Genomic DNA, 144,179 nt, shown 5'->3' on the forward strand with positions numbered 1-144,179 from the left:
AAATACTATATTTAGTGAAAAGAAACTGTTTTTGATTGTTTATAAATATATAGTGCTACCCTTCAGCCTCCTAGTAGACATACCTGTGTTATAAATGTGAAACTCCTCTAATTTTCAGAAAAGTTGACCTCTGACCTTGAAGTCAAGGTCACTGAGATTTAAGCTTCACAGAGACTTTCAGTGGATGCAACCATGGTATTGATTTGAAAATTCTACACTACTTGGGTCTCACAAACTTGGGTGTCCACAGCGCCTCAAAAATGCCAATGCTATTGTCAATTTTTGACAACGCGATTTTGATGTTGTCTAATGTAGTGCAAAAAACGAAACAAACCCAAAACATTAATAAATAAAGTAAATAAGGTATATACTACATACTATTAAAAATTTTAGAGGTCCACAATGAGGTCAATGAACAGAATGAAGGAAGTAAGTCATTTTTATATGACAATGGTGTAAAAAAGCGTTTTCCTATTTTTTTTTTTTTTTTTTTTTTTTAATTTTATTTTATTTTGTATGTTTGGCACACCTAAACGTTTCAGATCATCAAACAATTATTTTTTTTTATGTAAAAAGAAAAATCCTTTAACTGTCCAGTTTTCTTCATGTTATGATGCTTCTCCCACTGGTTTGTCATTAATAAATCAGATTTTGGCTGCTGCAGCAGAAAAAGACGAAGAGAAAATTTAATCACACAAATCAGAGGTGCAGATTTACACTTTACTTGAAACAGAGCAAAAGTGCTTTTTAAATAGGTTAATGAATATTACCTAATATAGGCTAGATGTCTGGACATTGCTAGTTTCATTTGGGCCTTCTGAGCCATTAATCCAATGGCTTATTGCCAGTTACCAGCCAAATAGCTTGTGTACTTTATTATCTTAGTGTGTTAAAGATTCTAGTTCTTATTCTGGTCAAACTGTGCTTCATTATTTGTTTACAGCACAGCTACAGTTCCAGGTGACATACTGATATGAATCATAGTATTTTATGGAATTCCAAAAATGGCTGCCAGGACAGCTGCCACCACACTGATGTGACACACTACAAATCAACTCTTTGAATTAGGGTACATGATGCTCTGTGCTGAGTCTGCACAATAACGGGAGTGTTTGTCTGATTTCAAAAACTTTAATAAAAAAGCTGCTCTTTTAGCAGTTTGCTTCTTGTCCAGGTGTATGGAGGATGCCCCACCATACACCTGTCTGTATGCTGCTCTAAGTGCTTGACAATTTGGTGGACTGTCAATAAAACTGTGGTTCAGGGACTGAAACAGTGTCTGGTCAACATATCTGCTCAAATCTAAAGGATTTGATTTAAATCCCTGTTGTAACTGAACATGGTTTGTTTCATGGTATTACTGATGATAAAGACGCTTTGGTTTGGTTTCAGTGCAACTTTCAGTCAATGCTAATGCAGAAAGCATAATTTGCATTTCATACCATATTATGTGATATGCGACTACTGACACTGTTTCAAAGAACCAAGATGTAAAGTAGTTTGGCTGCTGAACCCAAACCCTACTGAAGCAAGATTACAAGATTATCTGTTCTGAAAGAAGTCTTTTAGTGTGTGGTAGGCTGCTGCAAGGGCATTTGAAGTTAAAGGCACTACTAGAAAAATTTGCATTTCCTGCGAAAATGCTGTGTGAGTGCCTTGTAGTGGAATCGGAAAACAGCTGAAGAATGAGAACAATCTGCTGAAAAGAGCTGAAGAAGCTGAAGTTTGTGCTGAAAAGAGTTGAGGAATCTGGAATTTGTGCTGAAAAGAGGTGAAAAACTGAAAATTCTGCTGAGAAGAGGTGAAGAAGTTGAAATTTGTGTTGAAAGGAATTTAAAAAGTTAGTGTTCACTGAAAAAAAAAAAATGTTGCCATAAGCAGGATTTGAATCTGGGTCTCCTGCTCTGAGAACAGCTGCTCATCTCACTGAGCTAAAACACAGCTCAGCCCAGAGAGCCAAATCAGCAAAGACGCTAGTAATTTGGTCCCAGTCATCAAAATGGGCCCCCCCCAAAAAAAGGCATAAAAAGCTTACTATTTCAAAAAGTATAGCAGTTATTAGCACCAAAAGATATAGCAGGCATCAACTGAAGGAGCTGAAAAATTAGCTGACAAAGTTGAACTTTCTGCAGAAATGAGGTGAATAACCTTAAGTTTGTGCTCGAAACAGGTGAAGAAGCAGAACTTTGTGCTGAAAAGAAGTGAAGACACTTAACCTTCTGGGCCAAATACTATTATTGAGCAAAAATACTACGATTTGGCACAAATACTATGCTTTGGCAGAATTACTGTCTTTGAGCACAAATTCTATGATTTGGCAGAAATGCCATGTTTTAGCACAAATACTGTAATTTTGTTAAAATATTATGAATTGGCAGAAATACTATTAGCACAAATGCTATGATTTGGCAGAAATACTATGCTTTAGGACAGATACTCAGATTTGGCTCAAATATTATTATTTAGCAGTAATACTATAACATAGCAGAAGTACTATGATTTGTCACAAATGCTATTAGTACAAATACTATGATTTAGCACACATGCTATGATTTGGCAGAAATACTATGATTTAGGACAGATACTCAGATTTGGCTCAAATATTATTTAGCAGTAATACTATAACATAGCAGAAGTACTATGATTTGTCACAAATGCTATTAGTACAAATACTATGATTTAGCACACATGCTATGATTTGGCAGAAATACTACGATTTGGCACAAATACTATAATTTAACATAAACAGTATAACATAGCAGAAATACTGCGATTTAGCCAAAATACTACAACATAGAGGAAATACTATGATTTAGCAGAAATAATATAATTTGGCAGAAATACTATGTTTCAGCACAAACATTATGATAGCAGAAATGTGTGCTTGTATGTTTCTAGATCAGTCAACTGTATGTCTGCTAAGTCATAGTATTTGTGCCAACTCATACAATTGCTGCTAAATCATAGTATTTGTGATAAAACATAGTATTTCTGCCATTGACAGAAATACTATGTTTTAGCCTATATACTATAATTTGGCTCAAATACTACGATGAACACCAGTGTCCACTCTTAGTTAATTGCATAGCAACCATAACAACGCATGTATTTTCTGAAAAATCACAATTTTGCAACTGAAAACTTAGAGAGGCAGTAAATTAAAACGGTAACACATATGAAAAAGCTGAATCACACATGAAAAGCCCAATAATTTCAGAACATTTTAAAGTTTGAATGGAGTTTCTACGTGAAAGTATGAGGAAGTAGTTAAGTTTCAAAAACAAGCAAGTTTTAGCAGAATTGTGGAAGTTTCCCATTCATTTCAATGGGACAAAAAAAAAGGAAAAAAGCTTAATATTTTAAAAAGTATAACAGTAATAAATACCAAAAGATATAGCCGGAAAGAGCAGAAATAGCAGAATACTGTAAAATTTGAACGGTGAAAATAGCACAAAACCTGAGGAAGCAACAAGAATAAAGAAAGGATAAAGAATAAAGAGAAACAGGAACTCAATAGTGTGGATGCTTAACCAGCAACTATCCGAAAGGAACACTCTTCCTGCAGGGCAACAACTTGACTAGAAACAAATTTAATTAGAGGCTCAGAGTACAGCTGGGTGTTAACAGGCTGCTATTAACATTAAAACATGTCATGAATATGAAAACAAATCATGAACATGATCTGTGCCACCTATGACCGTAAAAAAACAGCGTTGACCCCGCAGAACACTGTATTTTACGCCATAGAGTGGCGCCTTGAGCGCTCCTTCTGAATGGCGGAAAAAGCAGCATTTTTCCCAGGGGTTCAAGGCGCTACTCTTTGGAGTAAAATACTGCGTTCAGTCGGGGACAAGTTCTGGCTTATTAAACGCTTACGTAATTTCGTAACCAGACGCGTTAAAAAAAAATTGCGAATTTTGGCCTAGATTGTTTGCCATACTATTGTAATAAGCAGGGCCACGCACCTACTTCCGGTTCCCGTCTCTCACGAACCTTCTTTCACGCGCCCATTGGCTCCGTTTACGTACAACGTCATTGAATCTGAATGTGCGCGCGGGAGCTTCACACCGAGGAGTTTGAGGAAAACAAGAAAGCTGCAAGAAGGTAAGGGCCGAAGTCGCGTAGAAATTACTACTTTTAGCCCAGTAACTGTTAACACTAACAGCAACGGTGACAGCAGAGTGCTCGGGCAGTTCATGCTAGCCCCACGGTGACAGCGCCTGGGCTGCCGGTCACATAAATAATGGCCGAATTTGTCGCTAAAGTGTGTTAACGTGAATTTACTATGTTAGAAGAAAAACGTTACATTTTTACTGGGCATTAACAGTGTGTAAGTGTAGATGGAATAGTCTCTCTCTTAGATGTTTTAAATGTGAAAACAAATAGACTAAGTTTGGTTTTAAGGCAGATGAAAAGGTAAAGCAAAAAAACCTGCCGTGTGACGATCATCATGAAAACATCGTTGTATCAATCAGCTTTTGCATGCTAGCTCTCTGGCTTAGCTTTCAGTATTAACCGTCAAACAATCAGCGAGCCGAGCGGAGCCGACCTGGTTCTCCTTGGATCATGGCGATGAGGAGCGAGGCCAGAGTGGAGGTGGAGGAGGAGGAAAACTACGGGCCACAGCCTCTATGCAGATTGGAGGTACGTATCCGTCCTTAGTGCACTGTGGTTTCTGTAACACCTGATTTTGTGTGCTGTAGAAGCTCGGAGCTGTGGGTTCGCTGATCCTGCTCCTCTCGGTCAGATCACTGCCAACTGCTGTTGCATTCAGCTGGCAAGAGATGGGATACATGCACTGCAAAGGCCAATGAAACTGATCCACAGGTCGGCGGGTGCGATGGTGCTCATTGTTTGCAATCGTTTTTGTGACCAGTATAGCTTCATTTAGTGTGTGATCAAAAATGACTTCATTCACTAAACTTAAATGCAGATGGACAAGTGTGCTTGCTCTTAGTCTGCCGTCTAAACTCAATTTAATACTTTTCTATTGTCACATTCAGGTATGAGGTGAAATTTGGTCACCTTATTTTTTGTATGACCTTAAGTACAGAGCTATCTAAAACGATCATGGCGTGGATCAGAGGATCTCAAATCCACCTGCACACTCAGACTGCAAGGATTAAAAAAAATATGAGTATGGTATGTTCAAAGTATTATGTGACAAAGCTCTGACAACGTTCAAAGTGTAAAGGAAGGTGGCTTCATTACATATACTGAAGTAATTGTAAATGACCTGATTCTTCTTCTACAATGCGTTCATCGGAGTACGAATGTGTGTGAATGCAGGTTAGTTTGCACTGTGTTTAGAAGTGCTTGTACGAGTGGGTGTGAATGGGTGAATGAGGCATGTTGTATAGAGCGCTTTGAGTACTCCGGGAGAGTAGAAAAGCGCTATATAAGAATCAGTCCATTTACCATTTACACTGAGCAATGAGCTGATTCTTGGAGCACCGGGTGGAAACCATTGATTGATTGATTGATTGATTGATTGATTGATTGATTCATGGAAGGATCCACCCGTCTTTGAACTTGGCCCTTTTTAAAAAAAAAAAAAAATCAGACTGCATTTTATATGCCTATAGTGTTGCTAATAGTGCCCTGTAAGCTCTGCAAGTGGTCAGTAAGACCGAAGAAGCACTTTAAACATTAAATGTATTTGAAGCTTGGATTTAGAATGGGCTGATATGTCAGACAGCATTAAATAATTGCTGAAAAATCAGTATTGGCATTTATAACGACTGATAAATAAAAATGTAAAAAGTAAAGAAGAGGAGGTAGAAAACCCCTTCAGTGAGTCGTGGTTAATGCATAGATTGTCCTCTAGAGGGTGCTCTGCAGCTGCACTGTTTAACACAAACACAACACTGCTGATATGGAAGGAGCACAAGTGAGTAATCCACAGCTTTTTGTGACAGTGAAACCCATTGATTTCTAAATAGTTGGTTCTTATTGTGTTTGTAGGGATTCATAAATAACCACATGTAACAATTGTGTGTGTGTGAGGAAGAAAAATTATCCTGATGCATCAGATTTTTAAATCACCAGATATTGGTATTGGTTTTAATAATCCTATATCAATCAGGCTCTGAACAGAATTGAGTGGTGGCATTAAAAAAATCCAGTTTGTGTCATTTCATTGACTTCTTAAAATCACCGCCCCATGACGCAGGTAAAAATGTTTTTAAAAAGGCCCGTTTTTAATGACATTTCTCCTGTTGTTCTCTATGCCTTCGCTGCTTGGTCCCTCACCAGGATCATATATTGTGTTAAATGAAACTGTCAGTGACTTTGCTCCTAAAATTCTGCATTTCTTACTGAGGCCTTTAAAAGCCAAAAGCCCACTCTGCATGATATCTCATAAATGGCTCTACTCTTTTCCTGGGACTTGATGGGTTCATTCCAGACACAGCGTGGTCCAGAGCAGGTCTGCAGCATAAATAACTTTAACAGGGTTAAAGCCCCAGTAACAAATTCACAGTATTTTACTGTTTCACTGTTGTTGTTGTTGTTTTTATTTTTTAATTAATATGTGGTTTTGTATTTTTTTTGCTATCTTTTACCTCAAAAGAACTTTGGTCAACTATGTTGTTTGTTTTTTAAGTGCTCTATCAAAAATTAAACTGGCTTTTAATCATGGAGTGTGCAAGACCCTACAGCTTCTTAAAAAACTCTTTCTGTGAATTTAGCTTTAGCTCTTTGTTTTGATGCCTCTGCACACAGCAATGTGGAATCAGTGCCAGTGACATCAAAAAGCTGGAGGATGCAGGATTCCACACCATTGAAGCAGTGGCCTACGCTCCCAAGAAGGAGCTGCTCAACATCAAGGGCATCAGTGAGGCCAAGGCTGACAAGATCCTGGTAAGGAACGACAGTCGTTTGATTCGGTATCTCAGAGGAATGTGAAAGCTGGCATTGTGTGGAGGAGACTGCATATGGTTGTATCTGATTTACAGATAAAACAGATACATTGTAGAGGCACATTAGTGTGCTTCTGTACTTTCTCCAAGTGCTGCTGGTTTGAACATCAGTGCATGCTGTTAAAGAAGACATGGTTTCCACTCTGTAGTAATATCCATGTCGACCCTAATGGATTTTATAAAATGGGAAATAAGGAATTCTAATATGAAATACATCATAGGAATTGAGTTTTTCATGGTCTTCAGCCAGAGCGCGCACAGCTGTGTGGGAGGCTGCAGGCAAAAGTGCCAGAAAAACCAAAGACACGCTTCCTCAAAGAGCTGCGTCTACACCTGCGAATCAGTGCTCAGCCCAAGTGAACGTGGTCAATTAAGAGGGTCACTGAACCACAACTAAGGCTAGGTCTCACAAATGAAACTGCTGTGAACAAGGTGGTTTTTTGTGTGTGTGTTTGGGGGGGGGTCTGGGGGGTCTTTGTCCCGTCTTCCTGCCTTCAACCCCAATCAGTCGCGGCAGATGGCCACCCATCACCAAGAGTATTTCTGCTGGAAGTCTTTTCCTGTTAAAAGGGTGTTTTGCCTTCCCACTATCACACTTTGCTTGCTCATAGAGGGTCATCTGAACGTTGTGGGGTCTTTACTCTACAAGATAAAGTGTCTCAAGGCCAGTGTTGTTTTGATTAGGCCCTGTATAAATAAAACTGAATTGCTTTCATTTACCTTTTCCCTCAGACTGAAGCTGCCAAACTGGTGCCAATGGGCTTCACCACAGCTACTGAGTTCCATCAGAGGAGAGCCGAGATTATCCAGATCTCTACAGGCTCCAAGGAGCTGGACAAACTCCTGCAGGGTTAGTTTAATGAAGCTCATGTTTCACTGAGGAGATCTCCCTGATTAGCAGTTCATAGTTATGCAGCAAACACGATGCCAGTGATGGTTATGTGCCCTAAGCTGGTTTTATTACCGGTAGATTTAAACTAGGGATGTTCCTCGTGACCACCATTTAAATAAAAGTTGCAAACAAAAACAACAAATCATGCCGCAGTTTTTTTTTTTCCTACTTATCTGAAGTCGGGCAGCAGCAGGAAGGCCCAGTCTCACACATCAAATTGAAACCTTTTTGCTCTCCTACAGGTGGGATTGAGACGGGTTCCATCACAGAGATGTTTGGAGAGTTTCGGACGGGGAAAACCCAGCTGTGCCACACACTCGCCGTCACCTGCCAGGTACAGTGTGTTCAACAAGCCTAAGTGGTGCCAGGAGAAGTTAAAAAGCCAGTTTCTATCCATCAGTGTGTGTTATGGAGGATCACAAGCAGCTCGCTCAGAAACTTTTAGGATTGCTTTACAAATCAGTTGTTGATCTAGAGAGATGTAACCATGGTGACCATCCACAGCTACCCATTGATCAGGGAGGCGGAGAAGGCAAAGCCATGTACATCGACACAGAAGGAACCTTCAGACCAGAGAGACTGCTCGCTGTTGCCGAGAGGTGAGACGGTGCTCCTTTGTTTTCAGTATTCAGTTCAGAGCTCAAAGAAGTAGTAACTGACCCAGAATAAAAATCTATAAACCCATCATTAATTTCAGTGTTGTTGATTTTATTACTCTTATTGGAGCCATATGTGTTGTCTCTCTGTGCCGTCAGGTATGGGCTAGTAGGCAGTGACGTTTTGGATAACGTGGCCTATGCCCGGGCCTTCAACACAGACCACCAGACTCAGCTGCTCTATCAAGCTTCTGCAATGATGGCGGAGTCCAGGTTAGTCACAAACCTACGGACTGTGTAGAAGTGTTCAGGTGAATCTTTGAAGGATGGTTATTTTTATCATTATTATTATTTTTTTAGCCTAATTTCACTTAAACAAAAACTAGGAAGTGCAGTGAGAGGACATGTGGAAACTTGGTTCTACAGTAGGACTGAAAACTGGATGTAAATGTCATGATTTATGTAAGACGTACAGAGCCTGTATTGTATAATGGTGTCAACATGGAATATCTTCATGTTTGTCCATCAGCTCAAGTGAATTTTTGAATTCAATTTTTAGATTTAGTTAACCCTAGCTGTGATAGTGCGTTTGGACTGACTCGAGAAATGAAATCGCTTCTCAGTCATTTCTTAAACATTAGTCAGATTAAAAACGAGAGAAAAATGCTGAGAAAGTTCACGTTTGATTTTAATCAGATTATAAAATGTCTTGCTTGAATCACAACATCACACAGACAGGTTTTATTATTTTCCAATGACTGTAGAAGTAATGAAGCAATTTCTTATCCCAATAATAAAGATCTGTATCATCATATAGTGCCTTTCTTTGTAAATTCAGTTCATTCTTTATACAAATAAACAATAATACAGTCTTTTCTTTTTTACATTTAATTGAAATAATCAAAAATGAAATAAATATTGGCATTAGTGATACACACTGGCTACCTCTCCTATCATCACTGCTCCTGTACGGTCGTCAGAAAACTAGCCTGTGTGCAAACGTCAGAGTGTGCAGTCTCTGATGAAGTGCACAGTTCAGCTCATACAAGGATGTGTTGTACAGCTTGTCTAGATATCTGTTGTCACAGTGAGTGTTGGACCGACACTCGTGATACAAGCGAGGGAACCCGACTTGTCGAGTGTTTCGACCAATGTACAAAATTGTAATGGCTGCCATTTTCTCTGTGAGTCTTAATTCTATGGCGTGCCGCAGGTACAACCCCGTTTAGTAACTGTCCCCATTTGTTTTCGCTGATGGTGCCACGGTGGAAACTGTCATCTTGCAGTAAACGCTGTGTTTTGCGACACCACGAAATAACACTGTTTGTCCCTGTGTTTGTCAGGTATGCTCTGCTGATAGTAGACAGTGCCACAGCTCTGTACAGAACTGACTACTCAGGCAGAGGAGAGCTGTCAGCCAGGCAGGGACACCTGGGCCGTTTCCTGCGTATGCTGCTCAGGCTGGCGGACGAGGTCAGCTCTCACACCCTTACAGATTCTTTGGTTTGAATTGTACACTCCACGAATCAGTGATCACCTCAGGTGCCAGTAATGTACAGATACTTGTGTTAACTATATTGTGGTTAAAGTTGAAGTACTAATTGAACTTCTATACTCAAAGTAAAAAGTAGGTATTTGGGGCACATCTTGCCCAAGAATATTTGGCATGCAGTCTGGAGCAGACGAGGATCGAACTACCAACCTTTCAATTAGTAGGTGACCTGCTCTACCACCTGAGCTACAGCCACCCCTAATATAATAATAAAATCATATTATTTTATTACAGTAATATGATTGAGATCTAATGTTATATATCCCAAATCCGCTGCAGCGCGGTCTCTGTTCACACATGCTGCTTATGAGGCGCCTGACAGTCAGCACCTGGGGTATCATGGGCGCATCCAATATCCTCAACTCTCCTGCTCAACCCACAAATGCATTTTCGTTACTAATGTGGCACCTTTTAAAGGAAACTAACAGGCTTTCTAATGGTATAAGATTTGTCATCAAGAATAATTGTTACAAAGAAGGACTAAACACAAATTAGCTTAATTTTCCTTAATCATAAGATCAGTTTTAGTGGTGCAGTGTGGGGAATTAAATCACTTGGAATAATTTCTACTGTGAGTAGATTTAGGATTTATATCAGCCGAATTTAAGATGATGTAAGCAGACATTCCCTGAGTTATAAAGGTGGAATTCAGTGAGTAAATCTAATCAGCATGATCTCTGAGTGAGATTAATTGGATCAGATAAAAACATACCGTTTGTCTATACTCTGCATGGAGCTCTTCACCATTCTGCACTTGTGAATGGCTGACAAATTTTAAAACATTATTACTTCTATAGTTAAATATATGCTGTATTACCAAAAATGATTACTTTTAGCGGACAGTGATAAGTGGAGATTTTCACACCATTCTTTAGGAAAAAAAGCAAGAAAACAGCTCAGTAAAATAAATCGATGTCACTGGAAAATGATATGAAAATAAATGTAAAAAATTATTTAGAGGAAAAATGTTCCCATTAGTGTTAAATGTATGTAAAAGGTTGAACTCATTTTAAATACTTTATATTCTGTTAAATATACAGAATCACTCTATAAATCACGTTTGCAGCGGCTGTCCTGTGAGGATCTCTGAATCTCTGTTATCAATCTATTTTACTATTCTTAGTTTTTGTCACAGAAATTATAAAGTATAAGGCTTGAGCGATGTGTGACATGGTTAACTGTCTATATCTACAGGGGACATTAAAATATTAGTGAAAAATGGAGGTGGAGTGTTGGCAAAACAGCTGGCTAAACATATTACTTGGGTGTATCTATCAATTATTTTAGTGATTAGTCCATCGATTAATCTAGTAATTGGATAAACATATTGCATTTTGGCTTGAATTGATGAACCAGTATACTAAAATAAGATTGCATCTTATTTTAAGCATAATGCTTGACCTTCAAAGTGAAATTGGGTCTGGGGGTAAAACATTTAATATGACAGACTCTTTAAACTGTACACACACACACACACACACACACACACACACACACACACACACACAAAACCCGTTCAGCTATCTTAGTGAGGACCCTCATTGACATAATGGTTTCCCTAGCCCCTTACCCTAACCATTAAAAATGAATGCCTAACCCTAACCCTTACCCTAAACCTAACCATAACCTAATTGTAACCCTGACACGAAAACCATGTTTTGAGCCTCAAAAATGGCTTTAAATGCCTTCAAAAATGTGAGGACCGGGTTGTGTGTCCTCACAAGTGACTGCTGGTTCTCACAAGTATAGTAGAATGCAGATTTCGGTCCTCACAAAGATAGCTAGACAAGAACACACACACACACAGTTTATAAAGTGTGACTGTTGATAAGTGTTTAAATCTACAACGGATGATCTGAAGCTGCCTCACTCATGTATGTATCTAAGACATAACTTTTGCCCGACCTGTCCACAGTTTGGCGTTGCTGTGGTAATAACCAACCAAGTGGTAGCACAAGTGGATGGAGCAGCCATGTTTTCTGCAGATCCTAAGAAACCAATTGGTGGCAACATTCTGGCCCACGCCTCCACCACACGGTGTGTTTTTATTCACGATGGCAGTATGATGTCACCACAGGAAGATGACTCTAACAGTGCTCTCTTCTTCACAGCCTGTACTTGAGGAAGGGCAGAGGAGAAACGAGGATCTGTAAAATCTATGACTCGCCCTGCTTGCCCGAGGCTGAAGCCATGTTTGCCATCAATGCTGACGGAGTGGGCGATGCCAAGGACTGAAGCAGCAGGATGTGAGACGCACCTGTTGGATCTGTGTGTGTTTGTCTCGTCACACTGTCACATTTCTAGACAGTCTGTGGCGACAGAAGCATAACTGTATATATATCTATAAAACGTAGGCTGCTCCTCATCTGATGGGACATTTTTATTGTATAACTGCACCAACATGAAGCTGACTAAAGATAAGTCATGAATAAAGAGTTGGATGCAGGAGAGGTCAGCAGTCATTCCGTGTAAAGTATTTCAAGTAGATTTTTCTTTCTTCATTTCAGATTGAGTTAATGTGTTGCCATAAATGGAAAAAAGAACTGTATTAAACAGTATCTGCATTTCACACAGTGCATATTAACGTCTCTGAGTACTGAGTCTTTTTGTCTCACTCCACGGCAGACACTGCAAATTGAACATGTGATAACATAAACGGTCCAAAATTATTCAACTTCACACTGATGAGCACACAGGGCTCCGTGCACTTACAACATAGACTTCAAACAACAAGTGGTCCATTTTAAACTACATGTTACACCAGGGAGTCCATAAGGTTTAAAAGCCAATGCACTTCACCTGATCACACCCGAAGGTCCGATCTTTACACAACAAGCATAATGGTACAGAACCACTGAATGGAATGGTCTTATTCCAGAGATTCCTCCTTCCCTTAAAGCTCTGCATGTGTCCCAGGATTAGTAGTTTCAGTCATCAAGCTTGAGTCACTCGTTTTTAAAACCAAACATGGCATGCCTGTTGAATTCAGATGGGAAGTGCTGAAGAATGTTAAATATAGCAGATTGAATACATGGTGATGCAAAGAATATGACAGAAGACAAAAATCACACTCATCCATCAATGAAGGAAAGTTTTTCTGCAGCTCAGCTGTTCCTGGCAGTTAAGACCTGAAGCTCTGCCTCCAGTTCACATGTTTCTTGATCCTTTGAATAGAAAAGGCATCATGGTGAAAATGCTGCCGCTATGAATTCAAATGTGGACAGGATGTGTGCTCTTACATTGTCAGTATTTCTAGGCATCTTCAGAGCCAGCTCAGCCCAGTTTGTGGCTTCGGAGATGTTCCCCAGCTCTTTGTGACACTGTAAAACAAACCCAGCCACAGTTAGTTTCACAGTTCCTGATATGACCATCAAAGAAAAAGACCTGACGGCAACAACTGTCCAGTGATTATTCCCTGCCTTTTGCCATTTTCAGTTAAGTGTTTTTGGATGTAAATGAACAGTGTCAGTAGATATGGGACCTATTAACTCGCATGATCTTCTTTTAGGCATTACAAACATTTCAGTCTCTTCCGGTCCCAGCTTCACCTAACTTTAAAGATTCAAAGTGAACTTGCATTTTTTGCTAAATAATGAGGACATCATGTTGAGTCACATGAATGCAAACATGTAAAAGTCACTGACAGATGATCACAAGAGTCTGCTGTAGGGTGTGATCTTGGACTTTAGCACTTTAATGTGTGTGAACCATAAATCATAACTGTACAGTGTGAGATCAGCTGATCTGATATTACCTTGGCAATGTAAAGTCTCACAGTCTTGGAGATACCTGGACTGAGCTCCTCTGCCTGCAAGTTAACACAAAAGCATTTCATCCATCAAACATCGTGTGTGTGCAGTCACACATCTGTTCAGAAATGGACACAAATTGAGGCTAACTAAGATTTGACACAAACAACATCCACTTTTCTAATTTCCCAGGCTGCACATTCATCCTTAAAGAACTGAAGCAAGTGAGACATGCCCAGTCTGTTACACCGATCCCTCCTCCATCCTACTCCTCCACACTGCGAGTGTGTCCTTATTAATACAGCACATACTGCACATCATTGCCACAACCCATGTAAGCCATGAGCAAATGTATTTTGGCTCACCAGTCTACCACCAATTTGAAATCAAAAGTCAGGAGATTCATACCTTGAGGAAGCTCTCAAGGGCGTCATGCAGGGTGGAGGTGGGGGTGCTCTGGTAGTGGGCAGCAGCTGCCTTCTTTTCCAACCAGTCCAGAGTGGCTACCTACAGACATACAGACAAAGCAATGAAGCGACCGAAAATCTCTGACATCAGGATGTTAGCAGATGTGTGCAATAACTCCAAAGTCACCTGATAACACCATCTGCCAAGCAGGTAGAAACACATGGGGTCATCATCTCTGAGGGCCAGTGCTCGGTCCAGATGCTCCTAGACGGGGGAATAGTGATCACAATAAGTCCAGCTGCTCTACGCCTACACTGCTGCCGTGCAGTAGGTCTGCCTTTCTTACCTTCAATATGCAGCTACTCTTCAGCTTGCTATGCATGCTCTCATGTTGTGAGGTCAGTCCAGCCAGCATGGCAAACCTGGAGCCACAAACAGAAAAAGCAAATGCTCTCTGATGGGAGCTCAAACCCAGTGCTCGCTAGAAGCTCTGTATTCATGGGGGTTTTACCATTTGTGACACTCTGCATTCAGGCCATTCTTCTTCAGGGCCAGCTCTGCCTCATCTCGACCTGCAACATGAGCTCACGGGTTAACAACAGCCTGTCTATGAAAAATCAAAGAAAGCATGTCATGAAGAGTACTTGTTGTGGTCTGATATGGCAGCACAGTCTCCTTCAGTTTGAAGGAGCACATGTAAACTCCTAGCAATGATTCATCCAATCCACCAGACAGTAAGTATATTACTTAAACACTAATATAAAGGTTTCCTACACCCAAACACCTCTGAACACACAACATGTGGAACCTTGAACCAGACAGGTTAGGGCAGCAGAAGACCAGACCAGACCCCTCTCCTGTCAGCTAAGAACAGGGAACTGAGTCAAAACCCAAACCTGGAAAATGGGAGATTGGAAAAACATTCCCTGGTCTCAATCTTTGATGCAACATTCAAATGGTACTTGGTGGAAATGATGCTGTGATATTGTTATGAGTTCTTTATTTTTTAAATTATAGAGGCTCTGTAATACTGTACAACAGATTAACTGGACAGCAGTGCAGAGGCTTCAGAACTTGCCTTAGAATCCTGTGGTTTTCATTAAATAACCCAGTGACAGTTGGCAGTATTTTATTTGTATTCATTTGATAACTAGAAATATTTCAGCAAATGCTTTGTGGCAACTGTCATGTTGAGGCTTAGACAGAATCTAAGAATAAGGACATTTATCCCAAAGAGCCAAACTTCAGAGACTCCTGACTAATAGTATTTGAAGCTTTTTGTAAGGTGCTCTAAACATGAACAGTATGTGTTTGTCCATTACCCTGCTGTGCATAGGTCTTCTTCTCTTGTTTGTCTTCAGTGGAGTCATACATATCCCTGTAGGCTCGAGCCAGTCGCCATAGAAACTCCCTGCTGTCTCCATACTGCAGACCCAAAAAGAGGGAAAAAAAGGAAAAAGAGCTCCTCATAGACGAGCACCAGCTTACATCAGTGAACTTTTACAGACACACGTTTCCAGCAGGTCGCTGAGGTCATGTAATGTGGGGCCTACTTGTTGTGCATCATACGAGGATTAAAGGTGACGGTGACAGAGCTTTTTGTCACGCTGGTTCCAGAAACTGGAGCTCTCTCCCTCTGAGCTTGAGACCTGGTGACTGACTGGTCTCTTTTAAGAAATAACTAAAAACTCACCTTTGACTCATACATTTAGTTAACTCTTTATTTTTTAATACTCTGATTTGTTTTGTTTTGAAGCACTTGAGCACGAGCTCAGTCAGACTGTGCTTGTCTGTAGTTCTGACTCGGGCGAAGATCAGAACACATTTTATTGCTAAAAAAGTGTTCCATAGTTTTCATACATGTATATTTTGTTTTAATTTTATTTAAGATATGAGCAGTGCCTTTTCCCATTGAGACCATCATTTGATTTGAATTTTCATTGGTTCACTTCATACATTTATTCTTCTACGTCTGCTCTTTGCAATGACCCATTTTCACAAACAACATTCATATCAAATCAACGTTAATGGTCATTACACGCATCATTAGCTTCTTGTCATGTGACCACCAACAAGCATCCTGTTACTCACTTCTGCTCTGTTGTCCAGTAGTAGTCGAAAGCCTTCTGCTTTTAAACTGGCATCTCCTGTGTGGAGGATGTCACTCTGAGCCAGGAGGAGAGCCAGCTCCCCACTGGGAACCTCGCTCATTAGCTCCTCCTCCTCCTCCTCCTCCTCCTCCAGCCCCCTCTCTTCAAGCTCTTCCTCTTGGGAGACATCCTGGCGGAGGGTAAGGACTGTGGCACAGCTCCTGTCCTCATCCTCAGACTCTTGCTCAGGCTCCTGCTCACCCTCCTCTCTGTCCGTGTCACGATCAGTGTAGTCTGATTCAGCATAGGCCGTGGAGTACCTGGGATACAGCGAAGACCACCTCATATTTATTTGCTGGCTATAAATATGTTCTCAAGGGTTTCATCCAGGTTTTATGTAGTCACTATTTCTGTAGATAGTTTTTGTTTCACAGCACGTTCTGAAATATAAGTTTCTGACATTTCTTCCACTGCTCCAATCAGAGGTGATCAGGTTCAGGTATGTGTTATTCCAAACACTGAAAGTCTATATTTTATTTTGAAAGGTCAATGCTGCTGAACTTCCTGTTTCCTGTCATTGTCAGCTGGCTGGCTTAGAGACCCTGAGAACCCCTTAACAGCACCGTGCGAGCCTGTCTTCACATAGGGAAACACAGAAAAGGGACCACGCTGCCTTGTTAGCATGTACCAAACGCTGCATCAAAAACCTGAACAGTAACAATAGTTGGATGAATTATGCCCATTCTGGAAAAAGAACACAACACTGTTTCAGATACGAGCTGGAGGCTCCAGTGAGAGTTAGCATCTCTAATTGTCTTACAAATTAACAGCAATAAGCTTATGACGCCTGCGAACAAACCTATTTAAAAAGCCACACACTTGGATCCTTGCCTGACTAAAGCAGCGTACTACAAAGCCAGATTATTGGCTTAGTGAGCTGTGTCAAGTTTTCTGTGTCATGAAAGTGGCTGTTTTACCTGGCTCAATCACCATGGTAACTTTGGCTAAACACTAACATGGCGAGGAGCAAGTTTCTGTTCAGAGTTTGAATTTAAAATCGTCTGGAAGCGCCATGTTTTCACTGATTCTGATTGAACTTGCAGCATGTTTTCGGTGCTTTTAAGTAAAGAGTCTCTGCGTCTATGCAGGTTTTAGTCGTACCTGACTAAAACTGCTGAATGGAGCTTAGCATTGAGCTAGGAGCTCCTCGTGGCTCCAGGAGCTCCTCCTGTATTACTTATTCATGCATTTTCTAAATAACCTGTTGTGATATATGACTCTAATCTGCTGATCAGCCTCTTTTACTCTGCTGGAACTGCAGCTGCAACAACACAGAACGCATGTTCAATGAATCCCATTCATTTCACTGTGATCTACGCCAAACATCAGTGATTTCCATGTCTCTTTAACAGGCTGCTGTTAACTGGAATTAAAATATTTATTTTACAACTCAGAAATAATCAGATTAATGATTTTCTGCAGCATTCATCTCTTGCCTGATTTACAACACCTTTTCATTTCTTTAGAGATTTTTCATCACTATCGCATCATCATCACCAGGCAACATCTCTGATTGGAGTAGGTGACACTCGGAGGGATCATTTAATGTGGAAGAAGAGTCACACGAGCCTCACACAGAGCCCGAAGCAGAAAGCTCGATTTCCCTGAGATAGCTTATCACCACTGTTGTGACACCTGCTATATTTACCAGAGGTTTTAGGTTTTGTTGAGCCAACTAACACAAAGCAAGCCTGGCTATGTTGACCTTTGTTTGTATAGTACCCCTCAGAGACATTTTACCACATGGTTTGTCCAGAAGATCTTACTTAGCTATCCTCTTTCAAGTCCTTTCACTGCAGCCTACAGCTGAACAGAATCTGGTGTAAAGCTGAGGGCTGTCTTCATGGTAAGCTGCTAACTACATTAACATTAACCATAATTTTCCCTGTTCAATCTGACTCACACGTCAGTAGGCAGACCTTCAGGTGTAAGAAGGATCTGAAGGTCTACAGGAGTGTCTGTCACCAGGCTGTGGCTCCCTGGTGAAAATCCATTAACACGCGCATAAATAAAAATAATGAGTCTTTACCTTAATAATGTTCAAGTAGAGTGAAAACAAGCAGAACATATATCATTTCCTTTTCAAACAGGGACTGAAACACAGTGAGCTTCTTAGTGTTTTCAGACTGAAGGGTTTCTGTTTTCTTGTCATGTGACTGACATTACCTAGTTCACACTGCCTGCCTTGCAGAGAGACAGCATATCTATGGATCTGTGCTGTGCAGAGACAGGAAGAGATCATAGTGTCTGTAGTTGAAACAGTCATGCCCGATGCCCATAAACTATTTGCTGATCAAAATCAAAGTTCACACAGGCCTCTGGGAATTATCCTGCTGCTCCCAGTGAAGGTCTGTGTACAAAACACCTGACACATAATATAAGAATTTAACAAAAATGAGTAAAGCATACTGTGCTGAGCCAAAGACATACCCCCCTTCACTGGTCTCTCCACAGGTGCTGGCCATGCCCTGGCTGGCAGTGAAGTAGGTAGAGCTGGACGAGTCGGCGCGCTCTCTGTGGACCGCATGACGCCGCCGCCGTACCCGCTGGCTGTCCTCCACTCCCTTTCTGAATGGGAGGAGGATCATTACCCAAACAGCCCAAACAGTTCTCATATAAGCACTCAGCCCCCTGATATGCACACTTAACAATGTGATGCACCTAAATTACTTTTTTTAAACTGAAACCCACATATGTATTTGTGCAGATGGGAAATCCAACTGGAACGAGCAAAACGCAAACTTTGGGTTGATTCTGTTCACCTGCACGTGGCGTTTCCAGTCTCAGCTGAGTGCAGGTTTCCAACCTTATAAACAGTGAGCGACGAAACGTTTCTCCCACTGATAATGCGACCCACAGCTGAACAGAATCCACCTTTTGGGATTTACTTACCTGGATGATTGCGCATGCATCAAGACACAAACTTTGGAACAGTGTTTACTAAGACTGAAGATTTCCAGGGTCCATTTACTACCACATGATCTCAACTACATCCCCAATTATTAATCTTTGTTTTGGGGATTTTTTTATTCCAAACTGATACATTACTGTGCAAAGGTTTTGAGCCGGTCCTCATTTCAATACATTTGACCTCCAGACTTTGTCTTTTTTAAAGCGGTCTTGTTCTCCAGCTTTCCAGATCCTGTTTATTTGTTTGTTAATCTTCTGTACTCTGAAATATGAATCACTAAAGCATAAGAAGAAACCTAACTTGAGGGATGAACCAGTGTTGTCTCACACGTACAGATGACTTAGCAAAAAACCAAGTTTGATGCAAAAAGCAAAAACACATTATTTGTTCCATTACTTTACTCAAATCTATGAAAAATATCAAAGATAACACAGCTTGACAGACACTAAATAGTATTAGTAGATGGAGGATTTGGATTCTTGATCCAGTGTCATCTGAAAGTGTCTGCTTGGAAACACACTGATAATGCAGTAAAAGCATACTTGGATACAAAAACATGCAGTGGAGAACTATCAGTCATGGACGGGCCTCCCCAGAGCCCTACCTCAATATTATTGAAGCAGTGTGGGATCGTCCACACAAAGAAGAGCTTTGTCCTTCAAGAAGCTAGGACAGCTGTTCCTGAAGACTACTTAAAGAGATGACAGAAAGCTGCCTCGGCTGAAGAATAAAGGTGCTCACACCAAATACTGACTATGACCCAGTAAAGAACTGAGGGGTGACATAAGACCTCTGCACAGTACTGCAGGACAGATTCTATGTAGCTCACCATAGTTCAACTCACTTGACATCCTGAATGATCTGCCAGGCAATGTCCTGTAGACCTCCCCTGAGCTCAGCTACCTCTGAACGTAGAGACGCCACGCAGCTTAGCACTTGGTCCAGCTGGTTTCTGAGCTCCAGTTGCTGCTCTGGGGAAAGTCCCTGAACCACAGCCTCCACTGCTGCCAGAGCCTGCTGCTGGGCCTCCATCTCTGAAGGAGGAGACAGGAGTTACTTGTTTCAATTTAATAAGTACTGTACCCATATCTCCAACCTGCCTCCAGGTTGCAGTGGCAATGATACTTGTGGCCTGGTCTATCTGGAATACCTCCACTGGGAGATTTTAGTCAGCACAAAAGGCATTACTACTTAATATACAGGTACAGTTAACCTATTAATCAGTTTATAACAATGATGTAAATCTTATTTTTAAAATGCCAGTCTGAAAAGGAAACGTGTTATGCTTTGTTTTACACTTGAATAAATGGAAATAAAAGCCAGTCTCAAGTCAGACTCTGGTCAGTATATCTAAAGGTGTTTGCCCAAAAACTATTGTAAATGAGTTTTTACAATCTATCCAACATATCAACATAGCCACTCTCATGAATGATATCAGGCCATTCTGAGGCAGAAAGAATATTCCTATCACAACTATATATCCTTTATTTATCCGCATAAAAAGAGATCTGGTTAAGAGGGCAGCAGAATCATAGTAGTATCAAGACATTTAATAAAAGGACTGCATTGATTAGAATATGGATACTTGGAAAAGATTACATATGCTTAGATTGTAGTCTCCTTACAATCTAAGCAAAGGTCCTACACATAGAGCATCCTGAAAAATGGAGACGTCCCTTTCTGGAACAACACTAGCTTGGCCATCACCGCGATAAGAAAGACGTGATACTAAACATTCAGTGACGTTGCCATGTTAAATTGAATCCATGGCAACCATGTAGCTCATGGCTCTCCTGGGCAGCTGAGGTCAGTGCCAGCCTACCCTGGGAATCCAGCGTGTCCCCCAGCAGCGCTCCTCCATCCGCCCCGACGAATAGCCGGGCCGCTGGCCGGGACTCCAGCACAAGGCTCTGGGACCTCCTCCTGCTGATCTGCCTGTAAACTAAGAAGGCAATCAAGCCCAAACCGGCCGTGGCCCCGACAGCCAGCCCGACTAACCCGTTTCTCCCGAGCGGCACGCTCATGACTCTACACGATGCCCATTTCTACGCTGGTTCCGAACAAATAACCACTCTTACGTCATCAACGTAGACGCCTTGGAGTCAGCTTCAGAATCTGAGACTCCACACGCACGACTGAGCGTGCGCAGTTTCACCTTCCTCGGAAGGAAACCTTTAGCTGTGTGTGCCCAAGGCTCTATCGTTACAACCTGGACCACACAGTCAACCTGCACCGCTGTGACGTTATTGAAACACAGCAGCCTTATGAGCCCACAGCAGGGGAAAGGAAAAGAACTTCCGGTGACACCTTACAAAATAAAGTGTGTTTGAGATGGAGGCCTACAAGAATACCTCTGAGTATGAATGATTGTGTCTAAATTCTCTCTTAAATTCTGTAACGGCACAGTCACATAATATTGTTGATCATTTAGGCATTTGAATATGAAAATACATCAATGACACAAAAGTAGAGATTGGCTTCCCAGCAACGGGAACCTTCAGGGAATGTTCCCGACATGGTTATGAAGGTCAGGCTTCGATCCCCAGTTCAAATGATGTTGACATCCTAATTATATAACTGAACTAAACTGAGATGTGTAGGGCTATGTGTTAATAAACCACTCTGCACTGAATCATACTTGTTATTAATCTTTGGCTCTCTTCCACTGCATGTCTTTTATCCTGTCTTCCTTCTCTCACCACAACCGGTTGCACCAGATGGCCGCCCCTCCCTGAGCCTGGTTCTGCTGAAAGTTTCTTCCTGTTAAAAGGGAGTTTTTCCTTCCCAGGGTTGTCAAGGTGCTTGTTCATAGAGGGTCATGTGATTGTTGGGTTTTTCTCTGTATGTATTATTTGGTAAGTCTACCTTACAAATATAAAGCATCTTGAGGTGTCTGCTTTTGTGATTTGGTGCTGTATAAATAAAATTGAATTGAATTGAAATTAAAATGTATATAGACTATACATTTCAGTTTGTTTGTTTTTTGTTTGAAAATGTTTCTTTTCAGTCTTTACTAGCTGAGTAGTTTTTTTTTATATTAACAATTGTTGGGTGGGATGATAACTGAATGGTTTTTGTAGCTTGAATTGCACAAGATTTGTTGGGTGCAAGAATGAAGAAGTTCAGAAAAGGAATTACTACGCAAACACAACACTTGTTGAAGGCATTCCACTGGCAAACATGAAGTCATCACAGTTTCAGTATTGAGTAATAAATATCCAGGCTGGTTAGGCAGACACATTTGACCAAACAGCAAACACAGGTACATAAGAGTTTTCTTTGTTTGTTTTGTATTTTTTCCCCTACACAGCACAACGGATGATTTCAAATCAAACAAGCAAGATGTGTCAAAAAGTGTGACTAGTTTAGAATAAAGTTATGATAGGGTCAAAATTAATGGAATGACTGCATGAAAAGCAGTTTGCTAGCCTGATGATGCCTGTTCCCTTGTTATTGGGTGATGAATTCATATAAAAGATCTGGAGTTGATTCCAAGTGCTGATCTTGCATTTCATAGTTTTTAACATGAACTCTTTAGGCCCAAAGAGTTGATGCAAGTGAAGGATGCCATAATTAAGCTGAAAAACTATAACAGCAAAAAAGCAACACATTTACAATTAGGAAAATTCATACTAACATTAATAATTAACATCCTGAATTACATTAGTCCAGCCATGAATTAATAAATGCATCAACTAGTTTTTCAGCATCACTCTGAGACAGGACATTTCTAATTTTAGAGATATTGTGCAAATGGAAGAAAGCAGTCCTACATATTTGTTTAATATGTGCATTGAAGGACATATCTTGGTCAAAAATGACTCCAAGGTTCCTCACAGTGTTACTGGAGGCCAAAGTAATGCCATCCAGACTAAGAATCTGGTTAGATACCATATTTCTAAGATTTTCAGGGCCACCCACAATAGGAAATCAGACAGAAACTCTGTGTATGGCCCAGGTGGACGATAGATGGTAACAAATAAGACTGGCTTTTGGGGTAGACAAGGCTAAGCATCGGGCTTTCAAACAAATTAAAAGTCTGTCTTGGGCTTTGGTTGATTACAGGCTGGTGTGGAAAATTGCTGCCACACCGCCCCCTCGGCCTGTGCTTCGAGGTTTCTGATAGTTAGGATGACTCGGGGGTGTTGATTCATTTAAACTAACATAATCATCCTGCTCTAACCAGGTTTCTGTAAGGCAGAATAAATTGATTTGTTGATCAATTATTAAGTCACGTACTAACAGAGACTTGGAAGAGAGAGACCTAATGTTTAATAATCCAGATTTCACTGTTTTACTCTTTGGTGCAGAAAATATTGGAGAACAGCAAGCTCTGGCTATCACCTGATGGGGCAGAGACACCAAAACGGACTATAGGGTTTCAGTATCATTGTAAGCCTGTCATCATCAACTATCAGGTCATGCAGAGCACTCTGAGTTCACTATGCACAACACCTATTGGGTCCTACCCAGACAATACCATCTTTTTGGCATGCTTATTCCCCACACTGCTCTGGTTAAAATACTGGTGAAGAATCTCTGGAGGTAGAGAAGAGCAAAATGGCTCAAACCTGTCACACGACTTGCTCCAGCTGTTGCACACCTGGGAGAGTGAACTTAAACTGCTCCATGCTCTCTCTCTCTTCGAAGATGTTATGTGCATCCCAGACCTGTCAGACTCCACACACAGCATTCATATCTTTTCAGATTCTACAGAGAAAGCATATGGGTCCATAACATATATTATTCACTACATTACCCCTGACCCATATTCATGTAATGCCAGTGCACTGCAGATTGGAGCTACAAGTTTAACTCTAACAGCAGTTAACCAAAAGCAAGGTGAACTATATCACTTCAGGAAAGTACAGAAAGACTGAAGTTTCTGTCCTCCTATCATCGCTAATACCAATACTACTTACCTTTACTTCTGTGTATGACCACGAAACTTGGTCATACACATTGCAGTGGGATTGGCCATAGCACCAATCCCACTGCAATGTCTCCAGAAACTGCATAGTTGAATGTTGTTGTTTAGCTTTACCGTGAAGCTAAACAAACACTGCCTATCATGAGACATGCAGTCAGACCAGTCAAGTGAGGAACACTGGAACTTGTTCTTACACAAAAGGAAACACTTGAGGCATTAGTGGCCTGCTGTATGGAGGTAAATAGTTTCAGTTCAAGCCTCAAATTGATGAAACATATTGTATCTGCTGATCCAGCTTTCACATTAGTATTTGTACAGAATATGAAGAGGGATGGGAATGTTGTGCAACAAAAATTTAGAACTGGATGCTCTGAAGTTAATAGTTTTGTTATTTTGTGTCTCTGAATGATTTTTTTGTTTTGTTTTTTGTCTATTTGAGGTCTTTTGGTGTCTCTTTATTGTGTGTCTTTTTGACAGTGTCTCTTTGTGGTCATTTTTTTGGAGTTATATTGTATCTGAGTAAGCTCTGACTGTCTCTGTCGGATCTGTTTGCAGTTTACTTTGTGTCTCTTGCCATTATGAAACAAGAAACGTTAACTTCAAACAAATATTTCTCAGGGGCTTAGTGCTGTATATAATAATGACTTGAGTGTTTAGCAGAGTCGGTTGGTGGGCTTCACTTTTTGGCCGTCCTTCTCGGCGTTTCCTCCGCCCTCCTGGTTTATAAAAGAAGCGAGCAGCCCTCAGTCATTGGAGCTGATTCAGTCAGGTGGATTGGAGTGGCTGTGAGATGGCGGAAAGAGGCAGGGAGCAGCCGGGGTTAAGCCGTCTTTGTTTTGCTGCACCGCAGTAGAACTTCTCAGTGTCGAGTCCGGTTCGGAGACACACAGAAGAATTCGCTTGAGGCGCAAACATGTCCTGGAAACGAGCCACGAGTGGAGAATCTCCGATAAGCAGACGCGCAGAAGGTAGGAAAGAGACCAGTGTCGGTCAGTGCTGCTCCCATGGAGCCACAGCACACAGACACCTCGCTGGGTTCATGACTGAAGCACTGATGAACTTTTTTTTAGCCAACTTTTTGTGTGGAGCTGAGGAATTTGCTGGAGCGGTTCCTCCGGCTGCCAGATATCATGGACTGTTGGAGTTTTCGCGTGTGAGCCAATAAAAATAATTTCTTCCCAAACCTTTCAGACGTCCCGGAGCCGCTGCAGGAGAGTGCTCCCTCCCCGACCCTGCCTGCGGATCATGTGCTCAGCTCCGGAGCGGTGTTATTCCCTGGTAGCTATTAACCCACATTTGTGTATCATGTGCCTGGTGTATTCATAAATGTTTGAAAGTGTGAGACGTAAGAGAGCTTGCGTGAAGGCTTTAGAACTCCTCCACTCCTGGTGATGCTCACAATTCTCTTTAAATGTTTCATTTATTTTGGCAAAACTGGCAGCCACATGAAAATGTCTTTAACTCGGACTGGATGTCTAGGCCTCTTTCATTTTATTTCCCTTCTGGATCCCTAAAATGTGCACATAATGGGTTTATCTGGCTTTTTAGGTACTTTTGATCAACATGGTTGCCCTCTGGTTATGTTCCCAGTGGATGGGCAATACAAACTCTCCTCAGGCCTCAGCAAAGCTGAAGTGGTGGACTTCATAAGTTACTTTCAGTATCAGCACAAGTAGGTGGAATTCAACAAACACGTTTTTTTGCACTGTGTTTGTGTGTACACTGATGTTTGGACGCTTTCTCTCTGACAGTAAGAAACAGGAAAAGCAGAGCATGGTGTCGGTCGTGGCTGATCTGAGGGATGCCTCACTCTCTACCATCAGTTTCATTGTCGAGTCTCTACTGCTGCTTGAGGTATCGTTATGATGAAGTGGAGTGTGTGGCTACATTGTGAGACCTTTTCAAGATGATGGTTTACTTTTTTTAGGCTGAAGTTCTATGCTGAAATGCTTTTAGGCAGCTGGTGTTTGCAGCTCATATGGTGGCAGGACTGAATAGCCATGCTGCACCCAGGTCTCACTACCAGTGCAATGAAGGTTCAAGTCCCACATGACAAAACTGGACTGATGTAAATTCACATATTACCCAGCAGGCTGCTGTTGAATTGTGATGAATATGAACTGTATTATTTACTTTTTTGTGAACAAAGTATAGACCCCAAAGTACTCTGAAGAATTTGATTCCCAAATAATAATGAAATATTGTCTAGATGTCAGCTGTCTAACCTGTGGAAGGACAAAAATGTAGAAATCCAGAATGGAGGTCTTCATTTAGCGATACATTTTTACATTTTATGTGTTGTTGCTGTTGAAGAGTTAAATTGGGGAAAAGGTTGCATGAATCTAATGCCTGAAGAATTGAAGATGAGGCAAAGGGTTTCAGAGATGTTTGCGTTTACTTAACCAATGAAGCCATTTTTAAAACTGTGGATGGCGTGTGATTGAGTGCCGTATGAGCAACCATGTGTTTTCATTGAGGAAAACAAAGAATAATTGTTGGTGCAAATTTTTCTTTTCCTATTATTTTTTTTTTTTTTTTTTTTAAATTTTATTTTATTTTTTTTTAGCTACAGAAGCGCACAGTCCACACTGTGTACATCCTTCAGCCCAAAAAAAAGGATCTTGAGAAGCTAATGCTGAAGCTGCTGGCTCCATCGAAGGATTATTCTGCTTCTTTCAAAGTTAGTATATCAAACTGTTATGCACAAACTTTATTTAGATTTAACTTAAGTGAGCAGTTCTGATCTCCTTTTATAAACATTTTGTAGAGGGTCCTTCTGAGAGAAATCCCAGAGCTCCAGAACTACATTGATCGAAGCCAGCTACCATGGTCACTGGGTGGATACCTCATGTACCGTCATCAGAGCTGGGTTGCCTTCATTAAGGTAGCGATACTGCTTTCTGGGAGACCAGTTTCATTTAGAAAGTGTAGGAAAATCACTGTGAAGAGGATACAGAGGGTAAGGGCCTGTGGTCTTGATGACATATCTGTGGTTATGTATGGGAGAGAGGGAGTGGACTTTAACCAGATGGACACAATCCCAAAGAGTAAGTGTGCCAGAGGAATGGAGGAGTGTGATGTGCAGTTGATGAGCCATACAATGAAAATATGAAGGAGTTGCTGTGAACAGCAGCATGCTGAGAAAGGGCACTACAGATGATATTTGCTTTGAGATTATTGATGGAGAGGTTTTGAAGGCGCTTCACTGTGTAATTGTGGATCTACACAAAGTATATGATAAGGTGCCAAGATGTGGTACTGTATTAGGAAGTTAGGAGTGTCAGAAGAGGAATGAAAATCAGATGCTTAGAAATGAGTCCATCAGAGAGACGGCTGAGGTGGTTTGGACATGTGCAGAGGAGGGATAGTGGGTAAATTATACAGAGGATGATGAAGATCGAACCGCCAAGCAGAAGGAAAAGAGGAAGACCTCAGAAGATTCATGGATGTAATGAGAGGGTTGGGGTGACAGAAGACAATACTAGTGACAGAATAAAATTGATACAGATGACAATTCTGAGCCCAAAAGGGAGCAGCTGAAGGAAGAGAAACACCTCAGGTGAAGAACCCGTATTAAAATGCTGCTGCTTCTCTGGGGAACAACTTGTCATGTGCCAACTGTAGCAAAGGTAGCTACAAATATGGAATTTAACATGAGCTTTTCTACTTGTAATGTCTGTGTCTATAAAGAGGTAGGAGTAAGATAAAGAAATGAATGTCTGTCCTGCATGTTATTTAGATATATGAAGATGTAGTCATGTTTCCTTTCCAAAGCTTTTGGTCATAGGAATAAGCTGGAAAAGCAGCTGAAGGGTCAGTGTTAAGGATACTTTTTTTTTTCTTTTCCTTTTTTAATGAGTGATTATGTTGCTGATTGTCTGCCCCAACCAACTTTGAGCCAACCATTCTAACGTGTGTGTGTGTGTCCGTGTGTGTGTGTCCGTGTGTGTGTGTGTGTGTGTGTGTGTGTGTGTGTCCGTGTGTGTGTGTGTGTGTCCGTGTGTCCGTGTGTGTGTGTGTGTGTGTGTGTGTGTGTGTGTGTGTCCGTGTGTGTGTGTGTCCGTGTGTCCGTGTGTCCGTCCCTCTGGTAATCCACTAATAACTAACAATAGGTCAGAATCCATTGAATATTTATTGCGAGCATAGATGCAGAGATCTGTTTAAGCAGCCAGCACCTCTTATTGGTCACCTCCATGAAGCTTGTGCAAATGCCTTGCATAATGAGCTGATCTTATTAGCCATTGAAAGGAGCACTCTTTCCATTAATTATCCATTCAGTCATATTCAGCTGGGCCATGACTGTTAACTGTGGCACCTCTTTGCCTGTGGGGAAACCTATTTAGGATACTACTTGGGATACAATCCCCATAGACTGAATTGGGATTTGGTTAACTTAATTGACTATTGGCATAACTGAATTGTAAAAAGGAGTAGCCTTAAACCCATGCTTACCTTAAAGCTGTCTAAAATAAACAGTAGTAAAGTCCCATATTGTGAAATCCTGTGTGCACAGAGATGCATGTTGATGATCTTGTAACTCTCACTCATGCTGCTTCCTGCAGGAGATCGATGCGTTTGTCCAGGAGTTTGTGTCTGTAGTCCAGCGGCTGCCTTCATGCATCTCTGCACTGCAGGCTCTGTCCAGGCTGCCACTGCCCACCACCGTCAGCGAGCTCCAGCAATTCTGCTTCAGCACTGAAGCCAAGTTTCAGCAGCTCAGGAGGTCAAATTTGTCACTTCTTGTTTATGATCTTATCAAGCAGCTGCAGTCTAAAAAAGGGTGTGGCACCTTCTTGTCTGCAATATTTTTGTCAATCAAATATTCACTGAAATATAAACCTTATAGCAGCAGGACAGCAGAGGGGGATGTGCGCAGATGCTTGTTTGGTGTAACACTTGTTATTTCTTGTAAATAATGTGCTCTAGTTGCTAATTCGGGCCCTATACTAGGAAACTCATTCAACGTGCTGTGGGTATCTTTCTGTTATCTGAAGTGACTTACTCTAACACTGTCGATCAGGATAAACCGTATCAGAAAGCTGGTTATCAAGTTAACTCGGGGTTACCCCTGCACGTTCAGAGGAAAGAGGTGGTGTTGGCAGCTTCTGACCAATCTAACAGAGGCGTTTCACAGGTGAACATTAAAGCTTACTGTCCCACATGTATAATGTGATCAGGGAGTTGGGGCTGGATCAGCTACTGAGGAACTGTGAGAGCTTGGTGGGGAAGCTGCGTTGGCCTGACAGGGAGCCGTGCTTCCAGGACATGGCTGGAACTGCCCTCTTCACTCAGATGGCCTTCGATATGCTCCAGAACCACAGCAGGTACTGCAGGCAGCCAGATCTCAGTGTCAAGTCATGAAAATGGGTTCTTTATCTTAATCCACCAAAAAGTCCATACAGCACTTTTGTAATGATCCCATTTCACATCAGCTAAAGCAAAATGCCAGTATGACTAAGGGTTATCCAAGATTAATGTTTTTTGCTACTCTAAGAAACCGTATTGGACATTTTTAAGAGTTGATGTCGCTCACTGTGCCATTTAATTACAGGATAACTGCTGCTGTGGAAAAAGTGGAGTTGCTGTGGCAGCAGCTGTTTTCTAAAGCTCACTTAAGGCTACGTGTGTTCCAGTTGCGTGATAATGCGCTGCAGGTGGGTCTAACAGAGTCCACATGTAAAGGTTTCCTTTAAATTGTTTTAAACCTACTGCTCTAAACCAAAACCTAAATGACCTGAGTCACTTTACTCGGGCTGTTTTGGTTTGAGCAGAGTGGGAAATGTTTGACCACAAAACTGAATATCCACAGGACAAATGTGGCTTTGTACGTTTGGATAACCTTAAAATATGAACTATTAAATCATTTTCTGATTGTGAATTGCGAAGGGTGCAGTTCTCGTGTTTAAAAATGGCCTTGGGCGTGCAGCTAAGTACAGAACTAGATAAAAGTACAGATAATCGCGTTAGTATAAACGGCTCAGTGTTTATGGAAAACTACTTTGAGTGACCAGTTGAAGAAAATTATCAGCTCTCCCAATCAATGGGGAAGAACAACCGATCCACAGCTAAAGGCAGCCAGATGTTGGTTTTCTTGTCGCTTGCTTACAGGTTTCTGAGAAGATTGAAACTCTTCTTCGAGAGAAGATCCAGCCCTTCAAAGTAGAGATTGCCAAGGACCCTACAAAAGCTGTGATTCTGGTGTCTGAATTTGAAGCATCCATTCACACTCCTGCTATGGTATGGCTTTAGCTTGCATGTTATGAATCTTACCTTGCAACATAGATCGACCTTGATTAGATTACACCACGGTTCAGTTAAATCCTAGTTGTTTGTAACATTAGTGTTGCTAATTGTGTTACGGATGCTGTTAACTAATGCTTGAAGTAAAGGTTACCTCTCACCTACCAGGCACTTGTTCGCTGGGCTGAAGACGTAATCCAGACTTCAGCAGAGATTCTGCCCTTGGACAGTCAGCCCACGGGGAGCTGGGCTGCAGATCTGGAGAGGCTGAAGGACAAACTTGACTCTGCCGTGAACGTGATTCTCCAAACCCTCAGAGCAGTTTCCAGCTACCATCGCTACTACAGCAAGGCAAGTTGTGGAAAACTTACAGATGCGGTAATACCAAGTGATTCATTGGAAGAACTTTTGTTTTGGAAACTAAGCTAACCATCAACAGCTTTTTGTCTTACTGTTGTTGGATAATGCTCGCTACATTAAAAAAACAAAACAACAAAAATACCTTTACTGACTGTAATCACTGACAGTAATTTTTATATTTTTCACACCATGTGTGCCAGACATCCTCTTTCAAATCACACTGACCTATCATCCAACTTACTAACATTTTTCTATCATCCTGTGCTGTCTAGTGGCAGCCGGTGTGCATTTTTAATTTCAAGGACAAATGCTTTTTAACTACTTAAAGATAATGTTGATCAAAAATTTGTGAGTCTAACTTTGTTATTGCCATACCTGGTTACTGCGGTCTAAAATAAATTGGCCCCATCCCCAAGAATAGCAGAAAATTATGCTGTTTACCTGTTTAGGCCAGCTGCTGGTACAGTCAGGTCCTTTGCCAGAACTTCCTCCAGGAGCTCCTGTCGGGTGTTCGTGAAGAGGCTGCCTCCATCCATCTGCAGCAGAAGAACTGGGGGATGATGCCTGGGTGGAGATGGAGGCTGTCCACTTTTCTGAAGAACAATCCCCCTCCAGAAATGGAGGAGCTGCTCCATCTGTCTCATTTGGCTAATGCAATCCCGGATGATGAGATCCAGCAGACGGGGAAACGGATGTCTCAAAGGTGACTTGATTTATTTTAAACGGGTTTTTCCATTTCTACAGAAAGTGCAGATTGTTGTGTACAAAGTCATACCTTGAGTGCAAGTAAATAAGTTGTGTGTGTGGCCATCAATGATCAACTTTCTTGCAGTTTGTGCAAAAGCAAATTTGTTGCAAAGTAGACACAGCTTCCTGAGACATCAGACATGTCAACCACTGCCGTTGCCAAAAGTCATTTATGGGCTGTTAGCAGGAAGCTTGGTCCTCTTCTAGAAAGCAGACTTGGTAAAAACTGAATATGTATAAGTATGTTGTCCTTTCATAAAAGCTCATCCAATGTGTCCTCTTGTAGGAAGGGTAAAAAATGAAGCACTCAAGTGCAGCTCCTTACTTGGAGAATTCGACCTGCTATGAATCAACTTTCTTTTTGAATAGTAATTTACTCAAACTTGAATGAAGTATTCTAATTTGAGCTGCTGAATTTGTGATTTGCACCAGTTACAAGCCACAATCATGAAAATCATAAAGAGACTTGTGTAACTGAAATGAAATAAATTTCTATCAAAGTTTAACCTTTTAATTCATTTACGAGGAACAAACATTCATTCATTTGTTTAGTTTATTTTTTGTTGACCCTTGAGTGACTTTTTGAAAGGTGAAATGTCTCAGAATTTAGAGGCTTCACTTGGACTCAGAATCGCCAAAATGAGCCTTTGCTGGGTAAAATATCACATCTCCAAGTTATGTGTCTGTTGTGTGATCTATATTTTTATCTTCAGTTGAACAACTGATTCAGCAATCAAATGCAAATTTGGTGGATGATGGGAATTTAAATGGTTTTAGTGTGTGTGTGTGTGTGTGTGTGTGTGTGTGTGTGTGTGTGTGTGTGTGTGTGTGTGTGTGTGTGTGTGTGTGTGTGTGTGTGTGTGTGTGTGTGTGTGTGTGTGTGTGTGTGTGTGTGTGTGTGTGTGTGTGTGTGTGTGTGTGTGTGTGTGTGTGTGTGTGTGTGTGTGTGTGTGTGTGTGTGTGTGTGTGTGTGTGTGTGTGTGTGTGTGTGTGTGTGTGTGTGTGTGTGTGTGTGTGTGTGTGTGTGTTAGCAGATGGAGTAATACTTGAAATACATTTAATCAGCTGATCAGCGTTTGTAGCCTATGGCTGCTCAATTAGTTTGATCCCCATCACCCATTCAACCCAAATAGTCAGTATATCAACGACACTTGACAGTTTGGCTGAGCAGCACTGCCACGCCAGTTTGCCACATTATTTATTTTATTTTCTGATGCCATTATTTCATTTTCTATTTCTTTTATTCGTCAGGTGCTTGACACTGAGGAAACTTCTAGGCTCTTCAGGACTGGTGGCTGTCGAACAACTCCAGATGGCCCTACAGTGGCAGTATGAGTTACTGAGGGGCAACCATGTGAATCTCTTATCTGCTGATTCTACCACGTCAAAACCTGTGCCACACCATGTTTCAGAGTCAAACCTCGCTAAATGTAAAGGTGGTAAAGACGCTGCCCATGTCTTTGGAACATCTCCCTTGACCGGCGGTTCAGGGTTGGTGTCAGCTACGGGCAAACCGCCCTCCCCGTTTGCTGCAACCAGAGACTTTGCGATACCTGCCTCAAGCCCGCCTCAAATCCATGACATTATTTCCAGTGTTTCAGATTGTAGGGATCACAGAGAGGAGCATGACTTGGGCTCTATAGGAAACTCTCCTAAAGCTGATTCGCTCAATGAATTTGAGATCAAAGTAAAGCCCGTAGCTGCCATGTCCAGTAACCCCTGGCTTAGCTTGCCGGTAGAGGATTTGGAAAACTCTTACACTGTCAGCAGTACACAAAATCCAGCACCTCAAAAAGTTGTTCACAATTCTTCAGATGAGCATCTCAATGGCACCCAGGCTAGCAGGTCTCAAATTCAGCCTACACCGGAGGTTTTAAGGAGCACAGAACCCAAAGGATCACAGAGCAGGGACTGGATTTTACATCCACAAAGTTGTGTGGAACATCCTGAACTAAGTCCCATTTGCAGTGTTCTCTCCAGCACCGTTATTGAAGGAAAAGACCAGTCCATCTGTTCCACAGAGGGGGTTCCTACTCTGCTCTGGGATTCTTATGACCTCCATGACCAAAATCAAGATGACGATGACGACGATAATAGGTAATTTGTTTGGCTTCAAATGTCAAAATGCCGATCAGTATGTTGCTTGTACTACAGTGTGTCATTGATGCCCTGTGGGGTTTTTCCTATACAGAGGATTTTTATGGCAATTCTCAAAGAAATTTCAGCAGTGGTATTGAAATTTCAGTTGTTACACAGTGATATTATTATTATTATTATTATTATTATTATTATTATTATTATTATTATTATTATTATTTTTTTTTTTTTTTTTTTTTTTTTTTTTTTTTGTTTTTGTTAATAGTTGGTCACAAATGACAAAATAATTAGATTTGTCACATAAGGGGACTCTGACTTATTGCAATTTATGATGAGGACTGGTCACCTGCCAAACTGCATTCTGAACCAGTAAAATCCCTACAGTGGGACCTGTTGTTAAGTTTCATCATAACATACAGACACTGTATTGTCTACTTTGATTCCTTATGGCAGCAAATGATGAGGGTAAGATGAAAGAGTTGAAGGAAGGATGGTAAACTGGGAAAAGGCAAATTGAAGAATTGCCTAATGCCTTATTTTATTTCCCCTCCCGACTTTCCAGCGCGTTGTCCATGAAGGACTGGGATGTGAAGGAAGAGGAAGGTCTGAGGGAAGTGGAGAAGATCTTGGACAAGGCTGATGAAATCTTAGAGGTGAGAGGTGGATCATTTGAGAAATGAAGACAGTGCTGGTTGTTGTGACTTCTGGACAGAACGGAACAAGTTTTTATTTTGCAGGAGGAGGAAAATGTTCTGGCTCAGGAAGCTGTGCTAGATGCACTGCTGAGGACAGAGGACAGGCAGGGTATCTGGCGACTGTGTGATGGTGAGGACCAGCTTGATACGGTAGGTAAAGCATCCAGCAGATCAGTTCTTTGTTACAGATTCTTTTAATTTCCGATCTTACTTTTTAACATTAGTTTGTTTCAGTTACTCTATGCCTCTATGGCATGAAATAAGAGGTAAGTTACACAAGGCACAGGTCCAGGCATGCCTTTCGACTGTAAGAGGAAGATGGACAAAATGTGGAAATGATGTGTGGTTCATAAACAATTGGGGAAACCTGGTCATGTTAGGAGAGATGGGATTTATCCCACTTTGGGACCAACTCTCATTTCTGGGAAATCTGGCCAAATTTATTAAACGATCCAAAACGGGAACCAAAGTTGCAGTCTTACACACCTCTCTGCAGCGTCTCCTCTTCTGTCATTCCCACAGACCGTCTACGTTCAGATGATCAAAAAAACACTTGCAGTTTGTTTTTATGTTTTTATATCAAAGGACTAAATAAGATCCTCTGAAAAAGAGCAGAGTTTATTGAACAGTCATTCAAAAACAAAGCAGCACATCACTACACACAGAATAACAAGACAACACAAAGCAAAGCAACCCCAGGGTTTAGAGCCTTAAGCATATGCACACGTAGCAGAAAGCTAGAGAAAAGGAGACAGGAAAAAAAGAGTGACAGACTAAAGTAAGATAACTCCTAGATCCTTTTTAGGGTGAGGAGCCTCTGACTACTCCTATGAAGTACAACCCATGAGTTGCACAGCTTTCAGGGTATTCTTTTCAGATTTATATTCATCCTAATTACTCTCCTTTTTGACAGATCTGTTATGCCAGCCTTTTATAGTAAGAAGTAATTAATCTACTTGATATTTTTATGAACCCAAAATAAAAAAATTAATTCAGTAGTTATTGGTTTTCTCCAACTTCAGCCATGATTCATAATAATCACCAGGTGGACCCCTCAAATGACCATAAAATTGCCAAAACTGCACATTAGAAAAGAATAACACGTGATATAAAACTAGATGGGTCAATACTAATGGAGTATATAGGTTAAAATGCTTAACATCATGATTCCCACTTCAGTGGGAAGTATAGTGAGGCAAATACTTTTTTTACACAGAGCTGGGGGGGGGGCGGTGGTTGTTGTTGTTGTACTACCAGTCTCTCCCTGTCCCATGGAGCGCGACTAGCAAGTTCAACTTGCATGTCCAATTGAGCAATTTCTTTACTCTTGCTGCTAGTATCTCCTTTGTAGCCTGGTTGTATTGAGCTTGTTTCAAGTAGTGAAACAAGCTTGTTTCTGGTTTTGGCTAAAATATTTTTCCCCTGTAATTTGCAAAGTACTGTGCTATGTTGAAATGGCTAAATCCTCATCATCAGAGGCTGACAGGTGGCTCTGCCAGACATGCTGGGGTTTGTCTTATAAAATGTCTGACTCAAATAGACTTTGATTCAAATAACTTTACTGACATTTGTATTTAATAAGAAATCTTTAGCTTGTTAATATCTAACTCACTCTTTATAATTATTGTGCTGATGGTTGTTCTGAAAAGAATTCCAAAATTGAGTAGATATCAGCCCCTGTTAAGGCCTGATATCAATCTGAGTCTTATCTGTTCAACCCTTTAACCCATGTTTAATTTGCCACTGGTTCCAAAAAATGGGTAGGTGATGGCCAGAATGGAAAACCTCAGTTTGCCTGAAGGGAAGCCTAGAAACCAGTGGGTAATGTCACAGTAGGTTTGTCAGCTTGTTTTATGGTCCCTTGGTATTCACTATATTTTTTTTCTTTATTCTTTTAAGATGTCGTCCTGCAAGCTGGCTGAAGCTGGTGTTCTTTGTTTCGATGACTGCCTTGATTCTGCAGAATCTGACGGTTTCATTGACCTCGTGTCGGCTGGGTCTGCACGTGAAACTAAAGCTGCTGCGGATGGGCTCTACAGTGAAGCTCCAGTGGTATCTGAAGTATCTGACAGCAGGCCAGACCTGCTGATGGAACTGAGAAAGGTTCATATCCTGGACGGGTTAATCATGGAAGAGAACTTGCAGATCAACAAGTTTCGATGCAGTAAAGAGAAACTCAACACTGAGCTCTTGGAGAGCAAACCTACAAATGTGTTACTGTCTTCACGCAATGAGAGGGAGGCTTCACATTTGCAGCTGGAAAAGGAGAAGAGGGAGGTAGAGGAGCTGGAGAGGAGTATAGAAAAAGAGTTTAAAGCGAAACAGAATGAGGATATTGATGAAAAGTTTAAAAAATGTTCTATAACTGAAAGGCCTAGAAAAGAACATGATGATCGAGCGCTCTGCGATCTCTTTCCAAATGGTTCTGGAAGATCAGTCACCAGCCTTGCCACGGATGGGTCTGAGAGTACACGCATGACTGAAATTATTCAAGATCTTTCAGACCTTAAGGTAACCAAAGGGGCTTCACCACAAGATGTAGCTCAATTGCCACTTTCCCAGTGTCAAGATGCTAGTGGTTGTACAATTGGTCTGTCAGTATATTACAAAACTACCTTGAACAATGTTTTTGATTTGCAGGAACCCTCAGAAGAGGCAGGTGTCCAATCGCAATACATCGATGGGAATGAATTGGCCAGATCTGCTAGTTTATGCAGTCCAGAAGCATCTTTAATCCCTGAAATGAGGGTAGATGATGGCACCTTTGACCCAGGTGGAAAATCACTCCTTCCCCCTGTAACTAAGTCAAGAAAGTCTTTGCTTCTTGTGAATGAAGGCCATGCTGAACTCGAAACACCTCACTCCGCAGAGGTGTCCTTAGATCGAGGTCATTATTTTGTAGATGAAGGCCAACTTCATCTACAAGATAAAGTACTTGAAGAGCTGCCAGAGAACGTGCCTCCAGACACCAGCCACAGCTTGGTTTCCAGTCCAAATGTAACACAACATGAAGACGATAACCATGTACCCCCAGAGAATTGTTGGGCATCATTACAGCGCTCGTCTGAAATAATGACTAAAAATGAAAAGATGTCCACATCTTTACTCAAACTACATGTGCAGTCAGCAGAGGAAATCCACACTTCATCTCCTGCAGATGACCACCAACTTGAAGAGTCTGTATCCCAAATGACTGCTGATCAGCCTCTAGAGTTTGACCCAAGTGGAAGAGACGAACCAAATGAAAAGCTACCAGATGGCGTTCAGAGCTCTGAGGCTCTGAGAATCTCTGGGTCACCTGAAAGTCAGATCCAGTTTTATAGCCCCATGACAGAGGTACGTGGGCACATCCTCCTTCAGCTGTCACCTTTTTGTCTTCATTAAGAACATCAAGTACATCTCGTATTTAAAAGCCTAACGTCAACATTAGTTTTTAGTTCTTATGAAAGCTTTCTTCCAACCCCAAGCTTTTAAATTGCTGTGTGCCATGTGTAACTGAGTGCACATATACTTTGAATGTATGACTAAAATGTGGCTTATAAACTAAAGTGCTGAGTGGCCAGAATTGAAAACAAATAAAGTTGTATTCACAAGATTAACTTAAAAGATCATTTCAGTGCTTTTGAACCTCTTTGAAATTGATTTTAAAAAAGTGTGTGTGTGTCTCTAGATTGCAGATTTCAAGAGTCCGATTGTACTGGATACAGGCTCTGGTTTGATAAAGGCAGGATTTGCAGATCAAGACCTACCAAGCATTATATTCCCCACAATAATTGGGGTGCCAAAGTATGAGGTAAGTACATTCGTTGTTAGATGCTTTGATTTTAACTCGTGTCCCTCAGGTTGGGCCCCTACGTGTTTGAACATATTTGTGGAGTGTTTCTTTTCAAAATATTTTCAGTAAATGTATTCTAGAAATTGCCTTGGTCTTTGCATTCTTTGTCTGTTCATTACAGCAGCCTCATGGTGGGTGTTTTATAGAGTTGGTTGGCATCTGCCTACAGCTACTTTGAGCTATAAGGAAAACTATGGGGATTTAAAGTGTGGTTATATTTTGTTTCTTTTCTCCTGTCTTTGCAGGAAGTACTGAATGGTAACCTTGAAAGAGAGGCCTACATTGGTCACGATGCAGAACACATGAGAGGGGTTCTGACTCTAAAGCACCCCATAAAGAATGGAATCATTCACAACTGGGATGAAATGGAAAAGGTGAGACTCGTGTTTGCATAATAACTGGAAAATGAAACATGCATGTCGGAATCATTCCCTTTAGTACTTAAATGTTAAGTATATTGATGTGTCGTCTGGAAATAGATTACTGTCTACAGGTTACAGCTGTTCCACAGACCCAGCTGGCTGAAGATGTTGGATGTCTTTTCAAGCAATATGAGGCTTAGTTTGAAAGAGGCACGACCTAAAGCCTTTTTGTTTGTAGTACTTGACATGTGAGGAAAATGTGTAGTGGTACATTCAGTTTAAAAACATGTTATTGTGGTCCTGGTGTGCATATATCCATAAATGGACAGGAAAACTTTACACTTCATATGCTGCTTTGTTTTGCTGCTGCACTAGTTTTAATATTTTTACCCCTAAGCCGTAAAAGGCTGAGAGGGGTATTGTTGTCATCGTGTCAGGCCTGCGGGTGGCGTGTACACCCAGCTTTGTGAACACAGTAACTTGAGAATGAGGTAACTGGTAGGAGGCTGAGTGGTAACGATGGTGGCCGTCAGTATTTTTATCTGCTGTTTTAAACGCAGTGAGTTTACACGTAATAATGTGCTGTATAAATAAAATTGCTATTGGCATGTGGGAGAGTCGGTACGGCCTTAAAGGTTGCAAAAGTTTAGCCTTATTATAGGTTATTATATACTTGATCGTTACAGGTACATTTGCTCATCTAGCGTACAGTCTCTGCTGCTTGAAACTTTCCGGCAAACTGGAAAGGCACAAATGGTTCTCTCTTATGTTCAAGTCTCAAATATAATAAATCCGTTCAGCAAATACCCTGGTTTTATCCCATCATTGGTCATACAGTGTACATGCGTTGATGCTGTGAAAAGCCTCACTTCACAGGCAGGAATATGTTCCTGAGGCTCAGAGGGCAGCTGCAGGCCTATTTGTCCCTGTGGATTAGTCTAGTTTGAATGTCTGTGTTTTGAGAGCTCACCCACTCTGCAACTTCCCCACCCATTAACATGCTTCCCTCAAGAGAAATAAAGTATTGGTGGTTGTTCTGGCAGATCTGGCATCATACGTTCCAGCAGCTGCGCGTGGAACCAGAAGATCACCCGGTTCTTTTGACTGAAGCGGCCATGAACCCCCTGAAGAATCGGCAGCACGCGGTTGAGATCATGTTTGAGTGTTTCAACGTGCCTTTCACCTATGTAGCCATGCAAGCAGTGCTAGCGCTCTACGCAGCAGGAAGAACCACTGGTACTGTAGTCGCTCGTCTTCACGCACTGATTGATGCACACGGATGATGGCTTGTCTGAAGACTTTGTTCAGCTTGGTGTATTTAAACCACTCAAATCTGATCCTATGATCCTACTTGTGTGTATTTGATATAGGTGTGGTGTTTGACTCTGGGGATGGAGTGAGCCACAGTGTGCCTGTGTTTGAGGGATACTGTCTACCTCATGCTGTGCAACGCTTTCCCCTGGCTGGATTAGATGTTACACTGCATCTTAAAAAGGTATTCAGCACTTCTGTTAATGCCCAGTGTAGGAGCTATGTTATTGATTGCTTGGAAGGCATAATCCCTGGATGGTTCCTAATTTAGTTTAAAGATGAGGCAAAACCAGCTTGCTGTGCTTGTGCTTTAAGCTTCTCCGGGAACAAGGAGTGTGCATGCGTACCACAGCAGAGGAGGAGATAGTGAGGGAGATGAAGGAGAAGTGTTGCTGTGTCGCTCTCAACTATGAAGATGAGCTAAGTCGGGGGCAGTCATCCTGCAGAGAGATGCATTACACCATGCCAGATGGGCAGATTATTACCCTCGGCACAGAGAGGTTCAGGTAATGCTGGTGGGGTGGGGGGCTGCTTCCTGCTGTTTACCAACACTTAAGTCTTAGAAATGATCTTGCGGTCACCTTGCTTGTTGTATAGCACAGACTCTTTAGCAGAGTGTACCCCCTTTTCATCTAGGGCACCTGAGATTCTGTTCAAACCTGAGCTGATTGGACGGGACCATTATGGGATGCACGAAAGCATCTACAGGTCAATCCTCAGCACAGACATTGACCTGAGGCGCTGCTTCCTGGGAAACATTGTACTTTCAGGTAACATTTGGTTCTTGGTAAGGTGTTGCACTACAATCTGAAGTACAATGGTTTTCCAAATTCTGCTTCTATTTGTTTTGTCCTCTCTTCCTGAAGGTGGGAACACTCTGCTGCCCGGCCTGCCTGAGCGACTGCAGGATGAAATCAAAGGCCTGCTGCCCTCAGACATGGGGGGCAGTGTTTGTGTAACCAGCCCCAAAGATAGAGACTCCTCAGTGTGGAGAGGAGGAGCAGTGTTGGCAAATATGCCCACCTTTACCTCTGCATGGATCGGTCGGGAAGAATACGAGGAGTATGGACCGCAGATAGTCTTCAGGAAGTGCTTCTGAAACGACTGAAAGGTTGATGGCTCATTTCATCAACAGTGCCACTGGCTGCTGAGCCAACGGGACTCAGCTGTTGTCCCTCCGTTGTCCCTCTCTGTGGAATCTTTTGTTTTGTTTTTCTTAATTTTCTCTCCCCTGTTCTTTAGTGGAGGTTTCCTGCTTACACCTTATGCACTTCCTATACAGCCCACTAACACAGCAATAAGGAAGTTGATCTAAACGTTCCCATCCTTACTATTGTTGTTGCTATCACTATAAAACCTCTAAGTGTGTCTTAAATTCTAAATTTCTGTGTCCCAAGAACTTGAGCCTAAATATATTCATGTTCTGTGATTAAGGGGCTGGAACTGAAGCTGCCCTTTAATTCATGTCTGTCTTTGTTTCCAGAATACGCAGTTGAGAAACATGAAGAAATTTTGATGTGCCAGCTTTAAATTGTCCATTAATCTGATATTGTCAAAAACCTTATTTATTTGTTTTTTTGCTTTTTATGTGAATCATGATACTTTGTTTTACACATGGTGGTCCAGCTGTAACCTGCTGTGATTCTTTGAGCACTGAATGTTGAGTATTAAGAGCTCTGCAGAATTTATTCTTAAATCTTCTGCAATAAGGGATTTGTCACAATGCAACTTTTAATGATTTCTTTAGGTAATACCAAATTTTCGTTGTAGTGACTCGTTATAATATGACTCAGATTGTCATTATAACACATGACAGAATATATTTGTTTTGTTTTTTAAAAAAAATTGTTTTCTGTGCAGAATCCCTTGAATGGAGTGGCTCCTAATACTCATCAGATGGGTGCAGTGTACATGAGTTTTTCCTGAGGTCGTTGTTGGTTCTTCTCAGACCTCATTGCACGTGTTGCTCTGGTACATTGTGAACTCTATATTTTTTCAGTGTGGTGTCATTTCAGTGAGGGTTGTGTTTTTGTTTTTTTTGTAGGGGACCACTGTGTTTTACATGCATTCTTGCACAACTGATCCTTTTTGTGGACTCTGTTCCAGTGATGCCAAACTGCTCAATTCCTGTTAATTCTGAAAACAAACAAAAACGACAACAACAACAAAAAAAACAAACCCCAGTGGCAACCCATGCTATTAGACTTGGTCAACACTTAAAGATTTTTATTATTTATTATTCTGTGCATGAAATTCAGTTGCATGAGTTTGAATTCCATGTGTGTGTGTTGTTTTGGACTTGTGTGTGTACTTTGCATGAGTTTTGTATTTTTAAGTGACTGTCTAAAAGCACAGGGTTCGTCATGTGGCCTAGAGCTTTGCTCTTATGTGGAAATTACTGAACTGTGACAGCAGGAGCTGCCGTTTGTGGCAAGTTTGAAGTGAACAGTCTCATGGATTGTGTGGTTCTTCTCCTAATTGTACTTAAAAGGCTGGGCCGAGTCCAGCAGTGTTTTTCCTGAACCATGTCATATTTTTTTTTATTTTTTTTTTTTTATAAATAAATATTGTAATCATCATCCTGCTGTGCTGACTTTGTTTCAGTTGTAGACTTCTCTGAATGTTTAGGCTAAAACGGAAATGGATCTGCTTTTTCATATTTGCCTAAATGAAACCGGTGTGTTCCTGTGTTGTCTGATAATGAAAGGTAAAAGAAAGACCTTCAAGTAAACCAAATATAAACAGGTGGAATGGGTGTTAGCTCAACCCACTACAACTTCCAAGCTAGCAAGACTGATCTGTTAATAGTAGCATTACCAGTGCCTATAAACATACACAGCATCCAGTAAAGACAGGCCTAATGATGACAATAATCAACTAAAGTACACAGTCAAAACTATCAGGATGGATGAAGACTTACGGGTGAAACTTGGAAAATTTGAATATCGTGCAAAAGTTTATTTCAGTAACTCAGCTTAAAAGTTGAAACTAATATATGATATAGACTCATCACATCCAAAGCAAGACATTTCAAGCCTTATTTTGTTACAATTTTGATGATTATGGCTTAATAACTTTAAAAGTTAAAAAGTATTTTGGTCTAGACAACACAAAATGTGATGTCCATATATGTGGATGACAGGTCCTAGGAGGTTAACGCTGATACTTGAGATTTCATCTATGTACTGAAGTCTGTTCTTCAATTGAGGGTATTAAGGGTATGTCCTTAAAGATGGGAAAGATGTTTAAAAACTTGGAAGGCTCTTCAAATATAATTTTGTATATATATTTGGTAATCTTGAAGCATTAATGCCATTAGATATGAATGGATACAGAAATGTGCCCCCCCCCCCTCCGCCCACCAGCATGGACTCTTGCGATGCCGCTTCTCTGCAGTCTTAATTGGTCATCTCCCATGTGTCACCCTCTCCACGTGTCCTGAAGCGATAAAGACCCTGAATGCCGCCAAAACATCTAAACACGAGTCACGGTAAAAGCTCATCCCGTTATTCGAGTCTTGTTGGCTCTGGTGTGTATGCTTTTATTTTTTTGTTTGTATTTTTCCCCCAGAACTTAAAGGATGAAGAGCAAACTGTAGCGCACTCTAGTGGATACCTGAAATGAATCTTAGCAAATTTGCACCGTTACTTATGGCAACTGCTTATCAACAATCCGCCATATGTCCGCCGGTAGAAATGGCTCAGGCTGGTGCGGAAAGCCTGCTTAAAACCGTAATCGGGCACATTGTGCACGAGTGCAGGCTGAGGGGAGACGCGGTGTCGGACACGCTGGCAGCTTTTATGGTCGGTAAAGCAAAGTAAGCACTTAGTCGTTGAGCTAACGCTGCTGCTGTACACGTTCATGATGTTTTCAAACATCCACAGGTGACTGCTGTGGTGCTGGACCCAAGAAATGGCTTTAATGTTGACAGGACCCTTACTAAAGATGATGTTCAAAAACTCGAAGAGGTGAGCTGCTTTATTTCTTTTTCTAATTGGTTTTAGTGGTTCTGAGAATCATTGTGTATGTTTGAGTCGAAGTTCTGTTCTGTTTCAAAATTAGGCATTTCTTCCCCATTTAGTGAGGGTTATGGGAGGAAGGCCAAGAGTTAGACGTTTCCTTTTAACAGGAGGCAACTTCAAACAGGGAGTGGCAGCTGCGCTCTCCTCTTCTGAGTCCTGATGTTTTAGATCCTGTTTTTTTGTGGCTATTTCATTTACTTCTGTAGTGTCTGTTTTTTCCTTGTTTTTGATTTCTCTTTATGACTATTATTCTTACTCAATAATGACAGTAAAGCAAATTTTTATTAAGATATATTAGACTTGTTACTGCTGAATCTGACTTCACCCCTTCTTCGAAAGCTTTTGGTGTAAGACTAACACAAGCAATGATGGTAATCTATTCAGTTCAATTTATTTTTATTCATACTGCACCAAATCACAACAACAGTCGCCTCAAGATGCTTTATATTGTAAGGTAGCCCCTACAATAACACATACAGAGAAAAACCCAACAATCATAAGACCCCCTATGAGCAAGCACTTTGGCGACAGCAGGAAGGAAAAATTCCCTTTAACAGGGAGAAACCTCCAGCAGAACCAGGCTCAGGGAGGGGCGGCCATCTGTTGTGACCGGTTAGGGTGAGAGAAGGAAGACAGGATTGAAGACGTGCTGTGGAAGAGAGCTAGAGATTAAGACAAGTATGATTCAATGCAGAGAGGTCTATTAACACATAGAGAGTGAGAAAGGTGACTGAAGAAGAAATACTCAATGCATCACGAGCCTACACCTATTGCAGCATAACTAAGGGAGGATTCAGGGTCACTTGATCCAGCCCTAACTATATTCTTCCCATATCCAAACTTGAAGCTGGTTCCATAGAAGAGGTCCTTGAAAACTGAAGGCTCTCCCTCCCATTCTACTTTTAAATACTCTAGGAACAACAAGTAAGCCTGCAGTGAGAGCGAAGTGCTCTAATGGGGTGATATGGTACTATCAGGTCCTTAAGATAAGATGGGGCCTAATTATTTATGACCTTGTATGTGAGGAGCAGGATTTTGAATTCAATTTTGGATTTAACAGGGAGCCAATGAAGTGAAGCCAATATAGGATAAATATGCTCTCTCTTCCTGGTCCCTGTCAGTACTCTTACTGCAGCATTTTGGATTAACTGAAGGCTTTTCAGCAAGTTTTGAGATAATAATGACTTACAGTAGCCCAGCCTAGAAGTAATAAATGCATCAACTAGTTTTTCAACGTCACTCTGAGACAGGATATTTCTAATTTTAGAGATATTGCGCAAATGGAAGAAAGCTGTCCTACATATTTGTTTAATATGTGCATTAAAGGACATATCTTGGTCAAAAATGACTCCAAGGTTCCTCACAGTGTTACTGGAGGCCAAAGTAATGCCATCCAGACTAAGAATCTGGTTAGATACCATATTTCTAAGATTTTCAGTGCATTAAAGGACAATAACCTCAATTTGATCTGAATTAAGAAGCAGAAAGTTAGAGGTCATCCGGGTCTTTATGTCTTTAAGACATTCCTGCAGTTTAACTAATTGGTGTGTGTTATCTGGCTTCATGGATAGATAAAGTTGTGTGTCATCTGCTTAGCAGTGAAAATGTCTCCCTCTGCAACATGTCTTCCAGCTGTGTCTGGATAAACTCACAGAAAAGTGCAGCCCATCCCTTGACACTATCAAAATGCAGGTGTACTTTGACATGAATTATACCACGAAATGTAAGTATAAGCTCATTCTGATTTTATGTGGCACCAATACATGTATGTAATGCATGTTAAGCTTGCTAGAGGTTGTTCATTTTTTTTTTTAGGTTTATTTTGCTATACAACATCTGTCTAGTTTCTAGAGTGACATCTACAAATGCCAATGACCAATTATTAGCATCCATCTAGTTTCATCTGCTTATCTGAGTTCGGTTTGCAGAGGCAGCAGTCTAAGCAGAGAAGCTCAGCCCTAACTCTCACCAGCTACTTGTTCAAGCTTATCCAGGTGACATAATCTTTTCAGCGTATCATTGGTCTACCCATGGTCTCCTCCTGGTGGGACATGCCTGGAACACCTCACCGAGGAGGCATCCTAGCCAGATACCTGACCCACCTCAGCTGGCTAGTTTTGTTGTGGAGGAGTAGTAACTCTACTCTGAGGCCCTCTCAAATGACTTAACTCCTGTTTCTAAGGGAGAGGCCAGCCACCCTTTGAAGAAAGCTTATTCTTGTCGCTTGTATCTGCAGTCTCATTCTTTTAGTCCCTACCCAGAGCTCGTAACTGTAGTTGAGGATGAGAATGTAGATTGACGGGTAAATCAACAGCTTTGCTTTTACAGACCAATAAAGCATCCACATTGCTGCAGCCGCAGCCCCAATCCATCTATCAATCTCCCACTTCCCCCTCACCCTGAGATCCTTCACTCCTTTTATCTGGGGGCTACTTTTATCTGCTTTTCAACTCTATTTTTCAGGGTAGAGAACGATGCCTTTTTCAGCAGTAGGTTTTCAGTAGGTATGCAGGGGGAGGACGTAATGCTTTCCATGTCTTCATGTGCAGCTGCTTTGTAACAGATAAATGGCATACCTAGTGCTGCAATCAATAAAATCATCGCATTGTTGCATTCTTGTCCTATTTGTAGCAAAAGTGTTGCTTTTTGCCATTATATATTTTTTGTTCTTTACAGTTTAAAGTAGGCTATGCTAAGTTGGTTAATTTTTGTGTCAACCAACGAGTCCAATAAATTGATAACCACTGTTGTATTTCTCATTATCTCCAACTTGGGTTTTATGTTTAGATGAGCTGTCTAATGCATAGAAAGCCTGGGTATGTTAAACTGCAGTTCAGCGTAGCCATGTTGAACTTGTTCACAGAGGCACTAGAGGTCATAAACCCCGATCTTAAATGATAAATTTCCAGACTAGTTAAAACATGTGTTGGTCAGCTTAGAAGCTGACTATCTGAAGCTGTCAGATGTGGGTTTATTTAGTCATGTTTGTGCTATTGCAGTCCTCTATTTGAGTCACATACAGACTTCAGACTGCAAAAACCTTGCCACAATGACTTTTGGTGATGACCTTGTGTGTCTGTGTAGGTGAGTTTCTTGAGGATATCCACCAGTCAGAAGAGTCCAAGCTGAGTCCACTGTGCAGAGAGATCACTGACAGCAGGGTGAAATCAAGGGAGGAATTAGATGGCCTTTACCATAAAATCACCACTTATATCCTGCTGCGCTCTGCTATGGGTTCGCCTACAGATACCAACACTATGGAAGAGGCTACAGGTCTCATACTACTTTTCATTGTTCCAACTAATGTCATGATGTCATGTCTGCATACTGAAAATGTAATGCCACGTTACACCAAAGGCTGCACTACTAATTCTAACCCCACATCATCCAGACAGCAATTTTCTACTATTCTCAGTGATTCTCCAACATATGTCTTGTGAGCTGACTTATGAAATTCAAAACATTTCTGATGAACCACAAGTCGGTTCATATTATGTAACATCAGACTTCCAGTTAGAAAGATCAGGTTCTGAAAGGGAGCAAATTGTCAGCAGTTTTCTGAGTGGAATCTCTTCTATTCACAAAATGAATGAACAATTTTACATAATATAGTGTAACAATTAGCCATGCAGTGAATGATGCTGGTGGTGGTAATAATGATTATACATGCAGTGTGTCTAACGTTTGACTTCTCTTCTGCCCTTGCCATAGCTGTCCTGCAGAGCGTCTTCCCTCAGGCTGAACTGGGAAACTTTCGAGTGGCCTTAAAGAGAGACCAGGAGCAGCAGCTCAATGAACTCACCATGATTGTTACTGGGATCCGACTCTTCAACAAAGCCAACAAGAGGGGTGAAGAGGAGGTTGACATTCATGAACTAAGTACAGTTTTTATGCTTATTTTTTACTTTGCCAGCTCGAGATTGATTGTTAGAAGACCTCTACTATAGATTTAGCTCAGTGACTGTCTCTTTGGTATTTGAAATTATAAGCAGTCGCATGCAGTTAAAATACTTTTAAAAAATTTTGTTGGCTGACCAACAAAATTGGCCGACATTTCACCAAAAATGAAATGTCTTCATGAACCAAAAAGTCCAGCTGTTTTCATTTCAAGCCCGTAACACTATAGATCTTGCTCCATAATGGTGGTCTGTGAGTGTTGTATGACTGGGCAGAGGGGAGAACACATCTGCAAAACGCAGTTTCAATTCAGCAACATCCACTCTCTAAACCTGTGACAATCTCCCCAGTGAGTGTAGCTTTACCCTGAGGTTTAGAACGTACGCTTTTTTTTTCTTGGTTGGGCTTGGATCTTTCTTGCAGTTTTCTTTAATCAGGTTGGTAACTTAAGTGTCCGAGACATGAATGAAGTGCCCTGGTCAGTCAGTATCTCTTTCGATATGCCGACTCTGGAGATGACCTGAAACTGTGTCTACACAACACTCTTTTGAAAAGGGGTGCTTCTCGATCTTAATTCGGGGCATGATAAAGTCCAGCAGAATGTATATAGATTAACAAAACACACAGATCTAAATCACAAAAAATTAAACAAAAATAAAATAAAACACAAATTTCACAAAAATATTTAACACATAACAGAAAGTCTGCAAATCACACTAAACCACTGCCTTGTGACAAAATTCTGTCTTGTGATAAATTCAGCATATAACAGTGATATTTATACATTTTGTGTTCTCTCTGCAGTGCCTGCAGTTCTTCAAGAGGCTCTTCCAGTCACCAGTAAAAGCATAGCAAATGAGCTGTGTGTGACACAGACTTTGGTGTTCAAGTACACTGCTGTGCTGGAGAAGCTAACAAGCTCTGATGTTCAGTTGGGACATTCTGATGTTCCCATTATTCTCCTCAAACAGGCTTTGTATAATGGCAGACAGCATGAAGTTTTCCTAAAACTGTTACTGGTAAGGTGGCAGTAATTTTGTAACTTTAAAAAAAAAATTGGTAAAAATGCGGTATTTTCATGGAGACTACACCTGTTATAACAGTGATATCAGTCATTTAATAATAACAGTAGTACCAACTTTTAGTGCTTTGCAAAAGTCTTGAGCTAGGAAAAAGAAATGGTTGCAGTAATTGACTGAAACATGTGTACTACAGTATATTAAGACAGTGTATTAAGCTGTGTACATACTGAAAGCTATTTGCTCACCACATGATCATCATGAAGCTGACCACTGGGTGACTAGCCTGAAAATTGAGACTGCAGAGGTTCACTCATAGTCGCTTGAAGTCACCGAATGTCATTCGTATGATCTCTCATAGTGAAATCGCTACAAAAAGCATCCAGTGCGTACATTCCAAATTTAAAGTTATTATTTGGCATGGCCATCTTTGTTCTTCAACACAGCTGAAACTCTGTCAGACAAGGTATCTTGTAATTTCTTTAGTCTTCGGGGATATTTCTCCGGGCTTCTCGAAGGACAGTCAAAAAATCTTTTTTGAATGTTGACTGCCTTGTTCTTTTCTTTGTCACAATGATCACAAATGGCTTCAAAAGTGATCCAAACTGCCAGATTGATCATGTCCCATTGTGCATTTTTCTATTCAGTTATGCTCTCACTGCATTGGCAACAGCTTTCTTCAGCATATTAGGTACTTTTGTGGTAGATCAAATTTTGATGGCATGTTCCTGCATACAGTCCATCACTTTTGGCAAGCTGTTCAACACCGCTGGCTGAAATGCAGCCCCAAACCATGACACAGTCTCAATGTGTTTTACAAGTGGCTGTAGACACTCACTGTTGTACCTCTCTCTCCATATAAATAGACGATGACTTGAACCAAAAAGTTAAAATTCAGATTCATCACTCCATAAGACTTGTGGCCACTGATTTTCAGCTCAGTTCTTGTGTAATTTGGCACACCTCGGCCTTTTCTCCCTGTTTCCCTTCCTTAAAATTAGCTTTTTTACAGCTAGCATTTCTGATAGTGAACAGTAGATCAATCAAATGAAGAGCTTGTGTCAGTGTTTTTACTGGAATTTTTTCCCTTAATTTCTTAAGGACCTAACATTTAGATCATGTTTATTTGCTGTAGACTGGCCTGCCACTACCTAGTCTGTCCTCCACTTGCCGTTTTTCTTAATTTTCTTCAGGACACGGTGAACGTTCCAAAATACCCTTTTTCATGCTTTAATGATTTGTAGGTCATTGTTAAGTAGCTTAACAAACAATTAAAACATTAGTCTGAAAACGGGCAGGTACAAGAACTAGACGAGAGAGTGCAAAAGCAGCCAATATCCAAAGAAAAACTTTGACTTTCAGAAAGCCTGGAGGACTATTACTCAATATGACTTTAAAAGTTCGAAGAAAGACTGCCTGCCTGGAAGCAACATTGAAACAAATAAGGAGTTACACAAGACTTTTGCAGAGTACTGTTGCCCATGAATATCAGAAATTCAGCACGTCAAAATATTAGAAAAACATCTATGATCAACAACTTGCAATACAAAATTGTACAGTACAGTAGGGGTGGGGAGTACAGCTTGAAGAGTCTGTCATATAAGACATATAAGATAACAATATTTGCAACATTGTTCACTATGCTTGCAGTCAGCAGCATTTAAGAGTGTAAATAAATTTTTCCACTATCATTGATGACACACGCACTAATGTGAAGTGTGTATCGATTAAAGCAAGATGCCTGCATAATAGAAAAAGAAGCCTGTACATTTTAAGTACACTTATAAAACCTGAAAGCCTGAAAGACAAAAGGAAAACCACTTCAAAGCTGGACCACAGACATCCACTGGGTATTTTAGGCTATTTTCATCTTATTTAAGGTGAATTTTATTTTTCTATTAAAACATTTAGTGAAATATTTTCCTGTACCACCAGGCTGATGCAAATTCATGTACTAAGCATGTTGAAATCCTGCTGAGTGACGTCTCATCACAGATGAAGCTGCTAAAAGAAACTGTGCAGTCAAAAACAGCAGTACCAGCTGCAACAGTTTTTGTAAGTTGCTTTGACTGTTTTGAAGTGTTCTTAAGTTGTTACAGTTAATGTCTTGTTATATTTCATCTGAGGGAATAGATGGAAGTGTGTACAAAGATTTTTTTCTCCTTCATTCTTATATTTGTCTGTACCTAGAACCTTTATTTTGTCATTCCTCATTCTTTTTCAGCCATTATTCAAGATGCTGTCAAAGTTATGGTTTGAACTTCGGGATGAGGGTGAGTTCCTGAACATGCTCAATAAAATCATGCTCAGACTCCAGCCCTTCTCTGCCTCCCAGACCAAGATTTTCTCTGAAGCTTATCTAGAAAGTCTGTTGGAGGACTCAGAGGTGAAGACAGACGAACAGAGAATGCTTGAGTCTTCAGGTATGGCTTTGGTTACCCACAGAAACAAAACTGCATTTTCCACAAGAGTTACAAAAAAGAGAAATGAAGATCCATGCTTTTGCCAGTCTTAAATGTGGGTGTGGTTTATTTTGTCTTCCAGATAACTGCATTGATCCAGCTCCCCTGAAGACACAGGAATGGCTTTTTCCTGAAACAACAGTCAATTTTGAGGAAATGCCCCTACAGTATAATGGATTCTGTGGCTACACACTTGTAAACAGAGATGGCCTTCTACTTCCAGGTATAATTTCAGTGTTATGGTTTTTAGCTTAGGTACAACAAATTTAGGTGTGTGGGTAAAAGCGTTAGCTTTCTTTAAAAAAACCCATGAAGTTGCAGGGAATTATGAAGTTGTTCTCTGAATGGCCACAAAGGTGGTGACCAAAGCCTCTTCATAGCTATAATTATACTGTCTTCCTGATCCCATCCATCCATCCATCCATCCATCCATGGATACTTCATGTCATTTTCCAAGACATGAAGTATAACGCTTTATTGTTGATTGTGAAGTCAGGATTATGTTAATATGGCAAAGAATCCAAGAAGTATCCAAGTTTCCAAGAAGTCACTTGGATGAGTGACGAAACATTTCTCCCACTGAAAACGCTACATCTGGATGAACAGAATCAACTTTTTGGGATTTCCTTACCTATATGATTGCGCATGCATCAAGACATGTTCTGCCTGTGTTTGCATAGGTTCTCTCTGGGAACTCCAGCTTCCTCCAACAGTCCACAGACATGCAGTTAGAGATGGATGGATGGAGCCACATATCATACTCTGCCTGTCTCGTGCACCGTTTCATGACACACATATATTCATTCACTTGCAAACTAATTATATGGAGCAGCATTCACCTACTGAGAACTATGCATATCCAAGGGCCATTTTTCCCAGACCTTACCGTCCATCATCTTTATAGCTCATTTTGACAGGTTAATGGCCGAGGTGAGCTTCTAGGATCAGGAAAAATGGCTGTTATGCCAGCCTTACTGTAAGAAACAATTAATCCTACTTGACAATTTTTTGACTTTAAGAGCAGTTGCTTCTACAAGTTTGGTCAGTTTGAGCTGTCAAAGCAACTCATACATCAAAAATAATTAACAGGTGCATCTTCATATTGGCCAGTTTCTACCAACCATATGTCACAAGCCTGTCAAAATAGGCTACAAGATTTCTTATTTCATTATTAAGAGGTGACGATAGTTTTATTGTAATGCAAATGATGAGTGGCAGCTGAAAAAGAAGCACTAAAATGTAGTCATTGGCCTTCTGTGGGTGGTTGGAGAGCTGTTTGCATGGTCACCTAACGTGTGTGATACTAATGAAAGTCTGGACTCTCTTACCTGTCTGTAAAACTTACAGACAGGCCTTAAATGTACTGCAGCTATTTTCAACAGATTTTTTGAATTTGCTGTATTTTAAAAGAATGCAATCCCTACAATCTACATAATATATTTTACAAATCGTGTTATTCAAGTATTTATTTATTTATTCATCAGTTCCTGCAGTTTCCCATAAATTTTGCGTGATTTATTCCCTACATTTCGGTTGAGGGGTCATATGATGATACTGCTTTGATTGCACAGAAACAGTATACACATGATATCAGTTGTTGATAATTCTTAGTAGTCTGTGGGAGCGCTGTTTGCATGGTTGCTCATTAAGACCAGGCTGAATGCTAATGACGTGTTTATGCTCTCTTACCTGTCAGCACATCAAGTTTTTGCACCTATTACTAACTAACTAAATAAATACTGCAGTATTAGGTTGACATTGATTTACAGGACATGTACCTGTTTTGCAGTTGGACTGTCCCTTTCACAGCCCTGAATTATTTGAACCAGAGTATTAAAATGAATCATAAAGGTGATATACTAAGATTAGCAGCAGACACTTGAGTAAAGCTGTCCATCACGTAAGCAGGCATGGCTGTGATTGTTGCCAATATGCCAATATTGGAAAGCATAAATGGTGGGGATTACCAATAGGTTTAAGTACAGTGCCAAAGCTTCAGGTCTCTCCTGCAGAACTATTTCACTGACCTTATTATTAACCCCAAATGTTTTATTCTATCACAGTACTACCTATCACTTGATTTCACTGAGCTCCTGAGAGCAACCCATTCTTTCAATGTTTGTAGAAGTAGTCTGCATGCTTAGGTACTTGATTTTATGCACATGTGGCCATGAAAGTGATTGGAAAACCTGAATTCGCTTATTTTGATGCAGCATCATTCCCTCTTATGTTGAAGGAGCGTGGCTCCACCTTGATCCAAGTATTAGGACTATTAGCCAATACAAGACTTTGATGATAAGGCTAATATGAGTGTTTATCGTAGTGAAACTTCTCACCTATGTAATTAGACACATTGATTGGTTAGTTAACTGGGCACTCAAAGCACTTCATCACATAAGACTTCATACAAGCACTTTTTTCTATACCTGAGCACCTTGTCTAAGATTCACTCTCCTTCTCTAATGGGTGCATCAGGGGCAAGTTTGTGTCATTAACTTCAAATTAAATGAACATAGAGTAGATCAAAGTGAGTCTGTAGACCAACATTAAATTAATATTTATCTCTTGCAGGTAATCCATACATCGGAGTCCTGAAACACAAGGAGAAGCTCTATGTTTTTACCTCCAAAGAAGCTGCCATGAAGTTTGCCCTTAGTCCCGACAGCTTTGTTGCAGAGGTTGCAGAAAAAGCCAAATACTCCCCTGAACTCATTCAGCTCCTCAAACTCCACCAACAGTTTTCCTGTATTAGTCCATACTCTGAGGTGAGCAGACTCTCATGGGTAACTTTCTAATAGCCACAACACACACTTCAAAAACATTTAATGAAATTCACAGGAGCTTTTAAAACTTTCTTATGTTTGGACAATCTGTTGGTAGTAACTGATTTTGACTTTTGGTTTGGCAGATCCAGCCAAGAAAGGGTTTACCGGTGAAGCCAGATATAAAATGTGAGTGTGGCACTCAGACTGAAATTCACCCTGTGGAGAAAAACATTGTCAAGTCATATGAGTGGAATGAGTGGGAGCTTAGACGAAAAGCTCTCAAATTGGTGAGCCACGTTCATTTATTTTTCTCACTTTGTAGTCTGATGTATGCTAAGTGTTGAAACCTGTAGTCATACTTAACAGTATTATTACTTAAAAGTATGACATTTTCTACAAACACCGTTAGGTAATATATTAAACTTGGGTTGCTTGTAACCTTTTTCAGAGAGACGTGTTTGTCATTCATTTAAAATGTACAATGTAAACTGTTTTTTAATGATTCATGAATGTGAAAAGACTTGTCAGCAGTAGCAGAGTATCAAAAGGCACAGAACATATGAGCACTGTTTCCAATAGTAGTATTGGAACAGTTGAGAGGCAGCCCTGCCTGGAGCTGTCCAGTGGATTGCACAGATTTGTCACTTCCAGACAGGTTCAGCCCGTTTACTCACTTTCCATAAGAAAGCCACAACTCAAGGTGGAAAAAGCCATAAAGAAAGCAGCGGATCACGGCCTAAACTCGGCATTATTTATCCCACTCAGTGAGTCCAGAGGGTAGATTAGTCTCACGTTTGTGAAAGGCATTGGAGGCAGACAATGGAGATGGAGACCATCAGGAGCCCACCCAATGGTGACGAAGACCCTCAGGAGGCTTGGATCTTGGCACACTAGAGAGTCTCTTTCGTCGCCAACAGCCTGAAATTCTCTGTCAGTCACGGTCAATTCTGACTACCTTCTTTCTGGCCCATAAAAAGGGAGTAAATGGGCTGAACCTTTCTGGAAGTGGCAAATCTGTGCAATTCAACTGGACAGCTCTAGGCAGGGCATGGAGGTAAGAATCATGAACGAAAACCAACACACATATGCAGGGTGGCCATCTGACGCTCACAGTTATAGCTTTTTGTTTGATGTGTCCTGATGCTCTCTCTTTCTGTCTCCATGTTTTACAGTTTTACAATTTCATGTGGTTTTCTCAGAAGTTACATTTTCTTTCATAAGCGTATTTTTTTTTTTATTGTACTTGGATTAGTTTTTCAATTATGTGCTATAGTGTGAATTGTTTTTTTCTTATATAATTTTCTTGTGTACTTTTATGATAGAACTTCATAGACTTCATAGCACCCCAACAGCATGAAAATTAGGTTTTAGCAGATATTACATTTGCCCATTGATTGCTTCCATCATGTTTTTGCAGTAACTACTCAAAAGGTATTGATTCTAGTAAGTTTATAGTAAGTATTTTAAGTGTTTAAAGTCTTTGTATGTATGTTTGTGTGTCGATGTGTAACTTTGCTACTTTTATTAAGAATGAATATGAATATGTTAATTCCTGCAGTGATTACTGTGCCTAAACATCATGAACAGGACAATTAAAGTACAGGACAATTAAGGCCATAACAAACAGACTGAGAAACAGCACATACGCCAGGGCTGTTGCATTAATAAATACACTCGGGAGATAAATCACTGCAAAAACACAACCTTCAACGGTGCAATATTTTCTTTTATTTTTTCTTCTTAACTGTGCAATATTTGTCTTCTTCTTTTAACTGTGCAATATTTCCAAGGAACTGTGCAATATTCTAAGGACTGAATCACTGTGCGGCAACCGTATTCTCACTTGTTCATTCTGATATACAGTCTTGTACATACTATTTTTTTTCTTTGTTTAAAATTTATTGTACACATATGCTTCTTTCTCCTAAAAGTGCCCCTTTTTTTTCACTTGTACTGAACAGGTTTGCATACAATTTTTGTTGTTCGAAAGCACAATGACAGTAAAGGTTCTGGTTCTGGAAACCCATCTTGGATCAGCGGCCAAGGTTGCTCGTGGTAGTGGTATAATGCCATAAGGGATATTATCTATGCATATTTTGAAGTCCCTTAGTAGCATTTTTTAAACGCCTGGGTATTATTGTTGACCTTTCCCATCCCTTTATAGCCACAGTGTACCCACCTTCAGATGGCTTAACGCATCGTGTTACAAAGCTTAAATCATGATATTAAGTCATGTTCATAAATGATTTTATGAACATGACAATGAGTTGTCATTTTAGTACTGAAATGGGCTTCACAGTCACCATCGCAGTCCAACAGAGTACTTTTAAGAACAGGATTTCGAACGGGATTTTCATCATGCATGTGGAAGCCAATGAATGTGCAGCAGCTATGTGATGCTATTGGGCCCAAATCCTGAAAGGACTGTTTCCATCACCTTGTTGAGTATATGCTACAAGGACTGAAGGAGTTACGAAAGACAAACTCTAACCTGGTACTAGCAAGATATAACTAATAAAGTTAACTGAACCGTACTGTATTACAGTGGTTTCAAGAGTTGGGTTTTGTTTTGTTTGTGTCTCAGTGCAAGACTTTATTTACTGACCTTTCGTTTCCATGCTTCATATCCCTAGGCCAATCTTCAGACCAGAGTTACCGTTTCAGTACAGACTGACCTGAGTCACATGAGGCGGGAAAATGTCACTCAGACCTGGCTTCCTAAGAATGCTGCCTGTCAAAGCAAGAGAGATGGTGCAAGCCAAGTGCCTAAACCTCAAACCTTTATAGCAGGTCTGAGAGGACAAAGGGGTGCACATGTTGTCAAAGCAAACCTGACCAGATCTGTGGATGATTAAAGAGAAATAGTTAACAAAATAAAAGTTGATGTAAGAATCTTTGTTTTCATCCTTTTTCTTTTATGTAGCCTATACCATCTGTTGTTTGCTGTTGTTTGCTGAAGCTAGTCCAAGGAGGGTGGATGTTTGGATGTGTTGGCTGACCGTCAGGCAGCGTCCGGCGAGGTAAGGAGCTGGGAGCGGCTCTACCACATGTAGAGCTATTCTTTACAGCACTTGACCCCAAAATTTTGAACCCTGAAACATGATTCCTGGACTAGACTAGACTAGAATAATAAAAGATGCGCACCAGATAAGAAGTTGCAACGCGCGTTTGCATACATATAAAAGGCACTGTTTTTGTCTGCTAGAGTGGGATATTCATGGCATATTCTGCACCACATCTCTGTGCGTTAATCATTTGCTTGAAGCCAGCTCACCTCCTGCAACCACTTTTCCGAGAATACGCGCTTCTTTTGCGGTTCGGACTCCTTCTGACTTTTCTTTGGAGGTGGAGGAACACCAAAGTAATTGCTTAAAGGAGCTTGCTTCTTCAACATCTTTAAGAGTTCTAAACAAATGTATGTCCTCCTCCAGAAAATCTTATGTACGCAAACGCGCGTTGCAACTTCTTATCTGGTGCGCGTCTTTTATTTTGACAGCGAATGCGCACCTGCGGACCACTTATGTGCACCACTGACTATGGTGGCCCTGAGAGGCCAAACGGACTGCAACTTAATATAACACTAGCAATAAGAAAAACGCTGCAAAAGCACTCAAAACACAACGGAAATAGGAAACACGACAATGGAAATAGGAAAAAAGAAAACAGAAATAGGAAAAAACAGATTTCCAAAAGCACAAGGGAAGTGTTTCTGGAGAGACAATAACCCAACAAACCAGTTGCAGGAACCAAAATATGCTAAGAATTGCGCTGGGAGACACTTCGGAGGAGGATCTATCGGTTTTGTGAGGAAAGAAAGATGAGAGGTATGTGTGTTAGCCTAACTATAAGCCTAAAAATCCATCAGTATTATATGAATCGTGAGAAAACACGCCTAGCAGTTCCTGAAACTGGTCCGTCAGGCTATTGTCTCCCCAGAAACACTTCCCTTGTGTTTTTTCCTATTTCTGTTTTTTTTTTTTCCCATTTCTGTTTTCTTTTTTCCCATTTCTGTTGTGTTTTGTGTGCTTTTGAAGCGTTTTTCTTATTGCTGGTGTTTTCTTAAGTTGCAGTCCGTTTGACCTCTCAGGGCCACCGTACTAGACTAGATGCCTAGCTCTAGTTTGAAGGTCTGATTCTGTGCACTATGCAGCTCAGCATCCACTAATCCCGCTCTGTGGTTTTACATGCCTAACAAGCCTAGGTACTTGATTTTATACACCTGTGGCCATGAAAGTAGCCGTTGGAAGACCTGAATTCAATGATTTGGATCGGTGAGTGAATACTTTTGGCAGTATTTTGTAACAACTCACACACACACACACACACACACACAGCAATAAATTTATTAATAAAGTCTGTGTGATTAGTTTCAGGTTTACGCTCCGGTCACAGCTGACTTTTTTGATCCACCTGGTATATTGCATGTCCTCTTAAACATACATTATATTATATCTTTGTTAAGAACAGCAGAAACTGATCCAACATGCTTCAATTTCTCTGAATGCAAGTAGCTACCCTTTTTAACCAAAGAGTCAGGAAGTGTATCTGAAAGTGATGCAGGTCTGTCGTGGATTTTTTCAGAATCAGACACAGGAAAGAATAATTAAAACCAGGACAAATTGAATCTTGACATTTGCAAACTCATAAATAGCACTCATTTAGTGATCTTTAATTCCAAAAGGCAATCACTACCTTTAATGTAATGGTTGCACGGGAGATACTGTGAGCAATGTCTAAGTACATAGCTTGTGCTGCTTGTGCATCTTATTAACACAGGCAGTTAAAGACGCCATCCTTTGAAGCAAGTGGTCGTATACAGTCAACATCATATACATTATAATAATTTGTAATACAGCATGCCTTCTTGTTCCATGTCTTAGTTTTCTTTGTAAGCTTTGCATTTTTGTATCACTTGGAAGCATTTTAAAACATATGTTCTTCTTGCATTGACACTAGCCTAGAGCTTCACTTAATAATGTGAACAGTAAGATAAGACAGAGTGCATACACAGATAGTGACTACATTAACATGAGGCTAGGAGCGGTGTTTAAAACAGTATGAGCATCATAATATCACAGTATGTTTTAAGCACGTTTTCTCTTTCCCCTTAAAAGGTACACAGTGAGTACGAGACTATTTTATTTTGGGGGAATATTATCTGCTCAAACAGCCAATACTATGGCTGAAGCTGCAGCCGATGCACAAGTTCATTAAGATGGAATACTGGCAATGGCCATCAGATGCTGGCTGCACAAAAATCTCCAACTGCATAGAATTTCATTGATAATGTCCCAAACTGTCCAATCCCATGTTTTTCACATCAAGATTGATTCTCCAGAGCTAAAATCCTTCCTCCTGTTAAAATCCATCAAAGAGGTATTAAGGCTAGAATTGTATGTTTTGGACCACGTTGGTGACAGGTGTCACAGCCTATCAGGTGTGTCAGTCTTGGTGGTTCCGTGTTCCACTGACGTCCATCCATTTGAATTTTCCAGATCGCAGGCGAGGGGGTAAACCCCAGTCAAATCAAGATCTATAATATCACTGCCACAGACAATCTACGCCTCCTAAATATGTTCGTTTAAGGTACAATAACAAGGGCACAGTGCACACTGACAGTAACAGCAGTCCCTTTTATACTCTCAAACCCATCGTCTCAAACCATGTTTCATGGAGAATATGCAATAGACATTCCTCTTTCATTATGGCTCTACTTCCATTCTATTTTCATCATCTTTCATTGAGAACAGGTATAGTTACTGACCCCTCATTCAATACTTAGGAAACAATATCAGGCCCTGAGATAGTGTTAAAAGAGGTCAGACATTGTACAGAGACAATGGCTAAGGTTGGGGAGCATGCACAGACAACATGTGGCATGTTATAGTCACATTTAAATGCACATTTTAAGAATCAATTTTTAGTAGGCAACATGACAACTAACAACACATCATAAGAAAGTCAGGCCTTTATGTTTTAATGTTCCACACAGCATTTTTTTTTTCCGTTTTCATATTTATTATGCTTGAGACACAGATGACGTCACAGCACCAAGTTGTATGTCAGTGTGTACACATAAGACCTCATTTAAGACTCCTCCAATTCTGTCACTGACATCCATTAAACCTGATACTTTTATCACACATCTAACAGTGCCAGTTCTGTTTTTAAGTCTAATTTTTTAATGCTAACACTTTTGAATCTGGAGAGTGATCTGCATCAGCTTATTTTTTACAATTTTGCTGGTTCTTTACAAACCACATCATCTGCATGGTTGGACACGTTGGTAATTGCTGCCATGTCTAAATGTTTGTGGATTATTTCTAAAAGCTGGGCCCCATGTAGATGGTCAGAACAGTTTCTTGTAGCCCCGCCCATGGCAAAACTTTATATGTTCGTTTATATTTCATTTCAAATTCAAGTGAAAGTGCAGTGTACAGAAGAAACAGTGCTGACCAACAACTTGTAGTTGTATATGACATGTACTGTATACTAAGACAAAACAGAAAATACTTAGTGAACACTCCCCTTCCCACTTGGACAATTGAAATCTCTCCACGGGATATGTGTGTATCTTTATAGATTATAGCTGAGTACAGTACAATTGAGAAAAACAATGGACATAGCTGACAACTTTTACTATAACTTAACAATCATTTGTCAAAGAACAATGACAGAAACCCTTCCAGGTCTTGATTTATAGAAAGTAACGTCTATGCCTCAGATCCATAGAGCCCATTGAATATGTGACCATTACTGTATATATCAAAAAGGAAAGGTTCTGTCCTTGCTCAAGCACACACAGGAATAAGGGAGAGGCACTAATGGTGGTAATTAAAAACCCATCTGTAGGATCATGCAGAGTCTATCTTAATATGGAGATCTGTATCATGGGTTTTGTCATCCTCGTTCTCTTTGGTGTGCTCCAGTATAAGCCCATTTTGCGGCTTGCAAGCTTCCACAAACAGTGGAAAATCCGACAAACTGGTGTTGCATTCCTTATCTTCGTTTTCATCCTCTCCTTCGTCTTTTCTTTTTCCTTCATCTGTCGTAGGTATGCTGCAGTCAAAAGCAGGTGTGCTGTAACCGTACGCTTCACTATGAGGCCGGCGAGTTTCATCTGGGATGTTTTTCTTTAGGTCTCTATTCCTGTTACGCTTGGCTAGCTTGGTGACGGAGCCAAGGCGATTAAAAATGTTGTCCTCAGACATGGTTTGGGAGCTGGAGCGTCGGTCACATTGCTCGGCCCCTCGCAGTCGAAGGTTGTTTAGCTTGGTGTCGATACTTTCCTGGGAAGAAGTCTTATAGTTGTTGGCATCCAGACTGTTGAAGATGGCACGCCGTTCTGGGGAAAGCATGTCCAGGGACACAGCACGCTGGTCCAGGCCTAGCTGCCGTCTCTCCATGCTTCGGATGGTTGCAGCTCGCTGTAACTTGTCGTGGACTTCTATGCTCATACGCCGACGTGTCTCTCTGAACTCTGCTCGAACATTTGCTTTCCACTCAGCTGCATGAGCTTTGATTTCTCCAACCTCAGGAAAAGAATATTGTCAGATATAAGGTTTAGTAAATATACTGCACTAGGTTGCCTTCACCTTATTGTGTGCACCCCACCTGCACAGCTCCTGAAAACAGAATGTCTGTTTTCTTATCACATGGTAATCAGAAACATACTTCTCTGAGTATTTGGAACATGAGACAAATTAGATTAGATGTTAATTCAAAACAGAGGGTATTCTCACTAGAATATGTCACCAGTCAGAAATAGGTTGAACTGTAAGGATGAATAACTTTGGCAGGCAAAATTTGACTAAATACAAATTCATTTATATAACAGAATAAAAAGCCGTATAGTAAAATTATGGCAACTTGGTGGTACTCAGATTAGAGGTTTGATGTGAAAACGTACCTCTTCTTTTGTCTTTTTGGACAGCACCCTCAGCCAGTCACTGATCATGTTCAACACTGCAGCAAAATAAGCCAGGCCACCCAAGATCCAGAACCACACTAGCGGTCTGTACCACTCCCGGTACTCAATTCTCCGGTCTCCACCTGATCAGAAAAGAAAAAAAAAACCTCCACTTTGTAACTGCCTGCAGGTGTCCTCTCCCGAACCCTTCAGGGATTGAGGCACAGACAGGGAGGGGGGAATTCATGTATTTTGTTTTATCTGTTTTGTTCTGTAGTCACAAATTACATCAACAATTTTTAATGGTGAACACAACCAACATAAGCACAGACAAAAACATAATTGGTATAAGTATTTGTTATAGGAGCAGGTACTGTTTTTTTCTTTATTAGGAAATGTCACAACAGGGCCGAGGCCTTCATCCATTACAGGTAAACCTGTCCTTAATGGAGATTGAGATTTCAGTCCAGGGCTGATTTTAATCTTTGCACAAAATAAAGACAATGCTATCTGATAGCTATAACATAAAATATGTTGAATTACCAGTGTGCAGAAGACAATTTACATACTGTTACTAAAAATTGTGGTTATAAAGCAATCTACATATAAAAACACCAAAGCAGTGACTCAGTTACTCATTACAGTACTTCAGGCTTCCCAAAGTATTTGGAAAACTAGGTGAAGAGAGGAGCTGAGCTATCGCTTGATCACCACTAAGTACACCAAGTGAAGGTGTACTGAGAGCATCTGGCAGAGGCTTTGGTCCATGAGATCTTCGATTCCAGTCTCCAGGAGTGCTTCAACAGCATTCCTGGAGGGAGGAACCAGATGGTGGACAGTGGAGTTGAAGGAAGCTGTCAAGCTAAACCGTGAGTCCTGAATGGGTGATGGTGATACCATTCTCCATGGACCGATTTACTCTTTAATCAAATTGGTGGGGGGTCAAGGGAAGGGGGTAGATAGTCTCTGATGTGCTGACATACTATCCACTCTAAACACTTCATGACTACAGACGTGTGGGCTATAGGTCTGTAGTCCTTGAGGCTGTCTATACCAGTCTTTTTGGGGATGGGAATGATAGTGAAGGCCTTCAGAAAGGTAAGAATAGTAGCATGAGTCAGAGAGAGGTTGAAGAGCCTGGTGAGGATCCCCACCAGTTGGTCTGTGCAGACTTTACCCATAGCCCCTGGGATGCCACAGGGGTCGGCAGCTCTCCTGGGGTTCACCGCTTTCAGTCTCCTCCTGACCTCATGTTCTTGGAGGGAGAGGATCATGGGTGAGTGGGAGGTGAGGGTCAAGATGTGGAGGGGAGGTGTTGTCTCAAACCGAGCAAAGGTTTTGAGCTCCTCTGCGAGTTTGAGGATGCTGTTGGGGGTTGGGGGGCTCTGGCCTCTGTAGTTGTTGCGGCTCGGATGCTTCTCCATATCTCTCCATTGGGATAAGTAAGGAAGCCCTCTATCCTCTTCTTTTAGGCCTCTTTGGCCATTTGATGCCCCACATCAGGTTGGCTCTGGCAGTGCTATACAGAGAACTGTCCCTCAGCCTGAAGGCTGAGTTACGAGTTCTGATCAGAGCCTGGGTTTTCAGTTAGGAAAAACCCGGATGGTTTTGATTCTTGTCACATTCTGTACACAGTACTTAATGTAGAAAAGGACAAACTGAGTGAAGGCACCCCTCAGGATGAGGAGTAGAGAGAGGTGGTCAGATTGTCCTAGGTGGGGGAGGGGTGTCGATCTGTGGCTAAGGCTACGTCCACACTAGCCCGGATAGATTTGAAAATGGCGTTTTCGTCTGAAAACGTTCTGTGTCCACACTAGCGATTTCAGTCGTTTTCGCAGAGTTGTGCATCCACATTGAAATGGCCGAAAACGCTTACATTCCAGTACTGCGCATGGGTGAAACGCAAGAAGATTCAAGCTGCCTCATTTCTGTGTGCCGCTTATTTACTTTCCGGCTCTTTGAAACGTCGTGGCAGAATGTTGAGGAAAAGCACCGAGTTTTTTAAATGGACTAACAATGAGGTGGAGTTGTTGCTGCGAGTAACACAAAAGTACAAAGTTGCAAAAGCGAGTGAGAATTAAAGAATTTGAAGAAACAGACTAATATTAATCTTTAATAGGGCTGCCAAAATTCAGAGCAAACAAAGCAACTGCTGTATAATGCCCTCCGCTATCTTAGTTTAATTGGACACATGACTGCATCAGATGACTAACATGCGTCATCGTTTTAGAAACTCTGCGTTTTTGCTGTCCACACTGTGACGCGAAAGTACCGTTTCCAAATGTATGCGTCTTCGAGAGCGTTTTCAAAACGCTGCGTTTTCCATGAGCGAAAATGCCGTCTCAGTGTGGATGGGAGGCCAAAATGGAGAGAAAACGATGCGTTTTCAAACGAAAACACATTAGTGTGGACGTAGCCTAAGTGTGGCTGGGCTCAGCCTTAAAGATATTGTCAGAAGTTCAGCCATTCAGTAGGTACTCAGAGTAGAGCTACTCTTTAACAGTGAAAGGAGCCAGATGAGATGTTCCTAACGATTGGAGTCCCTGAGGTAACCCCAGGGCATACCTCAAGAGATTAAGTCTCTCAGCTGGCACAGGAATAGTGTTTCCCCTGGATGAATTGAAAGAGATGGCTGAAGGAGAGCTTAGGCCTGTGGCCCCTGTGATCTGGCCCCAGGTAAGTGGTAAAAAATGGATGAATGGCTTGATCCACTGAAATGTTTCTGTGTGACTGGACTTTTGTTTCAAGATTGCCTCACTAATAATTCTGCTAGTTATCTATCTATCTATAGATTCCCATTATTGGTGAATTTTGACTGACATTTTAAAATGGTATGTACAGTTCTGATTCGAGAGGAAAACAAAATGGGGATGACCAAGGAAACGTTAGAGAGATTACATCTCTCAGCTGTTCTGGGAATACCTTATTGTGATAAGCTGAAGTAGGTGGTTGGAGAGGGCAGAGATCTAGGCTCCTCTGCTTAGGCTGCTGCCCCTGCAACCCGGCATCAGAGAAGCACGGGTATACAAGGTATAGACCTTATCATTCAAACAAAAACCTCAAAAATCAAATGAACCCCCACCTTAGGAAAAAAAACCAACTAATAACCATGGGGGTGCAGCTATCATATCTGATCATATATCTGTTCTGAGTAAATATTCTGGAATGTTTTTGAAAAGAGTGTGAGCAAAAAGCTTTATAAAAAAAAAATCAAACACTTGATTTGAATCAAATTATCACCTTCAAGGTCATCTTCCTGAGGAACTCTTCCAATTTGGATTTCAGGAGATGGACACCTTCTGCTTTTAAGAATAGGCTCTTTTAATCCCTTTCCTTTATTTCTTTTTGATAAAGCTTATGGTTAGGGCTGGATCAGATGATTCTAAAGGCTCAGGCTGCTAGAAGACTTCCTATGATTCCTATGATACAACGAGCACTTCTCTGAAGTTAAAAATAGTAAAAATAAGACATTGTGTTAGAGAGAAAAGTGCAAATTGAATTGATAAATAATATGTGCACTATAAATCTAAGAAACACAGCTGCATGAAGGTATAATCCAAAAATATGTTTGGGATCTTATGCCTGACAGGTCACAGAATGGAAAATAGTGTGAAAAACTGAATTATCCTTACTTTTCCAGCCTTTTGTTGCCTCTGCCCCAACTTTTTGGAGATATGTTACTGCCATTTAATTCAAAAATGTTGCAGGATTTTTAATGAACTAGTAAAATGCCTTCTTTAAGAATTTGAAATTTTTTCTGTTCTATTGTGCGTAGAATTTAGGTATACAAATAACTCAACTCAAAACATCCTGTTTTTATTTATATTTAACATAGTGTTACCACTTTTTTGGAATTGGGCTTGTAGAAGTGCAGATATAGTTGTGTTAAAAATACTTTGGTCAAAGCTGAAGCACTGATTCAACTGAGCTGTGCCGTTGCTCTTTGTGGATAAAACCAGCTGAATTCAACATGATATAAGCCGATGTTACCTGAGTTATAAAGGCGGAATTCAGTGAGTATATCTAAGCAACATGATCAATTTAAATTTCATTTGATGGCAACTACCCTGTTACACAATGAACACTACAGCCACTCTGCACCAGTTAAAATAGTGCATCACTGTGAACATCACCACGCTGCTCCAGATCGATCCAGTGCACTTTAACCCCTGAGCACAGTGCAATCAATTATCTAATGTTTTTTGCTTCTATCATCTTTGTCTCTTACATCAGTCATGTGTAAGAAGCACTAATAGAATTGCTGTTTTAAATGTTATCGTTTCCTCCATTTGGGTTCAGGTTTCAGCTCAAGTGCATTTTTACACTCTGCATATAAAAAATACTATGCTACCCAAAACCACAATGTACATTTGCAGATGACACTATATATCTATTTATTCTTTTTTTATTCCACTGGTTCTAAAGTTGATCTGGCCTAGAGTGCTTTTGAAATATTTCCAAATTCTCTGATGACAGATAAACTTATGTTAAACTCTGATGAGTGTTAAAAATTCTCATGACCCTTGTTGGATGATAGACTCACTTTTAAAATCCACGAGGAACACCCTATAAGAAAATTAAAGATGAAAATTGGATTTTCATATAGAAACAAATCTTGTTTCTCATTCACAAGTTGTAAGCTCTTGTCTGTGCTTGATTATGGGATAGTGCTAGTGGATTAACTGCTTTAGATTTATCCAAAACAACCTAATTGTTGGGTGTGATGTTCTGTGTGAATAACAGAGTGTGAATGACAAGGACTTACCTGCCACATAGTCACCTATTCCAACTGTTGTCAGAGTAATGACAACAAAATAGGTTGACTCCAGAGCTGTCCAGCCCTCAATGTGCTTGAAGATCACAGCTGGGATGGTGACAAACAAGATGCAGCCAGCCAGGATAAAGAGCAGAGTGGATGCCACACGGATTTTAGTCTGACTGATTTGGTTTTGTTTATTCTGAGAGGTAAAAGCAGGAGAGGAGAGGGAGAAAGAGAGACATACACATTCTATCAGGAGTATAAGTTATTAAACCAGTCTCATTTTCAGCAGGGCTCTAAGTGTGATTGTGATTTGACAGACGTCTTCACTAGGATGCTACTAAGATGTAAGATGCTTCTCGGACGATCACCTTAGCATGGGAAAAGGCAATCTCGATGAGCAGGGGTGATGCTACCACAAAGGTACCATCACCCCTGCTCATCGAGATTCCTTGTTCTCCTTTTGGTTTCCCATGCATAGTCTTGGTGCATTTGTGTGGCTTATATTCTTCACTTCTGCCAGCCAGCCATCTCCCATTCAAGTCCTCCAATGATTGCGTCTCAGGAAACTTCCTAGCTTACCTCTCAACATTTTTCTGTCCATCTTTGAACTTTGTCAAAAACCTTTAAATTGTTTCATGGACAGGTGCATCCTGCATTTGAGTCTGCCTGTTTTTTTCTTCTACATGGAATAAATTAAACTATCTTAATAACAATAAGTTGGAATGATTTTGTAAACCGCCAAACCAACACATTATTGCATAAAACAACAAGGTTTCAACTTTTTTAGTTTAGACAATTTATATGTTAGGGTCTTGGTCTGTTACCCAGTTATTTTAATTGAGTTTTTTGGGCTTTCTGGTCTAGTTTTCTTCAAATAAACCTGCGATTCTTGGTTTTCTTTGGATTATATCAATGTATCTTTTTCTCTTACTGTATCAGTTCTGTTCTTGTTCCCTAGTTTTGTATATTATATTTTCCCTTAGTGTTCCGCCCTTTTATGTCAAGTCTCCATCATGATGTTCCCGTTGTTTGGTTATTTTCTGTTTTATTTTGGTAATCCTTGTTCCATGTGTTTTGTGTTCAGTTTTAATTTCACTAGTATTGTTTTCCCCTCAGGAGTTTAAGCTGTCTTCCCAGGTGTCACCACTCTGCCTTAACCAACCTTTTGTGTATTTATAGTTGCAGTCTTCCCTTTTATCTTTGTCTGATCAGCTGTTGTTTATCCTTATTTTCACTGTGTTCCTGCTCCCGGCTTTGTACCTGTTCTCATCCCTTCTTAACCTGTATTCTCCAGTGTAGATTATTATTAGTTCTTGGTTTTCAGTGTTTGACTTAAGTTTACCTTTTTGGATTCAACTACTAATCTGTTAATAAACGACTCTCTTTAAGTTCACCTGTGACTTACTCCACACGTCTGCTTTTGGGTACGTGCATCTCTGTAGAATTACAGCCCTTAAATAAAAATACACAGCCGCTGTGTATTTAAACCGAACACAAATATTTAGCATTTATACATCTGAACAAATTCTACCCAGTGTGTTTCATTTTCATATATATATTTCATTTTTTTTATGTTAAACCAAGGCCCCCACATGAAAAATATCTTACTGACGGCCATTTAATTTTAAAAGGCAATATCGTACATAACACAACAGGACCACTGTGACTCACCCGAAACATTTTCTCCACTTTGGCAATGCTTTTGACAAATATGGTACCTAGCTGGTCCCCAACACCTGCCAGGAGGAATCCAAACAGCGGGATCCCAAATATTGCATACAGAATGCAGAAAATCTTCCCTCCCTCTGTGCTTGGAGCAATGTTACCATATCCTAGAGGGAAAAATGGAGATATAGTTGGCTATATAGGACTACAATATGCAGGAAAAAAGCAGTTAAGCAGTTAGAAAAGCAATTAGTGAGACATTCTACTTTGTATGTAGTGTTCATAGCACGTATTGGGGTGGCTTACTAAAGACTGTTTAAATCCCTAGATCTTCCAGTCTACTGTATGTGTGAATAGATGAATCCAGCTTATAGTGTAACACTCGGTAAGTTGGATGAAGTGGGAGAGTCTTCCCGGGGGAGAGAGTAGTGATTAGAGCAGATGACAAAGGACATGTAGATGAAGGGAACAGAGGTGATGAGAAAGTGTTGTGTAGATATGGTGTTAAGGAGAGAAATGCAGATGGCAGTGGATTTTGTGAAAATGATGGAAATGACTGTGGTCAACACATACTTTAAAAAGAGGGAGGGACAAGCAGTGACATACAAGATGGAGGTAGCTGTAAACACGCAGACTACATCTAATGCAGAAGGTGCAATCTGGAAGTGATAAGAGACTGCAACGTGGTGTCAGGGAAGAGTTGCCAGAAGACTGGGAAAGTACAGCTGTAGGGCTTAAGGAAACTACTAGGATGGTGTTTGATGTATCCACTGGACAGAGGAACGTGGACAAGGAGACCTGGTAGTGCAATGAAGAAGTTCAGGAATGTATTCAAAGAAAATGTGAGAGTCAGATGAAGTACACAAAAGCACTGGGAGGCAAGATGTACAGGAAAAGAGATGGCAGTGGCAAAGGAAATGCATTATAGTGAGCTGTATGTTAAGGTGGACACTAAGTGTGAAGGACTACTTTGAAGAACTGATGAATGAAAAAAAATGAGAGCACAGAAGACAAACGGAGGAAAGTTATTGAATCGGAAAGTGAAGGGGTAAGTTTGGTATGGAGTTAACTTTGAGGGCACCTATGAAGAGAATGAAGAGTGAGTTCGACCAGATGACAGACTGAGAGGATACCTGAGGAATGGAGCAGCATGTGATTGTATCGACTGTCAAGAACAAGGGTGATGTCAGAGCTGTAGTAACTACAGAGAGAAAGTTGGTCAGTCATATTAAGGTGATATGAGAAAGAGCTGGAGCTAGGTTAAGAAGACAGGTGACGATCAGTGAGCAGTAGTATGACTTCATGCTGAGAAAGAGCACTACTACCAAGGAGGCTGTGTAGCAGGCAAGAGTAGGACCCAAATACAGGACTTGAAAACACCTGGGTTAAACAACAGGTGGTTTTATTAAACTAAAACAAAGTACAAAACAAGGAAATTCAACCTTCAACTCCACAGGGCAACAAAGGGAGATTCAGACACCATACACACCAGGTAATTAGGGTGATTGGAAACACCAGGAAACATAGCTGAATGGTATCCGACTAACAAGACAGGGTAAGCAAAATTGACACAAATGAGACAGGATACTATCAAAATAAAAGAGGAAGGAACAGACACCCACACACTGAGTCCAAGACTGAAACATGTGAACTTGACACAGATACTGGAGAAAAACAAACATGCAAATATGACTGACTGGAGAGACAAAACACAGAGACTAGACAGACTACAACATGAAAAGACACAGAGAGGAGGATAGAAACAGACTTAATTGCCCCTTGGACATAAATAAGTCTCTCTGACTCTGACTGACTGGATACGAAAGTGAGCTGGGAACTAGAAATAATAAACTCAAGACCTACTAATACAAAGATTGAACTTAAATTCAAAGAAGTGAATCAAAAGTCAAGAATAAACTCAAAGCGCTGTGAGGAAGACAAAGGACCATAACAACTAAATATGCGATGTTTGCATTGAGATTGTTGATGAAGAAGTATAGAGAAGGTCAGAAGGAGCCTAACTGTGTATTTGTGGATCTAAAGAAAGCATATGATAGGTTGCCAAGAGAGAAACTGCATTAGGAAGTCAGGAGTGGTAAAGAAGTATTTGAGAATGGTGCAAGACATGCATGAGGACAGAGAGACAGTGGTGAGTTGTTTACTACAGATAGGGTCAAGGTGGGAGTGAGATTACATCAGAGATCAGCTCTGGGTTTTTTCTTGTTTGCATTAGTGACTAACAGACTGACAGATAAGGTCAGGCAGCAGTCTTGATGGACTATATTGTTTACAGATAGCATTGTGATCTCTAATGAGAGTAGGGAGCAGGTGGAAGAGAGCATGAATAGATGGAGGTATTCTCTGGACAGAAGGGGAATGAAATTTAGTAGAAGCAAGACAGAATAGATGTGTGTGAATGAGAGGGAAACTGGTGAAAAGGTGAACAAGATGGTAGTGAGACCTGCTATGGTGCGGTTTGGAGACTGTAGCACTGACAAAAAGACAGGAGACCAAGCAGGAAATGGAGCTGAAGATGGTGAGGTTTTCATCGGGAGTCACCAGAATGGACGAAGAAGATTAGAAATGAGTACATCAGAGGGACAGCTCAGGATGAGTGTTTGGAAGATAATGTTAGAAAGGAAGCCTGAGATGGTTTGGACGTGTGAGGGCAGGGATAGTGAATATACACTACCACTCAAAAGTTTGGACACACCTTCTCATTTAATCATTTTAATGGTTTTCTTTTTCTTTTCTTTTTTTTTTTACTACTTTCTACATTGTAGATACTGAAGACATCAAACATATATAGCAAGATATATGGAATTATGTAGCAAAGAAAGAAATGATAAATGCACCAGATGGCCTGGCCTCTACAGTCACCTGACCTAAACTCATCGAAATGGTTTGGGATGAGATGTACTGCAGAGTGAAGGCAAAAGGACCAACATGTGCTCCCAGCATCTCTGGGAACTCCTTCAAGACTGTTGGACAACCATTTCAGGTGACGAGCTCATGAAGCTCATCGAGACAATGCCAAGAGTGTGCAAAGCAATAATCAAAGGGTGGCTATTTTGAAGAATCTAAAATATAAAACATGTTTTGAGTTATTTCACACTATTTTGTTTACTACATAATTCCATATGTGTTCATTCATAGTTTTCATGCCTTTATTGACTGACTGGCATTTGTATCCAGGAATGAAAATACTGATTTTGTATGGAATTTATCCTGATATGTGGTGGGTTACACCCACACTGCATCCAACTTCCTTAAGTGGAGAGTTATTTCTGTTTACTTTTTTATGTAAACAGCCAAAAACCTCTATATTGCCCATGGCTTCCATATGCTTACATGCAGTTATACAGGCACAGTACTGAAGAATCTATTGAAGGATAAACTCTGGTATATATTCAGAGGTTAAAGGTAATACAATGCACTATGCATTCCCTACATTGGACCATATTAAAATGTTCAGTATGAGACATTAAGTCTTTCCATATTCTTAGTACCTATAGTGGTGATGACAGTTCCAGCAAAAAAGAAGGCACTACCCAGATCCCAGTGGCTTGAGTTGTAGGAGGTATCACCAACAGGATTCACTCCAGCATTCACAGCCTCCACAGAGTGCTGAGAAGATAAGATAAGGAGAGAGAGAGGATCATGAAAAATGCTGACTGTGCTGTGGTGTTGTTTCAGCTAAGTCTTCATATTTTAGTTGACTTTGAGGAGACAGGTTACACACAAGTGACAACAAGAACGACAGGGCAAGACCTAAAAAGGGAATGGTTTTGTAGATTGTGGCACTTCACCAGTCACTCATCCTTGGGACGAAACATCAAAGTGATGTCACGTTTGGAGTGAGTGTCGAATGTCACCCCGAGCCAACACCAACAGGCCTAAGGTTAGGGAGTCAAAGTGCTACCTGCAGCCTTGCACCCCTGTTGTACCCCCAATTCAATTCAATTCAATTCAATTCAATTCAATTCAATTCAATTCAATTTTATTTATATAGCACTAAATCTAAACAGTTGCCTCAAGGGACTGTAAGTAAGGCTACTACAATAGTATACAATACAACGCAATAATAGAAAACAGAGAAAATCCCAATAATCAGATTACCCCTTATGAGCAAGCACTTTGGCCACAGTGGGAAGGAAAAAAACTCCTTTTTAACAGAAAATAACCTCCAGCAGAGCCAGGCTCAGGGAGTGGCAGCCATCTGCTGCAACCATTTGGGGGTAAAGGGAGGAAGACAGGACAAAGACATGCTGAGGAAGAGAACCAGAGATTAATTATACCTTTTTAAATGCAGAGTGATGTATGTGAGTGAAAAAAAAGGTGAGTGACGAAGAAACAGTCTGTACATCATGGGAATCCCCCAGCAGCCAAGACCTATTGCAGTGTAAGTAAGGGAGGATTCAGGGTTACCTGATCCAGCCCAAACTGCTTTGTGAAAAAGGAAAGTTTCAAGGCTATTCTTAAAAGTAGAGAGGCTGTCTATCTCCTGAATTCCAAAGGGGGAACTGGTTCCATAGAAGAGGGGCCTTGAAACTAAAGACAGTGCCTCCCATACTACTTTTAAATACCCTAGAAACCACAAGTAACCCTGTAGTCTTAAAGGGACGTGCTCTAACGGGGTGATACAGTAGTATGAGGTCTTTAAGTTAATATGGACCTGATTATTCAAAACCTTGTATGTGATGTGAAGGATTTTAAATTAGATTGTGGATTTAACAGGGATCAAAGGAAGAGAAGCCAGGATAGGAGAAATATGCTCTCTCTTTCTAGTCCTTTTTCAGCGTCATTCGGAGACAGGATATTTCTAATTTTAGAGATACTGTGCAAATGGAAGAAAGCAGTCCTACATATTTGTTTAATATGTGCACTGAAGGACATATCCTGGTCAAAAACAACTCCAATATTCCTCACAATGTTACTGGCGGTTAAGGTAATGCCATCCAGAGTAAGAATCTGGTTAAATGGACTGATTCTTTTGTAGCACTTTTCTATTCTCCTGGAGCGCTCAAAGCACTTTATACTACATGCCACATTCACCCATTCACACAAGTACTTTCTTCTATGCTTTATAAGTGATTTCTACCTAACATTCACACACATTCATATCCCGATGGATGCATCAGAGAGCAATTTGGGGTTAGTATCTTGCCCAAGGATATTTGGCATGCACACTGGGGGAGCCATGGATCAAACCACCAACTTTCCGATCAGCAGATGACCTGCTCTGTCTCCTGAGCTACAGTCACCCCAATGGTAGCCAACACAATAACCTCAGTTTTAGCTGAGTTTAAAAGGAGAAATCTAGAGGTAATCCAGGTCTTTATGTCTTTAATATATTCCTCATTTGTAACCTTCACTAAAGCTGTTTCTGTGCTGTGATGGGCTCTGAAACCTGACTGTAACTCTTCAAATAAGCCATTCCTCTGCAGATGATCTGTTAGCTGTTTTGCAACTACTCTTTCAAGAATTTTTGAGATGAAAGGAAGGTTGGAGATTGGCCAACAATTAGCTAAGACAGCTGGGTGCAGTGATGGCTTTTTAATGATCAGTATTTGTATTATTGTAGGGTCTTGAGGCAACTGTTGTTGTGAATTGAATTGAAATGTACTTTTTCTGCCACCTTGAAGGCCTGTGGTACATAGCCGATAAATAGAGATAGGTTGATCATATTTAAGATTGAAGCATTAATTAATGGTAGTTCTTCTAAAAGACATGTTGATGGTTTGGAGGAGGTATACAGCATATCTACCTTTAATATTATCATCACAATCTTCTAATAATTCACTGTAATACTGCTTTTTACAGGGTCTCCATATATTAGTTAACTTATATTTTCAAGTTCTTTTGTTCAGCAATTTATAAGTTCTCTATATAATCCATGAGATTATTATGTGATATTTGTGATTTCTACTAAATTATTTTATTGGGCAATTTTTAATCATGTAATAATTTAAATACTTTTAAAAAATGTATTTCATTCCATTACCTGTTCAGTTCTAACCCATTTACAAGTTTGACCCTTATGTTGAAAATCTGTCTTTGCCATAACTCCCATAATAAACTATAAATACTGGAAGGTGGTCAGTGATGTTCTCTTGATTACTGGTAAATATATAATCAATCAGTGTTGAGTAATGAGAAGTATAATAACTGGGTTTGATGATTTTGGGATATATACTGAGGCTGTATGTGGTGTTGATTAATTCACCTTTCAGTTTGTGCTTATTTCGGGTCAGGGGCTGGGTCTGTGACCCAGCGTTTTCAGTTTGTTTTGATCTATTTTGTGGTATTTTGAAGATGATAAGATCTAGGATTATTATTAGTTTGCCTCAAGTTTTAGTCTAGGTTATGTTTCACCCAGGCCTTCTGTGTTAGTTGCGATGTATTTCTTGTGTGTGTTTCATGTTGTCAAGCCTGTGTCATCATCTCTACGTCACTCCATGTTTCCGGTTTTATTTTGAAAGTTTTGTGTTTCTTTGTTCGGTGTGTTTAGTTTTACGCTTCCTCTGTTCCTTCATTTGTGTCAGCTGTTTCTCCATGTGTTTCCACTTCCCCTGATCACCTCCTGTGTGTTTTCAGTCTGTGTGTTTTCATTCAGTCTTTGCCAGGTTGTTTGTCTACCTCCCTTGATGTCACGTCAAATGTTCTTTTTCGCAGTCATCACAGTCTAGTTTTTCCCGGTTTTAGTTTTCGTCATTGTTCATTTTCCTTTTTTATATTCATGTTTTCAGTCCAAATAAATGGCTCGCTTTTTGTTTAAATTTAGTTCAGTCTTCTCTCGTGTTCTGCATTTTTGTCCTCCTCTCTCACACTACAGATAATCACCACAGATAAACATTATTTTTAGGGTTTTTTTATACACCACTACTTACATTTCTTCCACCACCTTATAAATATAATTACTATTAATAAAGACAGCAACATCACATTCAGTTGTGTTTTCTCTGCTCTTGGAAATAATTTCATAAGTTGCTATACCCAAGTCCATACCTGTCTCACTTTGCTTTATTGAAAGGGTGTAAGACCTGACTGAGGCAATGTTTGATCTTGTGAAAGTTGGTATACAAGCTTCTGCTGTTAAAGTGAATTATTGAAAATGTATCTTCTGTCCTAACGGTACTTATCAACTGGTCATCCATATAATAGCAGCTACTGCTGAAGAAAATGTTGTTATCAGAGTCCATGTCATTTTGTTTTTCCTGCTGATGTTGTTCAGTGTATGGAAAAGTAAACAATTCCAGATCATCTTGCCTTTGAAGAACATTATGAAGAGTCAGATGTGTGTCAGATGTGTCAGTTGCCACAAAGAAGTTGTCAAACGTGCTTGATGATTATAAGTTCCTGTGTTCATTTAGACGTACTACTGTAGGGATGGCGGGGATGAATAATCAATTTGTCATACCGCTCATTTGATCATACTCACACTAGCTGCTTTCAGGTCTACCATATACTCCTTCCTTTTTTTCCTTAGTACATCCATAAAAGCTTCATTTATGAATATTTTAGATCCTTTGAGAAACTTTGCCAATTGGAGAATGGTCGTTCTGTTATTGTACCACAGTTCTTCCATTTTGATCTCCCGCTGAAGTTATATACCTTTTTCAAGAGGATTTTCATCACTTTCTTCTGTTTCCGCCCAGGTCTCTCCCTCAAATACCAGGTTGTTAAGTCTAGATTGTCCTTCCAAATATTCAGTTTTGTCAGTGCACCCAGCAGAATGTTACATGCTTTTAAATTGTTTGTAATGAGTTGTTGCGTTCAGTGTGTTTAGCCATTTCAACTTTTATGGACGTCCTTTTGTGTGAACTAGGGGTTTGTTTTAATGTCTCACACCTCAATTCTAGAGTTTTGAGTGCTTCTTGTGGTTCAGGAAGTTTTGAAAAACATTTCTTTTTGCTTTTGCAGCAGTTCATTTACTTAAGTAACATTCACATAGTCCTTCTCCGATTTGACCTCCATTCTTGGCTTTTGACAGCTGTTTGCCATAGCTTACCAAATTTTGTGGCTCTGTTTGAACGCACAAGGACAGCTCGTGACACCTTCTTTGGCACATTCGTGCCCAGGATGACTGTATGTAAACTTCTTCCTACAGCTTCATGTTCTCCTTGTGAATGATAGATCAAATAAATACAACACAAAACAAAATATATCAAGTACATACAAGCTCAAGAAGGTATAAACAAATGTTTTGTCTGAAAAAGAAATAGGTAGAATTTTAACAATTTCCCTACAATCATGTAGCTATAGATATGTACATAACAATAATAATGGAAAACAGTGGTATCTCAAGGGATTCCAAGTGTTCCAAGTCCCATCGCATCTTGGAGGGGGTGAAGAGAGAGGTTGAGGCCCCTGAGATCCAAAATCAGACAGAGTTCCCCATCTCGCTTGGGAATCAACAAATGGCGATAGAAGAACCCAGCTTGGTGGTCCCCAGTCTCAAAAGGTAAGCCACCTAGCATTTTCACACCACTGCTCTTATTGTTCTTCTTGGTGTGAATAGGAGTTACAAACTGTAAAGTCAAAGACTGAAATTCGCGAAGCGAGAACAAGTTGGGCTCCCTTAGCAGGCCAGAGAAGCTCTTGCTTGCTGAGCTAATGCCTTGGCCAACAGGACCCGGCTACGGCTAAGTAAACCGGCGAAACCACTGGCAATACGCCAGAGAGAACACAGCCTGAAATGGCGAGATAGGAGTAGGTGCAGAGTGTGTGAACTTGCAAGACCACGGGAACAGACCGGATTGCCCACGATGGCCAGAGAACTGTCAACTAGCTGGGCTGGGGAGGCCATAGCGAGGACGGGTTAGGTGTGTGAGCCCACAAGACTGAAAATAACTGTGCAAAGCTGTAGTTGAACTGACAACCTTCAGCCACTGGCTCATGTCCCACATAAGCCAGTGGTATGTGTGTACCAGAGGCCAAAAGCCAAATCAATCCTCAAATGATATTCAAATGAGGGAGGCGTGACATGAAAAAAGAGCCCCTTTTCTCTCTGTCATGTCTGTGAAAGAAGCACAGCACCATATAGTATAAAGTACCTTGCTGCTGCAGAGTTAAAGAAAGTGTACCTAACAAAGTGTGACGGTGTCCTTTCATATATCTCTATGCTGCTTGATCACAAAAAGTGTCCCATGCTCTACTTGAACTCACAACCTTCAGTTGAAATGAGCAGTAACTTTACAACTACACCACTGAAGCAGAGGTGAGAGAGAGTACTGGCACTCCATTCAATGTCACTCTATCAACAGAAAAAGTTGAATATTTCAGAAACTTGGCATGAAACAGCACACGAATTAGCAAGTCATTTTGAGGTGTAAACTATGTCTTTGCAACAGTTCCACTAATAGTAAACAAAGGGGAGATGCAAATAACATATATGACCATGAAACTGGCCTCATGGCCCATAGTTAGTCAGTGGTGTGGGTGTCAGTCATTATGCAAATTAACTGTTTAGAAGGTTAGGGAAACCTACAGTCAGCTGAGACTGAAGAAATTACTTGGATCTGGACGAAATGTTTCTCCCATGAAAACGCGACATCCAGATGTACAGAATCAACATTTTGGGAAAGGAGTCATCAGTGTGCCTAGTAAGATTTATGTGAAGGTATGCATTTATATGATCAGTGCAACTGATACAATGTTCCAGTGTTGGACTTCTCTCCAATGATGCTTGAAACAATTTTGGACTGGATTTCAGTCATATTTACACTGTTTTGTTCTACCACACTGTTACAGTGGTCCCTCGCTATAACGTGGTTCACCTTTCGTGGCCTCGCTGTTTCGCAGATTTTTTTTGTGCAATTTTTTTTTTTTTTTTTTTTTTTTTTTTAAACACAGAACACAATGGTGTTCTGTGTCCTGATTGGCTGTACTGTACTTCAAAGAAACCCAAGCAAACACATTCGTGTGTTTCAAATTAAATGCTACATTCAGTACATGACTAGATCAGTACAGTCTCTTTAGCTGGGGTAAAGCAACACCTTTTAGGAAACTGAAAAAAGAATCAATTGCCCTGTTTTTTCTCTTACATAACACTGTACTTTCTTCTCTCTGTGTGCATCTCCAAGTTTGTTTGCAGAGGTGCTGGGAGAGAACAAGGAAAGGGAGCTCATGTCAAGCGTCACAGTCAGCGCTGCTCTACCCTGCAAGTGTCTGTCCTGGCAGATGGAGTCTCAGTGTAATGAGTCACACTCAGGGTGTGACAGATAGCTGTTTGGCTGGCTGAAGGGCAAATACACAAGGACACACTGAAATTCTTACTGTCAGGACTAGAAAAGTTTGGTTTACAAAACCTGTGCTGGCAAATGGTATAGGGACTGTAATTAATTTCAGATCACTATAATAGTTCATTGCACTACTGAACACTCAGAATAAAATAAGTAGAAAAGTTACAGATTCCCATGACTGAGAATTGTTTGTGTAGACTTAGTGAAAGGAATGTGGGAGTAACCAGAGCGGGGTCGGGAGACAATAAATACGGCTTTCACAGACAGATGCTACTTTAGGTGCAAGAAAATGGGTAACAGGTCAGGAAAAAGTGTGTGTGTGTTCATCCCTAGATGAAGCTGCAACTGAGGGAGGAGAAGAGTGCAACCTGTTCGCCAATAAGGGGGGCTAAAGTCTACCCCACGTCTCCTTCTCAATGGTTTTTCACGAATCTGATAGACGCAAATTCTCTTTTATAAATATGTGTACCACTAAGTTATGAGGATCTCTCTTCTGGTAGTTGGCTACAGCAAACTGCTGCAGATTGTGGTTTTTGGACTTGGCAGCGCTTCCTCTTACACAGCTGAGCCACATTTGGCTTGAGGGACGAAGCAACTGAGATGCTTAGTATGGCTTTAAGCTCAGGAAAGGTGGGGGGCATTTCTCTCAAATTGTCCAAGCTTGTCTGTGTGATGTCAACAAGAAAAGCTACGTCCATTAGCCATTCGGGATCACTTAGTACAGGAATAGCCATCCCATTCTTCTCCATAAAGGCTTTCACTTCTGCTCTCAACTCAAAAAACCTCTTTAAGACCTTCCTGCTGCTAAGCCAACATACCTTGGTGAAGTAGAGCACATCCCCATATGCTGACTCTAATTCCTCCAAAAAGGCACGAAACTACCGGTGCTTTAAGCCCCTAGATCTGATATGGTTGATGCATTTCACCACATCGGACATCACACTGTCAAACTTGCTGCAAAAGGCCTGCTGATGGATAATGCAGTGCAGAGCAATGGCTTCTTCCACATCCTCCTCCTCCTTCTCCTATAATTGTCTGTGCTCATCACCAACCTTTCACTTCATGGCAGGGTTTGAAAAAGACATGACTGTGGCTGGGTGACAAAAAATGTACTTGCACTGTGTGACAGGATATATTTTCTCTCTACTCGGTGACAGTCCTCAAACACATTACAAGTGACCAACATTGCTAATTTGTGTTGTTGTCATGAGCCTGACCTACGGTAGCACACAAGTGTTAAAAAATATAAAACACCCAGTGCAACCACTCATGCAGGTGCCTGTGAGAAAACCCCCCCACGTGGGCCACACTAATATCAAACTTTGATTTCAGGTAGGGGGCTGCTAAATATCGTTCTGGGGGCCAGAATTGAAAAACATTTCAGGAAGATAGCCTCAGCTGACCATGTGCTCACCGAATACTTCAGTCAGCAGAAACCCAACAAAGAGGAGCAAATGGAGGAACCATCATGGAAGGACAGGCCCCTGCATGGTATGTACCACCGGCAGACAGAGGAAGTGGCTGACATCCAGAAATCCTACCAATGGCTGGACAAAGCTGAACTGAAAGACAGCACAGAAGCACGAATCATGGCAGCACTGGAACAAGCTCTAAACACAAGATCCATAGAGGCTGGGGTCTATCACACCATGCAAGACCCCAGGTGCAGGCTGTGTAAAGATGCCCCTGAGACAATCCAGCACATAACAGCAGGGTGCAAGATGCTAGCAGGCAGGGCATACATGGAGTGCCATAACCAATTGGCCGGCATAGTATACAGAAACATCTGTGCCGAGTATGGCCTGGAAGTCCCGAGGTCAAAATGGGAGACGCCCTCTAGGGTGGTGGAGAATGACCGAGCTAAGATCCTGTGGGGCTTCCCATCACAGCCGGACAAAATGGTGATGGCTAACTAACTGGACATAGTAATGGTGGACAAGGAGAGGAAGACGGCCGTAGACGTAGTGATACCGAACGACAGCAACATCAGGAAGAAGCTCAGAGAAGAACTGGAGAAGAAGTGGAGGGTGAAGGTAACAGTGGTCCCAGTGGTACAGTGACTCCAAAAGTTAGGCGAGTGGCTCCAGCAGATCCCAGCAACAACATCTGCGATCTCTGTCCAGAAGAGAGCAGTCGTAGGAACAGCTAAGATACTATGTAGGACCCTCAAGCTACGCACAGGACCTGAGCTTGAAGGATGGACGGCCTGCAGGGGCAAGAGGGGATTTTAAACTAAATAAATAAATAAATAAATAAATATATATATATATATATATATATATATATATATATATATATATATATATATATATATATATATATATATAAAAATACATCTGGAGGACAAGGACCAAGCCTAATCTGTCACCACCACATGAAAAAACTCACTGCAATGAAAAAAAATACAGGCAACAGAGACACCCGGTGGAGTGACAGCAATACCAATCAGTATTTTATGGCTGAGGGGGTAAAAAAGAAAAGACAAACAAAATCCAGATTCTCCTGAATTCATAGGATAGTGCCAAGAAATTAAAGTATAGGTGATAATATCTAGCAATGACAGACACAAGTTTTAATGAAAGATAAGAACATACATAAGATGAGACAATGGATAATGAAATATTTTTCAACAGACGAATTGAGGTGAAGACCATGATCGGTACTGGTCCATTATAGTGAAGAGAAAGCTGAATGTAAAAGTGAAATGTTTAGTGCTCCTAACCTGGAAGAGGTGGCTGGGGAGAGGGAGGCCTTGGCTTCTCTGTTAGGCTGCTGCCAGGTGACTGCATATAAGGCAGCCAGGCTATATTTTTTTCACAATATTGATAAATCATGGATTTTTCTGTGAAACATTTGTAGGCCTCACTAAGAAACACAAATGAGGCCCAGTTTTTTTTAAGTAACCACATAACCAGGAAAATTAAAAACCTCCTTTAGAAGTCCTAGACTATCTAAAAAAACAAGTATCAGCAAACAAATGATTTTCTATAAAAGGTCTTTGGTAATTGATTATTTTCTTCCTTCTTTTTCTTTCTGCCACCTCTCTCACTTTATTTTGCTAACCTCTTCCTTTGAATACTTTCCAGTAATTCCTCGTAGCACCTCCAAGTCTCTTTGTCGTCTTTCCTCTGTCCAAAGGATACACCAAACTCTAGTTTCCTCAGCACTTCAGATGTACTTTCCTTAACACCCAGAGTCTGTCTTAACTCCCCCCTGAAATCTAAGCAACACTGTTTCTTCTTTAACTTCCTCCACTTAATCCACGCCTCTGTCTTCACTCACTCACATCCAACAGACTACTATCTAATGCTGCCTAGCTACATCCCCCCCTGATGCCAACGTGCAGTCTCCTATCTTTTCAGAATAAAAACAACATTCAGAGGACGGTGTAGACACAAGCTGGAGGAGTGGCACCTGTTAATTTAATTCTCTGTAAATCTGTTTGCTCTAATATGGATCCAGGCAGGGATGGTGCTTGCTGTGGAGGGAATACAGTTTACAGGGTCATTGGCTATCCTTTAATAGTCAGTGATAGTTTATATATTTTTCCACATACAGAGGGGATTATTTTTACTGAACAGCCAATCTTTCTATCTTTAATTCTGAGTTTATGGTTAGGCTTTGCTGTGCTGATGCCTTTTAAAAAAATGTTAAGCTTTGACTTCTGTGGTCAACCACTGCTTCTTAATGAGGAATATGTTTACCAGATAACAAAAATCTTCTTTTCTAGGTTCACTGTTCAATTTAGAGCCTAAACCATGTTTTACAGATGGCTGTAGATACTGACTGACCTCCTCAGTACATACTGACAAATATTTGATAAAAAAAAGTTCATAGATTCATTATGCCATAAGATCTGTTGGGACACCTCCAATGGTTTAGTGGATAACACATTATCTTGATGTCACTGCTTCAATCCCAGCTAGAGACACAATTCCCCATTAAGCCTGGATCAGGAGGTAAAAGTTGTTTTTCTGCTTGAATCGGTCAGTTATAAGTGGCTTAACAAAAAAAAAAAAAACACCTCTGAAGTTAGAGTTAGAGTTGTCAGAGAGTTGTCTTCCAACCACAGGAAGGTCAGTGGTTGAATCCCCGGCTCCTAAAGTCTCCATTTTGAAGTTGTGGTGTGACCAGGCCTAAGCCATCTAAAAGTGTACTTTTTATGTATGAGATAAGAAGGAAGGAATTTTCTTCTACAAAGTGACGAGATCTGATCTTTTTGCCTACCTCTTACTTTCCCTTAACAACATAAATAACCACTTTAGGTTTTACTTTTATCCAATCACAGTTTTTTTTTCTCAAGGAGTGGTGGTTTTACTATGCAGCTTTAGTTTTGTGTTTCCCTTGTGCGCGAATGTGTTAGACTGTGAAACCAAGCTGGCAGCAATCCACAACAGCTTTCCAGATTTAGCTGCAGCAGCTGTGCTCTGCAATATCCTGTCCATTATCATACAGGGTTTCACTTTTGCTGAGGTCAATAAGTGTCCAGACCCAACAACTGGCTGTTACTATAATGCTTTATTAGCTGTGAGCTTTTGGCTGTGAAAAGCCCTGGTGTTAGCAAAGTTGAAAGTGTTGGGTCACAACTCAAATTAAGATCTGCTCATGAGATCTGGCTTTCAAGCCTTGTTTCACGTTCCCTTAAATTATCTGTCAAGGTCTGCCCTACATGAGTTTCAGGGAGATCATCTTCGCATTTTGAACTGTGGATTGTAAAAGTTCCTCACCTAAAATGCCAAAAAAGAAGAAAAATAGAAAAAAAGGGCTCGGAAGCCCAGCAGGCTTTTTTCTTTACTTAACTCTCCAAAATCCTAGAAAACCTGTTTAATAAACAATTAGACAAATTCTTAGATGAATATAAATTACTGTCTGACAGTCAATATGGATTCAGATCAAAAGGATCAACATCACCGGCATTAATTCAGTCAATCAAGGAGATTACAAATGCTGTTGATCAGAAACAGTATGCAGCCGGATTATTTCTCAATCTCAAGAAAGCATTTGATAAAATCAATCATTACTATTAATTAATAAACTGAAAAAGTATGGGATCAGGGGGGTTATACTGCACTGGGTGAAAAATTATTAAAGTGACAGGAAACAATTTGTGAAGAATATTCCACATCATGCCTGGACTAAAGTTTCAAAAAATATTTCATTTTTGAGTAAAGTAAAACTCATTCTGGAACACAGATCACTCCACATTCTCTATTGTTCACTGATTTCACCGTATTTGCATTACTATGCAGAGATTTGAGGATAATCCATAAAACTGGTTACAGAGATCATACAAATCCACTATTCTTTAAATCAAAAACACTAAAATTCCCAGATCTGGTTCATTTCCTCAATGCACAAATTATGTATAAAGCAATAAAACAACCTACTTCCTGACAATATTCTAAAATTGTTTTCTAAACGGGAACGGGAATACAATTAGAAGGGGGAATTAAATTTAAAACATCCCTGTATGTTCGCTAAAACACTAAAATGTTTTTTCATCTCTGTGTGTGGAGTGAAGCTGTGGAACAGACTAAGTGAAGAAAGGAAGCAACGTCGCAGCATGACTCAGTTTAAAAGCGGTTCAAAAATATGTTTTTTGCAAAGTACAGGGAGGAGGTGGGGCTCTAAAGGGGGGGGGGGGGGTTCTCAACCACTATTTTCACAACAGTGTTGTGTATACGTGTGTGTGGGTGCACAAGTATGTTTATATAAGTATATATGTCTGTAAATTGTATCTCTTTTGACGTGTTACCGGGGTTATACATGTATATATATTTAAAAAAAATACATGTAACATGTAATTTAATGGTAATTTCTAATGGACAGGGCATAAACAGGAAGAAAAAGTGCAGACTAATAATTACTAAATAGTGGAAAGGGGGTAAGTAAACAGAAACATCATAGTATACAGTAACATGTGTGCTGAGTATTGCCTGGAAGTCCCGAGGTCAAATGGAATTGGACCCTAGGGTGATTGAGAATCTCTCCCATCGCTCTTATCTCTCTGTGTCAATTTATTTGTGTCTGTGTTCATGGGCAGGACTCCACAAGGGTCCCCGTCTTGGAATGAGCACACCTGCTCTGATCACCCACCTGTCCCCTCAAACCCAAACTTCAGGAACTGCCACTGGCCCTGCCAGATAGGAATCTGGAAGTAGGCATCCTTCAGGTCAATGGTGGCAAACCACTCGCTGGCATTGATGGCCAGCCTCACCCCGGGGACCGTCAGAATTTTGCATCTTGGATCTCAGGGTTCACAACCTCTGTCTTTAGCCCCTGAGATCCAAAATCGGACAGAGTTCCCCCGGCTTGCTTGGGAACCAAAAAATAGCAGAAGAACCCAGCTTGGTGGTCCCCTGCATCTACCTCCCATATCACACCTTTCCTGCTCGGGGTCGCTCACTGAGGTGAAGGTCAGGATCAACATGTAGAGCCTTGGCTGCACATCCTTTCCGTCTTCCCTGCATGTGGGCATATGTCTGCGAAAGGCATGAGGCCCTTGACATTTCCTGAGGAACACGGCGGCTGTTTCGAGCATGCTGCAAAAATTGGGGTGCGCCTGGGCCGAACATGACTGTGGGTCGACAGGCAGCCTCATCAGCCTCACCAGCTGGGACTGATATAACCAAAGATGGCACTGCAGTACCCAGAAAGAGGCCAAGGACCTGCCTTTGGCGACCACCTGCTTTTCATCATCTTCCAGAGGCATAGAGATGTCGCATCCCACACTTTGACACATTCGAGCTGCCTTACTTGCACAGGGTGAAGGCAGCTGTAACCCGCAAACAGGAAGACAACACACAAACTGAGTTTCTCCTGTCTCACTGTTTCCACACCACTGCTCTTACTGTTTGTCTTGGTGTGAATGGGATGCTTAATGTTATGTCTTATAATTTGGGAAGCCAGAGACTGAAAATTGCAACGCATTAGCAGACTGAGAGGCTCTTAGTCCCAGAGCTAAGGCTTTAGCCACACTTTTGAGCCTCGGACTATCATGGGGTGGGGTGTTTAAATGCAGCTGTGGCTCAGGAGGTGGGAGGGATCATTTTACTAATTGTTCAACTATCCTTGGCCAAGATATTGAACCCTGAGTTGCCCTCGAGGCATCCATGAATTTGTGCGAATGTGTGAATGTTAGGTTGCAAGTGCTTAGGCATAGAAAAAAGCACTTGTCTAAATTTGCGTGTAAAAGAATGAATAAGAAAGCATTTTCAGTGCTCGGTAGAAAGATGCTATATAAGAACCACTCTGTTATATTTGACAATGCTGTTGCTTGAGTTTTTGTTAACATTTTCTGTTGTCATTTTGTCTTTCATCTTGCTCCCAACTCGCAACCTACTGGTATGTATGGTGTCAGCCTAACCTGACTTGGTCTTGGTGCATTTCATTTGAAGTTGCACGTCAGAATTTCTGAGTTCCCAGCTAGAAATTTGAATTCGAGTGCCCGAACAGTCTGACTTCCAACACAGATTTTGCAGCAGCGCATGTAAACACTAGTAAAACTGTAAAACCTGTAATCTACAAAACCACTGTTATGTATTTGTGACTGGTTAAATAAACCAAGGGCAGAGTCCTGACAAGGATCTATCCATGAATGTGCGGTGTTATTAAATTTTAAAAAAACGAAGAAAAAAGAAGGAAAAGCTGCTACTGAGTCATGAATGACCGTACCTTAGAGCAATAAAAAGCCTTTCTTTCATTGCTTTTCCAGCCTTACTACTTTGTTACTTTTACTTTTGTTAATGGCCTTTCATGTTGTCAGTCAAAACATGGATGAAATGAGCTTATCAATTTTGCATTGACCTCTCGCATATTTCTACTGAGAAAATTTTTTTTTGCAGTGATTATTTTTATCATTTTATAACCACTCCCAAATATGACATTAAACTTAAAAGATTATGCTTTACACAAAGATGACTAGTTGGTAACATATAAACAGAGGTCTATGTTTTTCAGATTTACTAAGAAATACTGCAACTTTACCACTTTTTAATTTTTTTGTAATGATCTTATGTACTATTATTTGCCATTCTTTTCTGAATAACAACCAAAAGCCAGCACACTCAAATTTCAACAAATTTATTGAATTAACTATAGTCAGCAGGCTTTCCTTCCAAACACATACATGCCCAGTCATATTCTTTCAATAAAGTACATCGTTAAGGAAATTCTTCATGGATATCTGGAAGCATTGAGCAATCTCCGCATTTGTACCAGACTATTCAGTGTGGTCTGTATCCACTCCAGGGTGCCTGACAGAGTATGTGCTCGAATGGCGTCAGATCAATGTGACGCTTAGGTTTCCGTTGACCTGAGTCCCCACTGGGAAACCCTGTCAAAGACTGAGGAAAGGCAAATCTATCAATGAGCAGCTGCTCTTACCTTGATGATAGCCTCCAAGTCTTCCGAGGACACACAGGGGTGTTTTAGCAGGAAAGCTGCCTTCTCTGCTGTGATGGTGATCTTCTGGTTATTTTCAAAGGGTTGTTCAAGCGCTTGGAACACCAAACCCCCTGCCACCAGGTAGGTCACCACCACTACAAACACAGCTAGCACAGTTTTCAGCTTCATCATGGTGAAGGGAGCTGAGCCATCGGCCACCGCCTCCATGCTGGCCACCATGCTCGGGGGGCGGGAGGAGACAGAGAGCCTTGGCAGAACGCAGCCCATTGGGTTCTGCATAGTGGCCACACTGGCATGTACTAGGCTGCACTGAAGCATGCCTGGCTGCACCTTCTTTGGTGGAACCAGGTTGGTCTGGACTGCCACTGAAACAAAGGGGAAATGAAAAATAGGATGATGTGATATTTGCATGATTGAAGTGATGTTTTCTACTGACAAGTGCTCTGATAGAAAACAGGTGATCAGCAGGAATAAGCAGAAGAAAGGACAGTTTGTTTGTTTTAATTTAAAAAAATATGCTACTAATTTTGCAGAAAGACCAAAGAAAGTCCTCAGGTGGTGGTAGTTAACAGTGATGCAATGGTAATTCATTGAAGTACAATTTGTTAGTCTATGTGCTTATGAAGTGCTTATAAAAATACTTTTTTATAGGTTACTTGACACCAAAGAAAAAAATATTTGATCATCATGAATTTCATTCATCCATTCTCTTCTGCGTATCTTTGTCAGTGTCTTGGTGGGCTGGAGCCTATCCCAGCTACCATAGGGTGAGCGGCAGGGTATACCCGGGACAGGTCACCAGTCTGTTCGCATTCACATCTATGGGTAATTTAGAATTACCAGGTAACCCCACTAACTGCATGTTTTTGGACTGTGGGAGCAAAATGATGTTTGGAAGACTAAATAAAACAAGCACTAAGGTGCTCAGGTTACTTTGACTTTTGACTGACAGTAATAAAATTTCTCACCACTGTCTCTGTTATAGAAACAAAACACTGAGTGGATTAATGGACAAGTGAATAAGTAGATTCAACTCATGCCTATTCAAAGTCACAGAACTTGAAGCAATAATGAACTCTACAGGTTTTGAATGAACAAACTAAATAATTATTTAGAGGATGACAGCTATTAAACCACAGCAAAAAAAGGGTGCAGCACTAGAATGTTCCTTCTTGACCTTGGACAGAAAATCATAATTCAAGTTTTGACAGTTGTTCAACAGCATCTCACATCTAGAGGGTTTCTGATTTGGTCGATAGTGTTTAGAGTAAATTCTATTGAAATCTAATTTAAACAAGCATTCTCTAAATATAGGTAACTGCTGATTATTATTTGCTATGACACTGAAAGTGTTACTGTAAAAAAAACCAACATATTAGTGAGTGTCACACCTTCTTCTTTGGTGCCGCTATTGACAAAAACAGATCGTGATGAGCTCCCAGAGTAACAGCCCAGCAAAGCCAAACAGGTGGATTTTGCATTTCTTCTATTCACTACACAGTGTTATGTAAAAGCAGCACAGGGAATCATGACAGCTGCAACACATTTCACTGATATTAGCACACTTGTAGAAACCAGCAGAGAAGACTGCTTTGATTTATGTAATCAGTCAGCTGCAGTGTGTATAGTTAAGCTTACATGCAGGTGCACACTTCAGAAATCCCACAATTAATGATGTGCCAGCAGCACTTGAAAATAATAAAGGGGTGCCATATAAAGGACATTGACCTCATCAAGAGCTTGCAAAGACTCGATAAACATGCGCATGTTTACGGTGTGGGAGAACGTGACGGTCATGCGGGATTTGGGGGGCTATTTCCACGGGGGTGGATGAGGTAATGTTACGACAGACCTCCCCGCTGCATCACACTGGAGCATTTGTTGACTAACAGCCTCATGGTAGATGTCCCTGCGTTGCCCCGCTGTGGGCATAATTACTCTTTCTGCCATTAAATAATTTCTCGGGTATAAACACCACAGAGTACTGAAGACGCCGCGGGGTGGACGCGGCTGCAATGTTTGCCCACAGTAAACTTCAGCATGCAGCTTCCTGTGGAAATTCAATGTCTGGTCAGCATGTTAAGTGGCCAAGCCAGTGGGAGATACTGGACGGACCAATTAGTGTTTACAGAGCAAATAAAGGTTACAAAGAGCAGTTTGACTTCAGCAAATCATTTCAAAACATGCAGTAATGGGAGGATTTGAACGCCAACTTTCACCGAATCCAGAACGACATCTACCGCGAAAGTGCAGCATGAATAAAACACCTTCACAAAAAATAACAGCATACTGACTGACGGGCTAACCTGGCGGAGGGTTCATGTTCCCCGGTTTTCTTGGATTCTCAGTGGGAAATTTCATCTTGGCTCTTCAGGCACTGCCACTATTAGAGGAAATATATATCCAACTTTCACGGTCTTTCTGTTGATTCCGTCGCTTTTAACCGGGAAAGGATGGAGAATGGCAGGGAGTAAAAAGACATTATCCGCAGCGCGTGGTTCCGCTTCAGTGGCTGAGAGACTTGCTGCTTGTATGAAGCTTCTCTTCTCACCAACGGTGGCGGTCTTCAGAAGCGCACACCCACCGCTCGCCGCATCACAGTCTGCATTGTGTAGCAGTAAACACCATGGGCGCGGGTAACGAGAAGCGATGCTCCACTGAAGAATCTAACCATCACATTGCGACAGATTTCTGTTATACATTTACATCACGGTGCATCTGAACAGCTCTGCGCTGCTAGTTGTCAAGACCCACCACTCCCAGATGCTGCTGCTGGTGCAGTTTGGCTTAATCTCCACACCGTAGCGCAGCGTCGTGTCTGTACCACTAGATAACGTTTGTCCAAATGAGAGGAGCAAGCAAAGAGAAGAGAGATGCTGAACCACAGCAAGACGCGCTTCAGTGTTTATTTAACACTAACACCTGGTAGCTGTTGAGAAAATATAAGCATTACATAAGAAGTCTGTTCTAAGTTAAAATATGTTCCCTCCATTGTTACACGAATTAGGGTTAGGATTGTCGGGGTGTTGAAACTCTAACCCCCTCATTTCATCTCCAGCAGCATTCAGTCATAAAACCGCGGTCAAGTGCGCCGATGAAGCCTCTGGCCTATTTGATGGCACAAGATTACTGCCATCTTCTGACGCAGTTAGCTATTGCCTCTGGAAGCAGGCTTGATTCTGCTTGACTACAATTTCATAGCCAAATTTGTTGCTGTTTCTTTCTTAAGAGCCTGTCCATGTCCTGTTAACGAAGGCGGAGCTTGTCAAGCTGAGAGGTCAGCAGTTTCTTTGATTGTTTGGGCATTCACATTGTGGATAAATCTGTGGTCTTTAACGAGAAACTAATGGGAGACCAGTATGCTAGATAAGATGCCACTGGCTATGCTTCCACAGCCCTGATCAGTCACAATCTACACACTGTACAGTAACCGAGGTAGAATTAGCAAGTAAACAGGTGGGATAGCAGAGTTAAGAGAAATCAGAGTTCATACAACACCTTCATTTCTCATGTATGATTTATCTCTCTTTAGATTGTCAGTTAACCATGTCACAGTGCATGTACCTGTGCTTTTTAATTTTTTATAACAATATTTAATATACGTTTAAAATCAAGATGTTTCTGAGTTAACAGCTGTTCATTTTAGAAATATCTGGTCCTCACAGCAGCCACAACAAACACCTGGTTTTTACCTCAACCTTTTAGATACTTTTGCTTAGTCTGATGCAATTCAGTTTCATTTAGTTTTGTGTATACAGCCCCAAATCACATGTTGCTTAAAGTTGCTTTATGTTGTAAGGTAAAGATTCTTCAACAATACAAAACCTCAACAATCAGATCACTTACTATGAGAAAGTACTTGGTAAAAGTGGAAAGAAAAAATTCCCTTTTAACAGTAAGACACTGTCATGATCTAGACTCTGGCAGGAGTCCTTAGTCAGTTATTTATAATTATAAGTAATTATAAGTAAGTATGAAAAATATAAATATACAAGTTATAAATATAAGTCAATTATTTACCATTATTTACAGTGAATATGGATAGTCAATAGTGACAATCCCAAACTCCTCTGATGCTTTCCAAAGTTTCCAAACCATTTCCCAGACTCCCTCTCTGCAAAGACACCTCACCACTCTGTATCACAGGTCTCTCCAGGTAGACCTGAAAACAAGGAAAGACAGGTAAGTGTCATGTCGGTGTGTGGAGAGAGGTCAGAGAGGACCCAAATGCAGGACTCGCAGGCTGAATGAGGATGTGGACGGTGTTTATTATAAAGACAAAATGAACACAACATGAAAGGTTGCACTAAACTGAATGACTGGACGTGACTGAGCTAGATGTGTTGCATAAAAAAGACAATGTCAATAGAATAGAAAGAGGCAAGATGACCGGAGAGGACAGATGGACCATGACAGTACCTTCCCCCACCCCATAAACGGAGTCTGAGGTGGAATTCTCTGACGATCTTCTTGTCTTGGATGGCGGGATGCACGACCTAGGATCATTCCTCTGGGCCATATCCCTCACAATCAACCAGGTACTGGAAACCCCTTCCACGACATCTGGTGTCCATAATCGAGCAACTTCAAATGGGGAGACAGAGAGGATTAATCACTGCATCAATTTCAAATGGTCCAGTGTATTTGGTGTGAATTTCTTAGGTTTCATTTGCAGAGGGATATTTTTTTCAGATAACCAAACTTTCTGACCTGATTGATAAGAAGGTGCAGGGATCTGGTACTGATCAGCCAGACATTTGTTTTGCTCTTTCATTCTCAGGAGTGCAGTTCAAGTTGACCTCCAGTCTTTTACAAAAGATGGCCACCATAACAGATCCAGGAAGTATATTGTGTGGTTGATACCAGGATGACACATACATGTGTCCACTAGGTTAGTTTTGACCGGACTTTACAGGCATGAGGAGTTGAGGTGTGTTACCTGGGTTCTACTCTTTTCTTTGGGCGTTTCGAACCAAGGAATCTATTTCCCAGGTTAACAAACCAATTACGCATGATGTAGGCAAGGTAGTTTCTTCCTTGGGAGGGCAGTCTGAGGATGAGAGCAGTTTGGACAAGGCAAGATTTATATTTATATTTATATTTATATTTATATTATGCAGTCTGGGTCTGTAAGAGATGGGAAAGTTGAAGCAAGTAAAGAAAAGAGCCCACCTGGCTTGACGAGCCTTTGATCTCTTAGCTGACTGTAGGCAGAGGTGGGAAGGAATGAAGTAAAAATACTTTATTAGTGTACTTAAGTAGAATTTTCAGTACTTTACTAGTTTTTTTTTCACAGTGTTTTACTTTTACTCCCTACACTTTTAAACAAATATCTCTACTTTCTACTCCTTACATTTTCAAAATGGGCTTGTTACTTTTGGTTTAATGGATTTGAGGGGAGTTATTATTTCACATCACTGCGAGCCTTCAAACATCAAACCAATTATGAGCCTAAACAGTAAAGCATGAAAGACTGTCCATATGTATTAATCATGTTGCATAAAAAGAAATGATATGTGCCATAGTCAGGGGTTAATGTGGGTCTTTTGTGTGTGTGTGTGTGTGTGTTTTTTTTTTGCACAGTACGGGAATGACCACAGGTGACCATAAGTAACAGTTGCGGTACTTCAACATCTAGCTAGCCCTACAGTAGAAGAGCGAACATAAAGAAATAACATGTTGTGCAAAGGTAATTTAAAGTACAGTGTTTCTATCAGCTCAAACACACAAACTATTTATGTTCAGTTTGTTGCACACAAAAAATCCTCCTTTTTCCCACATTGTCCATATTTCATAGAGGTAGTTTTTTCAAATTTTGCCCATTTTCTTCTTCTTGATTTCCCCTTCCAGCATTTGGTTCTTTACAAAGTCTTTGAGCTGTCTCATATTGCTGGGTGGTGCTGGTTCTTCTTCTTTGAATGTTGCAGGGATGGTAGTTGCCATTGTAATTTCTCTTTTATGTTTCTTGTGGTTCAAATTCTCTAATTCATTTTGTCTTGATGTTATGTTCTTCCTATATAAATAAAAAAATCTTATTTAAATCTTATTTATTTTGTTGCTGGTCTGTTCATTTCCTGCTTTTAATTCGTTATTACTTATTTCACCTTCATTTGTTATTTTATTCTTCTTCTTCTTATTTTCAATTTCTTTGTTTCATTACTTATTTTTTTTTAATTGTCAGTCTTTGTTTATGCTTTGTCATTCTTCTGGTCTTTGTTAATCAATCAATTAAAACTTTTTAATCCTATCCTCAAAATATATTCTTAAAATTTTATTTAGTGAATTTATTTATTATTGTTGTTTTAGTTTATTTATTCCTTTTATTAACTATTGTCAGTTCCAGCTATGTCTACCAGGGCCTGGGGAGTTACCTGCAGTATCACCGTCCTTCCACCGGATGGAGCCAGATAGCACTTAAACTCAGTCCAACCACTTTTTTAATTTTTATTTTTAGCTCTAATAGCCTCTTTGGACACACAGTATCGCACTCTAATGAATAGACTAGTGCCTACTACTTTCTCTTCAGTGCTCCACTAATTCCGGTTTTACACCTAATAAAGAAAACAACTACACAACATAGACTAAAACAATGACAAACAAATACATACATTTACACCGCTATCCTCAAACACCATTATGGGTTGTTTTTATTTATGGGACTATTATGCACAAATGCCATATTTGATGTGCTCTTTATTTATTGAAAAAAATCTGTGTATACTTCCTGTTTATTCAGAAGTTTGCACACAGATTAGTTTTCAAACAAAAGAAAGAAAGTAAATCAAAAGAAAAAATGGCAAAAAACTCATATTTTGCATGGTTGGATCAGCTGAAAAGCTGCCCATACGGAAAGTGTGCTAACATATATGGAATAAAACAATATCAACCTGTAAGCCGTGTGTGTGGGTCCCAATTGTCATAGTAGTGCTGAGACCCTAGCCGTAGCATGTTGGAACCACAACCGTCCATGCAGAGGGAGCAGGCAGCGGTGTTTCACCGCCAGTTGGAACAGCTTTGGGACCAGTCTGAGCGCCGAACACAGTTGTTAGAAATCCTGGTTGCTCAGGCTTGCTCCCTGCCAACACCATCTCCGCTCCCAACGGTGTCCCTCTACCGCAAAGGGGAGGGAAAAAACCCCCATGCCATTCTGGAGGTCTTCCGGGCCATGCTGGAGGCATGCTGTTGGCCAGAGGAAGAGTGCTGAGGCTGCTTCCACTGCTGTCTGGTGGAGCCCAGGCAGCAGCTCTCAGCCTGCCCCTGGCAGCAAGGGGCAGCTTTGCTGATGTCCGCAAGCGATCCTGGATGACTTAGATCTCGTGCAGAGGGCTATCGTCAGTGCTTCTGTTAGGGGCAGATGGGGCTGGAGGACCGGCCTTTTGCCTATGCTGGGCGGCTCAGTGAGGCGGTGGCATGGTGGATGAAACCCAGGGCCGCTGAAGGGGAGGCCTGCATTGTGGTTGAACAATTCGTTGCAGGCCTTTCAGCAGAGACCGCAGGGTGGATCTGCTGCTACCGCCCAGCTGGCTTGGATGCTGCTGTGACCCTGGCTGAGGAATTCCTCTCTGCGTGGCCGAGGTAGACGGCAGGGCAGCCATGGATGGTTCCCGGGAGCTGGCCCGTTCCAGCTCCTAGGGGGAGGCTCTCAGGCACTTCAACACCGCGGCTCACTGCCACGGAGCAGCAGCTGTGAGCAGACATTGACTTAATTCCCTCTACTCTCTCGCCACAGGTCCCAGCAGCTGCAAACACCACACATCACTCACCAGGAGCTGAACAAGCGCGGGAAATATCCACCGGGGAGTGACCGCAGATGGAGGTGGGACAGGTGTTCTGTGTCACCTACCCTCCAATCCCCGCCCTCCGGCCGAGAGGGACGTAAGGGGGTATATAAGCAAGGTCTAAGTGGATATGGGCTGTATGCAGACCCTGGTTCACCAAACTCTGGTTTGACCTGCGGCATTGTTGCAGGCAGGGTGGGTGGAGGTTAGGCGTGTGCATGGGGACATTCACAAATATCTCATAGTGCCCGTGCAAATTAAATAAAAGGGCAAAATGCATAGAGTAAAGGCGGTGGTTTGCCCACGCCAGACCCATCCCTTAATTCTGTGAACGAATTGGCCGGGATTTAATAACCTGTTGGATCAGTGTGTTCGGATACGTTCAAACTTTAGCGGTTTGTAGTGTCTGTGCTGCGCTAAGCGGTGACGCAAGGTTGTCCAGTGCTGACTCTGGGGAGGAGGAGATGGCAGGGCCTTCTTTTCGCTGGAAAAAAAGAAAGGACAGAGCTAAGCCAAGAGCAGAGCCAAGTTCATACATGGTTTGAAATCATCCCTTGGGGATCTTTTGGGAGTGGACATTAGGCGGAATGCAGCAGATTTTTACTCAGTTCTTTACAGCTCTGAGTATTTGGAGGATGAAGAGACGTTTAATGACTTCTGCAGTGGTCTCCCGAGAGTTTCTGAGGATTTTCCAGTCAGCTGGGGGAGACTCTAACACTCGAAGAAGTTCATACTGCTTGGTGGTGCACACTGTTGCAGTGGCCTACGGCTCTCCATCTCAGCACCCCTTTCTTTTTGTTAGTTTGTTTCGTTTGTACGTCTTTCTTGTTTCTTTGTGCACTTTTGATTCTGCTTTCAATATTCGCTACACCCACCAGGACAAGTTCTGTATTGGAAATGTGACTGTGGACAAAAACATTTGCGTTTTCCCAAACCAACAATCCTGGATAACCAGCCGGGTCTGCTCACTCCTCAAAGCACGCAACGCAGCCTTCAGGTCAGATGACAGAGCTCTGTACAGGGCTGCTTGAGCTGATCTGAAAAGGGGAATCAAAAAAGCCAAGACAGACCATAAAAGAAGCATAGAGTCCGACCTGTTCAGCAACAACACACGGGAGGTGTGGCAGGGCATACAAGACATCATAAACCACAGAGGCTGCGCTGTAAAAAAAGAAAACCTGAGTGTGCAGCTGGCAGAGGAAATAAATTGCTTCTTTGCCCGCTTTGAAACACCACAACAGTAGCACTCATCTGCTCCAGCCTTGTTCCCATCTTCATTCACACCTGGTTCCTATACCGCTCCACTCACTGTAACGGAGCACAATGTCAGATGCATGTTCCTAGCAATGAACCCCAGGAAGGCTGCCAGTCCAGACAGAGTACCTGGCAAGGTGCTAAGAGTGTGTGCCTACCAGCTCACCCTCATCTTCACCAGAATCTTCAGCCTCTCAGTAGAAACAGGCAGCCATCCCACCCTGTCTACTATCAGTCACAATCATCCCAGTGCCAAATAAGTCTTCCAACACTAGCCTGAACGATTACCGCCCTGTGGCCCTCAAGCCGGTAATCACGAAATGCTTCGAGAGACTAGACCTTCAGCACATCAAGGACTAGCTCCTCCCAGACCTCAACCCCTACCAGCTTGCATATCGTGCGTACAGATCCACAGAAGATGCCATTGCCATAGCCCTCCACTCTGTGCTGAGCCACCAGGAACAGCGGCAAAGCAACACCCCTCTAGAGCATTTTGAGTACCTAGTGATGCCCTTTTGACCGGCGACCCTGCAGTGTTCCAAGCGTTAGTGAATGATGTGCTCAGGGAGTATTTGACCATCTTTTATTTGTGTGCTTGGATGATATTTAGATTTTTTCCTAAGTCTCTAGAGGAACACCATGTGCATGTCAAAAATGTCCTACAATGCCTTCTGTATGTAAAAACAGAGAAATGCGAGTTCCACTCCTTGTCTGTTGTGTTCCTGGGCTATGGAGGCAGATGGATGACTGACCCTATAAAGATTCATATAGCCACCTGCCCAACCTGTGCACGTGGTAAGGCTTCCTCCCAACACCCCTCTGGTTTGCTCCACCCACTATCGATTCCACACCAGCCTTGGTCTCACATAGCATTAGATTTCATTACCTGTCTCCCAGTCTATTCATGGGAAGATAGTGATCCTCACTGTAATTGAAAGGTTCTCTAAGTCAGCCAATTTTATTGACCAAGAAAAATTACCCACCGCCACTGAAACAGCTCCGATTGTCACTGAACATATTTTCAGGCTCCATGTTATACCCATCAAAATCGTTCTGGGCTGTGGTTCCCAGTTCACCAAGCATGAAGAACTGTCATTTGAAAGGCAGTGTCTCATATCATTGAGGGGCAAAAGTAAACCTCAGCTCTGGGTTCCTCCTACAGTCTAAAGGCCAGACAGAGAGACTAAATCAGGAGTTGGAGTCTGCTTTCCACTGTATAACTTCCCACAATGCTTCCACCTGGTCACCTCAGCTCTCTTGGATAGAATATGCTCATAACTCACTCACCTCCTCTGCTACCGGTCTTTCTCCTTTCAAGGTCTCCCTTGGTTACCAGCCTCCTCTTTTCCCTGAAGTCGAAATGGAGCTGGCGGTTCCTTCAGTTCAACACCACGTGGCGATGTCAACGTGTCTGGACCCAGGTTCAGGAGGCCCTCCTCCAGTCCATTGAACGCCAACGAGTATGGCATGGCTGTTTGGTAGACAGATTCCTCTGAGGACCCTCTCTCGCAAACTTTGCTCCCCTTTTCATAGGACTATACAAGATCGAGACCATCATCAGTCTGTCTGCAGTTAGACTAAAGGTTCCATGATCCTGGTGCATCCATCCCACTTTCCTGCAGTGGTTGTAGTGTAGTAGAGCAGGTCATCTACTACCGGTTGGTGGTTCAATCCCTGGCTCCCCCAGTCTGCATGCCAAATATCCTTGAGCCAAGTTGCTCTCTGATGCATACTCTTGCAAAGGATCAGTTACTCACCTCACCTACCTGCCTGCCCTCCTGCCCACTGTTCACCACCAGAACTCCTCCAGAACCCAGAAAGAGATCCCCCACCTTCTCCAGTGCTTGCTCACAGCCCAGACACTCCCTCAGTTACCCTCCTCAAAGTGTCTCAGCCGTAGCCTGCAAGTAAGCAAACATTCCTCAGCCCACACTCACATATAAAGCATTTTTCTGCCATTTTAGTCAGTTGGTGTGTAAATAAAGTCTGGTCAAGAAGTGAATCAGCTCTTGAGTCTGCTTTTGGGTCCGCCTCTCGTATGAACCCTCTGGGTTCATGACAGGGGCAAGCAACATGAATGAGCAATGTCACTTGTTCTGGGACATGAGAATGCACATACATGCATGCGCATTTCACATACATGAGAAATCTCAGAAAACATGCACTCTTTGGGCCTGTGTAGGTAGACTGTGCAGACCCTCTTTGAAAAGAAAGCTGAATTCAGTTTCATTAGCCGCACCTAGGCCTGATTACTGTCAGACTTGTTAAATCACGAAATCACTTAAATAGAATCTGACAAAGTGAATCAGGCTAAACGATTACAAATGTGACATCATTCCACATGAAATAGATGAGAAATAAAGTCACTGACATCTGTCAGTCCGGAAAGCATTAGAAAGCCATTTCTAAGGCTTTGGGACGTAGAAAGAGCTGTTATCCACACATGGATTAAAACTCGGAACAGTGGTGAACCTTTCCTTCCCAGGAGTGACCGGCTCACCAAAAGTACTTCAAGAGCACATTGATAACTCATCCAAGAAATCACAAAAGTTCATGATTCAACAATAAGAAAGAGACTGGGCAAAAAATTGCATTCATGGGAGAGTTCCAAGGTTTAAACAACTGCAAATGAAAAAGAACACTAAGCCTTGTCTCTCGAAAAAACAAAACAAAACAAAATTAAATTTCTCAGACAAGGTAGTTGCTCTTACTTCTTCACTTCTTGCTTTTGTAGAATTCCAATAAGATTCAGTTCCATCTTCAGTTTTACAAAGGTTTTGACAGTGAAATATTGTTCTTTTTGATGTGGTTAAATCTTCTCCAGTAAAGTCACATTTCCCTCTCTGGTGTTTTCTCATTATAAATAACTGGCCAGCCAGTTTGTCAGTGGAGGAGAACACTAGGTGATGTGGGTGAATTTTGGGGGCTGTGGGGAGGGTAATCTTACATTTATCCCACGTGGACCCCAAATGGATTTGCCAACACAAGCCAACAGGATTTTTTTTGGGTCCATATATGGGTGTTCTATGGACAAGTCAACTGTGTGTTGCCAACAGAAAACCATGACGTGGGCCCCTTGGTGTAAAGCTAATATAGGGCCTGCATAGACTAAGCCACTGAGGAGAAAATGAGGGTTTTCTGTGTTGAAATAGAAATAGAAATAAATAGAATAAAAAGCCTCTCCACAAATCGCTGCCTTATCCTGGTGGAGGGGTTTGCGTGTCCCAGGGATCCCAGAGGCTCTGTTGTCCGGGGGGTTTTGCCCCCTGATAGGGTCTCCCATGGCAAATTGAGAGACCAGACAAGGAGCGATTCAGAAGACCCCTATGAGTATACGATCAAGGGAACTAAAAAACAAACTTAGGGAGAAAACTCAGGTTTCAATGGATTTGCAGTAAAGCTACATTTGCTAGGACACGTAAATATGTCTATAAATATTAAAACAAATGACATTTAGCTTCCAAACAAAAGCAACAAATTTATATTGTGATTTCTCACAAAATCACAAAACTAGTGAGCTGTTATCTGATGTGGAGTTTATGAAACAGTGTCTAATGGCTTAAATATGACAGATGGCTTGATGTATGCTTGTATTCTTCTATATGTTTGAATCCAAATTTCATATTGACCTCATGTGAGTGTTCAGGGATAATCAAAGGACCAAATGTAGCCTTAGAGCCATACAATCCCTAGGTCTGTTCTATACTGTCTGTAGATGGTTGTCTCAAGACTTTCCATTTCGTTAGTTAGTCAAAGTCATGTTACACTTTTTCAGCTATTGCTGCAATTTGAAGATTTGAACTTAATTATAGAGCTGCCATTTTCTGATAATTTTGTTTCCAAATTTAAAGTTCTGCAAAATGAAAATTCTTACACAACCGAATATAAGTAGTTCTGTTTGTCCTCAGATAATAATTGGTGCAAAGAGTTATTTGCTGTTTTTTTCCTTCCTCGCTGCCACTGCAGATTTATTTTTAGACAAACAGAAACTACAAGACCGTTGGCACCATTATGAACTTTTTGAATTCATGAGTTTGTAAGTTACTGTGAATTCAACCCAAATTCTGTGTTGAATTAGTAGCAATAGCAACAACAGTGTCAAGTCAATGATGGGGGAGAAATTGACTTAATTTATGGCCAAGGGCATCTCAGAAACTTTCCGTCACTTTATTAATTTGCTGTAAAAATGGGTTTTGCATGTAAAAGGGTTTTGGCCACAATGTTTACTTTAAACAGTATGCTTTTAATGTCTGCAGACTTGTGCAGAAATGTCAGATGAATGAAGCTAAGGCTGTGTTGTGATTCATTTCCAAATTGTTATGAATAATAATAAGAACTTTTAATTTTTCATTGTCACCTGATCCATCTCTGCATCATAAAACCAAGCAGTGGAGATCTATGTGACCAGCATAGTCAGTCCTGGTCACACATTTGTTTCTTAGTAGTGTAGTAGTGTTATTGCCATACATCCAGTAGATGGGGATATTGCTCTATGTGAACTGAAATGTTAATTACACGCTGAGCCACGAGGGGGTGTATTCTATGAATGTGGTAGCTGCTTCAGATAGTACCTCAATTTAGATACAGATTTTATCTAAATTTGCATCTAAATCTAAGGCAGATTTCAAGATGTGACAGCTCTGAATTTATGCTCAGCTCTGTTTCAAAGGCTAAAGAACAATTATGAGTTTTTAAGTATGTTTCTTTGAAACAGTGAGATTTATTGCCCTTGTTTTTGTATGACTGACCAGTCAAAATATATATATTTTCTATCAAATTTCCTTTTGCTTAGGACACTCGAAACATCCACATATTTTAAAATTGTTTAAACATTTTATTGCTATTTTTATCTATTAGAGTTATTCTGTTCTTACTGTCTTGGGGAAACTTTAACCACATAATCTCCTCTGGGATTAATAAAGTATTCTGATTGTGGTTTTGCTTTGTTACTTTTAAACATTTAGACAAAAAAATCATTACTACATCATATCACCATAACATTCAATTTATATTTACGCTCCTTAAATTTGGTTTTGAGTCTTTGGTTTTTGTGTTTTCTTTTTAAAAACAGTATTTTTTTTTTTTTTTAACTCTACTACTATATATTTTTTCATTTATATAAGGTCTTTCAAGAAACTCACAGTTGTTTTACACACAAAAGTCAAATAAATGGGCCTCAGTGAATAGGTGAAAATGTTCAGAGACCAGTCACTGCAGTTCCCATAGTGGAGCTGATTCCAAAGAGTAGGCGCAGCACCACTGAAGGCTCTGTCTTTGTAAGACCACAGCCTGGTGTGAGAAATGGAGACTAAGCCTTTATCTGTGAAAGGCAGAATCTGGGAGGGTGTAGGAGAAGATCAGATAAATACTGGGGAGTAAGAACATCTAGGGATTTGTAAGCGAAGAGACAGATTTTACAGGATATCTGGGAATTCATTAGGAATCACTGGAAGTGCATAAGGGAGTAGGTGACTTACCAGGACTTAGTGTAGGTAAGAATTCTAGCAGCTGAGTTCTGCATACTGCAACATGTCCAAGACGTGTTGCAGTATGCAGAACAGTAAACAGAACAGCACTATGGTAGTCCAGGCTGAAGGTAATGAAGGGATGAATGAGGGTTTCAGCACGGAGTTTGGGAGCATTGGCTTGAGTCTGAAGATGTCCTTTAGGTGACAGAAGGAAATTTTAGAGACTAATTTAATATGAGATGAGAATGAGAGGGTGGAGTCCTGTTGTCTGCAACATACTGACTGTGGACCTCTGGAGATGGTGAGATAGAGTATCCATACATGTTAAGTTGCAGAGCAGTCACTTTTCACAGCAATGACTTGGGAGCCACAACCAAGAGTTCAGTTTTATTGTTGTTCAGTTTAAAGTGGGATTTATGGTAAAATGAAAAATGTAAATTTGTCACTTTGTATATACGTTTCCAATCAGACGAGGGAAGCACCCACCCCAGATGTGCTCCTGTGCAGTCCTCTAAAATCCTGACTGCACATCACTGGAAGCAAATGACAAAAGTGTCTACCGAAAGTTGATTTTATACACACACACACACACACACACACACACACACACACACACACACACACACACGCACGCGCACGCACACACACACACACACACACACACACACACACACACACACACACACACACACACACACACACACACGCACGCACGCACACACACACACACACACACACACACACACACACACACACACACATATATATATATATATATAAAATCAAATCACTTTTATTGTCACATCACATGTGCAGGTACACTGGTACAGCACATGGGAGTGAAATTCTTGTGTGCAAGCTTCACAAGCAACAGAGGTGTGCAAAATACAATAACATAAGAACAAGCAAATATAAGAATGGGTAAATCTGAGAATTATAAGAATAAATATATGTACAAATATAAGAGTGTATGTGCATTACTAAATATGTATATATACGTGTGTGTGTGTATACATATATATAAAATTAATTAAAAATAAAATATACAGAGGTCAGCAGTTGGATATTGTGCAAAACAAGTGGCATTTATGTACAGTATGGAGTGCATAACGTTGAAGTTCCGGTAAGTGACGGTGAGGTGTCTATGAAGTGTTCAGCAGTCTGATGGCCTGATGGAAAAAGATGTATCTCAGTCTGCTGGTTCGGGACTGGATACTGCAGTACCTTCTGCTGATGGAAGTAGTCTTAACAGTTTATGGCTAGGGTGACTAGAGTCTTTGATGATCCTCTCCACTTTCTTCAGGCACCGCTGTAGATGTCCTGGAGGTAGGGAAACTCACCCTCCAATTATCCATTCAGCACACCGCACTGCACCATGCATAAAAAAAAACAAAAACACCCAGCACGCCCCTGCGGGCGGTTTATCCTTCAAGCTCGGGTCCTCTACCAGAGGCCTGGGAGCTTGAGGGTCCTGCTCAGTATCTTAGCTGTTCCCAGGACTGCGCTCTTCTGGACAGAGATCTCCGATGTTGTTCCCGGGATCTGCTGGAGCCACTCGCCTAGCTTGGGAGTCACCGCACCTAGTGCTCCGATTACCACGGGGACCACCGTTACCTTCACCCTCCACATCCTCTCGAGCTCTTCTCTGAGCCCTTGGTATTTCTCCAGCTTCTCGTGTCATTTTCTGTCAGGTAGTCACACTGACATGACGTTCTGATGGCAAAAGCAAAAAAAACTGTTCCCTTTTTGAACGTGGTCGGGTTGTTGAACTTCACAAACAGGGTCTCTCTCAGCGCGCCATCGCTGCTGAGGTGGGATGCGGTCAGTGTTAGGGTACCTGGGTCTTTGACCCAGTGTTTTGAGTTTTGCCTTATTATTTAACTTTGATTTTGTCATTATTTATCATCTCTAGTCTTTTGGTTTCTATGTTTGAGTTCTCAGTCTTCTGGTTTCTGCCTCTGTGTTCCCTGGTTGCTCTGTCTCCCTATCAGCTGTATCCCCTTCTTAAGTCTGCGTCTCTGTGTTATGTTTCCTGTTTTACTTTGAAAGGCCGCGTCTCATATCAGTGTTTCTAGTTTTGCTTTCCTTATCTCGTTAAGTCTGATTTCTCCCAGCTGTGTTTCCCTCCTGTCTTCCATTCCCTGATTGCTCCCTCTGTGTATTTAAGCCCTGTGTGTTGCTTGGTCTGTGTTGCGATTTCCCTCATTCTGTACGTTGTGTTCTGTCTGCCAAGCCTGTTTAGTTTATTTTGTCGTTTCACTTTAGTTATTTTTCATGTCCAACAATAAAGCTGTTTTTTGAGTGCTTCTTTGCCTACTGAAGTCTGCACTTTCAGTCCACCATTCCTAACTGCACACAGCCTTCACTTGACAGTAAGACGGTCATTTGGAATTTCTTAAATGATCCTGAGGGATATGGAACAAAAAAGTCAAGTGGAAGACGGAAATTTGTTTTTTACCATCACTGAGCCGGAGGATCCAATTGGCTGTCTGTCATGGCACTGGGCGATCCTCAACCCAAATTAACGCCGTTACTGGTACCAACTGCAGCCACATAACCATCAGACAACATCTGAGACTGAAAGGCTTCAAAAACAAAAAATGTCTTCAAAGGCTTCGTCTCCTTGAAAAAGAGGGGAAGAGGGACGGTAAGAAAAGACAGAAAATCCGCAAGCTCACCTGCTGAAAAAAAAGAAAACAAGCAAAAGGAGAACAACACAGTAGGGAAACCACAGCAATAACCTAGATAAGCATAAGTAACTATCTGATAGTAGGTGAGGGGAGGACAGGACATGAAGCAGGCATGGAGAAGATCCAGGCGGAGGACCACCGGAGAGGCAACCGCGGCACCCTCCTAGAGGAGACCTGAGGAGAGCCCTTGACGGGGGGGGGGGTGGTATCACCCAGCAACCACCCACAGGGGGCTGTGATGATGTGCCCGCAAGTTCTGCCGGCAGCTGGCTAAGCTAGGGCGGACTGAGGTGTGAGGTGCAAGGGCAAAAGCTGGATAGAGCCCCCTACCCTACAGAAGGGCACCAGGACACAGGGTGGCTGTAGCTCAGGTAGAGCAGGTCACCTACTGATCGGAAGGTTGGTGGTTCGATCCCTGGCTCCTCCAGTCTGCATGCCAAGTATCGTAACCCCAAGTTGCTCTCCGATGCATCCATCGGAGTGTGAATGTGTGTGAATGTGTGTGAATGTTGTCAGAAAAAGCACTTGGTTTAGAGTCAGAGCTTGAGAGAATGGGTGTGATTGGGTGAATGTGGCGTGTTGTATACAGCGCTTTGAGTACTCCGGGAGAGTAGAAAAGCGCTATACAAGAATCAGTCCATTTACCAAGCAACCGCCGGGAGTGAGCCAGTACACACCCAAGCACCGAGAACCACCAATGGGTGAAGGCAGTGGGGCTGCACGGCGTCAACGCGTTGGCGTGGTTTGCTTGTTAACGCGTTAGCGCTGTCTAGCCGCACGCACGGAGCGATCCGCGCAAAGTCGCTAATGGAGATTTGTCACCTTAATGCTGTTATGCCATTAACGTCATTTTAACAAGATTAATGCTAAAGCACAAATATATATATGTACAGTCTATATAGGAAGTACTGGCTTTTAGCATTTATCCAGCTTCTGCTTCAGGTAGCTTTAGGTAGCCCTGAGACTCATGAGGTTTTGCAATGAGCAGTAATACTCCACCCTGGATAAACCCTGTGGGTTTGTTATGGTGATTCTGTTTGTGCCTCCTCAACATTGGGCAGACAGCCCAATGTTGGCCTGTGTCTTTCATCACAACAGGATAAATAGTGTGTGTATGAGTCTCAGTTTTATGATGTTAAATCATATTCAGTTAGACAGGTCATTTTTCCTTACCTCCATGTACTAGATAAGGTTTTTAAATGAATATGAGGTGATAGTCTGTCTCATCCAGTGATGCAGATTGGATGGTGCTCCCTTGCTTTCTGTAGCTGACTGCTACAGGGTGATTAATGTGTTCATTCCCCATTATTAAAGACTTGTGCAGTGCTGCAGGCTACAGATATAGGGCCTCATCATAAATCTTAGCCAAATGAACAGTCAAATAATCGCTCATCGGAAATGAAATCTGGGCTCATTAATACTGCCGCCTATACTGGGGTAGAGTACACATACATGCACACCAGTCTAGCTATCTTATTCTCATGCTGCCACACACATGGATGAATGCATGCACGTATAGAAATGCACAGAAAAAGGACGGGGCTCTGGTCTGGTCTGCGACCTTGGTGTACCACTCAACAATGACAGGCCAGCAATTATTGGAGAACACAGATGCAGGTTTGTTGTGGGTCTAATCACAGGCTCTGACTGGAGCTCTCAATAATAACCTCAGCATGTTGTTTAACAGGCTTTATCAAAAATTCGACTGAGGGAATTAGTGCTCATAATCTAGGCTAGTAAAGAGCCAATAAATATTCAAAATAAAACATACAGTTTGGATGCTCAATGTGGAACTAAGGCATTAATATTGTGCATTCAAAACTTGATGCACACAAAAATAAAATTGGATATCAGAATTCATTTAGATTCTAGAAATATAGTTAAACAAAGAAACAACAAAGCTCTGTGGTGTGAATGTAGTGCCTGGAACACCTGTGTTCAATGGGGAATGACCCTCACAATCTGTCTCAACTAAACAGTATGTCAGTCACTCCACACTGGAGCTGCCAAGCAAGCCAGTCACTCATATTTCAGGTGTCATTTGACAAAATAAAATCATATGGAATTATTTAAAAATGACTACAAACACTCTGAAGTGATTGAACTGTGGTAAAATTGGCTTGATTTATTTTCTTGCATGCTTTATTTGTATTGTTAACATACTGTCTTTGCTAGACTACTATCCCTCTTCTATGACATCTTCCTTCTCACCCTACACTCGGCACACACACATACCACATTGATAGAGACAGATTGTCATGGTCTGGGTGAGTCAGTGTTTTTCCATAGTGCCTGGTGCTCCTCCTCTGGGTGGAGTCATAATCACTCCTCCCAGGGCTCCCACCTGGAGCTGATTAGACCGGCAGTACTTAAGATCAGCGCTCACAACTAATCCTATGTTAGTTCGTGGCTTCTCGTATCCTGTGTTCATCATAGTGCTTGTATATTACCTTGTTCTCTTGTCTTCTCAGTCGGTTCACGGAAATACTCACTCTACCTCGCCATGTCTATGAATATATCTATATATATACATATATTTATATATATACACACATATTTGTGTGTGTGTATCATGTATATGTATGTATATACACACACACAAATGTTAGTTAAGTGACATACATGCTTCACTTATGGAACACAATCACACAGTTATAACAAAACCTTAAAGAGATAACAAAGTTATTAAAATTTTTATTTTTAATTGCGTTTAACACTAAAAATAAAATAGTATCTACTTATTTGCTTGTTGTTATTGTTAATGTCTCTTAATGCTTTTATTTTCTCCTTTTGCATTCTTCTTACCCCAACCACTGTTAGTGAATTAAACTGAATGAGACAAACTGTAAGGTCATGTAAATTCTAAAATGATAGTGAATACAAAAACGTAATCAATATAACCTACAATGCTTAGAGCAGGGGTCTCAAACTCACGGCCCTGGGGCCACTTCCAGCCCATGTCACCCCTACAGAAAGAAATCTAATGCAATTTGGCCCTTGATGTTCCGTTTTTTGTTAGGGAGGATCTGTTTGTTGTCGAGTGCAGTGTTTAAACAAATTCTTTAAAAAGCCCAAACTGATTTAATATGAAGGCAATATGAGCAGAGAGTACAAACATCCTGAGGGATTGGCTGTATTAGTTCAGTGAGAGAGTCAAAAACTAATGTGTACACTTATGTCTGCATTTTGATTCTGTTAAATACAAACAAAATCATAGCAGAAGTGCTGCCACGTGTCTGGCCAGAAAGAGAGGACCAATGTGTTTATTTATTAGTTCAATGAAAGGCTTCAGTTAGTTACGAGGGAGAAAAAAAGAATTTGAGTTTACATTTGCAGTTTTGTTTTGTTATAGAATATTTGAAATTAAACAAAAAAAACCCCAAACACTACATTTACCACATTTTAGGAAATATTTATGGGTGTTTTCTTGTTTGTTTGTTTTGTACTATTTGAAAACCAAAGTGGCCCTCCAATGAGATGAAAGTGCCAGCACACCCACAGCTCATTTAGGGTTGAAACCCACACTTAGAGCATATATTTTATTGAACTATATTAATCGAAATATGATTTGTCTTTTTACTGGCTAAATACAAAAGTGCAGAGAAAATGGCTGTGCAACCTGTACTAATATCAAATTACTAATCACTTAAAAAAACAAAGGAGAAAAAGACATGCTAACTATTCATATATGTTATTCAGGTTTTTTTTCTAACTCATGGACAGAATATAGTCTAATAACTAATAGCATGCAGAGGATTGATTATCAGAAAGATTAATGGCATACCTAGGCTGCAGTGACAGATTTATAAGAAGTACACTTTGATTTATGGTTTATGGAAATGACGAGGACTACCTTTCTTCAAAGGTATCAACGAATCAGTGATCACTGCCTGTGACTGTGTGAGAGAAATACACATGTACTGCAGGTGATGGTACATTTAACCAGTGGTTATCAAACTGTGTCAGGAGGACAGAGTGCACAGAAGGACCATTGAGAACTCTCAGGGACACGTGAGACCTTTGTAGGTTAAAACAGGGCAAAACCCTTTTTTAAACATTCTTCAATTGTGAATTTTTTAGGTTATTCTGTTTGCTGAACATGTCTTCTTGTAAATACTCCATGCACGTGGAGGGTTTTTTTGTCTATTGGATATTTATATAAATGTGTGGATATTTAAAAAAGAGCCTTATTTGAAAATGTAAACGTTTCATTTATTTTATTTTTCACTTAATGGTGACAGTACATGTTGCTGAAGAAATATAAAAACTATTGGCTGCAACCATGAAAGAATAAATAAATAACAACAAATAAAATTGGGCTTTTACATAGGCTTGGAATGTACATTACACATATCAGGTGTAACTGATTAATATTTACATTTATTACATTAATAATAATGTTTTAATCTAAAATATGATCAGCATCTCTCTATTTATCGGCTATGTACCACAGGCCTTCAAGCTGGCAGTAGTTAAACCGTTACTTAAAAAGCCATCTCTAGACCCAGCAGTCTTAGCTAATTATAGGCCAATCTCTAATCTTCCTCTCATATCAAAAATTCTTGAAAAAGTAGTTGTCAAACAGCTAGCTGATCATCTGCAGAGGAATGGATTATTTGAAGAGTTTCAGTCAGGTTTCAGAGCTCATCACAGCACAGAAACAGCTTTAGTGAAGGTTACAAATGATCTTCTTATGGCCTCTGACAGTGGACTCATCTCTGTGCTTGTCCTGCTAGACCTCAGTGCAGCCTTCGATTCTGTCGACCATAATATCCTATTAGAGCGATTACAGCATGCTGTAGGTATTACAGGTACTGCACTGCTGTGGGTTGTATCATATCTATCTAATAGACTCCAGTTTGTTAATGTAAATGGAGAGTCCTCTTCACACACTAAGGTTAATTACGGAGTTCCACAGGGTTCAGTGTTTGGATCAATTCTGTTTACATTATACAGCTCAAATAATTAGCAAAGCGCTATTGACTTCATGAACTTCTTCACAAATAAAATTTTAACTATTAGAGAAAAAATTAATCATAATCATCTCACATTATCTACAGCTACTTTCAGCACCTTCATTGGCTCCCTTTTAAATCCAGAATTGAATTCAAAATCCTCACATACAAGGTCTTGAATAATCAGGCCCCATGTTATCTTAATGACCTTATAGTACCATATCACCCTATTAGAGCACTTCGCTCTCACACTGCAGGCTTACTTGTTGTTCCTAGAGTATTTAAAAGTAGAATGGGAGGGAGAGCCTTCAGTTTTCAGGCCCCTCTTCTGTGGAACCAGCTTCAAGTTTGGATTCAGGAGACAGACACTATCTCTACTTTTAAGATTAGGCTTAAAACTTTCCTTTTTGCTAAAGCATATAATTGGGACTGGATCAGGTGACCCTGAATCCTCCCTTAGTTATGGTGCAATAGGTGCAGGCTGCTGGGGGATTCCCATGATGCACTGAGTATTTCTTCTTCACTCACTATGTGTTAATTGACGTCTCTGCATTGAATCATACTTGTTATTAATCTCTGGCTCTCTTCCAAAGCATGTCTTTTGTCCTGTCTTCCTTCTCTCACCCCAACCGGTTGCAACAGATGGCCGCCCCTCCCTGAGCCTGGCTCTGCTGGAGGTTTCTTCCTGTTAAAACGGAGTTTTTCCTTCCCACTGTCACCAAGTGCTTGCTTATAGGGGGTCATATGATTGTTGGGTTTTTCTCTGTATGTATTATTGTAGGCTCTACCTTACAATATAAAGCACCTTGAGGCAACTGTTGTTGTGACTTGGCGCTGTATAAATAAAACTGAATTGAATTGATTTTACTCATTAACCGTTTTTGCACATTTCATCAGGACACCTCATGTTAAGTCATGTATCCACTTTGCTCAAATGCTGGAGCTGCCACATACATTCTATTTATTACCACTCTATGTCTGCATGCAGCACCAGTTCTTTCTCTCTCTCTCTCTCTCTCTCTCTCTCTCTCTCTCTCTCTCACACACACACACACACACACACACACACACACACACACACACACACACACACACACACACACACACACACACACATGTACAGGCAAACAGACGCACCAGCCCTCACAGACATTCACACTCATGAAATACCCACATACGAAAAAGATGAACATTTGTTCATAAAGCTACAGTATCTGTATGCAAACACATAGCTATGAATACTTGTATACTACCACCCATTCTCTCACTCTCACAAACACAGATATCCCCCACTACCCCTTCAACCAGGTCTCTGCTGGCCTCCTTTCCCAGCCAGTTATGACAATGCTAATGATTCTCACTGGAGCACTGGATGATGGCTGACAGAGCCAACCAGACCAGGACTAGCTGATGATGGAGGGGGAATTGGAGGTTGTAGTGTGTGTGTGTGTGTGTGTGTGTGTGTGTATGTGTGTCCGTGGGTGTGTGTGTATAAAAAGTGGGGGTTAGAAGACGAGGTCAAGGATGGTGGTGCACAGGCTCCTTCTCTGGTGATGTGTTGGGAAGGATGCACCTTTCCCCAGCTCAGTGCTAATTTATTACATTTAAGACAGTGCCTGACACCCTGAATCAGCCTCTATTCAGACCATATTGGCTGGCCAGGGTGGTGGGAGGGTGTGTGCAGCTGAAGGGAGGAAGGGGGAGGTAAACACAAAGGAGGAGAAAGCACGGAGCGGAGAAAACAGAGAGTGACTACATGGAAATTATATGCAATGAAGAGACGTAGCCTCAGGCATGGTGCATGTTTTGCCTGTTTTCTTATAGTTAGTGTATTTATAATTCAAATATATGCCTTTAATAATTTACAGACAGGACATATCAAAAGAAAATGTGTGAGATATTTCTGAGCAATGTGCTGGAAATATTTCACTTCTTAAGTAAACGCTTAATGAATGTAATTAAAGGTGATTGCTAACTGAAAAATGTGGATACGTTTCATGGCTTAATATTTAGATTTAATTTTACTGATTTAGAGTTTATTATACATATTTCTATACATTTTTATCAAATGTGAGAGCAAATGTATATCTTATCTCTGTTTGCTTGTGTGCTCTTTCTCTACAATCAACAACCATCCTTTCAATCCACTTTAAAGTTGGTAGGGGCACAGCGAGGATCCTGAATCAAATCTGGCATCATTTTAATAAAGTGTGGACTCATTTTGGGGGTTCTTTCCAGGCAAATGGACTGGTTCTTATATAGCACTTTTCTACAAGGTGAATATATGATGTCAAGGCTGTAAGCTCGTGCTTGATTTCTGATCACAGTACTGGTGACAGAAAGAGTTAGCACTGAACTGAACTTTTGGGAGGTTTTAGAATGGAGCATACAGACAGTAGTTCCATGTAAAGGAAGGAAACCATGTCTGTTGACAGTGGCAATGGCACGTATCACTTATGGTGAAGTGTCTGCACAGAGGTCCATTGATCCTGAAAGACAACACTCAGCACAGCAACAACCTGTTCTTTATTCTGCTTTTTATTTGTGCCTTACTGTGTCTGCTGGCTCTATCATTTCGAACATTTCTCTGTCTGACCGAGGAACATTTCAGAACTCCGTCAAAGCATCTAACAGCATCACTTAAGGGTGCAGGTAAAGCATGTCATCTACTATTAAGAAGGTTGATGGTTTGATCCCTGTCTGCTCTAGTCTGCATGCCAAATATAGCTAGAAAGATGTTAACCCCAACTATACTAAAACGTGAAAACACCTCTGATGCATCAATTAGAGTGTGAAAGTTAGATAGAAAATACTTATGCATTAGCTAAAAAGTGGTTGTGTGAATAAGGCATGTTATATAAAGTGCTTTGAGTGGTCAGACTATAAAAGAAACAGTGTATTTACTGTCTTGCGCAGGTACCACACAGGCAACCTTCAAACATATTTGGTTTTACACAGATGTCTGTAGGCAACTGCCAGTTTAAGGGACTATGTGGTATAAAGAAATGTGATGGGAAACCAATGTGGACTAATCTCTGGAAAGTTGCTTGTATAGTAAAATCACTAATATAATAAAGGCAAATAATATTTTAACGCGGGCAGCACGGTGGCACGGTGGTTAGCACTGTTGCCGCACAGCAAGAAGGTCCTGAGTTCAATTCCGACATCAGGCCGGGGTCTTTCTGTGTGGAGTTTGCATGTTCTCCCGTGTTTGCGTGGGTTCTCTCCGGTACTCCGGCTTCCTCCCACCGTCCAAAGACATGCAACTTGTGGGGATAGGTTAATTGGAAAATCCAAATTGCCACTAGGTGTGAATGTGCGAGTGAATGGTTGTTTGTCCCTGTGTGTTGGCCCTGCGACAGACTGGCGGCCTGTCCAGGGTGTACCCCGCCTCTCGCCCTATGACAGCTGGGATAGGCTCCAGCGCCCCCCGCGACCCTGAAAAGGATAAGCGGAAGCGAATGGATGGATGGATGAATATTTTAACGCAAGGCAGTAATGTATTCAGCACTTGAACTTCTTTCCAGTGGGCAACTGTTGCAGTGTTGTTCAGTAAGACCCTTATTCTGCCAACTCAACAGATTGACCTTTGACTTCTGACCTGCACACTGACCTGTTTTTGGGTTTATTTATTCCAACTTCTGTTCTGATGCTACAAATATACTGTAGTATTGAAACCTACATATATATATATATATATATATATATATGTAAATATACTCAAAATTATATTTCTTCTACCTTGTATAGTGTATCTATCTTTGCATAGTATGGTTCTTAAGTATACTGAATATATTTATTTATTTATTTAATTCTGCCTTGTCTACTTTGCTGCTACAACGATGTGAATTTCCCATCTCTGGGACTATCTCTCTCTCATCTCTCTCTTCTATTTTGACGGTTCTTCTGCGTCACTGATCGTTTCATCCGATGCAAAAAAAACCTTGAAGCTGGTGGCGTGTCACCGGCTCAGCTTCCTCTCGTTTAACGGTTTAGGTGCTTGGTCTTCAAAATAAAAGCATGGAGACTAAACTTTGTGGCGATATATGCTGCAACTGATTTCGAAACTGAAAATTAACCAGTGCGGTCCATGTGTGTGGCCCTCAAATTATTTCCCATAGAACCGTCGTAGTTTACTTAGAATCAGCTATACACTTAGAAGTACTTTCCTTGTTTGAAATCGTGAGCAGCACTGAATTTATTTGACTCTGACACTTGTAATAAAAAAAAAAAACCAAAACCAAAAAAAAAAAAAACCCAAAAAGAAAATACAGTTCCGTGTAAAAGGAAGTTCCATCTTAGGGATATTGTTAAAAATGCAGTAGCTGGAGGTTTGGGGTATGAAATACTGTCCAGTGGCAGTAAGTAATATTCTTTTCATTTCTTGTTTAATTTGAAGACTTAACTGATGTAGAAGATGAATAAGAAGAATAAGATGATCTCTCTTAGAGTTGAGCAGTTTTGTCCAGAGTCCTTTCTCCCGCTCCTAAGGCGATGAATGAATGAATGTATGAATGTATTTCGTGGCGTTTTATTTCGAAATCAGTGACCCTATAAAAACGTTTAAAACCTTGCAGATTTGGCAGAAGGCTGGGGGCGGGTCCGTCAGCGCCGTGTTCTAAAGCGGAGTGAACCTGCGGACAGTGAGCGTGTTGGCGCGCAGAGGCGTGGGCACAGGGACGCAGTGAGACCAGAGATCGGCGCATTCCCGCGACAGGCACAGCAAAGCTGGGCACAGCATCACAGTCGCAGATCGCGGCACCACGGGAACGTGTCAGTGCGCGCGAGGACGTGTGCCGTCTTACTCTCATTAACTTCGGACTCCATGCTACAAAAAAGGACACGGTTGCAGTTCCCTGGTGGATTCAAAAGTTTACAACTTAACTAGTTATCCGCTCCAGGCTCCTGTGTACACGCGTGGTGACTGCGCACGGACATGGCGCAAAGGGTACGTCTAACGACCATTATTTCAATTGTTTGCACAATGACAGTCCACTTAATCACTAATCACATTACATCCTTGAAAGAAACCTGAGGAACCTTTGTAAAACGTGATGAAGTTGCTATACTTATCAAAAAATATCAAACATGGTTTTTTCATCATGAAATCATCAATGTCGACTTTGAAATTTTCCTCTCATGTTCGTGCTCTGACGAACTCTAACTTTCACTCCAGTATGATGAGCTGACTCATTACGGAGGCGCGATGGACGGAGTCCCCAGCTCCATGTACGGAGACCCGCACGCACCCCGGCCCCTACCGCAGCTCCACCATCTGAGTCACGGGGCTCCCCCACACCCGACGCAGCACTACGGAGCCCACGCTCCGCACAACATCATGGGCAGCTCCGTCAGCGACGCACTCAAGAGAGACAAGGACCAAATCTACGGGTGCGGACACAGCGACAAACATCATCATCATCATCATTATTATTATTATTATTATTATTATTATTATTATTATCAATCCATCCACTGTCTTCCGCTTATTAGTATTATTATTATTATTATTACGTTTTATTAATGTGCAGATTTATATTATAGAAATAAGTGGAAGTTATTATTGTTTGTGTGCGATCAGCCTCTGAACAGTTTCATCTAAATTTCGGAAATTAAATATATTCAGTCAATGTACGTGTTGCAGCTCGTGTTGAGCTCGTTTTTGGGTATCTACGACTTGTTAACAGGTAGTTGGCGGCGGACGGATGAAATCCTCTCTGTGTATTAATATATTTGATATTTCAGTGGCATTAAGGAGGGAGACATAAATAGCCTATGCGTGGCAGGGCCGAGCGCTGGTTTGATGCTTCATGTGTAGGCCTCTGCGGCCTGTGCTCCTGTGTGTTGCAGCCACCCTTTATTCCCTCTGCTGGCTCTGGTGTTCGAAAAGTGCGAGCTGGCGACCTGCACGCCCCGAGAGCCCGGTGTGGCGGGAGGAGACGTCTGCTCCTCAGATTCCTTCAACGAAGACATCGCCGTGTTCGCAAAGCAGGTAGAACACACAAGCGAGAAACCAAGTGTCACCACGGCGCTCAGCACACAGCACTCTGCATGTCACCGTGATGGAGGGAACTCCTGAAAAGTGGAAATGGAATCAGGTCCACAGCATTTACTCACGCACTCGGTTTCCTTTTGCTCTGCAGATCCGCGCAGAGAAACCTTTGTTCTCGTCTAACCCAGAGCTGGATAACCTGGTGAGCTCACCTTTCATTCTCTGCTGTCCACGCGCAGTAGGGCGTTACAGACGTGTCCGCCCGTGTCATAGCTGATGGTCGGCTATCACGTTATGAATTATTATTATTATTATTATTATTATTATTATTATTATTATTATTATTGTTATTATTATTGGGTGGGTGCTAATATTTTGAGGTTATAAAAAACAACCACAACGACAGCATCAACAAAAAAACTGTTTGTGATTTTTAGATGATTCAAGCCATTCAAGTCCTCCGGTTTCATCTGCTGGAATTAGAAAAGGTAAAGATTCATTCTCACGTGGCTCAGTGAAAACAGGTTTTTAATCCAGTATTTCAGTCTCGTGGTGTTCGCTAAATGAGAGCTTGGCCTCGGCAGGTCCATGAGCTCTGTGATAACTTCTGCCACCGCTACATCAGCTGCCTGAAAGGAAAGATGCCCATCGATCTGGTCATCGAGGAGAGAGACGTCTGCAAGTCGGACTTTGACGACCTTTCAGGATCCTCCACTAATCTCGCAGATCATGTGAGTCACTGTGTGGAAACCTTTTTTTGGTAGTTATTTAATTATTCTATATTTTGTTATAGATAGATATATATGTATATATATATATTTTCATTGTTCTTTATTGTTATGATCTCTTTAAATACATATATAGATCATAAAAATTATGAAAAACTGGAAATAAACGAAGCCTGTAACAGGTGCTGTTAAGGCAGCCTGACACATTGCGGTTCTATGGAAATGCTTGAAAGAAAGGAGGAGAGGCTGCAGATCAGTGACTGTGCTAGGCTGCAGGCGGCTTTGAACAGAAACGTTAGAGCGCAGGGCCTGTGTCAGGCTGCAGCCCTGCTGTGTGCCTCACACAGGACTTACTATTTTTGTTCATTCACTGAGAAATTCCGATTTTGAACTAATGTAGAGTTACATATAGCACGAGGATCTTAAAATGATGATGATTGAAGTTTTGACACAAAGCAATTGCACTGGTACAGTGTAGAATTAGAATGTAGAATTCCTGGGTTTACTAATGTTCCATTGTGGCGTTCATAGTTGCTGCAGATCAGATAAAAAAATAAATCTGAAATTGATGAATATTTATTTAAATAGATAAATAAAAGTATAAATCTTTCAAATGAATAATTTCAGTAAATATACAGATGCTCTTGAGAAATGACGCTCATCACAGTCAAGGAGGATAATGGTTAAATTGTGGTACAGCATGTCGTCCAACATCAGCTTTAGTGTGTCTTTTCTCTTTGGCTTTACTGGCTACATTTGTGTCAGAATCTCATTCTAATTTAATTCAATCTTAACCTTTTCAAATGTTCAAGATTTTTAAGGAAAACTGTTAAACTGTGCTCATATTTAAGCACTGAGTGAGGGAAGAGACATACTCTCCAGAGTTCTGAGTGAGAATCAGTGCAGAGGAGCACTGAAACTGATGTGGACTCTCATTTGTCAGCAGTCTATATGCTATATGCATTATTTTGTCTATTTAGTTATTGTTTGGTAAATGATTTATTTGTTCATAAAATAATTGCATTAGGACATCCGGGAAATAGATATTTGTTGTCGTGTATGGTTCTGTTGACGCTGCTTCAGTGATGTCAAACCTTCAGCATGAGCAATGACGCTGCTAAACTGAACATTTAGAGTCAAATGAAATGAAATGAGATGATCTGAATGAAAACAGGAAATTTCTACTCATTCAGTAGTTTGCACATGAATGCATGCAGCTGTGTCATCCTAAAATGAACCCCAGTCCAAAAGTTGCGTCTCTAAAATGCACCGTCCTATATTTAATGCAACCGTTTCCAATATTCAAGTGTGAGGAAGCACTTTGTTTTTACCGAACGATATATGGACCTCAACTCAGTTTTACGTTCCAAGAAACTGAAGGACATGTGTTTATTAGCTGCCACTGCACAACTGACAAGTGAATATGGTGTTGTAATATCCCAATACTTATTTACAGCGCGTGCTGGGTTGGAGAAGACAAAGCCTGTATACTTTTTCATAAGTGCCTCATGTGCTCTGCAGTTGGTCAGTAGTATAAATGATGGATGTAGCAGGACAGGACAGTGTGAGACACAGAGAGACTGTACAAGACTGTTTTTTCCTGTGTGAATGAACACAACACTATATACTAGGCTCCGTTCCTGCTACCAGATGTTCTTCATTAGCTTGATGAACATGAAAACACATGTCACCTCTTTTGAGTAGCTGTGTGTACCAAGGAGTTGTAATTATTGGATGGCTGGGTATGAAAAGAGGCTCCAGCATTGAGAGCCTTATTCACACTGTGCTATTATCCCAGTGCTTCTTCTTGTCATCTGCTGAGCTCTTCATCTGATCACCATTTGCCAAACAGCTGACGCAGAGAGTGAAGAGGGTTTAGGCTAAAGTGTGAGTGGCAGGCCAGTGAGCCCAATAAATGCAGGTTTCTCTCCAACTCTGGTCACAGAAACAGTCGGGACACGGCAGGATCCACATGCTGCAGGGTTACTAAACTGTTGCTGTTGTTCTTTCTGCTCATATAGTCAAACCTTCCTCGTGGACAAACTGGTATTGTCACATTGCTTGTCTTTGTGCCTTTGCTTAACTGCATAATGGAACTCATACTGGACCTTAATTGCTTTTCTCTTTACCCTCCTCTTTCTTCCCTGCTTCATTTCCTTGTACCTCTCCATGACCTCTCAGAACCCAGCGTCCTGGAGAGACATGGATGATTCTCATTCCACTCCCTCAGTGGGTACTCCAGGACCATCCAGTGGGGGACACGTTTCCCAGAGTGGAGACAACACCAGCGAACTTGGTAAGAGCGCCTTCAGGCCTTCATATCAAAGGTTTGACTTTGTTGTGACCTCACTCTTATCCATGGGCCCAGCTGATTGGTGAATTAGGGGGAGCATTTCAAGAAAGAAACACAGAAAACCGGGAGTCATATTCTATATAAAAGGATATAACTATTAAGGATTTGAGTAAAAGTCACACGGCCACAAGCATCCTCACACGCTCTGGCTGTGGACCTTATGGGTACCAATATTTAGGTATGCGGGCATATCACTTAGCAATTTGTGGGTCTTTTTAATGTCCAGTTTAATCAAGAAATCAAAGTCTGACCATGTTTATATCAACAAAATGATGACTTAATAATTCTTCCAAAACTGGTTTCTGTCACAGTAAGTTTTCAAACATTATTTAGACCCATAAATTGTTCCTGTTTAGAATATAACTATTAAGCATTTGTGAGAATGGCAATAATGGTTTTGTTCTGGTTTGGTCTGCTTTCTCTGTTTAACAAACATACACAGAATATATTTTATGCGTCCTTTACACTTTTTAAAGGATACATTTTCAAGAAATAATATTGCTTGTTTGCACATCGATACCTCTGTATTCTGTTACACTTTTTCATTATTTTTCATTATGATATGCTGGTTGTCACTTGCGTCAGTTGCAGTTGATTAAGAAACCTGAGTTCACTGGTATTATTGCCTGCTTCTGTCTCCCCGTGCTTGTGTCCAGCCCCGCTCTATCTTGTGTCACTCTGTGTCCTGCCTGTGGTTTCTGTTTGGAGGCTGTAACTGATTTATGACTTGGGAAACTTAGATTTGATTATAAGAACATTGGAAAGTGAATAGGACTCTTGCTTTGATTATACACACAGCAGTTTATGATCTACACTTCTACAATTCAACTTAGGTGCAGTAAGAGAACGGCATGTATGTTTTGGTAAATGTTAATTGACACTTTAATGATCCAGACATTGGGTGCGGAGGTGAGCTGAGGAAGGCCATAGTCTAAATAGCCTTATGAATAGTTTCTTTCCTTTTGGCTGTTGTTTAAACAACAGCAGGGGAAACCCAAGGTCCACGCCCTTTGACCTGGTAGAGAATGGATAGTGGATGGGGGTGCAGAATGCCCCTTCATAGAGATGAAAGGACAGACTGTTTTCTGTATAAGGAAGAAAAGAAAAGATCCTGCTTAAAGGATGGAACAAAATCATACTAAACTCACTCAGAGCAGGCGGATGATCTTCATTGAGTTATAATATTGTGGTTATATGGGAATCAGTCCAGTCCAGTAAAGAATGATTAATGTTGTGAATTGAGTATTTGGTGTTTGGCAACACAAACCTTGCAAGAGCTTCTATTTTCTCACTGCAGAACTTAGTGTTGCGTATACTTTTAATCCCCCGGTTTCTGTCTTTGCCTATATCACCTCCAAATCTCCTCATTGTTAACTTTTTCTTTGCAGTAGTTTTACATTTGAAACACAGAAGGGTGTGGTTTGTAATATACATCGAAAATTAGTGGTTCTGTTTTCTTTTTGCAAGTCGGTGATCCTAACCAAATCACCAGATGCACTATTTAAGCTCAGTAGCAGCACTTGGCATCAGTGCAGAAGTTGTAGCTGTAGTAGAGGGGGAAAAATGAGAGTGTGAATGGATGGATCGATATTTCTTAGCATTTAACTAAGATCACAGGTATTCCACATGCTTCATCAAGGGCTTTGAAGCAAAGTAAACATACAGAACAGTGTGGAAAGAAGCAACTGGGGAAATATCAGCACCACTTAATCTTATTTATTCATTTTTGTAACTTTTGAGAATGCTGCCATGCTGCCACTATTTACATAATTTTTCTGTAAACGAGCACGGGGGAGAAATGTCATGATCAAAATTTATATATAATTTAATTTTCTGTAACAGTTTCTGAATGTTGTTAGACAGCAAATTTCATATTATGTCATCATAAGCTTGTTCTGCACAGGAGTTTTTAACAATGGCTTTGCTGACATTTTTGTCCAAGATGTCAATCAATCGGTCGCCGCTGTTGATTATTGATTATTGGTTCATATATATATACATCAGTATATAAATCAGTCAGAGTTTGACTACAGAAGAAATGAGATCAAACATAGTTTCAACAACAGTGACATTTGTTCAGAAGCACACATGGTGAAAGAGACTCTAAAAATTATTTAAAATTATTTAAAAACATTCCTAACAGGAAGTGATTATGGTACCGTCATCATTAGCCAAGCTTCTGTGGTCTGATGAAACCCACAGAAAAAAGAAATCCACTGTGACTGGGGAATACTGACGTGGTTTGGTGGTACTGGTAGCCTCGCACATGACTGCCTGCTCCTCTGTAACCTCCCACTCTGTGGTCATTGCCTTGTAAGCTGTGTGATATGGAGAGAAGGCTGTGTTTGATAGCTCAACCGCTTGGGTTGACCACAGCTAAAAGGACTGTGCTCTCCTAGGAGTGTGGAGGGGGAGAAGGTGTCCATTCAAATAAAACAAAAGGCAGTAGGAGAAGCTAGAAAATCTCCTCACTCTTGCTGAGAAGTGGAATGTGAGGAACAGGATGTGTTGTACTTTTTGAGGTGCTGATATGTTAGTGACACCTCCCTTCAGCATCTGTCTTTCCTAGAAGTTATTTCTTTTCAAAAAGATCACAATTTTGTATTTTATTGTCTGTAAGTGTGCATGTTTTACTTCAGTTTGCACAGACCACTTACAAAAATGTTATTCAAAATTTTTGTTGTAATTAGCTTGTGGTCACATGTGAAATTATGCTCTAACTGGTCAGGAGCCACATGTTCACATAGACACAAACAGTGTGTGCATTTGTGCAAAACGGATTTTGAGACTATAATGGCTGAAATAAAGTGTATGTCTGTCACTGGATTTTGCAGTTTTCAATCCTGTAGAGAAGCGATTTTTATTTTTGCTAACCTGTTAAAACAAAACAGCGGATGATGAGAGCAGAATTTATAGTTATACTATAGTTACTGCAAACACACTCATCCTCTGTAAATCCTGCTTATCTTAAAGCGTCTCTGTACCTCAATCATGAAAACATGATTTTTCACCTATGATATCATGAATCACTCAAAGTGGATTCATATATATATAGATACAGAGATAGAGATAGATATAGAGATCTTTCTCTCTCTCTCTATAGATAGATAGATAGATATGGAAAGAAAGAATAAATAGCTCTCACTGCCACATGGTGCTGCTACCATGAAAGCTGCCGTCAAACAGATGCTCCACCCTACTAGAGTTTCTAACTATCATGTGTTCACTTTTTATGTTGGAAGTCTTCCCGGCTGCTCTATTCTATGCTCTGTCTCATGTGTAATAATGGGAGGAGTCTTGGGGTGTCAGTAATGATGAATCAGGGCCCTGCTGAGCTCATTAGGTAGCCCATGCTGGCTTTGCATCAGTGATGCTGCTGGGGGTGCGACAATCAGTTCTGCTAGCTGTTTCTCACTTACCAACATGTCCAGCAGGGAGATTAATATAAAACCATTTAAATATCTAGATTTTATTTTTTGGTTTGGTTTTTTTCTAAAAACATTTCACTGCTTTTTTTTTTTTTTTTTTAATTATTATTTTCCTTTAAACATATAATAGATATCACATTTACTGTGGGTCACGCCATTTATGTACCAGACCAGATGAGCAGCCAAAAGGCTGACTGACTGTTTGGTTTTCAGAGTCGTCAGTAGAACCAGATCTATCCATCGAGTAAGCTGAGGGGGTAGGAAAAAAAAAAAGAAAAAAGGAAGACTTGTGTTGATATCTCAGGATGCTATTTTTGTGTGTGTTTTTCTTCACCCTGGGGCAATACTCCAGTCATCCCTGCGGTATTGCCATCTTCCCCCCTCCTTGTACCCCCTCGTGTGTCACGCGTGCAGACACTGGAAGGCAGACTTAACTAGGGAGGGGGAGTAGAGATGAAAAAGGGTGGGAGCAGAGGGGCATGGGAGACTTGCACGGGCATATGACTTTGAGACTGCACTGTCACACACTGGTTAGATTGGCTGAGTTGCCGGAGAACAGTCAGAAGCGATTAGTGTAGCAGAGGATATGCCCTGCGGCTTTTCCCTCTCTGGAGCAGAAGAAAGGAGAGGAGAGGAGAGGACCAGACCAGTGATGAGGATGAGGGGTGGAGAGGGAACAGTGTGCTTCCCTTTGATACAATTAAGCTGAGCAGGACCTTTTCTTTCTGTCTTTCGTACACAGCTATTATTTTAGTGGAGATTTGAATATTCTTTGGGTTCAGTTTCTCCAGCCACTATATGTCAGTGTAGGTGTGTATGTACGTAATTAGAATGATTAGGTCAGTCTGAATCTAATGTGTTCGTGTTACATTCTTCAAAAGTTGAAGTAAGAATACAATTTTATGCTGGTTAATTGTCGTCATGTTGAAGTTAGCAGTGACAGCAGCTGGACAAACAAACAGGAAGACAGCAGCAGGGGATGGAAGCAGCAGGAACGCTATCCAGTCTGTGACTTACAGCTGGTGGACACCATCCGTAAAACTCCCACAGCCCCTGGAGCCTGACCCTGGAACAGGGCTTTTTAGTGTCAATATTCATTAGCTGAAATATTTATGCATGAATATGGCTCATATAGGTACATTTGATTGATGCATCTCTAAAAACAAAAAGACATACTAGGGCATTTCTTAAGAAAAGTAGGGTTCCTGTCTCGCCTCAGGGGAGGAGTCTCTCAGATGCATTATTCACATACCCTCCAGGCAGGCTTTCAAGGCTTCTCTGCCCCGAGGGCAAGAAAAATAACCACCACTGTTAAAAGTAAATCATCTCGCATGATGCACAATTAATGTCAGAGAAGGAGAGAGACCAGAGTGCCCCTTGTGTTGCAAGTTGGAGTGAGTTAGCTTGTGGGAGCGGAAATCTCAGCTTAAAGGAAGCCTCCTGCTTTGACCCGCGCCAGCTTCCTGCTGAAATCAAACAGAGGTGCTGCTAATAGCAGGATCCAGAGCAGGGATGATGCTGTGATGCAGACAGCCTGACACTTGTATTGTTGTTGAAGGAAGAGGGTGGGGGAGGGGGAGGGTGTGTGTTGGATGGTCATACTGAAATGCAAGGTGAAAGATTCACGCTCTAACAACCCATCCACCCACACCCCCTCGTTCTGCCTTAGTCGCCCATATGGACACATCGCTGTGACTTTAAACACACTGGGTTCATACTTCATTTACAAACTAGGCTTTCTGTTTTTGTTTGTCCCCACTTTTACTTCAGTCCTGCTTCAAACAGAGGTCACATACACATAAGAGTATGTAGAACACAGTCTGACTGCATTTTGAACATTCATTATCTCATGTCAGCCGCACAGCTCCTGCAGTCATTACCTCATGTCAAAGCCGTGGCTCACATTGAATTAATAACTCTTGGTTTTACTAAGCTCCTACACTACAAACTCCTCTTCATTATCCAGTGGCCGGGAAGTAAAGCAGAGGTGAGACAAAGAAATTTGTACTGCCGTGCCATAAAGGAGAACGTGGCTGTATAGAGAGATCGGGCCACGTTAAAGCTTCCTTATAATATGACTCCTTTTGTTTCTGATTGCAGGTGACGGCCTTGACAACAGCTTGGCATCACCAGGCACAGGAGATGAGGATGACCAAGACAAGAAGAGACAGAAGAAACGAGGCATCTTCCCCAAAGTGGCGACAAACATAATGAGAGCGTGGCTATTCCAGCACCTTACAGTAAGGGAACAGAGCCTCATTCAGACAATCCATGTCTAGCTGTGGCTTTTATACAACTGCAACATTTTCTCATCTTCTCTGTAATAGAAACCCCACAATGTGCACGAGGACAGAATGTAATGTCGTCCAGCTAAGGCCGCATCATCAGGCAAAAGTTGTTTGAAATGAGTCCTCTCTGTTTTTCTGTGTTTTCCAAATGCATCTTGAAACCATGTTCATCTTTGTTCCATTGCAAGAGAACGGAGCAAAGAGGAACTTGTGACTAAAGGTCCCTTTTTTGAAATAGCAGTCCAGGCATTTTCTTCAGAAATCAACATCAGAAGCCTTCCATTCAAAAGAAGCTGAGCTCTGTAGAGATGTTGAGCACATCCAACAAGGACAGCATCACCTTTTATCCAATGATCACAGCCTCTTCACCTTTTCTACCTCTTATACTCTTAGATGTGCTGTAACCCCTCACTTGTTTAGTTTGTAAAAGGCCCACACAGGTCCTGGACTTGGAGTAATCCCTTCCTTTGCAAAGCCCACCTTTAGATTCTGTAGATAAAAAGAAGGATAGTTGAATTATCCCCTCTGTGTTCCCATCTCCTTTCAGGCCTAATTTGTTAAGCACAAGTATTTGCCATGGCAGGATGTGTCTATGAAAAGTGTGCAAGGGGACTTTGGCCCCTCAAAGGCCTTTTGCAACACCCAAGCGCTCAAGCATTCATCAGTTGTTGAGGGTGTGAAAGGAGCGGGATTATGTTTTGTCAGACATTACAGTGTGAGGCCTGTGGTTAGATGTCTGTGGGGGCAGTGGGGATGTTTCTATCCATCAGTAGCTGTCCCCTCCTGCTTTTGTCATCTCTTCTTAAAGCTCTTAAAGGTTTTGTGAGAGTGCTGTATAAAAAGCAGCAGTGCAAGGATTTAATTCATTAGATTATCCGTTACCTGCTTATTAGCAGAACGATATCTATTGGTTTCCATGCAAACCTTTATCTCTCTACATTCAAAGATTGGTGTCAGAGTTTGAAGAGCAAACTTTCATAAGTGTTCATAAGTGTCAGCTGAAATCAGTTGTTCTCTCACCTTGCATTTAAGCACTTGTTTGCATGTAACACCCATTAATGGGGTTACATGGAGGTAGAGCAGGAAGGCTGGTGGTTCGATCCCCGTCTGCTCCAGTTTGCATGCCAAAGTTTCTAAACCCAAGTTGCTCCATCGGAGTGTAAATGTGTGAATGACTTTCAGTACTGAGTAGAAAGGTGCTGTATAAAAAAACATTCTGTTTGCTGTTTACTAATCATTTACAGCATCTTTCTTGGAGTGAACTTCAAAGACAAACGTCACTGGCAGTGTGGCCATTTGTACTGAAAAAAAGCTGAGAAAATGAGTTAAGTTATCTAACAATGAATCCAAAACAATATTATCTAAAGTACATTATGTTACTTCTTTCAGAGTATTTTAAATGCTACTCTTCTGTCAGCTGAGAGCTAGGAGGGGGCAAAAAGCATCCTCAGTACATAGACTGTGTGTGTTTTTACAAGTGTGTGACTATCCACCATCACACACTTGATTTCACAAAGCTTACTGTGCATTTTCCCCTCTGGTTATTTAAATTGGTGTCTTTCTTCCTCTCTGTGCATCTCTCGTGATATTTGGAGGCCTACTGTACAAATGCTTGCATGTGTGTATTTGTATGTATATGGTTGTGTTTAAGCTTGTAAGTATATGAGTGTGTCTTTGTGTATGTCTGAGAATGTAAATGTAATAATATACAGTAGTGTGAAAAAGTGTTTGCCCCCTTTCTGATTTGATAGATAGATATACCTTTATTAATCCCACAAGGGGAAATTTCATGTTTCATGATTTCCTGTTAATATTTTGTGTATGTTTGTGTTTGATGACCTAAAAGTATTTAAGTGTGACAAACGTACAAACAAAAAATAGGAAATCAGCATGTGTGTGTTTGCACTGACTTTCCCTGAAAAGTAATTTAAAGCTCATCCTTCAATGATGACTGTGGGAGATGGCCTGACAACAGCAGAATGGAGACTGGCCCACAACCCTGCTTTGAGTAGACAGTGACCTGTCTACTCAAAACAGGGTCGTGGGCTGCCATCTGCCACCCTTCTCCCAGAGTCTCACACACATTCAAACACAGTCTGCAAAGGGACTGGGGCCAGAGGAAAAGAGGTTGAATCAAGGCAGGGAGGGTTGGGGAGTGGCCTAGCCTTACTGGGTCCCATTGGGTCCCATTGGATGGCTACCATTGTATACCATCCAATAATTTTATATACCACCCGGTTAATGCTAAATACTGTGGCACAAAGCCACATGCTTTAGTGTAAAATGTTTGGGGTGCCAAAACAGGTCCAGATTGTGTGTTTGCAGAGTTGATTTGTGCGTCACTTATCTATTAGTCTATCTTCCTTTTTGCTAATAGCACCCATACCCATCAGAGGAACAGAAAAAGCAGCTAGCACAGGACACAGGTCTCACCATTCTTCAAGTGAACAACTGGTAAGTTGGTGTAAAACCAGATAAGTAAGCATCTTCATTTGATTGACATTTGATTTACATATCTAGTGACTTGATTAGTCTTTGCTTTATGCAGTGCAGGATATACATAACACCTGACTTTTGCTCCTGAAAATGCTCAAATTACCTATATTTAACACACAAGTAATGCTTATGAGTTAAATACAGGTCATTTTAATACTTAAAATAAGTATTATCATTACTGAATGAACGGGTGACACGGGATGGTGCAGTGGTTAGCGCTGTCATGCTACAGGTCTGAACCCAAATCGATACATGTTTAGGCTGCGTTACTTTCTCACAGCGACCCAAATTATTTTAATAAGGAAAAAACAGTATTAATCAGGTCCCTAGGGATACACGGAAAGGTTCCAAATTACAATGAAAGTGTTCATAAATACTGACTACTTTAGGTGACAAAACACTTCTTCATTTTTGATAATTACAAGAGGGATGGCATTTTGTGTTTTTTACAGAGAATGCACTTAATTTCTGAGTAAAGTTATCAGAAATCTTTGTGTACTAAAACCACTAGGGAAAAAAACTAACGGTAATTTATTTTCTAAAATAAAGTAGAAAGAAGTACTCTTTCACTTCAGGGTTTTGTTTTTGTTTTTGTTTTTTGGATCACGTATCTGTTTTCTAGGCTCAAGAATATTGAACTTAACAAAAATATTTAAGCATTTTCATAGTTACTGATCTTTGTTTTCCAGGTTTATCAATGCAAGGAGGAGAATAGTCCAGCCTATGATTGACCAGTCAAACAGAGCAGGTGAAGAAATTCAGTGTTCACTATACTGCTAACAGTTCCCTCCCTTCAGTATGTATTGGGGTCGAAATTTAACCTCAAGTTAACCAATAGTCTTATTTCTCATCTTCTCTCACAGTAAGTCAGGGTACAGCTTACAGTCCAGATGGCCAGCCAATGGGAGGCTTTGTTCTTGATGGGCAGCAGCACATGAATCTTCGACCTGGTGGTGAGTAATCGCTCAAACATTTATTTTTAAAAAAAAATCATGACGGACAAAATCAGCATAACAGGTTTCATCTTGTCCTTGTGAGTTTCTATGGTCAAGTAAAGTAAACCTTGTTATTTGTCCTTACCTTAATGAAAATGAGGGCATGATTAAAATGGCTAAATGCAGCGCCAGTGGACAGAAAATAAGAGTATGTGGGTCAAGTGTATTTTTATACATTTCCAGAGAGACATATAAGTAATACTGAACGTAATACAAAAAGGAAGACAGGATAAAGATATAAAGTTACACAAACCAGGTTTTATATGTTAGTAAGTGGCAACGAACATAGAGGAACATGTCTATATTATCTATGTCTATAGTCTTCATTGAAAATGCAAAAAAGAACCAAAAGTCAAAAAAGAGGCATATTCAATAAATGCAACATTTGATACAGAGTACCCCACTTTATGAGTGAAACCTACCATTAAACAAGTAAATATAAAAGTAATTATGTTGTATATTTTTACTCAAAAAAGGTTGATGCTGAACTTGGAATGACCTAAAAGTCCTTTATGAATATTTTGAAAAATTCAATTGGTTTCTGTGATACTGTGCAGGACTGTTCTGTCTTGTGTTGGTGGTTTGTAACAGTGTATTTGCTTTACTTGCAGGACCGATGGGTAGCATGGGTATGAATATGGGGATGGATGGGCAGTGGCACTACATGTAAATTCACTCCACTGAGGCAAGCCTGAACAACAGGGTGAAGTAAGAAGTAAAGTCTTTGTAACTTTTCATTTTATTTCATCCCAGAAAAGCAATTTTGAACTCTTGAACTCACTTCTCCTTATCTCTTATTACTTGGTCTTCCACTCTGCTCTTTCAATTTGTTTACAGTCTAACATAGACACAGGAAGGTCTTTTAATTGTCATGGTATTGCCAGAGGTAGATACTGTATGTCAGCATGAATTTATGGAATTAGGGATTTTCAGTTATCCTTTTACAAATAGATATGAAATTGAAATAAGAAAAAATGTCAGTATCTTCTTGATAGTTTCACAAATGACATCCTTTTGGGTCAAGTTCATGCATTGCACGAGGCTTTAGGATTGGTGCCGTGTCAGACTGCTTTCTTTTATTAAAACTATTATTTAGATATAAACTATATTTGTAGATTATTTCAGTCCAGATTTAAAACATTCATGGGGTCAGTCAGACCATCTTTCAGAATAAAAACAGTTTTTTGTTTTTTTTTTCTCAGTAAACGGTCATTGTGGGGGAAACAAATTCACTCCATTTTAAATCTAACTTCAACCACTTTCTCTTTCCCTCTCCACCCCCAACCCACCAGTTTTGTCCTCATTCTCTTCTCTTCTCCCGCTGCAATCTGATTAAGAATCGGGAAATGCTCCCCCCTCTGTCTCCCCCTCCACCCTCTATCAGCTTCTCACCTCTGCTGACAGTTCTCAAATCAAGACATATCGCCTGCCGGAGGCACCCAACCACAGAGAATTTTATTTAACACCCACTCTCCTCTGCTCAATGAGCCATGCTGTAATGACACTTACCTTGATTAATAGAGCTTTTTATATGTAAATAGGAGCTGCATTTGCTCATTTTTTTTTTTTTTTTTTAGCAGGGTGATTTTTTTTGCCAGTGCAGCCCTCTTTCCTGTCTGATAATTCCAGGGCTCTGTTAATGAAGTTCACAAGGCTTCTTTTAAAACATACATCTACATAGAAACATTGAGCGCTCTGAATCAGTGCTATCTGTATATTTCTGTAAGGTATTTAATTTAACTATTTCTCCGTGAATGATCACTGACTGCCTAGCTTACCCTGATCTCTGGTGAGTGCATATGCTGATAGTGGCAGTAAATCTCTTCCAGACTGCATCAAGAAAGAGAGCTATGTTTGGAGTAATATGAGGGTTTTTCCACGCACAATAAAGCCTGAACCATAACATTTAGCCATTACAGAACAGATGACTGAATCTACACAATTTTATACTCCTCTGTTGTGCACTCTTTTTTTTTTTGATTGGTCCACCATATGCTATGTTATGTACTGCACATGTCAGTTTTAAACTAATAGCAATTTTTGGTTGGATTAAAACAGAAACATTCTTTGAGGTAATATTTGAATTTACAGAATCTGTTTACTTTAAAGTGAGAGTTTGCTACTCAGGTAACAGTTTAGTCAGTTAGATGTATTGTGTCACAGCAGACAAAATATTAAACCCCAAAACAAAATAGCTTCAGTTTATTAAAATATTAAGCAAAACAGCTCAACAATGCAAAAATGAAAAAATAAGGGGCTAATTATAGTAGAAAATAGAAAAAAATCAATTCAGTTTTATGTATATAGCGCAAATCACGACAACAGTTGCCTCAAGGACCGTGAGGCAACAAAATGAAATAATGCAAGAATTCAATCAGCTAAATAATTATATTACAAAATATAATCAAAAATAAACACAAGTATTGTGGTAGGCTTAAATGGGATAGACTCCAACTGTACCAACAAACGCGCGCACACACATTCTCATGACTGTATCAGGTATAACTTCAGTATCTTGCTAAATGACACTTTGACATGTGGATTGCTGTTCCACATGTTCCCCTCAACCTCCTGAGCCACAGCTGTTTATGAAGTGGTGACGATGATTTGTGCTTGTAACAGCAGAGCTGAAACAAATGCTCAATAAAGTGTTCGGCTGCATGTCTAGTCAGTTGTGTAGAGTGCTATCCAAGTCCATTTAATCACAAACTTCATCATAGCCACCAGGGGAATCCAAGCAGTGCATATATTCAGATTGAAATCATTTTGAATTCAAACGACAACAACAAAATAGAGTTCCTTTAGAAATATGGATTCATTCTCACAGTTAGCAGTTCAACAGTGTTACATGAAACATATTAGTCCGCAGTAACGTCTGACATTTCCCTGCACATTTACTCCTTAGTACGAAAGAGGATTAGGGCCACTGGAAGAAAAAAAAGTGGGCACATCCTTTTTTTTTTTTTTCCCCTTCTTTTCCAGAATTCTGAGAAAAAAGTCAGAATTCCGACTTTAATCTCAGAATTCTGACTTTTTTCTCAGAATTCTGGAAAAGAAAGGAAAAAAAGATGTGCCCACTTTTGTTTTTTGTTTTTGTTTTTTGTTTTTTTGTTTTTTTTCCCCCAGTGGCCCTAGTCCTCTTCCGTACCTTAGATTATCATCTTGTCTGAGAGAAAAATACCAAAGACAGGTGGGCCTTCTTTCTCACAGTATTTCCTCTGGGTCTTCTAGGACCTATATAGTTCATATTTTATCTCATATGTCTGTGAAACACAATTTGATTTCTTCCAGATTTTTAATTTTTTTGCATAGTAGCCACACCTGAATGTTTCAGATCATTGTTCTGTTGCATAACCCAAGTGTGCTTGAGCTTCAGGGCACAAACTGATCTTTGATGAATTCTGCTCTCTACCAGAATATCATTGGTCAAGTCATCCAAGTCCTGAAGCAGCAAACTAATCCCAGACCATTACACTACCATATTTGACTGTTGCTATTATGTTCTTTTTATGAGAGGTGTATGCTAGTTTTATGTCAGATGTAATCGGATGCAAATCTTCAAAAAAGTTCAGCTTTTCTCATAACGTCACTGAATATTGTCCCAAAAGTTTGGGGGATCGTTAAAATGTCTTTTGGAAAATGTGAGACAAGCCTTTGTCTTTTGTTTGGCCAACAGTGGTTTTTACCTTGGAACTCTCCCAACAGATGCCATTTTAGCCCAGTCACTTTCTTATTGTTCAATCATGAACTCTGGCCTTAACTGAGGAAAGTGGGGCCTACAGGTCTTTGGATGTTGTTATAGGTGCTTTTGTGAGTTCTTGGAGACTTGTCAGTCCGTCTTGGAGTAATTTTGGTAAGCTGACCACCCCTGGAAAGGTTCACCACTGTTCCAAGATTTTCTATTTATGGATAATAGCTCTCACCATGGTTTGCTAGAGTCCCAGAGCTGTAGAAATTGTTTTGTAACTCTTTTTAGACTGATAGATGTCAGTGGTTTTGTGTGTCATCTGCTTCTTTAGATCATAAAAGATTTTTGAGATCTTCTAGCCTGCTTCACTTTGTCAGACAGGTTCTATTTGAATGATTTATTGATCCAGCAGGTCTGTCAGTACTCAACCCTGGTGCAGCTAGTGAAACTTCAGCTTTCCAGAAATTGCTGGTTAATCTTTGTGACAATTATTTCATTAATAAATGAAATAATTCCTTAAAACTGTATTTTTCATTTACTTGAGTATCTATGTGTAACATTAAACTTTGTTTGATGATCTGAAACATGTATGACAAATATGCAAAAGAACAACATTTTTTTCACATTATTTTATGAATTCACTCCTCTAGCTGACAAAGCCCATCCTCAATTGAAGGCCTTACTTCAATCTTACTAAAAAGCAAAAAACTAAAACAAAACACAAGTAGACTTGTAAAACCTGACAAGACTTGGAAAAGAAAAGTAGCCACTATCCCTCAGGACAATTGAGAGCAAGATAAACTAAGTTTGTCAGGTCATTAAGTGTTGTGGAAATGGAAGCTGGTGTGTTACAAAGCACGCGCCAGAAAACATAAGGCACTGCCTTTACCACCAAACCCTTCGACCGCACAGAGGCTGTAAATCACTTTCATAATAAAAGCTGAAAAGCATCAGTAGCAGGTTTTTTTTTTTTTTTTTTTTTTTTTTTTTTTTTTTTGCACTTGTAAAATATGACAGTTTTCTTTGATATATATAATTCACTATCGTGTAGCTCACTACTACTATTGTGACTACTACTGTGTGAACAGGATGCCTATCAGTGGTTTGGCCTTTCAAAATAAAATTCTCTTGAATGCTAAAAGACAGGACAGAACAAAAGGCACGCTGTGGAAGAGAGCCAGAAATAAGTAATGATTCAAGACAGAGAGGTGTATAAACACATACTGAGTGAGAAATGTGACTGAGGAGGAAATACTCAATGCATCATGGAAATCCACCTGCAGCCTACAGCTATTGGAGAAAAATGATCTGAATTTCCGGAGCGGGACCACGCCTCCAAACACGGCCCTTCCAGTTCTTATCTTATATATGACCCCCAAGTTCTACAAGCTGTTCCCGTTTTCGTGAGAACACGGTTTGTTCTCGGTCTTTCGAGAAGGTCTTTAACACAGCTTATCTCACAAGAGTAACATAATTTTATTCACCCTTCCATTTGCTTACAATCGCCCTCTTGTCCGTCACCACATCAGATGAAGAACTACACAGCTCTGCTTCATCGGTTTCCCTCCAGGCAGTCCAAGAAACCCAAAACACTCTGAACGTCATGGCGGTGCTTCAGAGTAACTGAAAGCCGCTGACACCCTCGTCCCAGGAAACTTTATAGCAGTTTTTTTGCCAGCCAACAATCCGGTCTGCTACGTCGATCCATCCAGTCATTTTCTCTCCACTAGATCCAGTTATGAAGTAACTGCGGCCGCTCGCCACCTCCGTGAAATTCAGCAAGGTCACCCACCAGCAAGTGGTGAGTTAGCTGAAAAGCCAACAGACGCCAGCACCGGACCCAGAAGCCATGCCGTTCCCACGCTTCTGTAAGGTCTCCCGAATATCCTTCCTTTAAGGATTCAGACTGGTTCTTTCTCAGTCTTTCAATTCAACCAACCCTTCCAAAACTGCTTACTGTCACCTTTGTTTCAGAAATTGGCACAGTAGTTATTGCTACCTTATCCAAATTATATTAACCAACCAGGCATCCCCTCTCCATCTTCTACTCTAAGACAAGCTCACGAGCCGTCAAGCCATTACCACAAGTCTCAAAATCCCGGCCTGCGTCACTGTCAGAGCTTCAGTACAGAGTCTAGCCATGACGCTACCCGATCGAGAGTTCCCCTCATTCATTTATCAAGGTCTTTTGTTGTCCAAAATTTGCTTTGATCTCTTCTCCCGCCATTCCTTCCAGATTTTTTGAGCTCATCCGCTCCACTCTATGGAATCCTCAACAACCTTATTGAGGCCATGGGCTGCTTATCTGTGCTATGCCTACCAGTGATGTTACTGCAAAGGTCTTTGACCTTCATAATGCACAGTTATTACTGCTTCTACGAGATGCCTTCATTGGGGATTTGCCAGGTCCAGGAGCCACCACCAGTCCCCTCCAAGGCCTTCCCCAAACGGCAGCTCAATTCATGTTTAAGCCATTGACCTTTATCTACTAAAAAAACACGCTGTCAAAAATGAGGATGTGGGCCTAGCAGTGAATTGTAGCATAACTAAGGGAGGATTCAGGGTCACCTGATCCATCCCTAACTATATTCTTTAGCAAAAAGGAGTGTTTTAAGCCTAATCTTAAAAGTTGTGGTATCTGTGTCACATCTGCTGAGGCCTACGGAAACAAACAAAAGTGATGGAAGAATGGGATAGAACTGACAAAACCTAAACTGGGAGAAGCTAAACACAAAAGCACGAGATGCATAGAAAAACAATACAAGAACCTAAAAAATGAAACCTGGGTCTTAGGGAAACATGAGGGAAGACAAGCAGATGGACCAACAACAGACAGGGGAGAACAGAGGACTAAATACACACTGATAATGAGGGGATGGGAAACAGGAGGGAAACACAGCTGTGGCTTATCAGAAGCAACGGGACAGGGAGGAAGCAAAACTGAACACGCTAAACACAAGAAGAGGGACTATCATAATAAACAGGAAACATGCTGAGACACTGGAACTGGGGAAGAGAACATAATTAACTTGACATGATACATGGACCACAGAGGAGTACCAAAACCTAAGACCTAGAAACCACAAAATATAAGAAGGGAATAACTAAAGAAGAAAGAAATACAAATGACTAAACCATGAAAAACACAAAATCCAAGAATATTCAAAAACCAGAATCCAAACTGGAAGCTGGTTCTATAGAAGAGGGGCCTGAAAACTGAAAGCTCTGCCTCCCATTCTACTTTTAAATACTCTAGGAACCACAAATAAGCCTGCAGTCTGAGTGCTCTAATGGGGTGATATGGTACAGTAACGTCAATAGAATAAGATGGGACCTGATTATTGTATGTGAGGAGGAGGATTTTGAATTCAATTCTGGATTTAACAGGGAGCCAATGAAGGGAAGCCAATATTGGAGAAATATGCTCTCTTTCTAGTCCCTGTCAGTACTCTTGCTGCAGCATTTTGGATTAACTGAAGGCTTTTCAGGGAGTTTTTAGGACATCCTGATAATAATGAATTACAGTAGTCCAGCCTAGAAGTAATAAATGCATGAACTAGTTTTTCAGTGTCACTCTGAGACAGGATATTTCTAATTATGTACAGCTACTTTCAGTACCAATGTTACATCTGTGAGATGATTATGAGTAACTTTTCCTCTAATGGTTAAAATTTTATTTGTGAAGAAGTTCATGAAGTCATTACTAGTTAACGTTAAAGGAATAGTTGGCTCAACAGTACTCTTACTTTTTGTCAGCCTGGCTACAGTGCCAAAGAGAAACCTAGGGCTGTTCTTATTTTCTTCAATCAGTGATGAGTAGTAAGATGTTCTAGCTTTACAGAGGGCTTTCTTATAAAGCAACAAACTATTTCTCTAGGCTAAATGATGGTCTTCTAAATTTGTGATATGCCATTTCCTCTAGAGCTTACGAGTTATCTGCTTTATGATGTGTGTTTGAAAATTATACCAGGGAGTGAAGTAATTTTTGATTTGAGGCTCTGTTTCACAGAAGCTACAGTATCCAGAGTCATACGTAGTGATGAGGTAAAATTATCAACAAGAGAATCGTCCTCTTTTGGAGTAGTGTTCAGGTAGCTGCTCTGCTCTGTGTTGGTACAGGGCATTGAAGTTGATAACAGAGATTGAATTATATCCTTAAACTTAGTTATAGCACATTCAGGAAGACATCTACTGTGATGAAGTCTACTCGCTACTGCTGTGTAATCTATCATTGTAAATGTAAATGTTATTAGGATATGATCAGACAAGAGAGGGCTTTCAGGAAATGCTGTTAAATGTTCAGTTTCTATGCCATATTTTAGGGCAAGATCTAGATTAAAGTGCTTTTTCAGAGACAGGACATGTTGTGAGTCAGTGGGTCAGAGCAGCTGTGGACTCATCTCCTTTCTTTGTGTCCAGGCCTTCATGGTTGGCTCAGGGATCTCCTTCTGGCTGCAAAGATCAGTCGACAAGTCACACTTCTGACCGTACATCTACCTGACAGTACCACTCCCACGTCCTGCGTGCGCCTGTGGAGGATCACCACGGAAACGTGTCATCAACTCAGCCCACAGATTTTCGATGTGAGCTGAGGAGCTTTGCGTCTGCACAGGAAATTAGAAGAGCAATGACTATAGAGAGGAAGAACCAAACATCTCCTCAGTTTCATTTTAAATTATTTATTTATTTTTCTACAAAGACAGACCTCTTTGTTTTTCCTGCCCACCCTCCCCTCCCTAACACACACACCCCTACCTTTTGACCACCTCTTTAAAAAAACAAAAAACAAAACAAACTGTACAACGAAAACCACACACACACACACACACACACACACACACACACACACACACACACACACACACACACACACCTTGATGAGAAAAAACCCATATGTTTCTAAAACGATGGGAACTCGATTGTGCTGTAGAGATTTGTGCTCTTTGTTTGGCTCTTTCAGTCCATATTGGCGCTTGTGATCTGTTAGATGTTAGACTGCAGCTCTTCTCACTGACACGTTTTGTAGCCAAGCTAAAAGCAAGATTTTGTAAGAAAACTGTGTGATTGTTTGTTTCTGCATTTCTTTCTTCTGTTTGACATCTCACAGTTTTTAGACTCCTGGATGGAAGGATCTGGATGAGGGAATATGAGTTGATGGTTGTGAGTTGAATTCCTGACAATGTTTAAAAATCATTTTGTAGCACCAAATCACGGACAACAAATCTGCACTAAAACAAAATAAAGACTTTACGGAGGAAAGCAAAAACGAGCACGGAGCAGAGCTTTGTGTTTTACTTGAACAGAGGGCCTACGGAGAAAGCAGCTGAGGCCGCAGCAGCGGTTGGTGGAGCAGGTCACGTAGCTGTGGTTCGATATGAGACAAAATTGCAGTTGTCTCGTATTATTCGATTGATGGCGGCAGAGATGATGGATGGGCGGCTGCAAAATTCAAGAAAATCTGAAACAAGGCGGAAGCTCCAGCTTTCACTTCAATATAACTACTGTGGCTGCTGCTCTGGGTGTATGTGTGTGTGATAACACTCATTATTAGCAGGACAACATCATTAAATTAAGCACATATGGGATAATAAATAAATGCATTAATGCAGCGAACAGCTCGTTTATCACTGGCAGCCTGCACCGATTATCTGCGCTTTGTACTGAAGAGAAGCAAACTCTTAATAAATGCTTAATAAATGCTGAAAAATATTCAATCGATCCATTATTATTATTAGGCCGCTATTATTATTATTATCATTATTGTTATTATTATTATAAGCTATTTGTTGTTGTAGCACTAGTAAAAGACCTACGGCCAATTTCAATTTAAAATACCCCCATACATGTGTTTGAACCGTGGGAGGGAGAACCCGGAGAGACCCACGCAAAACGGGGACAACAAACCCCACACAGAAAGGCCGCAGACTGGATTCAAACCCAGGACCTTCTTGTCGTGATGCGACTATGCTAACCACCAAATAAAGAAGGAAACATATTGTCTTTTAACTGTGGCTTTAATTATCAGTCGCCCCGCCGGTAACAGAGTTACATGTGAAGTGCCAGGCCTCTGTTTCGATCTAATCATATTCCACTGTTCACATTTATATACAGAACACCAAAGCAAGAAAATGGAAAATGAAAAATGGTTTATTTTTAGTATTTACTGTTGTTTAACAATTGACACGTATCGCTTATTTCATCATCTTATTGTATTTCATTCTATTTTCTATTTTCCGCGTGTTTAGTTAATATTTTAATACTACCAGAAACGAAAGGTGGAAAACTACATTTAAAGGCCTCACAGTGGCAAATTGTAGCCGACTACAATGAAAGAAAAAAAGTTTAAAGAATGTCGCAGGAAGCGATTTTGCGTGTTCGTTTCCAGGCCGAGGAGCTCCGCTGTAACGGCCCTAATTCGTGCATCTCCACCGACTATGCTGAACATTAATGCGTTTTGAAGGCTGTCGGAAACGAAGGCAAATCTATTTGAAATATGGGTCAGAGCTCGAGCAGAAAGCTGTATCACATGATGCACGAGCTTTGCTTTTTCCTCATAAAAGCAAAGCGCAGAAGCCGTCGAAGAACAGACCTTTAATATTATAGGTTGAAATAACGGCAAACCTACGGAAATCGCAGTGGCTATGAGTTAGATAAATTGCTTACCGTGCATATTGAAGCACTATATAAATGTGGCTTTTAGGTGCTTTGAGCGCAATTATGTTTTCATTTCTATAAAATAGCTATCAATTTTATTTATATTGCGCCAAATTACAAGAACAGCTGTCAGGGCGAAACAAAACAATGAAAAAAAATGTCTTTGTATTTTTCTTACTCAGTTGAGGCAACAGTAACAAGAGTCTTTATTTTATTTTTTATTTAAACAACCCTACAATTTTGAAATAGAGGCCTCAACTAAATTGGTGAAATTCTGTTAATGCTAAAACTCCGAATACATAACCAAATAAGAGAAAATCAAATAAAATTCCTGGACTCTCTTAAAACTTCACAGTAAAAGCTATAATCCTTGCTCAAGAGAACCACCTGAAACACTAAGTGTTGGGGCTTTAGAATCCTTATATTTGTGGGAGGTATTTCTCAAAGCACTGTTGGTGTACATTCAAGTCAAGAAACATATTGTATTTCTGGGATTAACACCTCTACAAACACTTATGACATAATTAGCACCATTCCAGCTTGTCACATTGACATGGCAGATGTCTGCACTTGTGCTAACACACATTTGATAGTGGTTGTGAGGGTCTGGCAATGTGTCTAGAGGAGGATGATGGTTGGTCAGCTCTAGATGCTGTCATGTTGACCTGCTTCAAATTGTGGGCGACTGCAATCAAATCCTTTTAAGAGATATTGGTTTCTTGCTCAATAGGACATAGTCTCCCTTACAGACAACTTAGCTGTATTTGATGCATAGGTCAAAGACGTATCCAAACATTGATAAGTGGAAAGATGTATAGATATATCGTGATCTTGCTGGTGTCTTGTACATGTGTACCAGCATGTCAGACAGATCAGTACCTGCTATATGTCGACTTTAGGCACAAATGAGCCATCAGCAAAGTATGGATATCTTTCTCTTTGCTCTACAGTTTAACAGTCAAAAGAGGCATGATCCCACAGACATCAGACTACATGGCCTTATCCTATCCTATCTATTTGTTAAGATAAAATAAAAACCAAAAATGATATGCCATGCAGTGTTAATAAATTTGTAACATGTCAGTGCACTAATATATGCCAGGCACTAGAATTACCCACAATGGGTAATTCCTCTAGACATTTAACATATATTTTTCCTCAATGTAGGAAAAATATAGGATTAAATGTGATGAACAGTAAATTTTCATAAGATTTTAGAAATTTCATCAGCATTATAAGTTGATCATCTCAGCATTGCAACCTGTGCACCTAAATGACAATTTAATTATTTGGTTGAACATTTTTTTTAGATGGCAAAAATATAAAGCTTTTAAGCATACTTATGAAATCATTCTAGTATTAATTTCATGTAGTAGAAATAAAAACTCTTCTGATCATTTATTGGTATTTATATTATACATTTATTTCTTTCTAAAACACAAAAACAAGACCAAACAGAGTCCACACATTTCTAGCGTTCCTTTGTTGTTGCTCAACTTCCTGTAAGGAAGCTAATTGATGAGGTCTACCACTTAAAGGCAGATTGACATCCAGTGGATTTTTTGACAATAACAGATCAAAACCAAGTGGTAGAAATCACTGAAACAGGTTAAGTTAATTTCAGTGCATCTTTCAGAAAAATATAGGGACTCAAAATGTGCTCTACCAAATGACTGAGCAGAACATCAAACGGTAACTCCGGGGAAAGTTCATGAGCGCACATATTGTCAGCAGGAGATTGCTAAACACTCTTTACCTTTAATTTCCCTTTTAAAAGAAATGGTGTCATTCATGACATAATACATATTTTCTGACTGAAATACCACAATTATTTACTGCCCACAACTGAGTCACATGCAAAAATCAAACAAACGGAATATTGTAAAACAGTTCATCATCCAGCAGCTATTTCAGAAATTTAAAAAAAAATAAATCAATCAATATTCATGTACATGGAAGCTACAATGTTTCATTTCATTAAGGATTTTTCTAATTTCATTCTGATAATCTTGGCCTACTGCTGAAAATTCCTTAACAGTATTTCAAGTTTTGTTACATTACTATTCAAAAAGTATAAATAGCATGTCTATTTCAATACACACAACCAGAATCATGGAAAGACTGCTGCTGACAATTGTCTACTTCCACAAGTCAACTAAGTCACAAAAAGTCAGCAAAGTAACCTGAGCTACAGTATTGCCTCAGCAATGCCATGATGTGATGCCTCCACACCACACTATATTTTATACACTAAAGAGTATTGGGTTTACAAATTAACATAATTTTCAAAAGCTGGACATTTCTGTGCTGTAAATACTGTAAATCATTTTTTGAGTCATCTTAGGGATTACTTTAATAATTTGAAATACTGGATTTCTGAGAACTCATCAAAATATAGAAACATCCCGGAGTCAGGCATGTTGAGGGGGCTCGAGGGATTGTGCCTGAGCCAAAGGGCCCAGTCAGATGCAGCCACATTGGCCCACCCTGTGGGCTCATCACCTGCAGAAGGTGTCATAGAGATCGGGTGCAATGTGGCCAGCACCCAAATGTAGAATCCCTAGAATTCCATTTCTAGCATTGAAAATAGCTCCTGGGACATGGAACGTCACCTTTCTCGTGGAGAAGGAGCCTGAGCTTGTCCGTGCAACAAATAGGTACGGGCAGGCCAAGTGGAGCCTTGGACTAAGCCTTTCAGTTGACCATGAAGCGATTCTGACAAACCATAAGTGATCTAATAGCAAAATGTCTAGCGAGGATGGGGTGCCGTTGACTGAGGATATAGTTATGCAGTGAAAAGAATACTTCAATACCTATGACACTAAGGAAGCAAGGTCTGTGGACAAGGGAACAACTTGACCGTCACAAGGACTGAGGTCACTTAGGCAGTTTAAAAGCTCCTTAGTAGCAGGTCCCCTTGGATGAATGAGATTTGCCCTGAGTACTTTAAGCATCTCGATTGTGTTGGCCTGTCTTGGTTGACATGTCTCTTCAGCATTGGGTGGAAATTTGGGGCGGTGCGTCTCAGGCTGGGATGGTAGCTCCTATTTTTAAGAAAGGGGACCAGAGAGTGTGCTCTAATTACAATGGATCACACTACTTAAGGGAAACTCTTTGCCAGAGTACTGAGCAGGAGAATCCATCCAGTAGTCACACTCGGTAGTTTGGACATTGTCTTTAAATTAGCCTAGCTTGCACCTGTACACATAAAAGTGAAAAAGTGAATGAAATGGTCAAAAAACTGGACCTTGTATCCACCACCACATACCAGTGGAATGATGGCACCTGCCTTATTTTAAATAATCCAGACGGTTGTCCTAAACAGTTTATCATAAATACAAAGACATGCGTAATTTAATTAAATGAAGAAAAAAGCAAAGAGAATTAGTCCAAAGAGAACTGAAAACCCCGCATGGTGAGTTTACTGTGGGTTTCAGGGCAAATGATAAGACATAAATACATCGAAAGAAGGTGTTCTGAGAAAAGAGTTGGTGGTGCTGATGACTTGGTCCTTCCTTGAGGTCTCATTTTCTCAATCATGTCTTCATCCTGTCAGCAAGCCCTAGCCACTGTCCTAGATAATATACTGCTGATGCACTGCACCCATTAGTTAATGCATGCGGTATTTGCGCCAACTCAATCTTTCTTTCTTTGAATCATTTTGGTTTGAGCATACATGTGCTGATGAAAGTGAATGTGGAGTATTAATTTACGCTGCACATTTCTCCCACTTAAAAGGCTACGTCCAGAATGAAAAGAATCAACTTTTTGGGATTTTCTTACTTGGATGATTGAGCATGCATCAACACAGTGTTAGTTTACGTGTGCTTCTGGGATGTAGTGTGACGGTTTCCATATGGTTTACCTCTTTGATTCTCCTTAAATTTCTCTTGATGTGAATGAATATTTGAATGGGTCGGTGGTTGAGCACGCTTGCTGTGTAAATGTACAATAATTAAAATAAAGTGTGGAGAGAAGACTTTATCCGATTTGTGGTTAATGAGACTAGAAAATGGCTATATAAGTCTATTTAATTTTATGATTTCCAACAGCTATAAACACACATGTACCCAGCATATAGTATAATAGAATATTATAGTAGTATTTTATGCACTGACATAGATGAATATTTAAAAAAGAATAATATAAATCTTAATTATTTAATAAATAGCTTATAGTAAGATGGGGAAGGAGTAATAACAGCAGGAGGAGGAAAGAATGGAAAGTCCGTGATCCCAGCCGATGTCACTCTCCAGTGTCTTGTCAGTGAAAGATATTCTTGCCTAACTCAGACCATCAGTGTCACATTCCCTTAGTTTTATAAAGAAATCAGTATTTTATGTCAGCCAGACCCTTCTTCCCCTGCAGCTCTGAACACGAGGCTCTGAATATAAATGTTTTCCTACTGATTAGTGTGAGACAGATGAGGATTTGGACAGGCACACTGGACATTAAACTTGCAGCAGTGGCCTTTGCTCTGGAATTAAAGTGACACATGTCGTCCCAGTTTTTTCACCTGACATTTTTGTAGCCACTATTGTCCAGTCTGTTTGACAGTTCCTCACACTATAGTTAACACATCTCTACAACCCCTGACCCCACTGCTCCCAACCACCAACCCAACCCTCCGTCTCAAACTCCTCATGCAGAGAAATTTACTACTAGCTGTATTGTTTACAGACGCAAGAGGTCCATTAAATTCCATTCAGATCATTTACTCTCTATTTGATATCTATTGATCCAAGTAAGCTCCATTTAGGCTGCTGGCATAAAGCAGCAAATTTCTTTACAGATTAAAAAAAAATAAAGTCTTACAGTTCTGTGTTATGTTCTCCCAAAAACAAAGGATAACCAAAATAAATGCTTTTTAAGAAATGTATGATTCATTAACAAAGAATATAGACTCAGAATACTGAAGCGAGTGAATAATTTGTGAATATTTCCATAAATACATCTATTTAACTTCTGGAGGGTGGAGCTGGATATGACACATTTCTCACTTGTCACACAGGCCAACCTGATATCACATTTGGTACACCTTTATGTTCCTGAATGTGTAAAATGAGAACTACTAATCGGAAGGTTCGTGGTTTGATCCCTGGCTGCTCCAGTCTTCATCCAAGATACTAACCCCAAGTTGCTTTTCAGATGCATCCATCGAAATATGAATGTGGCAAGAGATACATTCAATTTCTATTCAACTTTATTTATACAGCACAAATCACAACAACAGTGTAAGGTAAAGACCCGACAATAATACAAAGAAAACAGAAAACCCCAATCATATGACCCCCTATGACCAAGTGTCATAATGGGAAGGAAAAACTCCCTTTTCACAGGAAGAAACTTCCAGCAGAACCAGGCTCAGGCAGGGGCAGATAGAATAGATACAAAGCATTTAAGTATAGAAAAAATTGTTTGTATGAACTGGTGAATGAGGCATGTTGTATAAAGTGCCCTGAGTGCTTCAGGAGTTTAGATTGACAGATTCATGTAAAACCTGTCCATTTACCATATATCAGTCAAAGGTACAGTGCACTCTCACCTCAGTCACTCACCTGTGACTTGTGTGTGAATGTTAGCTAGAAAGTACTTGAACATAGAAAAAAGTGCTTGTATGAGGCAAGTTGTATAAAGTGCTTTGAGAGTTCAGGTAGAGTAGAAAAGCACTAGTGCATTTAGCAGCTCCAACGTGAGAAACATTTATCTCAGGTCCCGCCCACTTCTGGCCACCAACAGTTATTTTGCAACATAATTCACTTTCTGTGTTCTCTCGTCACCGCGTTGCTGTGACTTGCTTCCAGTATGGAAGTGTCTTAAGGGTTAGCCAGTCTATAGAAAGAGGACCACACATTCAAGTGATGACCTCCACATAGACACAAACATGACTTTAGGGACAGATGTGCTGGGCTTTGCTGTACAAGAAGCAGAAAGGGGTGAGGAAGGGGACAAGACTGTAAAGTTTCTAAACTCACAGCCAATTTTCTCGATCCTTACATTGCAATAGTGCTCACCACTGTGGCTCCCACAGCAGTGACAGCTGATGACAGCAGCACTGGGGTGGTGTGACAGCATCTGATGTGAAGCGTTTCCAGATCCTCAGTTCTTTTTAAATTAGATTACAGCAACGAGCAGTGCTGCTTGTGTGAGATAGCAATGTGTAGAAACAGCCAGTTTTCCTCAGAGCTTCTCAGGCTTCAATCCAAGTAGTCAAGGGTGGACTCAGTGGAAACAATTTGGCTCCACAATGAATGCTCTTCTTGATGAAATGAATCCTTTTGATGCGAAGTTATCATGGGTGGAAGTGCCTCTGCCCTTTGCCTGCAATGAGACCTAACAGAACCATTTCAAAGAGACCGTACACCATGACCACTTACATCAGATAAATCTCTGGCCGCAGAAATTCTCAACAGTAAAAAAAAAGAAGAAGAAATTGGTGTTTTTACATACCTCAGTGATTGACCTTGTCACCTGTGCAACCATACTTTGCTTTTGATTGGAATTGA

General features: G+C 40.8%; 6 protein-coding genes across 7 annotated transcripts; 4 read left to right on the forward strand and 2 right to left on the reverse strand.

The window, feature by feature from the left end:
* The first annotated feature begins 3,953 nt into the window (after positions 1-3,953).
* rad51b (RAD51 paralog B) lies at positions 3,954-12,544 on the forward strand. Its single transcript, XM_031741639.2, has 10 exons — positions 3,954-4,104; positions 4,503-4,644; positions 6,724-6,861; positions 7,653-7,770; positions 8,055-8,146; positions 8,317-8,411; positions 8,568-8,681; positions 9,752-9,881; positions 11,876-11,997; positions 12,072-12,544. Exons 2-10 carry the CDS (start codon positions 4,567-4,569, stop codon positions 12,193-12,195), a joined length of 1,011 nt encoding a protein of 336 aa, XP_031597499.1. The 5' UTR covers positions 3,954-4,104; positions 4,503-4,566; the 3' UTR covers positions 12,196-12,544.
* Positions 12,545-12,577: 33 nt separating this feature from the next.
* rmdn3 (regulator of microtubule dynamics 3) lies at positions 12,578-21,468 on the reverse strand. The gene is made up of 12 exons (XM_031741638.2): positions 21,001-21,468; positions 20,023-20,212; positions 18,698-18,835; positions 16,209-16,527; positions 15,440-15,542; positions 14,629-14,689; positions 14,464-14,539; positions 14,304-14,381; positions 14,118-14,216; positions 13,715-13,768; positions 13,200-13,280; positions 12,578-13,124 (listed from the first exon to the last, which is right to left on the reverse strand). The coding sequence occupies exons 1-12, from the start codon at positions 21,200-21,202 to the stop codon at positions 13,065-13,067; spliced, it is 1,461 nt and encodes a 486-aa protein (XP_031597498.2). The 5' UTR covers positions 21,203-21,468; the 3' UTR covers positions 12,578-13,064.
* A 3,307-nt stretch (positions 21,469-24,775) lies between these two features.
* Positions 24,776-42,327, forward strand: LOC116321757. The gene is made up of 24 exons (XM_031741688.2): positions 24,776-25,076; positions 25,300-25,386; positions 25,657-25,780; positions 25,860-25,962; positions 26,675-26,788; positions 26,876-26,992; positions 28,671-28,831; positions 29,286-29,432; positions 29,660-29,762; positions 30,217-30,345; positions 30,517-30,699; positions 31,158-31,411; positions 32,707-33,552; positions 34,115-34,205; positions 34,290-34,397; positions 36,147-36,758; positions 36,888-37,583; positions 37,918-38,040; positions 38,328-38,456; positions 39,488-39,680; positions 39,815-39,939; positions 40,071-40,261; positions 40,392-40,525; positions 40,622-42,327. The coding sequence occupies exons 1-24, from the start codon at positions 25,022-25,024 to the stop codon at positions 40,852-40,854; spliced, it is 5,058 nt and encodes a 1,685-aa protein (XP_031597548.1). The 5' UTR covers positions 24,776-25,021; the 3' UTR covers positions 40,855-42,327.
* Positions 42,328-43,116: 789 nt separating this feature from the next.
* cfap206 (cilia and flagella associated protein 206) lies at positions 43,117-56,823 on the forward strand. Of its 2 annotated transcripts, XM_039598608.1 has the most exons (14): positions 43,117-43,245; positions 43,326-43,558; positions 43,640-43,723; positions 45,410-45,500; positions 46,862-47,050; positions 47,489-47,656; positions 48,479-48,693; positions 50,629-50,748; positions 50,918-50,966; positions 51,048-51,116; positions 51,238-51,378; positions 53,727-53,920; positions 54,064-54,207; positions 56,554-56,823. In XM_039598608.1, the coding sequence occupies exons 2-14, from the start codon at positions 43,376-43,378 to the stop codon at positions 56,773-56,775; spliced, it is 1,869 nt and encodes a 622-aa protein (XP_039454542.1). In that variant the 5' UTR covers positions 43,117-43,245; positions 43,326-43,375; the 3' UTR covers positions 56,776-56,823. The 2 variants fall into 2 exon arrangements, with proteins under 2 accessions (XP_039454542.1, XP_031597549.2); XM_031741689.2 differs by having other exon boundaries at positions 50,918-51,116.
* A 1,745-nt stretch (positions 56,824-58,568) lies between these two features.
* Positions 58,569-89,997, reverse strand: kcnk10a (potassium channel, subfamily K, member 10a). Its single transcript, XM_031741682.2, has 7 exons — positions 89,213-89,997; positions 86,886-87,271; positions 71,766-71,883; positions 68,263-68,423; positions 66,595-66,787; positions 61,830-61,972; positions 58,569-61,452 (listed from the first exon to the last, which is right to left on the reverse strand). The coding sequence occupies exons 1-7, from the start codon at positions 89,265-89,267 to the stop codon at positions 60,775-60,777; spliced, it is 1,734 nt and encodes a 577-aa protein (XP_031597542.1). The 5' UTR covers positions 89,268-89,997; the 3' UTR covers positions 58,569-60,774.
* A 23,769-nt stretch (positions 89,998-113,766) lies between these two features.
* On the forward strand, positions 113,767-136,288 carry meis2b (Meis homeobox 2b). Its single transcript, XM_031741675.2, has 13 exons — positions 113,767-113,999; positions 114,228-114,442; positions 114,902-115,043; positions 115,195-115,245; positions 115,481-115,531; positions 115,628-115,774; positions 117,953-118,067; positions 123,653-123,792; positions 126,218-126,294; positions 127,026-127,084; positions 127,200-127,289; positions 127,943-128,039; positions 135,439-136,288. Exons 1-12 carry the CDS (start codon positions 113,988-113,990, stop codon positions 127,999-128,001), a joined length of 1,158 nt encoding a protein of 385 aa, XP_031597535.1. The 5' UTR covers positions 113,767-113,987; the 3' UTR covers positions 128,002-128,039; positions 135,439-136,288.
* The last annotated feature ends 7,891 nt before the right edge of the window (positions 136,289-144,179 follow it).

This window comes from Oreochromis aureus, linkage group 15 (assembly GCF_013358895.1).
Source record: "Oreochromis aureus strain Israel breed Guangdong linkage group 15, ZZ_aureus, whole genome shotgun sequence".
NCBI lineage: Eukaryota > Metazoa > Chordata > Actinopteri > Cichliformes > Cichlidae > Oreochromis > Oreochromis aureus.

Bases quoted from the DNA above. Each gene is read 5' to 3' on its own strand.
- meis2b (XM_031741675.2), top strand. The intron at 114,443-114,901 runs GTGCGGACACAG...TGTGTGTTGCAG, and splicing joins GACAAGGACCAAATCTACGG to CCACCCTTTATTCCCTCTGC. The intron at 115,532-115,627 runs GTAAAGATTCAT...TGGCCTCGGCAG, and splicing joins ATCTGCTGGAATTAGAAAAG to GTCCATGAGCTCTGTGATAA.
- rmdn3 (XM_031741638.2), bottom strand. From the start codon at position 21,202: ATGAGCGTGCCGCTCGGGAGAAACGGGTTAGTCGGGCTGGCTGTCGGG. The intron at 15,543-16,208 runs GTGAGTAACAGG...TTGGGTCTGCAG, and splicing joins TACTGGACAACAGAGCAGAA to TATGGAGACAGCAGGGAGTT. The intron at 14,540-14,628 runs GTAAAACCCCCA...TTGTGGCTCCAG, and splicing joins AATGCAGAGTGTCACAAATG to GTTTGCCATGCTGGCTGGAC.
- kcnk10a (XM_031741682.2), bottom strand. From the start codon at position 89,267: ATGAAATTTCCCACTGAGAATCCAAGAAAACCGGGGAACATGAACCCT. The intron at 87,272-89,212 runs GTTAGCCCGTCA...CCTTTGTTTCAG, and splicing joins GAACATGAACCCTCCGCCAG to TGGCAGTCCAGACCAACCTG. The intron at 71,884-86,885 runs GTAAGAGCAGCT...TTATCTTCTCAG, and splicing joins ACTTGGAGGCTATCATCAAG to CACTCTGTGGAGGCTGTGAA.
- rad51b (XM_031741639.2), top strand. From the start codon at position 4,567: ATGGCGATGAGGAGCGAGGCCAGAGTGGAGGTGGAGGAGGAGGAAAAC. The intron at 7,771-8,054 runs GTTAGTTTAATG...GCTCTCCTACAG, and splicing joins GCTGGACAAACTCCTGCAGG to GTGGGATTGAGACGGGTTCC. The intron at 9,882-11,875 runs GTCAGCTCTCAC...ACCTGTCCACAG, and splicing joins TGCTCAGGCTGGCGGACGAG to TTTGGCGTTGCTGTGGTAAT.
- LOC116321757 (XM_031741688.2), top strand. From the start codon at position 25,022: ATGTCCTGGAAACGAGCCACGAGTGGAGAATCTCCGATAAGCAGACGC. The intron at 29,763-30,216 runs GTGGGTCTAACA...GCTTGCTTACAG, and splicing joins TGCGTGATAATGCGCTGCAG to GTTTCTGAGAAGATTGAAAC. The intron at 33,553-34,114 runs GTAATTTGTTTG...CCGACTTTCCAG, and splicing joins GACGATGACGACGATAATAG to CGCGTTGTCCATGAAGGACT.
- cfap206 (XM_031741689.2), top strand. From the start codon at position 43,376: ATGAATCTTAGCAAATTTGCACCGTTACTTATGGCAACTGCTTATCAA. The intron at 43,559-43,639 runs GTCGGTAAAGCA...AAACATCCACAG, and splicing joins ACACGCTGGCAGCTTTTATG to GTGACTGCTGTGGTGCTGGA. The intron at 45,501-46,861 runs GTAAGTATAAGC...GTGTCTGTGTAG, and splicing joins CATGAATTATACCACGAAAT to GTGAGTTTCTTGAGGATATC.